This window comes from Anopheles coustani, chromosome 2 (assembly GCF_943734705.1).
Source record: "Anopheles coustani chromosome 2, idAnoCousDA_361_x.2, whole genome shotgun sequence".
Taxonomy (NCBI): Eukaryota; Metazoa; Arthropoda; class Insecta; order Diptera; family Culicidae; genus Anopheles; species Anopheles coustani.
In genome coordinates, this window is record NC_071289.1 from 27,303,562 (window position 1) to 27,447,740 (window position 144,179).

Sequence of the window (144,179 nt, forward strand, 5' to 3'; positions counted from 1 at the left end):
ATTTGTTGTCAAAAATATTTGGTTTTATTCCAATTTTTTTAATAATTTATAGCTTCGTTGGAGCTGGAACTGGATCGATCTAAATAAATGATCATCAAATCATCTGGCAGTTTTGTATACGAAAATTTTACTCATCGACGTTTTAATTATTGCTGCTAGGATAACTCAAACCAAGGATAACGTGTATTTGGTTTTGTATATAAGGAAATATTTGATCTATTATTTTTAATTATGGAGACCTGAAACAGATGAAATTATCAATCATTTATTAAGTTACATAAAACAATTTAAAGGTTTCTCCAAGCAACAGAAAGAGGAATGACTATTTTTCAAACATTTTACACGATGCAGATAAACGTGCAAATTCAAGTGCACTATGCAGTTTAGCCTTCCAACGGGTGTGACATTTTATAATTTAAACATGTTTTCCTTAACGATTAAACAAAATTCTTGCCAGAATAGTTTGTAGTAGTCTTTTTAACCGCTCTTTTATAAAATACTTAACTTCGTCATTTTGGATCAAGATGTTATTTATTCCGTAAACGGCTACTTTAGTATATTTGCTGCTTAACTTTTGCATTTGTAAGCGTTTTGATTTTTTTATGTCTATCTCTATCATTTCAAGCTAAACAGCAAAGCAAAGTAAACAATAGAATCTGTTTTTTAAAGATAAATTTGAATACAGTAAAAAAAAGAGGTTGAAAACAAATACATTATACTTTAACAATAATTTCATATGTTTACGATTACAAAAGAACGCCACAAATGGACGTTGATGTTTATATAGATAATATGTTGAACATTTAGAATAGTCTTTAATTGTTTTGAAAAAATATTTAGCCGTTTTCTAGGCAATTGCGTGACGCACAAAAAGTCTTCCAATGAATTCAAGTGTTAATGATTAGACTTGTTTTTATTTTATTTTATTTAATTAGTCATTAACTTTCTTTTTGATTTAAGAAGTAATTGATATCATAGTTTGTAAATTAACAGTATTCTGTCCTTAAACAGTAATACGATTATTACAACCGTGACATACAAAAGTGAAAATTCAATATTTTTACGCAATTGAAACGTGTATAAATCACACGCAGTTTTGTGTGCGCGATCGTATCGCATTCCCTTTGTTTTACACCTTTTTCCAACATGAGTCAATCGTGAATGCAAATGGGCACTAATTATGCAAAATCCTCCACCCACCCGCTACCCCCGTTTGGCACGTGCTCACACCCTTCTGGGTTGGTTGTTATCAGTTGGGAAGAAATCTTTGACATTATGCCAAACACTTTGGTGGCAGTTCCCTTCTTCCTCCCTCCGCGAAGGTTTTTGATCGAGAAGAAAATCAATTCCACATAACATATGCACTCCGCTAGACGCCAGCCGTGCGAGGAATATTAAACCGTTCGAAAAGTGGCAGACGGTACCTCGACACCCGAAAGGGACCCCGAAAGATCACCCAAGTGCTAGGATGAAATGTAAATGCGCCCACGAAATACCTCCCGAGTCAAACCCCGGGGACAGGTCCCCTTTTCTGCATTAAAATGTTGATATCAATCCACCCTTGCCCGTTCCACCGCTGGGATGGTTCAGCTCAGTTTATATTTTCCAACATGTGCATACAAATTCAGCAAACTTTGTAATGAGATGACCGCAACAACCTTACAACTAATCCTTTCCCGCTTGGGACGGAAAAGTTGTCGCTTGGCAGCGTTCCTCCGTTGGGAAAACTTCCTTCCCAGAAGTTAGTTTTCGGGTACCACCCAGTTGGTCAAATTTATTCACACCTTTAGTAAACCACCGACACCCGAATCCCGGCCTCCTCGGCCTCTCCGGCATCACCGACCCGTGCCAAGATGTTGGGCAGCAGACCGAGAGAGCACCTTCGCACTGTTAACATCAAACCCTCCGAAACCGAACCGGCTTAGTGGGCCGGCATCGAAGTAAAGGTCATCGTAGCGTGCGCTTCTTCCACGCTCCGATTTTACTCCATCCGGTTCCGGTTCGCTGCACATTGCATCAACCTTGCTGCGGGGAGTGAGACAACGAACTGCTGCGTAAAAGGGGACCCAAAAAACCTGTGCCCAGATGTGGTGTTCAAAAATAAAAAAAAAGGTTTAGCTTTTTACTACTCGATTCAAAAACAACGCCGGATTGAAGATCAAGGGCATACAGGGATGGCCCAGGTGTGGAACAATCACCAACCACCACATGTTGTATGTGGTTGTGTTTCGAATTTTTTCACCCGGAACGGGATTTTGCCCACAAAAGCATATCGCCCTTTCGCATGGATGCCTTGGCTGACTGCATGGGCAAGTCGAGAGTTGTCCATCGGTGGTGGATAATTTTGCGGGCGTGTGTGCTGTATACACTGGGCCTGGGGTGGTTTTGAAGAGATTTGAACACTCAAGCGGATTGATGTTATAGCCGGACGGGGTTGAAGCTGGTAAGGCTCATTCTAGCACAAAACAGCAAGCTTATAGAGAAGCTTAGAACATTTCTCGGTAGCCTCCGTGGAAGTAAATAAAAATAATAGGTAAATTGCAGCATATTTTACTATTCAAAGAAAGTAACAAGTTTATTGTATGGAAAGCCCCTGAACTGCTTGTCATTTTTGGAGACTTTTGTTTTCAATCACACATGCATTTTATTTAAGTTATTTATGACAATATTCATGATCAGAATAAACGTCAGTTACTGGAATTATATCACATTTCGTAAATATATTTCAAAGTATAGTATAACAAATGGTCAAAGTAGAACAAAAACCAAACCAACTTTTTTTTTGCATTGAACCACAAATGTTTTGGAATCAAGTAATTTGAAAAAATGATAAAAATCTATCTATCTCAATGATAATAATCTAAGAACCAATTGGATAGATATTAGCGGGGTGCACTCTGTCCACAATTTTCCAATGAGACGTAGAAAAGTGGTGCTAGATGTCTTGCTTTTGTTAATTGGCGCTGACATTTCTTGATCATAGAAAAGATGATAGACGATCGAGCAATGTAAAACATACCCTCGATTTCTAAATGGATTGTAAAAAACTATAATTTTTGCTCATTTTTTGCATTGCTTTACCTTGCCTCACAAGCCTCTGGAAAACTCTTGATTTGCAGATCATTTTAGAAATGTTTCATTTTTGATCTCATACGCAATTGTTTTCATTTATTTGAGGGTATTTTCATGTACTGAACATAAGCCAGCTCTGTACCCAAGTAAAAGAATTTTGAAAAGATATGCATTTAAATGGCTGCACTTGAGCGTCTCACGCACACACACCGTTTCGAACAAGAGCAAGCGCTTGAATGCATGTCCCTTGTTATAAACCTCAAGAAGAGTAGCTCAATATCATTGAAATGGTTGGCGAAACCCTTTCCGAACAAGCCCTTTTCCAAATTAAAACAAAACCAATTGTGAACAGTGGAAAACTCACAGGAACCGTGCATGTGATGACAAATCCAGCGCATCCCATTTCCACTCATAACACACCGGACATTTTCACATTCCCTGGGTGTACCGGTCGGGCCACTTATCCTACACTTCTCTCGCGCTTAATCCAGCACCATTGTAGTCCACACCAGACACCGTTCCGGCCGCGAAACATGCCTCTACCATGCTAATGTTTTATTGGTGCTTTTAATGGCTGCTTTCGGATTTCTAATGGTTCCATGCCTTTCTTCTGATGGCTTAAAAGGATCGTGGGGTTCTGTTGTAGAAAAAGGCCCATAAAGGCCCAATGTTAACGCTAATCGTAATGAGCAAAGTTGGTACCGTGTGTGGCCGTTGGTTTCAATGCTTTTGATTCATTTGCGACCGAAAGGATTCCACGTGAGGCAATTTTTCTCTCCCGCTCGATTTCAAGGAGGCTTATCTTAATTATTGCACACATTCGCTTTTTTGCTGGTCGTTGCCAGGTGGGGTTTGGCCTATTTTGCGCACTTACAACGCCGACGCCGTACCTCGATTCATTAGTGCACTTTGCCGCACCGAGCCCTTTAATGGTTAATGGGATAAGGAATTTATCAACGTTTTCCACAGATGTGCTACTTTGAAAGGGCTACTATTATAGTTGTATTATGTTAATCCAGGGAAGGTGTAGAGCATTTTACTTTTTAAAGAATAATGCAGTGTCATTTTTCAATCGAAATTAGAAGGTAATTAATTTACTTTTTCATAATGGCCGTGAATTTAAACCCCCACCAACTTTTCATGTACGCAAATGCAGTGAGGAATTCATTTCCTTACCTTATACGCAGCTCGTAACCAAGGCAACGCTCGTTTAAAACTCTTCTCTCATGACCTGGAGGGAAATCACCGTATTTTAATTATTTTTGCCACCACCTTCGTGCTCCGTGCATTGCATAATGCTTGTCCCTACTATCCATCGCGATCCTTTAGGACCACTTCAAGACATACTGACCGAGCCCTTCTGACGCTAACGGACTTCGGCAAACAGGGCCATTGTAAAGTGAAAATCAAACGGAAAGACGAAGATGAAAAAACGTAATTATAAACCATTCACCCACAACCGGCAACCGATGGGGGAAGCGGTAGGAAGCGATTCCTTCACGTGGCATAAAATATTAATTGTACAAAATTATAAATTTCTGACGATGTATTATTGACTGCTAAAGGGTTGGTGTGGGTGTTTTTTTTTATTCGGGTCTGCAAACCGGTAAATTCTGGTTATTTTTAATCAGCGTGAACCAACAGAACATGCAGTGTCCGAAAAAACTCTCTCATCGACTGGAAGCGATGCGTGTTTGAGACGTTTATTGGATTGAAGCCCAGAGTATATTTTATGAGTGGGCGAAAACTGAAGTATCTGCCGTGAAACTCGACCCCACACTGGACAGGGTACGGGCGATGGTACGGAGAATATTAATTTTGCATCCATATAATACTTTTTAATCAAACTTACTTCGCGAATCAACGCATAATGTATACACTCGGAAGCGGACAATTACTTGGAATCGTTCTGTGGTTTTAACCAATGTTTTCAATAAACGATAATTAAATTGCGTTTGTTTCTTTACTCACGGGTTCCGGATGATGAGTACGAGAGGTTTAACCTTCTGCGGACGCAACGAAAAAAGCCTAGGAAACCTTTCGCGCAAGCATGAACAATTCCGGAATGTACTGTTCACTTTTGTAGAGAATATTCTGTTTCGAAACGTAATAAAGAAGAGCTGTAGCTAAAGTTTTTGATAAAAATTATCGAAAAATTAAACATGATTGGTAGCAAAAGGTTTCTCATGTCAAAGCTCGTGTAAAAACTCAGGCCAACAATTTTATATACTGACATGTTGATTAAAATATAGTTTGGTATTGAAAAACATCATTTGTAAATTGTCTTATAGTGATATTACCGCCTTTTTCCTCAACCTAACTGGGAAATTTAATGTGAATGTTTGATGAGCATGATGAAAATGGGAATTTTAAACCATCGGTTGGCCAATGGCGTATGAGAAATTCAATTCTTGGTATTTAAACAACTCTTTCCTGTCAAAAATTTTCATTAAATTGACATGGTAGTTGCCTTTTTTTATACTAACAAAAAGCCTTCAATTACGCTTTAATCTCTGCGGGGTGAGTTTTATTTGTAGCAATCCTTTCCGTTCGGAAATCGGTTCAAATTACTCGGAATGCGTGGCACGTTAATGCCAATTAATGCTGTCCAATCAGCCGGAGGATAATTGGAAAAACAGAAGGATGTATGTATTCCATCTGCCCATCCGACACCCAACCGATCACCGATTATCAGCATCAACAACTGTTGCAAGCTCCTGTGTCCGTGCGATTCATCGTACGACGAATACTATGTCGTTGATGTTGGAAAAATCTCAACGCGTGTAAATATCAAATTAATTTAATTTTCAATATCTTTTTTAGATTTTCTCTCAAACAAATTTTAAAAGTTAGTGCATTGTTTAGGGTAAAATTTCAAAAGGTTCATCTGTTAATATCGTGCCTCATTCCAAGTAGTTCATGTTTCCGAGCATACATAAATGAAACGCTAACGAATTTGCTACGTAAAAGCTAACATTACCGTCGGTAAAATCAATCCAAATCAGTCTCAATTATCGCGCAGTTCGCGAGGGTAGATTATCGTGCTGAAAGCCCTGCATTCGAGGCTACCACTGTGCCACCGGACGCTTTTCATTCTACATAATACCCGCCAACAAAGTGCCACCTTGTTAATGAAGCATATGAAATTATCAAACGGAAAATGGTTCCGGCCAGCATCGGGGCCATCGTCTCCGCCCAACACTCTCTGCGTGCGTCGTCTACCGATTATCGAACGCAACACCGGATACAGACGGGGCTCTGTCTGCCTTTTCGCGTGTCCGTTTTCGTTGTGCCCGGAATTATTAATGTATTATAAATAGACTGACCTCTTGGCCGTTAGGGACGCAGCAGTACGGTGGGCTTACGGTAGGTTCGTCTGGACAATGAGGCAACGGTGTCCCCGCGGTGGAATGTTCTCGGTTTTGACGTACAGGTTGACCACCGCAAACCGCCGAGGGTGAGGTGTTAAATAAAAATTAATAACATTGTTGTTTCCCAGGAACAGCGGAACCGGAGTTAGATCGTCCGTCGCATTTGAATGCGGACTTTTCATCGGTATACCTCGATCCGGAACCGCGATACGGACGTACATCCACATCGACCGGTACTGACGATAAACTACGGTTAACGGACGGAAGGGCATAGAGCTTGTCGAAACCGTGGGTACGTTCGCGAAGATACCCGCGAACCGGAATCGATGACGATCAAATAATGACATAACGGTGTGTGAAATGCAGGTCAACGCATACACGGTCACATGGCCATTCATACGGCGGTGCTCTTTTGCAATGGCAAGGGGGATGGAGTTGAACCTCGTGTAGGTTTCTCCGGATGCAGTTGCAGTTGCTACCGTGGAACGAACTGTGGAAACTTCACTTCCGAATGGTAATCAAGCGATGAACGGTACCGGTGAGTGCCGGGGACGGAAGTGGCCGGGACAATAGGGAAGGGAATGCAAATAGATTAAAAAATTAAGTGCATTCAAGCCGGTTGAAGGACAGCAGGGAATTCTCAGGGGCAGTATTGAACTTTTTTGTGCCACAAATGGCTGGCACAGTTGTCATAGTGTGTGAATGCAATCATTCATGGGAATGCGGTTCAGCAAAATCATAGAAATGTTCGATACATGATCTTTTCCAACTATGTATTGCGTGATAGGAGTGAGAGTCCACAGTAGAATGTTTATCTGATGTATAATCGAAGGAGTCAACATTCTTTTAAAAATAGTTTTGTGAACTATTGGCATATGTCTAGAATTAGTTACTTGATAGCTGTAACCTGATGGTAGTTTTAATCTTACAAAATAAGGCGCATGCAAAATTAAATATCGGTTTTGATAAATAATAGGGAGGTATTTGCATGCAACGTTGCACTTTTCTGGTACATAGGTGAGCATCAGATAATATGGAGGCTGAAATTACCAGTGGAAAAATATCAGTTTCTAGCGTGTATATTCAACAACGAAGTATCCGCCATAAATTCTCGCTATCATAAATCCTAGCTTTTGAGTGGAAACATAGGGATAAAAACAAACGTGAGTTTATGGATACAACGTAAACTCTTAAGTATGGTTTTATAATTGTTGTTACAAACATCTCAAAATAAATTCAAATTTAAATACTCTAACGGACATTTCAAATCAAGTTTCTTGGATTTCCAGAAGAGGTTGCTTGGAACAACTGTGTTTATACCAAAGAGTTACAGTCCACTTGACATTGAAAGTGTATGCTCAATCCAAACTGGATTGAAGTAATTTTTTCAAGCCCGACACTAGTGATGGGAGGGAAACTCCAAGAATGAATCAAGACTAGGAGCTGCCAAAAGAACGGTTCTCATCATTTGCTCTGGTTTCGAAAAAAGTAATTTGTTGATTTAGCATTTAGCATTTCATTTCAATGTGCTTGCCTGAATGCTTTTGAAATAGATCAAAAGGATGTAGGGTGTGAGTTCTGTGCTTGCCAATCGAAAGAGCTACACTGTCCCGCACAGTATTTTTTAAAACTGTTATCACATGAAGTGGTTTTGCTTAAAATAACCCTTCATTCTAAGGATTTTTGTTAAACAACATAAAGGTTTTAGCAAATAAACTATTTTAACCATTATTTCAAAGTGCAGACAAGCGGCTGTGAAGCTCTGTTAAAGTAACCTCTGTCAAAAAGTAAATATAGTAACCTTGGCAATGCTAGCTGTCATGTCTCGGACTACCAGTTTCCAGAAATCTTTGCAGCAGCAACATCAATGGTGGACAAATTCACCAATTTGCACTGCATTTGTCCGAGAATGTGTGTGCTGTGAAGGGCCCGTATTCCGCTTGTGTGTTTTCTAGTGTTTCTTTGTGCATCGGAGCGTATGTGGATTTAGCCCGTTTTTCCTCGTTGTTCGTATGTTGGTTCCCCAGCTTTGCTGACCGTGAAGGAAGGGAGTTGTCAGTGGTGTGAAAAAAAGCATAATAAAATAGTTTCACGTTCACATATCATCTCGGAGGATGGAAAAGAAAATAAGTGCAATCTGATGAAGCAATAGATTCGCTTCGTGTCCGTGTATAGTGTGTGCGTGTGTGTGTGTGTGTTTGTGCCTGGTGTGTCTTGCAAAAAGAAGGCAAATCCCAAGGCAAAGTGCATCTCAAAGAATGCGTGATGCATTAGATGTGAATCGTCGTTTTGTGTGCTATCAATTCTGCTAGAAGCTGGTCTTGTTGCTGGTAAGGTGTGTCTTGTTGTGCGTGTACGTGCGTGTGTGCAGTGCACTCGAGAGTAGTACGCGCTCGTTTGCTGTGCTAGTAGGCTACGCTACTACCAAACGGTGAACGAGGCTCGTAGTAGCCAGACTACCCTTGACATCCCGCGGATCTTCGGAGTGACATGAACTCCCGAATAAAGTAAGTAGCCTCTTCCTTACGACTTGCAATTCCCACTCGAGGCAACATCTTTTTCCATCCACCAGCTCCATCTTGACGTAGTAAATCGTATGTGTGCGTACGAAATGATTTTTAAAGTTCTCCGTCCTTGCTTGTGTAAGGTCCATTCATTCATCGAAATGGTTACAAGGATGGCAGGGTGTGTAATGAGCGAGCGTATAGCGCAAAAATCTAGGACGAGCAAGGATTCTCTACTCCCCAGCATCCAGCATGGAAAAAGTATGAGAGATGGCGAGCAAAACGAGGACCATGAGAGATAAACATCGTCTCTCCTTGCTCGTGGTCAATGTTATCCTACGTCTCACATCAGCTGCTGTTGTGGTCCCCCCAAAGGACCAACCCAGGAGAAGAGAGAACCACTTTTTTGCTAGGCAATTTCTTACGAGGCTCCTCCGGAAATCATCTTGAAAAACCCCCCTGTAGACCTTTTTACTCACTAAAAGAGCTTCCCGTCTTCGCTTTCCTTGCGTTTGTGGTGGTGTTTTTCCGATCCATCTGGAAGAAGTCTGCGCCTTGGGAACCACCTGGCTTAAGGAAAAACAAGGTGTGCCCCTCTGAGAGCCTGCCTCAACAAACAATCTTATGAAGTCGTTAAAAGACGTAAAAAACAAAATCGAAGGAAAAACGAAGAGCGATCCTAGACGAACTATCTTGATTACTTCCAATCGAAACCCGCCTAATCTCAACAATCTGTCAATTTGTTTTGGGACATTGAATCGTACCTTTGTGGTTTCGGCAGTTGTGGCTCGCGTGTTGGCCACTCATTAACGCGAACGGGCCGCTTGTTCTTACACCTTCTCGTTTCTTCGCTTTCCCAGGGAGGATGTCAGCCGACTGTTTGAGTTTTGGTGCGAGATTGCTCCCGGCAAGCCAGACGACCCCGCGCCGGGCTACATCGTGGAAAGCTTCCCAGAGTCGTTCAAGGATGCGAAGGTTATAGCTGACATTCCCGCGTTTGCGTTCCCGTGCGCCTTCGAGAGGTAAGTGCCCGGGCATCTGGGAAAGTGCGTGAGTTTTCATTCACCATGGGTTTTTTCTCTGGTAGCTCGTCACGCATTCTATTTCGTTAGCTTGAATAATCCCTAAAACACTTACGCCACGGTTCCAAAAATTATTGTATGATTAACAGGGTTTGTTTGGCATATACAAAAATCCTCCGTCATCGAATGTTTCGACCTTCGACTGGAAACTAACTTATACGCCCCATGGCATGGTGGGCAAGTAGAAGTTACTTATCACGAAAGCTTCCTCCTCCGTCACCGATGTGGCGTGTTTTATCGCTTCACTCTTTCGACTACGAATTTCTACGCCTGCCAATCACAGTAACGGCGGAACCGTTCTACTGGGATTCTTGTAGAAACTACACAGAGCGAAATAAAAATAGCACAACCAAAAAACAAAACATTTTATTGTAAAAAAAAATAACATATCAAATAACATATCGATAACAAAATAATTATCGAAGCTAAATGAATGAAGCAAATGTTATCGTAAAGTTCTATCAGTTTAGTAATTAAAAAAAAGTCGGCCCTTAAGGCGGCGTTACAGTACTTGATGGAAACTTAAGCCATAGCCGACAACATTATTTATGTTGGCATGCTTTTTAGTCGTTGTGATTTTTTAATTGTTAGAATAGATCCTACCTTTAAGAGTTGCCAATGTTCATACACTTGATGTTGCTTGCAAAAGAAGGTTGCTAGAAATTTATCAATTTGTTCAATGCAAACGTTTATTTATATATTTTTATATTTTTTTAAATTTATTTATATTTTAATATATCAATTGAGAGACTCATTGTTAAATTTTTTGTTAGCTTTTATTAAATGATTTTTTCATTAATTTAGTAGCAATTCGTACAGAATTGGAGCTTCAAGCGACTGCAGCTCTTGGCACGCTCTTCCAAAATCTGATTATAAAACGAACTGTAGTTTGCTGAACACTGATGGCTTGGCGACCTTTACCATTTTGCAGAAAGCAAACATTAATGTGACTTTTAATGAATATGTAGTCGAAAACATAAAAAAATAGACTGAACTGATTACGACGAGCTCTCCCATAGGAGCTTTCTCTAGAAGACGCTTTTTCTGTTGCTGAACGTCGCATTTGTGCATTCGATGACCAAGTTAACAACAATAACATACCAAAACCTCATATTAATGAGTGTTGACAATAGATCGAGCTGAATACGCTTCAAAAATAAATTTTAACCACGTCAATCACAACATGGGAACTGAGAAAAAACATGGTGGTTCTATTCTTATTTCGCCCAGTGTATATCAGTGTGAAGTGACCACCAAAAAATCTTCAACTTCTCGTCATGGGTAAGGCGAACAAGAAACAAGCTTACTAATGAGTGAATTTCAAGTATAGTCAAGCTTGCCCAAGCAGAAACTACGACTCGTTTTTCGTTGTGAGTCAAGGTCAACGGAAACTGTTCGAGATGAGGGGGAGATGGTTTTTCATCGACTAGCAGTGTTTGACCGATGGCTGGAAAAACCATGTTCTGTTTCAACAGCAATGAATGAAATGGTATATTTTTTCAAGCAATAGAATAATGGAAGCATTGGTCCACTTATAATTCATTCATATAACATAAATAGCTCTCGCTACTTTGGGTCTTTTAGTGATAAATTTTTACCGCGTCATAATTGATATTCCCCAACAACATACGATTGTTGCTCTCTTGCTTGGTAAAATTGATAATCATACATCATCAACATTCCGTCGAAAACACCCGCATTACGCGGCATCAACCAAACAAATCAAAATAATGATACTCGAATATCAATGCCACCGGACGGACACCTGACCAAACATTTCCTCCCATGGAAAGGGAATTCCCACTCCCTCCCCCTTAGCGTTCCCCCCCATTGATCTATCCCCTGTCCCAAAAGGTGGATGAAAGAAAAAAGGGAAAAGAAAAGTCGTACAAAACTATGCGAATCACGCGAAACCGCTAGCCTTGGAACCGTCCATCCGCGATCCGACTCGTTGCGCTTGGTTTGCGTGTCCGCGGGATGGCTTCGCGCACTTGCATATATCAGTCACCAACCGTCACCACCGTCCATTACTTCGGCCCGGGGGACAAGGGTGGTGCCGTAACCCTCAATTCCCATCAAAATCCTCAAACCGCCGGCGCATACATTGCGCGGTGTATGTAACGTGTACGTGTTTGCACTATTATTATCGGGAGTGTGTGTCTCGTTCCTTCCATCACTCGAAAGTGACACGCCCCCCACCCTTCCCCCTTGGAGGGTTATCCTCTTGATTTGACACGTATTATGCAAAGCAATGGCATGACAACGCCATCCCCATCCTCTTGGGCTACCGTAATGGAATTGTCATATAACTTGGTTCGTTGTTTGGTTGGCGTAGGTCACACTCGAAAGCCTAACGAGCAAGACACTTTCATCCACTCCGGAGTCTATTTCACTTCATCCAGCGTGTGTCCAACAAGGCGCCAGAGAGAGAGTTAGATGCACACACACACGGACACACGATTACGGCCCAGTTGTTGCACGCCACGCGTCCAAACTCGCCAAATTGGAATCGGAAGGACTCGGTCCTCGCTTTTCGCGTGCAACAGTTGGCCAGCTCATGGATACACGGGTCTTCCGCATTGTCGGCCCAACTGCACACCCTTCCCCTGCATGCTAGGGCAAAACTGGGTTTGGCTATCGAATTACATCCACCACGCAAACGATACCGAATTGGTTGCAGTAACAAGATTAGGAGTTAGCCATTCATCGTTCGTTGGTGGTCGTGTTGATTACGGGAAAATTGATATGGATCGGTGCTGGCTATGATGGCCCTGTCGGAAAGCTGAAAAAGGGACCATGGAATTCCAGAGGAATGGCTCCCGGTTGGTAATTTTGTTACGACTTTTTGGGGAGGGTGTCTTTCGGGGTGTGTTCCGTCCCCGGTTGCCACTAGGAATTATCGGTTTAATAATGGTAAAGAACAAGCAGGCCGGTTCCGGTCGATCGGTGTACAAACCATGCGGGAAGTTTGTATCACAACATGATACCCTCATAATCTGTTGACCCCGAGCACACGAGCTGATCGATTCTTGCGAATGCAATACGCTCTCCGAAGTGTGACGCAATGGCTAATCTGGGTTTTTTTTTCCATTTTCCCTCGTTGGACGGGGCACGAAAAGACAGAGAATGATGTATATCAGTGAACCTTGTCATTAAAGGCTGCGGTGGTACGGTGAAGTGGAGCGCCACTTCCGGTGGTTTGTGTGCGTACTTCCCTCTGAGCGTCTGGTCATTGGTCGACGTGTCCAAACCAGCATCAATTACGGTGCACTTCCGACAGCAACCGAGAAGACGCGCGCGCTGCTGCCTGAGCGTCATCGGTGATGTCGTCTTGAGCGACTGGAATTGGCTCCTCGTTGGTTCTTCTTTTGTTAGCCGAAGCGACTGATAACCGCTGTTTAAACTTGCCTGGAATTCCCGGTGGCGGGAACGGGAAAAAGTAGCCCAGATTCGACAAAATATCCAGCGGGAACGAGCTTATTCGTCCGATCTGTCAAAGTGAAGCTTTGTTTACGTTTTAGTTTGTTTACGTGATCTAAATTGGCGGCAGGTAAAAGTGGAATTGTGAGTCATTATCAAATATAAAGTTTATGAATGGTGTTGTTGAGTTCCTCCTCCAAAATTTTGCGTCGAAGACTACTCGCATTTTGGTTTCTCTCCAACAACATCGGCCGCATCCATATACGTTGCCCATACCGACGTTGTTGTAGCAAGCGAATGAAACTTTTCATGAAACGTTTCAGTTAAGCAAATGCGTCCGTTCCCGCCGGGTCGTAGTTTCGCGTTTTTTAAACATATCGGGAACGAAATCCGTTTTTTTCATATGGAGTTTCCCGTCGTCCAGCGGGATTCCCGCTGGACGGCGGGAATATTCGTGCGAATACCGCTGTGTCTAGCCGTCGCTATAGGTGCAATTGCGCCGTCCCCCAGGAAGTGCGCCGCGTGCGTCTAGAGGAATGTGCGTTCTTCCTTTCAATCACCGGAGCGCACTTATAACGGAGGAAAGCATTTATCCACAAGGCCTTGAGTCACCTTGCACCTCGCGGCACCTCGTCAGAACGTCACCAACCCGTCGAGATCTCTCTGGTCAGCTTCCGCGCAAGACACAAAGAACTACCGGCCACCACAGGGCGGTAAACGGAAATGAGGTTCAACAGTTCTCCCGACCACCGAAGCTCTAGCTCCCCCGTTATAGCCGCTTCACACGATATCGGGGAGGATGGATTTGTGCCGTCGGCCGTTCACCTTCACCCGACCGAGGCGAAGGTATGGTATCGTGCAGCGATAGTGAGAACGCGATGTCGTAAATCTGACGTGGTCTCGATACCGGGAACCAAGCGCGCTCCGTGGGCTGCGTCGGCCACGGCATGACTCATCGCCCCGCAGAGGCGCGTGTTTGCTATTCGTGGCCGAAATCAAGCTGTTGCTTCTGTCGGTGGCGATACAGTTGTTGTTAGTGGACGGTGTTGTCCAGTTAGTCACAGTGCTGGATGTTTACATAAACTATGAACGGAACGCCAATAATGGCGATAGTTTTTATCTATTTTATCCTCTAGCACAGAGGTCGGCAAAGTATGGCCCGTAAAATCGAAAAATGTTGGTGCTTCATACAAAAATTCCATCTCATTTTTTATTAATCCCGTCAAGTTTATTTTCTTGCCAAAAATGAAGATTAAAATTGTTCCTGTCATCCTGTCAAGTTTAAAGATAAATTTCAAATATTTTATCTTTTGGCACTTTTATATTGCTTTACTATTTGGAAAGCAGATACTTCATTTAAAAGGGTACTTCTTTGAAAACATTAAATCATCGTTTGATTCGGTTTCCTTTCAACACTAGAATTACCGCGATGTTATGTTCAATTGAAAAAAAAAAATCAATCTTGAATACATAAAATAAACATTCCATTGGATATGTGAAAGTCATGCATTAATATTTCGTAGAATTGTGTTACGTTAAAAAAGAAATGTAATTGAAAAAGTTCTGGACCAGTCATTTTAACTAGTTCTAATGTTAATCATCTGGCCCTTTTTAGAAAGTGTATGCCTACCCCTGCTCTAACATGCAATGTTTTATTTTTGGTGTGAAATATTGTTTATCTTATTATATTTTTGTTTGTTTATGGAAATGTTTTAATTGATTTTTAAACTTTCCTGCCTTTCACTACGATCATTGGATGTTTTTTGCAAACTTAAGTTTTTTTTTATTTTGGTTGGCAGCAAACATTTCCGCACATCGATTCCCCTTCCTTATGGTCACTGCTCGTGGTGCTTATACTTAATCAATTAATTACTCATCAGCTTGCCAGTCAACCCCCCAAGCCCCGTTGCTTCCACCGTTTCTGGACAGAAACGACACTCCACGTCGAACCGTCGAAAGGAGGGAGCCGCAACAGGAGGGTGTAGGTTTTCAATGGCGGACGTGTGGCCACGGGTCGCCGCAACAAGTGGTTCGTACATTTTACGTAACCAACTCGAAACAGCCTACCCCCGCGATCCGCTTTATACCTGACCCTCAGCTGACCGCGGCCGCTCCATTCCGATGGTGGGACCGATGAGTTGTGAAATGTGCTCGCAGCAGGCACAACCAGTTCCTGACCGTCCCATCCCGGCTGCTGCTTGTTGGGGTAGCAAATTGAGGGTTTTCCCTCCGCCCCGAACTATCGGCGCGTATCTTACTGACCTTTCCTCGTGGAATTGGTTTCGATCTACCGGAAATGACACCGGTTTGAACGAATAACTTTGACTGTTGGGAAGAGAAATGAAAGCTTGGATATTATCTTGTCATTAGTGGTCAAAACTCTTACAAAATCAAACATCAAGACACACTTCATTTCATATAAACCGTTTTTGTTAATTGAAATCGCTGGTGTTTTATGGATCAATTCAATTTTCTAGCGCTTTTTGACAAGGGTTCATTATCGCAATCAATCTATGAGTCATCCAGCCACGGTAGTTTCTGTTCTTCTACTAACAATACGTATGCGTCCATCAAATTCAAGGGCGTTTGTAAACCTCATCAACACGCTATCGTGCATAGTATTCTCGCGGGAGACATTATGGGCTGGGCTTCTTATCAACATTAGACGACGCCATGCGATTGAACGATACGCGAGCCCAGAACTCGTTGGTTCAACCGCAACAAAAAGCATCATAACGTGGTTGCAACAAACAATTGAAAATGATAATCGGACATTTTTAGTATGTGTGGAAAAGGAAAGTGTTTAGTGACACTTTTACGCACGACTCGGGAAGAACGAATGTGGATGTTTTAAAGCTAATAAAAACCACAAAATCTATATTTTTATGTTATTATTTTACAGTGTTGGCCAGATCAACAATTAATAATTGACGCTTAAAATAGTTTAATTTTTATTACGCTAAACCCTACCAATGTAGATACAATTTTTTATAATCTAATCGAATATTTTCCACCTAAACCTTTACTACGTATTTTAATTAATTTGGTGTATATTATCGTATATTCTTGATTCTGTAAGAAGAGTTCTTGTGTTGGAACAAATGGGTTTCCTTGCATTCAAAGATGTAATTATAGAATGTTAAAAATCTTATTTATGTATACCTTTGTAATGAAATAACCATCATATCTATTCAAGTTAAATTTTTTCATATTTCATATTTCATATTTTTCATTGTTTCATAGATCCTTAGATTTTGGTTTTTCAAACGTTTGGTCAATTCTTTCACATTCACTTTTATATATTACTTCTAGTGCGCTCTAGTTTTGATATTTCACTTGATATTTTCATTTAAAAACCCACGGGAATAGATTATTCCCAACTAATGGGGCCCAAGAAATTGGCACAAAAAATCTAATTTAGGTGTATAATACCACTGCTCTTTTCTAAACAAAATATGAGGATAAAAAAGGTAGCTAGTTGATGTGGAAAACATCATCCGTTGGATTTATATAAATTCAATATTTTATTTATAATCGCTTTCTAATTAAACTGTTGTTTCCTGATTTTCTTTTCAAAGCCGAACCATTCAGGTACACTCGTTCGTCCTGACAAACATCGACTCAAAATGGCGATTCGGCTTCTGTCGGCACGACCCGAAATCACCCACAGCAATGGTGATCATCACGTACCTGCCCTGGCACGATACGTTCATGCGCTTCCTCAACGTGCTGGCCGAAATCAAGAAGAACCGCTCGAACGAGTTCCAATCGTTCCTTGCCGAGTCGTACAACAAGGGCGTACCGGAGCCGGGTGCCTGTCTGAAGCTGCACTACGATCGGGCCTCGCAAACGTTCCTGTTCCAACGGCCACAGCAGTTCCAGCTGCCCAGTATTCCGGAGAACGTAAGTGACCGCATCCAACGCCGGGAGTGAGTGGCGCCTGTAGTAATGCACTTCTTTCTGGCCTCTTTCCTTTCAGCACAATCTCAACCAGTACTACAACTTTGTGGAGCCGAAGTTCATGATAGGAATATTCGCCGCGATGCTGGCAGAGCGGCGCATCATCTTCGTGTCCCGGCGGCTAGAAATACTGTCCTCGTGCGTCCAGGCGGCCAACGCTTTCCTATACCCGATGGTCTGGCAGCACATCTTCATACCGGTGCTGCCGATGCAGATGAAGGACATCCTGGCGGCGCCGATGCCGTTCCTGATCGGCGTGCCGGAGGCGGTCTACGAGACGCTGCGCCGGGAGGAGATCGGCGAGGTCGTCATCCTGAACTGTGATAAGCGAACGCTCGAAACGCCGTTCGACGACGTGAAGAGTATGCCCCAGGAGCTGGTCGGATCGCTCAAGAAGCAGCTGTCCAACCAGGCCGACCATCGGGGCGACCGGGTTTCAAAGATATTTCTAGGTACGATCGGATCTTTTTGGTGAATCTCGTACCACAACTCATCGTTTCGCTTACTTTTAGGTATTCTAGTGCAATTAATTGGCGGTTACCGCGATGCGGTAAAGTTTAACGATAAAATAACCTTCGACCCCGAAACGTTCATCGAGTCCCGGCCGTCGCATTTGCGGCCCTTCCTGGAAAAAATACTGGACCTTCAAATCTTTCAGCAGGTCCGTAAAAATCCCCTTTCGCCGCTTCACGCCGCAATAGGTTCCTTCTCAAGTAACGCACTCCTTATTTCTTGCAGTTTATTGAAGAACGCCTGGACATGCTGAACACCGGGCAGGGCTTTTCGGACGAGTTCGAGGTGGAATACTTCCGGTACGCGGAAAAGTCGGGCCGAAAGACGAAACAGTACAAGGATCTGTTGAAGAACTTCAAGGATAAGGTAGTGTCGTTAGTAGCGTAGGGATTCATTCCAAACACTCCACTTTCCTTCCTTTCTTGAATGAGCTGTGTTCCTACCCCTATCCCTTCACCCTTGTCTTTTGAATGCACATTCCATTGCTCGGTTCTTTCACGTTTCTTTGTCATCTGTTTTGTTTTGTTTTTACCTTTCCTCACCTACAACGGGTGGTTTCTCGTTGGATGAGATTTAGAGTATTGCACACTTTTCTTGCATCACTGTAAATGCGTTCGGTTCATTAAGATTGAGTAGAATGAACAACAGAAAGGCTGACCCCGGAAACATCTAACGTTGTCGATTGTGATTTCGATTTCGTCCCCGTTCTTTCAACCCAGTGGGTTATCGCATCGCAAAGTTTATAGTAAACATTACACTTTATAATAGAATCGGACATTCCTCATTCATGGACATTGACAAGTAAATTACGATAATTTTATCAAAAAATTCTCTCAATTCCCTCCAAAGCAACTTAAACAATAACATAGGCCATTAAATTATAGGTTCTTTTGCTTATTAAGTTGACTTCGTCGTAGATGATATTTAATTTATTTTGGCTCCGAATAAAGAACACTGTGAGTTAGATTCGAAAATATGCTTGGTTTTCATTTGGTGCATTTTCTTTGGATTGGTTTTAAATATGCTATTACTAAAATGTTTTAACATAAACTTCGCGACACTTTCCACTCATCAAACGATCGTTACCTTTTCCATCCATCAATATCGTTCACTCGTACGTACCATTGTTCATTATTTCTCTATCTAAATTTCTTTTCTTCTCTTTCTCTTCATCTTCCCTTTCAAACACTTTTCGATACATACCATCATCATCGTGCTTCCGTCGTGGGTCATCTTTCAACTGCATCTCATGCATCATCATACTCCGAAACCATCCGCCCGGCCCGGGGGAACCCTCATCACGATGGCCACGACCCGTGCATGTTGCTCATTTGTTTGTCCGGCGTGCCTCCTCCTCCTGGCAAAAAATGTGATTCAATCTGGTTTCGGGTGATGTGTGAACGCCACGGAACGCGCTTCGGTGTGCCTCGTCGCGGTAATGGTTGGTGATTACGTGTGGTGTGACTGTGTGTCCCTTTCTGCTTCTTTCCGGTTTCCGGTAAAAATTCGGCGCACGTGGCGTTTCCGCTGCTGCTGTCTCCCGTTGCCTGCCCAATGCTGTGGTACTGTTGTTTGTTGCGTTTGTTCCCGTTTTATTACCCACACGCTGTTGTTGCGGATTGATTGCTGCTGCTTCATTAGACTAATCCGGCTGTTCGATCGGCGGTCAAATCGGTGAGTGGGATTTGCTAGAGAAAAGATTCAGTGATCGGTTCTAGCATGTAATTAATGCTTGTTTACCTGATTTTTAATCGTAAATAATAAGATTAACAGATTAGCGTTTACCCAACAAAGGCTTTCACACTAATATGGTTTCTTTTTTTTAAGGTGAAAGAAGGCGGCAAAGGTGTCAAGACGGCGTACAAAGGTTTACGGTCCAAGTTCCGCGAAACGACCCCACCGAAGACGAAGCTGGACAGTAGCAGTAGCTTACACCTGCACCATCAGTACGACGTTAGCGGAGGGCATCACCAGTCGGCCCCGAACTCACCGGTATTCAACAAGCGTCCACAGACGATCGCCCTCCCGGACGACGTGTACCACACACACCACCATCATCCGCATCAGATGCTAACGCCGTCGTCGACATCGCTGCACAACTCACCACATATCCTGCTGGGCGGGAGCCATCACCATCAGCATCACGCGTCCCTGCCGCAAACGAACGGCGGAGGAGGGGGCAGTGCCGGCAACAGTAGTAGTGCCGGCTATCACACTGCATCGGCCGCGATGACGCACAGTGCAAGCAGTGCTGCTGGCAGCACCAGCCACATGATGATGATGAACAATAACCTCAACTATGGCCACGGAAACGCTCACGGTGGCAGCAATAACAATAACTACAACAGTGCGGCCACGATGGCCAGCAGTAGCGCGAGCGACATCCGGAGTCCCACGCTTAGCCCGACCAGCTCGAACTCCTCGTCGGAGATGAACCTGTGGCAGGAGATGCAGCACCACCTGACGCTGTTCAAGTCACCGGCCGTGAACCGGAATGTAAGTACGATGCATGCTCCATTTCCAGTGTTATTTATTGGTTTTGCGTATCTCTGGTGCGCTGCATGACTGCGCCGTGCTTTGAATGGGCGTGCTTTTATGCCTCCCGCAAGCGAAAACGGCGGTGAAATGGTGACCTGGAAAGTCGCTTTGATGAAAGCGAGCGCACTTTCTCGTAATCTTTGCGCGCGTTTGGAAAAAAAGAATTATAAAGCACACAAGCAGCCAGTAGTTGGCCATGGTATGTTTTCCAGTTTTTGATTTAGTTAGTTTTGTGACTTGCCACCTTTTATCTGCAGTATGATTTTTTATCGGTTACATTTTGTGTTGCACATTTTGAAATGACAAGACTTGAGCCGCATCCAACAATAACCAACCAGCGAAGTGTGGAGTTTTTGCGAACGGCGAGCGTTGTGGCATGTACTGATGATTAACACAGTTATAACGCCAACGATCAGTGTGATATTGCCTTTGCCGTGTGGTAGAGTTTGGGTAGAGATTGTATTTTGGGACGGAAACTTTATTTGCGGAGGGGTCATTCAACTTTATCTTGAAAGCAGGTGGGGTGTTGTCTCTAAGTTAGGTACCGGGTTTTGAAATAGCTCATCAGTTTCTGTCTCTAAAGTATCTGGTTTTGTCTCGTAGTCATCTTCTTTTGTCTGTCGCCAAAAACGGGAAAATAAAATAACTGTGGGTTTTGTATTTAAACTAACTTGTGCCTATTATCATGAATTTTTACTGATTCAAAGAGCGGTGAATTTGGCGATATCGACGTATTTTCTATATATTTTCGTATAACTGCGAAACGTCACTTGTTTACAATCGTTACCGTATATTTTTTCAAATTTTGATCAGAGTTTTGACCAAACTTATACTGTAATTAATAATTTTGCATAATTTCCTTTTTCTCGGCAGCTCTATTGAATGGATCTTAGTACAAACAACAAGCTTGATATTTAAATTTATTCAAAAAACTTTTCCTCAAAATTCATAAATTCAAAATTGAAATCAGGAGACAAACCTAGATGAACACGGAACGAATGTTGATAAGTTAAAGACAAAGTCAGGCGCGTTAGAGACAATAGTTGATGCACTATTCCAATCATGGGTGGGTTAGAGGCAAAGACAAGTGGCAACGATTGTAAGCCTTTCCATTTGCTTATTGATGAAACAGATGCGATAAATTAGATTTTTCCTTACTGTGTATCTCAAACTGTCCTGTGCTGAGATTTTGTTCATTTGATTGATTAACGTGTGTTAAACTGACTTTCATTTGTATATTAACTCATCGACATCGTGTGGCCTGGGGACGCTCCATCATAGCTCCATCATGGTCGGGTGTACTCTAATTGGTGCTATTTAAAATTGCTCATAGTTTTACAGAACATCGTACTGTCTTTTGTTATCCTTTCTTACGGGTACTTTCTTCCCTCTCAAAACTGTGTGTTTGGCGCTACTGTTACTTTCTTTCATTTTTTCCCCCGGTTGGTTGGATCGTGTTAACAAGAATCAATTCCATCGTTCATTCCATCATACTGAAAAGTGCCTCGAACGAATCCTTGGGAGAGCCCAATGCATTACCATGTTTCTTCTCCTCTAGCCTAACTGTGCAAAATCCTGCACGTCTGTTTCATGCATTCTTTCTTTTCTCGACACATTTCTCACTCTCACCTGTGGCCGTGCGTTCCACTCCGCGTGTATGTGTATCTGTAACGTGTATGTCGCCCTGTGGTCCTGTGGTCAGCTTAAACCATCGAACAGTGTCGACGGTGGTGGCAGCAACTCGGGCGGCAGCAGACCATCGTCCCGTGCGGGAGCACCGGTCAGTCCGCCCGGCTCGAACGGTGGTACCGCGTTGCCGCGGATACAGGAATCGGTGGGCCCACCAGCGCCATCGTCTGCCTCCCATCCCCTGCTCAGCCTGGAGCTGGATCGGGGTGGTGGCAGCAGCTCGTCGTCGAGAGCTGCCACGGCCGGAGTGCGTGCGTACGGCAGTTGCAACAATAACGGAGAGCTAAACGGGCTCTCCGGCGATGGCGATCAGGCGAACTTCGATCTCTCCCCGGATGCACCCTGCCCGCCGATACCGCCACGACGCTTCCAGTCCGCGGCCGACGCACTGGCTGCGATCCAAATCTCACCACCGCCAATGTCCCCTCCATCGTCTTCCTCGTCGAGTTCGTCCCCGTATCGTACCTACAACAACTTTGTACCTCTCCAACCGAAGCCAAAGTCCGCCACCTTCGCCTCGCCCTCGAGCATAGACCAGTCTCCACCGCTTCCTTCTCCCCCGCCACCGCCTCCGCTTAAAGCTACTAGTGCGCTCGGAACGGCTGGCCGACGTAAGGAGGAGGATGTGTTGCTTCCTCTTAATGACGAGGACGACGATCAGCTGCTTACGCTCACAACGACCACGACGACGACGACGGCGCCGGCGGTGGCAGCATCGGCGGCCAAAGCATCAACGAATGGTGGTGCACACGTGGTAACCACCACCACCACCACCAGCGTGTCCATGACGTTTGATCATGGGACAAAACAAAGCAACCACCACCACCACAACCAGCAACCGCATATAATGCCTCCGTCGGTCGGGCCGGCGGCCTCCGCCGCTACCACGTCGGCACCGGCGCCGCCACAGCCACAGCATGCTTATACCTTGCCACATCCACCGAAGGCGCAAGCGCCCCAGCCACCGCAGCGGCCACCGCTTGCCCCGAAGCCCACCTTCCGCAAAGAGGTAATGAAACTTGCCCTGTACCACACGATCCACTGCTTTCTTCTACTCTATTGTGCGCTTCACCTTTTCGCGATGTCGTAAATCGTCGTTTTTTTTACACTCCTTGTGGATTGTACTGTTCCGATTTTCCAATAGTCTTTTTGCGTTTTGTTAATTTCGCCTCAAATCTGATATTGCTTCGGCCTGTGAAAATGTGCCCCCATCTGTCCTTTTAGTGGGTGGGCGCTTTTCCGCCCGCGAGTTTTGATTAATATCGAAAATATCATTTAAATCGTCACATTCGGCTGCCTTTAGTTCGGGTTTGTGTATGAAATTATTTTCAACTGTCCCATAAATACCTTCGCCTTTCCTAGTATCGGGGATAAGTTTCCTTAACGCTTATTATACCGGTGCGTCAATTTGATGGTATTTCGGTCTTTATTTTGTAATATCTCTCTAACGGTTTGATATATTAAAGAGCAGAAAAAAAGTTTTCTTAATCTTGACAATTTGTATATTATGCATATTTTAAAAACATGGTGAAATCCCTTATTTCTTAGAGCTAGGTAGGATATACCTATTAATATGCGTGTGTGTCCATTTGGCCTATTTGAATCGTTGTTATCTATTTTCAAACGGAATTTAAGAGGTGTTTGTAGTTTTTCATGTGAAGAAGTTACGACAACCGCCTTTTGATACTTGTAAAATTTCTCCATTATCCTTTCATCTCTCTGCTGAAAGTATTGTCATTAGAAAAACGTTATAAACGGTTTTAGTTCCACCACGTGCGCCAAATTGACGCACACGGTATGATTAGTGTATGCACTTTTGTCGGTACAATTAGCGTCTGTTTAAAATAGGATCAAAATAACCCACAGATATTAATACATTTAAAATTATTCTCCCCCAACCTTCCAATGCTCTTTTATTTCTATGTTACACTCCAACCTGCAACCTTTAACACTATTAACACAAACCCTCGAAAATACGCCCCGTTCGACCGGTTCTGCTCTCCCGCATTTCGTCGGCGTGCGCGCTTTGTCCTCTCGATGACGCTGCCAAAACCCGTCGTTCTTCTGTGCCTCAACTAGCCGCGGGTTGTTAAGATCGAACGTAAGCTTAGCATGCAATCGGTGTCCAATCAGGACGTATGAAAGGAGCACCGACCAGCTGCTGACCAGTCCCGGCTTTTCCGAGATTTTCGTTTCCGTGGGCTCGATTCTCTCATAGCGTTCGGCCGTTTACGCGAAAAGCTCCTTTTTTCCAAGGATGGCGAGCAAAGATGATGATCCGTTGCAAATGGTGGAATGCGAGAAAGCCGAGAAAACAGTGTACGACTGCCATGCCCTCAAACACAACAAGAAACAGACACATACACACACACACTAGTCCCCGCGATATTTCCTGTTCCTACATCCCCTCGCTACCAACCCGTTCCGGTGTTGTGAAAGGCGCAACCAACGGGCGAAACCGGCAGCTGGCAACGGGGGAGTGCCTTCAGGCCTTCGAGAATGTCGCGCAACTGCAGACGTGTTGAGTAAGAGCCAAAGTTTGCAACAATCTTCTTTTGGTGTCCGTTCATTGAGTGTTTTCTTGTTTGTTCACTCGTGGGCTTCATATACATCTATTTTGGTGCCTGTGTGTAAATGGGGGCGCACCGTTTTGTGTATAATTTTCCCATTCAAAGCTATGTGCATCACCTCATCATCACACAAGATGCTACTGCCATCCATCGATCATGTCCACCTTTTTTCATCATCATCATCATCGTTGCCATCGGTAGCAAATGAATGGCAAATGTAGTCCCGAAACTCATACGAATCGTTCATTTCTTTCGCCAAATTTAATTTGTGGCAATCTTCACTTCCATTCGCACAAACGATAAGTTTTCGCTTCTGAGTGTTCTCCGTCCGGTTGCTTGCGCTTATTTCATACAGGTCGCATCACGCATCATCAAACCCACTCTCGTGCTCGCTGTCTTCATGCCGTTGTAGCAAATATCTCGTGTAGTGTAAAATTTCGTTGCTTGAATGCCTTTTTGCTTTCGTTTAATTTTTCCTTCCTTCTGGCGTTAACGTTGTTCATTATTTAAAATATATTCTCTTAAACACTTCTGTATTTATTCCTCCCTTAATATGCTTTACTTACTTTGTTATTGTCCCTTCTTGTGGATTATGTTTTACTTTTATACAATGTACTTCTTGGGTGTTATTTTATTAATGCATAACTCACAAACAACGTTTTCTTTTTTTCGCATGCAGCTAAGTTTTTTTTATACTGGTTTCCGATTGGCACGATTTGGCTATCATATACCTTAAGCTACTAGTAATTTGGCTATTGTCCTGACGTATTTGGTCCGATGAGTGCTGAAGTTTTGACTTTCCGCTTACAAGTAATACCTATTTCAATTGTCTCTCTCTCTCTCTCGTGGGGAATGTCGCTTGCTCGTTAGGCTTCGTTGAAGTCCGTATTTATCGGGTGACAGAAGCAATTTTGGTCTCGTGTTGGAGTGATGTGTTTCGATTTAGTTTGGATCTCCCTTTTGATCGCCACCGGTTAAAATATGCTCCAATGCCACCATCTTCTCACGCCGCCTCCCCCCTCCTAACCGATGTATTCCGCAGTCCGCAAACGGTGATACACCCGACCACGGCAGCACACCACCTCCCACGGCGACCGATGATTCCCTAGACCTAATCACGCTGGACACGACCAACAACTCCAGCTTCGAGCTGGAGGACTTCGATCCGCTCAATGAACGGGCCAAACCGATCGGCGGCCCGAAAGGCGGTGGTGCCGGCGTGACAGTGCATGACACTTCCAGCTCCGCACTAACCACCTCCAGCTATTCTTCGTCTGGCTTGGCCGCCACTGCATCACGCGGGGTCACGGTACCCACCGTTTCGTTTCCCACAAACAGCCTCGGTGTTAATAATCCAGTTTATCCCTACTTCACGCCCCTTTACCAACAAAACGTCTCCCCGCACCGTCATCATTCTGCTTCGCACCAACATCACCATCCGTCGGCACGGCAAGGGACGGGAATCGGCACCGCCGCTGGTGCTGGTACTGGTGCCGGTCCGCGCGCTAGCAACACGTCGGACGACTTCGAGCTGCTGCGAAACTATGGTCTAGATAAGTTCTCCCTGTTGGACGGTGGAAGCACTGCGAGGGCGAATGCACTGCACATGAACGGTGGTAGCACGGGCAGCAAGGGCATTCAGCATCACCATACGGGATCGTTCAATCTTCCCAACCATCAACAGGGTTCCGCGGGACTCAATGGAACGGGGGGAAGCTGTAGCAGCAGCCGGCTCGCCATGTCAACAAGCGCAGTCGCCGGCAGTAGTATTGGGACGGAGCTCCTGGAAAATGCTGCCATCGGTCGGCCCTCGTCTGGGTCGAGACCGTCCTTCAGCAACTGGACCACGTTCGATTGATTAATGATTCACTTTAGGGTCACAGCAATCGTATACGGAAGAGTTGGTATCAGTCGATCGATAACGGAACATTATTAGCTGGCGTACGGAGTAGAATAGAATTAGCGAAAATACACTATGTATCGGAAAAGTCCAAATCAAATCAAACCAATCATCAGCAGTAAAGAAAATAAGAGCGATAAAGTTGAGTCAATGCTTAGGCCATATTATCTTTAGGTCGGTTATCATACAGCATAGTGGAGCCAATTTCCCCCCCTTTGTGTACTACGTAATTTAACGTTTCAGACAGTTTTCCTTGTGTGTTTTCGGTTTGCCAGTTGCTCGAGACGCTATAATTTACAGAGTTCCAATATCAGCAAAAGCGTATCTAAATTAAAAAAAAAATGTTTGGAATAAAGTAGTCTAAAGCGCGATCGTATAACGATTAGAAAAGCAGTGAACAACGTATATTAACGCAAATGCATACTCATACTTGATAGAGCGTGAAGCGAGGCAGTACAGTTATTCGGTGAAAGTAATGCATCAATGGCAATACGCGCGTTATGTGCAAGCGCCAACCAAATAAACAAATCCAATATAAACATGAGTCACAAAAAGCACAAAGAATATTACGCATAATTCGTTCTAGCTAATAACGTGCGTAGTGTGTATAAAAGAATATGTGGGAACGCCAACAAATGAACCAATAACGCTCAAGGATGTACAGTTAATCGATGGTTAAAGATGGCTAACGCATACATCGGTATGGAACCCCGAGAAAACCCCGTATGTATCGTCTTCACGTTAACAGTTAAGCATACGAGGTATTGCGATAATTTTGCTTTTAATTTATCTAAGTTTTTCCATAACAAAAAAGTGTGGAACTACAGCGTACACCAATAAAAACTAGCACAGAGAACTAGATAATCACACTGAATGGTGAAGATACCATTTTGTAGTTGCGTGCAAATCCTCCTACCGAGGATCCGACCGCATTTGCAAGCCACTTTTGTCTCCCGGACCCAACCCCCGATGGGCGTTGATGGCAAATGAACTTTCTACTTCCCCGAGCGTGTAGCGGTTTAAAACGATTATAAATAACCAATTGGAACCAGCAGACGATCAATCGTACTATGATAGATAAACCAAATATTGAACATATATCTAATGGACGGCCGGTTCGCAAACGACCAACCGTATGCCGTAATCAAATTAAGAAAACTGCGCTAAAGTGATAACACGTAAGATTAATAGTCAAAGTGTATGGAGGAAAAGTTAGTGTTTTTTTGTTTGTTTTACAAAATAATTTGCCAATCGAAAGCATGGAAATGCGGAAAACACGGTACGCTGCTCAAACTATGGTATTCTTAAGCGTATGTAATTATTTATGAACCACTGGACACACCGAGTTTGCTCTCTTGACTTTTACTCACATCACGATTCCAAGCCGATTATCGTTGGGTGGTAGATAGTCGCTTGTCGCTTTCTACGCCATATTCGGCTTCGGGATTTTACTTCTCGCGCAAACGAGGTTTTAAAGTTTTTAAATGCTGATAATATGTTACGTTTTATAATCAACTCGGCTAGAGTAAAGAATGACCAATGGGGCGAGGCGAGCAGTGCACATAATAATGGCTCGTGTTTTTTGGTATGCATCTCACTGCATGATGCTGGACGAAACGGGGAATCGGAGGAATGGATATAAATTTTAGCTAAGAAAGGAACGATTGTAATAAAAAAAATTATCAACCTTGCATAATACAACCAAAACCAATCTCGTATCAGGAATGAATGCTCTCCGATGAGAACGGAAATAATAAGCATCAGTTAAATGTGACACATGATATAATCTTGACCCGATGTAAGCCAGAACAAAGCGTAATGTTGTTTTAAGAAACGTTGATATCAATTAATTAAGCGCATAAAATTATCCAAATCAACAAACATATGGAGCAATGCAATTTGAACTCATCACATAAACAACCGGCTTACGGAAAAGGGTAAAACTTTAAAGCAAATCATAAATATCGAGTTGGAGAGTCATAAATTACACCCCGTTGTGCGAAGTTGGCAAGTAGGATGCGTTTATGGAACGGTAAAAAATTATCACTACACTATAACAGACCTTATTGATTTGCATTACCGCTATTTACCCAATTTTACCTTTACATTCTTAAAAAAACATTTGCGAAACCAACCACAACTAATTTTACAAATGGCATTTTGCTCAACACCTCCACAGTTGAGAGGGAGAGGGAGTACGAAAAAGATTATTGAAATGATAGATACGAGGATTCATTTTAAGTCACGAGGCGAGCACAACAGAAGTAACAACAAAAATACAATGTTAAAGCAGTTGGAAAATCGTTTCAGTAGATGCTGTTTCAGAAAGGGGCAGGGCAGGAATTGCATGGGAGCTCAGTGCGACAAAGGTGTTCAATACTTGTTCATGGGATGGCCTAGATGGTAGACAGATACTATATATGAAAAACCTGATGTTGAATGAAGAATAAAAAGACAAAGCATATTAGAAACCAATCATAGTGTTTGGCATCGCGTGGTGCACAATCCGATAGTAAAACTATAATTTTATTTGGAGTATCACTACTTGAAACTGTGACTATTCTAGAATAATCTTCACATGAGTGAAGGTGATTGTATATTTTAAGTACACTGAAATCATCCGTTAGGCCAGAAAATCCGTTCGTTTTCAGGTGTCTTCATTACTATTCGATCTACCGCATGTAGTGATTGATTACAATAAGGTCCTTTATATATAAATAGAACTCTTCTACAGAACAATTTGGCAATGAGGAGTTTCTTTTGGTCGTTTGGCAGATTACAGGGATTTTCAGATGATATCATAACAGCAGCAGCATTATTTCTAACTGCAGCACATGATATCCCAATTGCATTGTTGGTTTTATAACGTGATCATGTTTATTATAACTTTGTCAGTTGAAATCGGAATCGTAGCAGTTGATATTATAGCGCAGTACGCAACTAGCATAGGTTCGGTTTCAACCAGATTCAACCTGATCCGGTTGAAATCCGAGATGAACACTTTTCCGAGCAACACTGCTGAATACAGAACACGAACGATGCATCGAGCAAAGGTGGAGGACAGTGAATCAAAACGAAACTTGTCGACCTAATCGATTTTTGCCTGCGCATTCGCGGTCCGAGGGAGACCTATGCTAGTTGCGAAATACATATCCTGAAACTTCTTGTTGGCAGTCAATTTTTATAGCTTGTCAAGTTATTTCTCAAGAATCGTCTTTGCCGAGGGATACAATATCGACGGTAACTGTGAACCATTTGATCTCAGTCACCATAAACATATGACGATCGCTTCGGACAGCATCTATATCCTCGTTTAGTTCGCAAATAGATTAAATAGTAAGTTGTTATTATAATGGCGACCAGCAAACAGGTCAAAACAATTTCTTCAACGAAATGATCCTCTTCGTCCCGATCAGCGTTTACCATACCGACCACACTTATCTGGCGAGCCCTTCGACATAGTATATTGTTGTACATTGTCAGACGCACCATCTGCTGGTTCTTGTAGACGGACGGTTGGGTACAACGAAGTTCTGGAAAGAGTGTATGCAACTCTCGATGGGGTAACATTGGCCGGATCACCCCATCCAAAAACCATTGCATTGAGCAGTCACAGTTGAAGGGATTGCCTTGAAGGTTCACTCCTAGCTCGATCCTGTCCCAGTGGACCATGTTGTTGGGAACTTTCGTTAGTCCGTTGTAGCTTAAATCGAGCTGTAATATGAAGAATGAATGATTCAATAGTTGTTTTATTAGCACTCAATTGGAACGGTTTTTGTTGCAACTTACTTTATTAAGTCGCTCCAATTTTGTGAAAGACCCTCCTTCAATATGAGTCAATTTTGGACATGTGTTTATTTCTATTTCCGTTAAATTAACTGCAGAAAAACAATATGTATACAAAAACTGTTCAGTATAAACTACTTCAATGTGAGTCAATTTTGAACATGCGTTTATTTCAATTTCCGTTAAATTAATAGCAGAAAAACAATATGTATAGGGTAAGTGCACCCATAGTGGAGCTAGTACCAATAGTGGTTGTAGTGGAATAAAATCCTAGCTCTACGCCGATATATATACAATGAAGTTATTTGTTCTTCTATGAAATGTTCTTTGATCTTCTGCGGAGTGTTCAAAAGATGAACCATCCCATTCCGTAATACAGAAGCGCCAAAATTCATATTTTTTAAACAGGTTGTCACAACATGCTACATTCCTTAAGAATCTATAACGAATATCATGATTTTCTTAAGGCTATAAATCACTACAAAATCATTAAAACCATATTATTTCGCTACTTACATACTCCAATATAATTGATTTACATGAACTTAGTGCATTTTAGCATAATTTTATTATATGTTTATAGTTTTCACCATAGAGCCACTATAGGCACAAAAACCAGAGTTGTTCCTATAGTAGCCATAGATTTTTTCACAAGTAACACACAAAAGAAAGGAACGAGTATATTTTAGTTTTATTCCGTTTTTGGTCAATATAATCAGGTAAATGTAGTGATTTTATTCTGTTTCTACAAAATAAACAAAGCGGAACTGGAGGGAATCGAAAAAGCAAGACTTAGACGGCGAAAACAGGCTCAGCAGAAAGAGCAGAGGAAAGAAAAGACAAAGCAGGCGAAGGATACACTATAAAGCATATACTATGGTATTAGCTGTAATATTCAAAGCATTTTTTATGAATTAAAATTGGACATATTTCGGTAAAACAATACAGTCTTTTCAATGACAACGCATTGGTCAAGGAGTATTTTACCGTTCTGTTTGAAATATGCTTCAAAAATAAGTTATAGGCAAAATATATTCAAGTTTTTCGTACTACCACCACTATAGGAACACGATACCACAACTATAGGAACCATACCACCATAATAGGAGCAACCGACTAGGAAGAAAAATACTCTTTTTTTCGTGTATTTTGTATAGTTTACGGTGAAAATAGATGTTTTTCTGAAGAAAAGTCATGTTTCGATCATAATTGATTCAAATATGTAGAATATTGTGTTCTTAACACTCATAAATTACACCTAATTGGTATTTACAGTACTAAGTGCACCACTATTGGTACAGTTACCCTACAAAAACTGTTAAGTATATACTCTTTTCAAAAGTTCATATTTACCCATTTTATAGAAAGTGTCTTGTTTAATGACTTGCAGTAGAGGCATTTGACTGAATCTTAGCTTCTTCATAGGCAGTTCGTCCTCCAACGAGGTCCAGTCAGGCACTGTTTTAAAGTAGTTTCCTGAAAGATCCAGCTCTTCTAGAGCCGGAAAGCATCCGACACAAAAGTTCGTTAATTGGTTGTGTGATAGGTGTAATGTTCGCACTCCGATTGCCGTTTTGGTGGAGTTTAAATAATTCGATCGGATACCCAGATGCGTAAGTGTATCCGGCACTGAATCGAAAGGCCAATCGCCCAGTTGGTTGTTGTTCAGTGCGCAATATTGTAAATTTCTTGGCAAAATCAAAGGGCCACCTGTACGTTTGATTCTGTTATCTGATAACTCGACCCACTCCAATTTTTCTAGTTTAACTAGTTGGTTCGTAACGTGCTCGAGACGGTTGTAGGAAAGATTGAGGCGTTTCAAATTTCTCCACGTTAGATCCTTAAAGCCTTCGAGCGTAGAAATCAAGTTGTTCGAGAGGTCCAAGTTTTGGAGTACGTTGTCGAAGAAAAAAAATGCTGCAAGAAAGTGAAAATGTCCATTATTGCGTTTCATTTATTATAGTTTCGTATCCCTATTAGTTTCAAAAGCATTGTTTTGTAATCAGTTATGATTACTTGAATCTATCATAGGTATTATTATTTTAATTTATATTTCTTACCATGTTCTATAGATTCAATCGTATTGGCGCGTAACGAAAGACTTTCCAAGCGTCTAAAATTTCCAAACGCGTTTCGCTGAACATTTTGAATTTCATGTTCTTCTAACTTAAGACTGAAAACGGAGGGGTGGCCGCCTAGACTGTAAATACCTTAAAATTAGTCGGATTTTGGCCAGTACATGATTGAATTGACTGTTTCAAAACACTTACGAATCGATTTGCGTAATATCGAGTCCGTTGAATATCACTTCAACTAACGTGTCCCCTTCATCACTTAAATCGTTGAGCGCTGTCCAATTCCATGTACGGAAGTCAAACCCGGTCTCATATGGTGGGTTTTGTTTCCATATGGTTTCATTGTATTGGATAATTGTATACAAACGGCCGTTAACTTCGGTTAAATTTGCTACACATTGCAGATAATTACAGACGTTCGCGGATACTTGTTCACTGGGCACTAATGTTGGTAATAGACATGAAAATAATAGCACATGCCCGGGGTGTAGGATCATTATTACTTCATATATTTTTGGCAAGAAAGATGTATGGATCTTTACAGCAAACTACATCGAACCAGCACCACTATAAATCGATCGAAATGCCCGTTAGAGCTGACAGTCACGAAAGAACTGTTACGCCATTGCGAAGTCAGTCAGTCTATCTCGCTAAGCAAACATTGATAATGCGGTTTATATGAAAAAAGGCGTTCCGCGCCTTATCGAAGAGCTGTGTGAGGTCAGAGAATAACGGACGTTTTTAAAGAAAGAATAATCATAACTGAACCCTGAAGTTCAGCGGCACATACTCGTACGCAGATGATAAAGTAAGAACTCTAACAACCGATGCTCGCGATGTTGGGGCTTGTCAGAATATGGTTTTGCTTGTTATGTTTGCCATCGGATCGACGCTCAAGGGTGCTAAAATTGTACAAAATTGTGTTATCATAGTAGCGATAAAAACCAGATATGTTACTCGTTTTTTTTTTTTAATTTGTATGACATCGCTATCGATAACGCTCACAAAGTAAAGATTAAACGTTTCGTGGAAACCACCCTTTCGTGCCAACCGGAGTTTCGACATGATGTTAACTGTTCAATCAGCAGCTGACTAGTAGCGTGTCCATCAGCAGATGTCGGGATGTAACAGCCTAGATCAATAGGAGTGTCAGCTGTATGTGTTTTTAAGAATTTTATATCGGACAAAGTATTTTTTAAATTATTATACAGATGAACAACGTTGCGTCCACTGAATGCACACGCCTTGTTCGGTACTTTCTTCCAATGAACTACTGTCTTTGGATACTTTCTGAATTTTATTGTAATTCAGATAAGTTCTTTCCAGCTGGATATTGTATTTACTGTGCAACTATTTGAGATGTTTTGCTGATAAGATAATATTTTTTTCTAGTCACACTCATGCTTCTGTGGTTTTATTGGTACCTTCAGTAGTTTTTCTTTTTAATCGTGCAATCGTTGGGTGTGCAACCAACGGCTATGACTTAAATACAAAGTTACAAATAAGATCTAACAACACGATTTTTTTGGAAAGCTTATGGAAAACCAATTGCTGATCACAAGTAATTGGGCACAAGGAAATGATTTATTTTTCATTGATTGACCAAGCAAATGTTCAACTAAAGTTTGTAAGAACCTGATTATCGATAGTTCAAAGTGGGATTGAAAATCTCATAGCTAATATAATATCAAGATTTCCGTTAAGGATTGGGAATGACAGTTAAAAAAGTTTTGTTATATAGTTAAACCATTACACAAATTGTTGGAGAGAACTCAATTTAAATTTAAAACTATATGGTCATATGCAATTTGCTTTTAAATCAAATTTATTATATGCCTTTCTATCTATATTCTTGGGAAGTTGGACAATTGTATCATCATGCATATTTGAGCGCCTAAGTTCATTGATCGAAGATCAAGAAAATAGAATACGATTTAGCTATAATGATTCATTTATTATTCAAGACTCGTGGCCTATCAATTATGATTCTACTTTAATTGATCGGTTTCACCGCTTCCGCGCCTACCAAACTTTTGATTTTCGCCACCTGATTTTGATCGAGTGCAAAGGAGCTGAAAATGTGCCGCCCTAGCTCAGCACTTTCCGGGTAACCGTTCTCGCTACAGTACTGCAGGCACTGAATCGCCATCGAGGGCGTCCGGTTGCTTATGCAAAGGTTGATAAACTCTCCCAATCCATCAACACGTGCCTCGCCGATTACCGAGTTCTGGTCCTTGCTAAGCTTCGTGAAGATTCCCATCGCTTTCTCATAGTCGTTGGCACGCGCACACAGCAACAGAATATCGCCCAGCATCGGCCCGGATAGTCCGGACGAGGTGGCCCGCGGAGCGGCGGCTCGTTCTTCCATGCGCGAATAAAGATCCCAGCCAATGTTGGCGAAGCGCTGCACCAGATCGGCATGCCTGGGCTCGTCGGCCACCGGTTGGTTGGAGACCATAATGTGAAGCAGAAGGTTGACTAGATTTTCGCGTCCGGTATGATCGAACTGAACCATATGGGACCACAGCAGCGGCACGTGCTCGATGGCGGTGTTCATTTCGACCGACTTGAGAATGTCCTCCATTACCGACGGTTCCGGAATGTACACGTTTGGTACGAGTAGGTGGTATGTTTCCAGGAAGCTTTCCAACGGTTCTGTCGTGGCAAGCAGAGTGAAGTAATGTCGGTAGTAGATTGACTCCTTGTACGAGTCTCCGATTAGGTTATAGTTATCGCCATGATGAAGCAACTGGTTGACCCGCTTCGCCAACTCCTTGTCGTGCAGATGGTTCCGGCATACGTCCATGGCCGTCACAAAAAAGAAGGTATCCTTTGGGTCCTGTATGTTGAACGCTTTACCCTCAACCTCGTTCATGATGTCGTGCAGCACGTGGCTAACGGGTCCACGCTCCCGGCAAAAGATGACCAGCATGTAATACCAGCTGGCGAGTGACGGTTCGATGCCGAGTTTTTTAAACTCTGCCAGCGTCTTCAACGCGTACGTTCGCGGATGGTTGTACCCGCCGATGGTGGTGATGGTCTGCAGGATACCATTCAAAGTTCCCAGATTCGGTCGGAGGCCCTGCTGTTTCATTGCGGTCAGCACTTCGCACACGAGATCCCACCGTTTGTCGTAGCTTTCCTTCAGGAACGATGCTATGTGTAGTAAGCTATTGAACGTATTCGTATCCAGTTCGATGCCCTTTTCGACCGTTTCCTGGTACAAAGCCCACGCTTTCTCGACCTGGAAGTAACGGGCCATCCCGCGGATCATAGCACAGTAGTGTTCGGAACGTTTTTCTCCGAGACCGTGGAAAATTTCCTCCGCCAGTTCAAAGTCTTTCCACGTTTTTCTTTGCCTTTCACGTCCGACCGTGCCCTGTCGGAACCAGCGCTCTTCGATGAACTGTTCCGGGAGCGTGTCCTCGTGGTTGTAGAAGCACAGCAACTCCAGCATCTGTTGCTTCAGCTCGTCACTCACCTCTATGCCGTTCTTCTTCAGCAGATTGTACACCAGAATTGCGTCCTTCACCTCCACGCTGTCGATTAATTTCTGCAGATCGGTCGTTTCCACCTGGCTTTCCTCGGTGTACAGCATCGTGGGTACAAATGCCTGAATCGGTGGGTCGGCCTCCTGGTGCTGGAATAGTTTCGCGTTTTCCTGCCGTATCCAGTGGGCAGCCTTCCGGCCGGCCTCCTGTGCCAGCGCGAACGTTTTCTTGTTCGCATTAGACGTCGGTATTAGGTACGGATCGTCGTGGTACTTGTAGTGCGGTGCCGTTGGATCATAGCCAACGGTAGCGGAGAGGGCCATCAGGATGTCGGTTGGACTTCGTTCGATTCGGGTCGGTATGATAATCTTTTCCTTCGGAACATTGGATTCAGCTGCCGGTTGCCGTTGGGTCGTACTCGTTGTTGTGCTTTTCGATGCCGTTAAAACGCGGTTAAATGCAAGAGAACGATCGCACGTATGCAACCGTAATCGGTTTAACGTTCTGCACAAGTTATGCATGTTGTTTAAGATACTTTCAGCGATATTTTAATCAATAACTTTATTTTAGTTTCCCCGGTATTTTGGTGCTAAACAAAACAACACCATGTTATGTCATGCGATTTGACTTTTCCACGGAACTAGCGGTGGCAGCATTGGGATTCGTAAGACTCGCTCCCTTGACGGAAGCTAACGGATTGGATCCCATATGGTGGATTCAAATCTGATTTGATCCTTTTCGGGTGTGATTCGATTTGATTTAATACTGACTTGAATAGATTGAGACTTGCTTCAAATGTAAATGAACTTGATGTGGCTCGAATCAGACACGAGGTAAGTCGAATTACATCAACACGTTACGAGTTGATGATGAGATGATTTCAGTTTACTCGATTCGAACGTTGCATAGAATGGCAGCTCACAATGTAAATATATGGCAAGTTTTTTTGTGTTCAAGGAAAATGCGTGTTATTAGTTTATTGATTGGTTGCGGATTCGGATTTAGATATTCTCATCACTAGATTTAATTTGAACGAAGCTTTGTTCCAAAAGTAGCAAGCACCTTGGTCAGAATTTAAAATAATGCCCGGTTGACAGAAATTGACATTGTTGCTGGTACTATCCCACTAGTCAATTTAGCCGTTACCATACAAGTTTTCCCACCCCCGATCCCTCTTGGCCCATACTTCGGTCTTTGCACACAAGTTGTCGAGCATGCTATCTCTTTTTAGCGTGTAGCTCATCATCGTCTGTCCCGCTCATCTGTATAAATCAACGTTCTGTCGGATCCAGCCCGGGTGGTATAAACATAACTTCCCGTGTCTGGACACAACGATTCAAAAATTTGTCTGTGTTAGTGGAACCGTGTGTGGAAAGAAGGTCAGTGAAAAAATGACAAGTTCGAGAAGCCGCAGTCTCAGGTAGATTATTAAAGTTAGTGCGTCGCAGGCTCGCTGTTTCGCACTGCCTCCGCGAATATTGCGGTTCACCCATTTTTTAAAACTAATATGGACTGTTTCGTCCTCCAACCGCTCTTCCAGGCAATTCATCGCCTCGAAGCTCTCCAACGTTGAAAATGAGGTAACCACTGGCTTTGAATCACTAGCAGTAACGGATGCACTGGCGTTATGGATTGCCATGAGTTTATCCATCATTTCGGTAAGCTTATCCATTTTTTCATGTAGCTCTTCAACCTTCGTAGTAACAATGTCCCATTGTACTTTTAGCTGCGCCATGCTCCTGCGTATCGAAAGAAATTCTTTTGCAAAGTCTGGCACCGGATTATTCGGAATGATCTCTTTTTTTAGTGAAGCCATCTGAAATTTGGGTATGTATAATTGTAAACATTACATTGTATTATTTTTAATGGTCAACTTATGCAAAGTGAGGAAATCTTACCTTTCTTCAGTAGGAGCTAAAAACTGTACGTAAGCAAATTGCGATTGCGTTATAAATAAATAAAAATTCGATGGAATTTTAACTTTGACATTCGTGTTTTGTGGCGCCAACCGAAAGAAAATATCTATCACTACTACATACATAAATTCCATGGTCCTCACCAACACATGCATAGATCTGGGCTGTACGTTCTCACTAACACACGCTCATAACCCCGTGGCTCAAACTCCTCAAAACTCCTCAAAACTCCTCAATTTTGTATGGGCAAAATCGAGGTGACACAAAATTAGGAGTTAGCATGCAAGTTTTTGCCTAGTGGGATGTAGTTCCAGCAAGAGTCCCAGCAACCTGCCATGGAAAAACTTGCTGGCACTACATGACAGCTGCAAAAAATTTGAATTTTTGTCAACCGGGTGGCTAAAATAACCAATTTTAAAGATTTTTTTGTGCTGAACGGTCCCTTTGAGACAAACATTTTTGCACATAAAAGGTTTATCCGTACTACTTGGTCTTTTCTGAAAACATTAATTGTATGAGAAAACGACATATAAACCTTGGTCGCTCATGGCTCATCACTACACGACTGAGCTACTTTTCAAATTAGCAAAGAAAAACTGTTAACAAATTATTGAGTATCCGAATTAGAATTTAAATGGTATTCTGTTGGTAATTTGAACTTAATTACACTTAAAAGAATAATGAAGTAAATTGGTTTATTTTACTATCATTGGATTTTTCTATTCAATTCTTAAAACTGAAAACCTAAATTCAGAAGCCTCAATGTTCTTGTGATTCATTCATAATGCGCTACTAAAAGATACTACGCACCGAAATTTCACCGGCCGGCAACAAATACTTTGCCCCTCAAATCATGTGCTCCAATCAACGGCGTCACACGACAGCAGCCCTTAATATGGCCCATGGATTCAATTCAAAGCGCAAGGCGGGCTCGGCAATAATATTGATTCACATCAAATGCTTTTCAAGTTGCTATTGTGCATTGCACTGTTCGATGCTATAAATATATTATTTACCTCACCATTAATGTTCACCGCTTAGCGCCCCAATGTTAATTGGTCGCTGGGTGACCGGGTGAGGGTCTGCACGGTGGCTTTGAGTTTCGATAAAGCGCCCATAGATGAAGACGACCATCGGTACAACTCGTTCGGTTCAGTTGTTAATCAGCGTTGAATCTTAACAGACACTTGTCCAGTTCCAAAATCAAGCTTGTGAAATACTTAATAGTTTAGACTACTTAAAGGATTCTCTTCTTCAAAAAAGTAAAGGTTTTAGTTCACGGCAATGTCCGAAACGCAAGTAAGTCCACGCGGCTCCTCCGGTTGGTTTGAGTTAGCACAAGTATTTTGATCAGTTTTTGGTGCCCCTCCACTATCCAACAGTTCGTGTGCGAACTGTGCCAACAGCACTACTCCACCTTCGAGATCCTGATGACGCACAACCGCCTTAAGCACTACCATACCATAAAGTTCGGCTGCGGCTACTGCAACGAAACGTTCCGCAGCGAGGACGACCTATACTGCCACTTCGTCCTGACGCACCACATCGATCCGTGCGGGAATCCGACGTCGGGTGAACGGGTTCACCGCCGTTCTCACACCAACAGTGAGGCTTCGGACGAGTACGAGGATCAACCGTGTGGACAGATGCGGCTGATCAGTGAAAGTGATGATGGTTCGCTGGTCGAGAGCAGTAGTGCCGAGGGTGAGTTTGATGAGGATGAAGATTGTGCTAGCAGTGACGAGGAAAGTGACCCGGAGCTGAACTACAACGAGCTGTACATGAGACGCAAACGGAGCGCCATGACACAGGAGGAAATCTCCGAGCTAACGGACGTGTTTAAGAAGACGGTTCAGGCAACCTACACGACAAAGTTCCGGTTCTAGCGGCACAGGACCTCGTCGCATTTGAAATGTGGCGTTAAATGGTGATGGACGAACTCTGTCCACCATCTAACCACGTGTACATATGCTTACCTTCCTTAGACCACGCTGGTTTGGAGCTGGTTTCCGGCAGTTACGCCTCAAGAAACGTCACCGCGTCGAACCACGTGAAGCAATTAGCGTAGGATGTTTCGCAACCGGGTTGAACTGTTGAACTCGATTGCCGAAACCGATCCCAATTCCCTCCGGTATCTGGAGACTTCTTAGCATGTACGAACTCTTAGCGCTTAGAGTAGTGTAACCGCTCGTCACATCTCCCATCATGTCCCGGCCCGGGTCTCCGGCCTTCCGACAATTGACCGTGCAAACAGAGGACGCGAACCGCGAACGAGCTCGTTAATGGGTTTGGTGGAATCATTTTCGCAAATATTATGACTGCCATTTGCTGTTCCGTGTGTCAAGTCTTTAGCACGCGGGCCCTTCGCAAGGTGATTGGGACAGCTTCGGGGAGGGGTCAGCATTGTTCGACCGTTGCATTTATCGTCCCAGTTGCCGTGCGCCGGCTTGATTCTTCTTCGCCCGATGACAAGGGAGTGTGAAAACACACCGGCTCTCCGTCCCGAGAGGCCGCATTTTCGGTGACGATATCCTCCGCGCGGGCTCCGCGAGCTCGAGGCGGTGATAATTGTAAAGGTGACGAAATGGAATGCCTTTCGAGACGATCGAAATGGGGCGAAAGATGGTCGTGAATGGAGTGTTAATGGGTGCTGTTTTTATTTGAAACACATTGCATTGGGAAGAGGAAGAACCGGCCGGGTGGAAAAATAATCTCAGCAAATAAAGAAATGGAAAAGCAAACGAAATAAAATAGTGTTAAAGAAACTGCTGGTACTTGGGAACTTACTTGCCTTCCGAAACGATCCGAACAGCAGCAGGGAGGTGCTACCAAAGAAGTCGCCGTGGAAAACCTGTACAAATGACCTCCGGAAAGTTCGCGTTCGGGTTGCGACGTGTAATTATGGCGGCGTAATGTTAATGATAATGCATCCCAAGAAGCCCTCCACAAATGGGGGAAACGATTCGCAAAAGAGGAAGAAAAAAAAGAAGCCAAATCCTTCATCATTCCAAAGGCGGGGTGAAAATCGGTCACGAAATCAGGACCGACCGGGTGCGGTGGGGGGAGGAAGGCCAGCATCCGGTCGCGCATTGGGAAGGTTATGGGCGTCGTATGCTTTATGTGCTGCTGATAAAAGACCATTTGGAACCGGTGGTTCGTGGTTCGGGTTTCAATGATCGGCCAAGTGTAGAACGGAGAAGGAAAAAAAAAATACCATCTTAAAGGGAATAACATAAATTCCATACCGGGGCTTACATTTATTTACTTTTTTGTTGTTTCACTCACTTTCATCCACAACCGTGGCGGTGACGACCGTGAGCTTATTTTTACTTCTGGTCATTTTATTTTCCCCACCTCGGTGGAATACAGACAACGATCGTTATTAGTCGTAAACGTATACGCTGAACACCGGATGGATGGATGGATGGATGGATGCCTGGTAGTCATTAGGATGGTTTTTACTACGACCTACGCGCACGTAGGAACTGGTTTGGCAATAAAAAATACGCTCATATTTTTAACGTACGTGCAAGATGAAAGGTTGTTCAGTATTTTGAGTTATAACCGTTTGAACCGCGTGTTCAGGCTCGTCGATGCTGTCCGTTAGGAAAATGATTACTTTCTTTAAAAACATCAAACATTTAGAAGACTTTTACCTTGCACATTTCCCGCATTGCCCTTTTAAACTCAATAACTGATGGACGACCTGACCGGAGTTGATTAACATTCCTTTGCCGTACGCACTTGGCGAATCCTTTGGCTTCTTCTCCGTGAGTTTCTCGCTGTTTAAGATTTTTCTGCCGCTACAGTCGTCAACACGCAATCACGTGCCGATGGCCACCGCCGGAGCGTGTCAAACAGTCGTAAACATTACGGCCGAAATTACAGCCGTTAATATTACAGAATGTCAGCAACTGGTGGGCAATTTTCCTATTACAAGCAATTAAGATTGCACGCTCGGTGTTGGGAAAATGCTGTCGAAGGAAGCGAGTTGGTAAACGAGCTTTTATTTCGGAATTGTCATTACGACAAATGGCTATTTTGCTTGCTTCAAATAATTGCTTGAATGCATCATGTTCCTTAGGAAAAATAATTGTTGCAATAAAATCCGTTCCATTAAATTTAGAAAAGATGTGAGAATGTATAAAATTCGATTTTATCTTTCAGCCATCAGTATAGCTTCTTGTTGTTACCGTTGGTGGTACCTTCGTAAGACAACACTTTCACCCAAACATTATTTCATGGAACATTGTAGCAAATAATTCCCAAAATTCCCCTTTCCTTGGGAAAACACATTTTCGCCCGGCGAAGCGATTGATTTTCGCTCGATCACTCGATTGTTTGCCCGGAAGGCAAAATCAGCGAGGGGTGTTTGCTTTTCTTCAACCGACATAAATCAATCATTTCTCGGCGGCCCCGGGCCAAGATTATCCCTTGGTACGGGGATTAACGTTCGAGTGGCGCATTAGTGGCGCGTGAAAAAACCGCTCTTCGAAAATTCGCTGAGTGAGCAAAAAACGGTGAAAAATATTGATTTTGGTCGTTGGCCACTTTCGAAAATCGTTCGGAAATAATGCGCACCTGAAGCTCGTGCGCGGGGATGATGTGTTTTCTCCGGTAGTTTGTTGGTCGTGGAAGATGATCAGCGTGAGTAGTGCTTTCGTAAAACTGATGTCTTTTTTCAATTCCCTACGGAATAGCTTCATTTATCTCAAATGTTCTGCCGCCGCAGATGGCATTGACAAGAAATCTCTCGTTCCCAAAATCCCCTCCCGGGGGTTTGCGATAGCGGACTTCAACTCGGGTGGGATTTAAGCAATCCACTCACGAATAGACACGCGGAATCGAAGTAAAACACAACCACGCACAACAGCCATAAACACAATACAACTGGCAACCGGCGGTGAAACGCATTTTTACGGCAGTTTTCCCGTCGACCCGGTGGAGCTGACGAAATAAATCGGGTATAATCTCCACGCCGGGTGTAACAAAAAAACAAAAACAGCGACACGCCACGCACCGTTTCGATTCCGTGTGAAAATCAAATAAACCATTAAAGTTTAATTATCAAGAAATTGTTTACGATCGGCCGGCACAGTGTGCCACCATCTTGCGCTTCTTGCGCCGGTCGGAGGCTGTTATCTTTGCCTCTAGCATAAGACACACGTGCACCTTGGCCCCGGGGTTTGGTAATAAAATGTAATCGATTACATCGAAGCCGAGCGTTCGTTGCGTTTCATGACCATCCTCAACGTCGCCGAGCTTTCGGGAGGGAATAATATGGAGCGAAAGAAGGAAAGACGCAAGACGCAGCGAATCGTGGCTTGGTACAAAAAAGGAATCCCCAGGATGGTGGCCCTGAGATCGCTACAGTACAGGGCTCAATACTTTTTCGTTTGCTTTGGTTTATTTCTTCCACGCCAGTCCTTCATCACCGACCGGAGCAATTGCGTGCGATTTCTCAATCACCACCAGCGACAGTGTTGGGCGGATGAATTTGGAAGTTGTTATGGAAAATAATTACTCCCAGCGCCGGTAGTTATAAGGTTCGAAGTTCGGTTTGCCTGTTTTTTTTTCTTTTGCACTTCTCCTTTTTTGTGCGAAAAAACGAATGAGGTGGACTGGTGGAAGCGGAGTGAATAAATTATCGATCACAATTAAGACTTCTTGTTGAGTTGATTTTCGGTGCATCAGAAAGTGAACTGAACTTCAGGACTGAAGGGACAAAAAGTTGTCGTCTTTACTTTACGGCTGTCGGAATTAATTAGCTGTTTTATTACGAAATGGATGTTTGTGTTTTCGCTGTCATAAGAATTATTTTTTTATTTCCTAAACAAACAAATTATTCCTTGTAGAACTCATAAGTCTTACAGCTCCTATGTTATGACTAGATAACAAATCGTCTAGTCATTCCAATATAAACATCGTCTGTCAATAGAACAAGCGCTTTTACATAAGTTCGTTGAACAGATTAATTAAAACCTTATAATTAAAAGTAATTTTGTGCAGCTTCGCTTGTACTCCTCTAAGGATGGATATCATTTCCCGGCCGTTGAATGTACACACCAAACTCGCACATGATGTTTCAATCAGGCCTGAATTATGCACTAATTACTGTGCTTATGATGCTATGCAATGATGGCGATTGAATAGGAAATTGTCACGCACGGGAAGTCAACCACGTCGGGTGAACCAGAGACGCTGCTAAACTCCCATCGGAAGCACTGCGTGGCATGGGGGAATGGACGAGCAGACACGCCGGATCCTCACGGATTGTTTCGCTAATTATCAATCCAGTCAAGTGGTATGCAAACGCCCGACGGGAAGTCCTCGGGTTTGCCATCTGGCTCGCGATTTATCCAGCGTTTAATACGGATGGTAATCAACAGAATCGTGGCATGATTTGAATCGTGCTCCTCTTTGCCTGTCAAGGACACGGAGTTTTTGCAAGAATCATCATCCAGCAAGATGACAGGATGACTTTTAAAGGACATTTGTGTCACTTCTCTTTAAATGTCTTCAGAAAGAAAGTCGGTTTGTATTTAATGTATTCCATCGAAATTGTTTCATTGAATGTCCAATAACTTGCTTGAAAGTCGCTTGGTCAAAGATGTTTCTTCACGCTAATCTTTGCTCGGTTTCTTCGAGAAAGCAGACGCTCAAAATTATAATTCCCAACGCACGCTCCTGCCATCAAGCTGTCAAACTTATTTGTTATTCATTGATTCCCGGAGAGACCCAACCGTTGGGGATCCCGCGGTGGAAACATTTGGGCACCGGAACAAGCGTGAACAATCTGCCATAAGAAGTTCATTCTTTCGGACAGAAATTAATGGCCACCAGTCCCTGACCCCGAACCACCGACAGCGACACTTCCGAGTCCGCCAATCAATTCCCACCAAATACGGTACACAACTAACGCTTTAACTTTATCGTCCCCGTTCGTGGGGAAGGTTTTTTTTCCCGAACCGTCTCGTTAAATGTCAACCGAACCGTGGCCGTGAAAGGCACGGAAAGTTAACCAGTTCTCCCACCACCCAGTGTATGTGTGTGTGCGTGAATTTAAGTCGTTTGACGCTCGTTCAATTCCGTACTCCGTTCACGTTTCGATGGAGACGCACAGTACTTTGATGTTTTTGTTTGGAAGTTTATTTGATCGCTGGCGGGCGGTTTTCTTTGCCGGGAAAACCTCCATCGGCCGGCGATGGCTTCGAGATGGACAAAAGATCCTGCGAGATAAGAAGATTTGAGTAGTCTTTCCTTGTTTTTTTGTTATCTTCTTTGGCGAAAATCATTCCCCGAACGGCAGATGTTTAGGTTTTACCGAATTTTGACTTTCTGATGTATTACGCGATCGGAAACGATTCTTCCACAAACTTTGGTTTTCTCTGTTAAAATCGTGTATGGGGATTTAAACGATTTCACAAGATGATATCCACTCTTGTCTTGCCACTTCAAACGATTTAAGAACATTATTCAATATTTATACTTTTGGAACAATTCTCACTTTCCTTCAAAATCTATGATTTAAAAGACCAAATTGACTTCCGATGTAAAACAAGACTTAAGCCTCCCTGGAATCGCTTTCACCGTATTCTTCAAACATCGTTCAGCAAAAGATCGGTTCTTCACCGGTAGCCACAGGACATAAGCAGCCACATGCGGCGCGCACGGATCGCTTATCGTTCTTCACGTTCAGGCGGCACCTCAACTGAAGTTACCTTTATTGTGGCTTTTGCAAAAGAAAAATGAGAAATAAAAAGTAACAAAAAATGGCAGCCACGGTTTCTTTGAACCGCGTACGGGTTTCTTTTATCAACCCCCCCACTCTCATCCCCCTCTTACGCTGCCAACCGGTGGAGAGTCCACCGAGAGTGCGCCACTATAAATCTTGTCCACATTATCCGCCCTAACCTTCGTTCATATTTTTTGTCCCGATTTTTTTATTTTATTTTCTGCGTGACACGCCTGATGGAACACCTTAACCGCCATGTCCTGGGGGTTACTTTGCTTTCCCGGGGCATCGGGCAGTGCTTCATGCGTTTGCCTTCTCACTCACACTCGCACCCTGCTCTGCCTTTAATGTCGACTTTTTAAAGAATAAAAATCTCCCGGTACGGGAAAGTAAAGGTGAAAAAAGCATTGTCGTAAGGTGACATCCGGACGGCAGAACAGAGTGTACAAGAAGTGGCAGCATGGTCGTCACAGAGTGAGACACACACACACACCCATTCGGCTAAACGGCCTGCCGCTGCCATTATCGTAAATAAATTAAAAAACATAAATGAATATTAATCGACGATTATTATTATGTTTCACTACGTAAATTTATCATCCACCGCGGGAGGAAGGCAAATAAATATCCGCGCCGGGCCGTGACATCGGCCGGCGAACCGCAAGTGAAATGATAATGGAGCAATAAGAGCAAAAGAAAATAAAGAAAAACACACACACACACCCGCGCGCGTACGCGGGGACACAATCGGGGACGGACAAAAATGAAGTCTTTTAAAAGACCATAAAAGTCCTGTCGGTTTGGTGGGAGAAGGAGGGTGTCGTCGAAGCGGGGGGTAGTGTCCACAAGTGGCCTATTTGTTACCGCTCGCTTTACAAACGTGTGAATTTATGCATGCTCCTGGTGTTGTTATTTTTCTCCACCCCGCGATCCTTGTTCACCTGTCGGTCGAAACGAAAAAAAAAAGATGGCCAGTCGGGAGATTTCTTTCGGGAGTTTTCAATACACCGATAAAAAGGTTGATCGCATTATGATGCGATCCCTGGCGCGAATGTGGAGGACATGAGACACCGTGCTTGAACTTCTTCGATGTTTTCTTTTCCGCGGCCGAGCTACCCCTGGAACGCTGATAATGGAAGATAAATCGACGAAGCGTGCTTTCGGACCTCGTAGCACCGTTTTGGGGTGTGATTTATTCGACCATTAAGTGGCCACCGTGTACGTGGTGCCGGGGTGTGTGTTTGTCCGGTTGTCCCTGCTCGGAGCTGTGGACGAGCCACCCCGGGGTGGACACCGACGTCCTTATAAGGGGAAATAATTACTCCACCCAGTATTGCACCGGAGGACGACTTTTTGGACTCCGGTTCGAAGGCGGTTCCAGAGGCGGCGTGCCGAAGCAGCAGCTCGGGAACCGGATTGGCTTTATCTCGTTGACCGCATCGCCGTTTGCCCCGCAGGGTCGCATTCGGATTGCGCCATTGTTTGCTGCACTTTCGTGCCAGGGCCACCCAAGACGAAGCCCGTGGAAGGCCTGACGAGGAGTTCAGGAAGCTCGTTAAGCGAGCCTTTCTCGATCAGGTGAACGATGTGCTCCGTTACCTTAGCTCGAGCTTAGAACCGAACGTCGTGGTTCGAACACGCGGGGAGGGAGTTTTTCCCGGCAAATACAACCGGCATCCAATGTAGCCACTCGTAGCTCGGACGTCGGACGTTGTAAATTGTCCTTTCCAACTGAAGGCGGGCAAGATGTGTCGAAGATACAAACCTGAACCGCCGGAACGGGTGCCGTGGCACCGAACTCTGCCCTGAAAGGTGGCAATAAAATGGCGCCAGCGCGGGCTCGGCTCGATGCTTAACGACACCCTTAACGATTCTCGCCACCAGTCCGCATAGCATGGGAAGCATAAGGGAAGCATAAAAATAAACACAACAAACCAGCGGCGGAATCACTTCTTGTGCCGCGCTTGTGCAAATATGATTATTTTCAATCGAACGCTCTTTTTCCTTTTCTCCTCCTCCAAAGGGCACGCGGCACGCGGCCCGAGGAGGTGGTTCTTCTAGTCTAATTATCAACCATCGATGATCGGGTCTCCGGAATGGTTCTCCCGTCCTGGGGATTTGGTTCGCAAAAGGGAAATGCACAAATGGAGGAGCTTTTTTTCTCCTCGAGGGGCGTTCGAGAGGGAGGTTTCTTGTAATCGACATTCGACGATGGAACGAATTGGCCATCGAATGGGTGTGTGTGTGTGTGTGTGTCTGTGCTCGAGCAGGCTAATGGTCGCAAATTGTGGACCGGTGCAGCCTGGATGCCGGTCATTAGGGCTCGGATGGTAATTTTCGTGTTGTTTCGCGCCGGGAATGGGAGTCTGTGCAGTTGCAGGAGCTGCAGGTGATTTCGGTTTCTGCTCGCAAATGAGCCGCAGATCTGAGTTAATTAATCAACTGCGGATTGAATGATAACGGGTTGTTTTGGCATCGATTGTAAAGTGTATGCTATTTAGCATCAATTAGGTTCGTTCGGTATTATTATGGTTCTTAGAGCTGATGGCTTTGGGTGTGAGTTGAGTTTATTTGACATAAACTTACAAATTGCATCTTAACTTTCCATTTGTTTTGCTACCGATGTGTCACAAGTCCCATTTCCTAACATCTGTTGACACATTTTCGTCATGTTCCTTCCATTTAGAGGAAAAATAAAACACCAGGATTCCCCATCAGGAAGAACCTCTTTTTATCAGTTCTCTAGGTCATCGATGGTTGCGAAACGATAGGGCTGCTCAGCTGACACCATTTATTTTCTGCCTTTCGAACCCCCTTTCTAAGGTGCGCGAAGGTTCCTCAGTTTCCGCTGGATTCTTTATCTTCTGGGCTACGCCACTGCGCTCACATGTGTAGGGCCACTTGTTGCGCCAGCCATCGAAGTGGCTCGCGGTTGAGGGAAAAATTTAATTAGCAAACATCACCGTCTACGGATCTTATCAGACGCGCGATGACTTCGATTTTGCTAGCGAAGAATCCTCCCTTCGGTGTGGTGTTTGACAAAACAAATGAATATTTTTCCTTGCAAGATTTTCTTCTAGTACCGTGTAGAGTATGACGAGGTAAAGACTAGCTAGCTTGAACTGAACAGGCAAACGATTATATGCAGCAGTTTGTAGTCACGTCAATACAAAATTTGGAGTATTTGCAATGACTCAATTTGTGAAAGTCTGGTGTACTCAAGTTTTTAAATGCTAGATTTATTATGCTACTTTATGTTAGATTGTGATATGTTATTAATGACTGTATTTTTTGCAATGTTATAGCAAAGTTTAGATCACATATTTTAATGTATTTCAATCTTCCCATTAAATATAAAGCATTTGTTTGATGTGAACAAGATGAATATTACCATTGGTTGGATATAGTTTTATTTGCTTTATATTTGTTATATATTGTGATTTGATTGAATAGAACAGGTTAAGTGCGAACCAAATGTAAGTTTTTAGTATGTTATGTGTGATGCAGTAGGATACAATACTTTTTCTAATAAAATGTATTATGTTATGCATTTAAAATTTTTTTTCCTTATCTTATTTGCTGAATGTTTTACAATCAAAGCAGCTCACCTTAAACGGACCAGTCAACACAGAAAATGAAAATGTTATAGCAAAATGTAAATACATTTTTTGACTCGTGTTGAGGGACGAGGCAAAACCGGATCAATATTAGGTTTAGTTTGAACGGCCAGGCCGTATTAATAACCGGATCATCTCTAAAGAAAAATTACTCAAAGATTTTGAACAAAGTTTGTTATGTATAATGTTTATGTTGTGTTGTTTGTTATTTATTTATTTATCAATTTTGAAGTAGTACATATTGTACTGGTTATACAAAGATTACGTTGCTAGGCAATATGTTGTACTGTTATAAAGTACCACAAGGTCAATTCTAGAAATTTCACTACAGATTTTAAGTGTTCTTGCATAGGTTAAGTTATTCAATTGTCCTAATCATTGGCAGCAAAATTAAGCTAAACAACGAAAACAAACAAAATTGTCAAGTATTCGAAAGATCCGATTTGTACAGAACATTTTAAATACTTTATGAACACATGAATGTCACAAGCACAAGATAAAAAGCTTTTGGTTGAAAGTGGTGTTGTTAAAAAAATTGATTGTTATTTGTTCTCTCTTAAAAAGTACTTTAACTGAGCAACCTGATTAAATCAGAATTATCTTAAATAATTTTGCCTGTTTAATGAAACCGAAGTGCTCAAGTTTACCCCAGCTTACACTAGCACTTGCGCGTTCCTTGCGTTCCGTCGGCGCGTCGAAGCCTCAGCACAAGGGGAAGACGAAGGGGTGGCGGCTGGGACGCACGCGGCTGGACGGATTCGCTGACGCTGGAAAAGCATGGGCCGAGCTCGCGTTCAGTTTTTCCCCGTCAGCCGGTGGGTACGCATCGCTCGCTGAACCGACTCTCGGCGTTTCGTCGGCGTCTCCACAACGTGGCGCACAGCGGGAATGTGTCCGTTGGCGCAATAATTGCACGCGCTCGCCCGTCGTCGCCGGAATTCGTCCAGCGTTTTGGCGACAAGTGGAAACGGCAGGGGAGCAGTGGCTAGTTGGTGCAAGATTAAACTACAAATAAATGAATTAAAATTGTTCTCCCCTATCATCTGGTCGGAGTTGTGGTAGTTTTGTTTTTTTTTTGGTGTGCGTCATGTAAGCAAATGACCGTTTCTAATCGCGTTGTGGATCGTGTGTGCGTGTGTCTGCTTTTCTAGTCGGGGGCGGTTTAGTTCTATTTTATCAGTCAACCGTGTGCCGCGAAGGGCAGTTGTGTCCGTTCGCAGTGAAGAAAGCGTCTTTCTTTGCCCTGTTTCCGTTCGAAGGCATTCCTCTTCCAAGGAGGGAACTGCTTTAAATTGAATTAACACCAAACCGTTTCCCGTCCACATTCCGTCAATTTCTTGTGCGTTGACACTGAACTCTTTCCCGTCGATTTTCCTTCGACCTTTCGACCCTTCCTTCTTGTCCTCGCTCGCCGAAAGGTTAGCCCAAAGAAACAGTGGCCACCTTTACGAAACATTTCACTATCAGCACTCTCAATGTAAGCGTGATTTTTTAAAGTTTCTGTGTTAAAAAAGGTACCAAACTATGCTCCACCTAAAGTGTTACACACTGACACTAAAAATCATGCAACCGAAAGGAAAAGAGGGAGAAACACCAACGGCCTAGCACGGGCAATTTTTTCGTCTTCGCGTCTCGTTTCGCTTTCTTATGCTGTGCAGAAACAAAAGCGCACCACGAACCGATATATGCAACGGACGCATATGCCCGCCCGTCGCCGCCGCCGCCGCCGCCGCCGCCGCCGCCAGTGACGTGATAATGAAGTGCATTTGAATGCAAATTGATCGAAAGTGTAATTGTCACCCAGATTCCAGCGCTGGCTGTGGAAGTGAGTGAGTGGAATACCAAAGTGTGTGAGTGCACCGTGCAGAGGGTGTGTTTCCGAATGCAACTGCATTTCGGTGACGTTCGCAAGCGTCTCAAGGAGCGCAGCATGGATTTGATTTGATCGATGCTCGTTATCCGAGCGCGAGTGGGGGAAATAGAAGTAGGAAAGCGAACGACGACGTGTTTTCAATGACGACGACGACGACGACGACGACGCTCCCTTGTAAAGTGCAATTTGATGAGACAAATTTATGGCCCAGTGATCATTCGAGATAAAATCAAAGCTCTTCATATTCTCTCCTCCCCCTTTTGAAGTGTCTTCTTCTTTGGCTAACATTTTTATAAAAATACATAAAACAAAAAGCTAAACGACTCCATGCCGGGATGGAGAGTGGGTGGGGGGTGTCCATTACCACATAGTTGAGTTGTGTAAAATTAATCCTCATTCATGCTAAAGCCCGCCGCGCGTGTTTGACTCGTGTCTCGGCTCGCCCCGTCGTCATCATTAAGCATGCAGATTTGATGCAAGTTGACATGAAGCGCTGGCAAGGGAAGGAGAAAAGTCCCCGAGGCGGACGAGTGTCGCGGTGTACGGGTCAGTGTGTGCCGTAAGGTTTATCGAAAGCGTGTACGCGCGTCCACAAGTGACTTCCCTCGCCGTTTTCTTGGTAACTTTTTCCATAAACTTTATCCGCCGGCTGGTTTCTTTTTTTGCAACATTAATAATTTTCCAACGCGTACCCGGGAAAGTGGGTGACCACCTGTGGGAGTTCCTCCACTTTTCCCAGTGTCTCTATAAATAGTGTTCGATGAAAGGGCAAGAAAAAACAAATTAAACTGCACAGTTACCTTTTTCCCGGAGGGCAAATAAAAGAAGGTGGAAAATGTTTAATGGTGGACGAAAAAAAAATCTACATCTCTTTAAAACTAACGCAAGTGTACGTTGTCCGGGGGCCGATGCTTGGCAATGTAATTAATGGCCTACGAACGCGCTCTTTTCTGATACTCAACCCTCCCCCTTTATACCGTCGGAAAAGTCGCCCGACGTCTTTACGATTGATGTCGCAGTGCCCACGACGACGGTAAACATGGGTTCCGCCCTTGTTGCCGGAAGGGAAAGGAAACAGAAGCTAAAGATCAACCCTCCGAAAGGGGGGGTGTGTGCCGTCGCCATCGGAGGCGTCGATGTGATTTCATTCGAAAGCCCATAAAATTACTCACCTGTTGAATCACGCTGCTCCTGGTGATAATTCTCTTGGAGGACCAAACTAGTTGGGGCTGGCGCCGGCGATAACGAAGGCATAGGGAAGGGTGATCAAGTGCTCCCGGAGATCGTGGGATGCATCCAAGTGGGGTCTGGGGTGAAGCAAAAAAGCAAACAAAACAGAACGGCACGTTCGCAGTTACCTTCTGGCAATTTTTAGGGCGTTCCGTTGAGAAAAGCAATAAAAAGATAACCAAACAAACAAACTAAACCAACGCAAGATGTTTCTAATGCTAGTTCGGTTTCAGTTCTGTGGCATTGAAGATCTACCCGGGCGGGAGGGGAAGCATCTACGCATCCAGTATCATCCCTCCCAAGTGAATCCGTGACGAGGTTAAAAGTGGTGGAAAGTGAAGCAAACAACATACAAAAAAAGGGTGAAAAGGCTTCCACAAACCCTTCAATTAGCACCTTCAGGGAGAAAAGGGGTTGAAGTTTTGTGTTTTGTGTTTTTTTTTTGGTTTGGACCTCCAAATAACAACAAACACAAAAGCAAAAAAGAAATCAACAGTGAGAGAAGAAAAAACAACGAACCAGTCGTCGAACTCAAGGTAAGCTTTGATTGGAGCGCCCCCCGAGAGGGTGTAATATGGTGAAAATTAGATGTTAATTAAATAACGCTCATTTGAATGCGCGAGATAAGCGTAAGCCGGTGCAAGTGCAGCTGTTTGTCCAAGGGGTGGGAACCGTAATTTAACCCGCTGCTTGTCGATGTCGAATGTGCATTGAAGTTGTACCTTGCCCTTTCGAAGTTGGCATTCGGTATGACCGGGAATGGTGGAAATGTACCTGCTTTCCCGATGAATTCTTGCTAATGGATCGCATTGAGGGTACTTCAACATTGCTCGGATCGTAATGCTGCTCGAATGAATCTACATCTTCGTCTCGCATTGCAATGGCAAGCCGGTTCGATAGGACGCGGAGGTAAACGAAAACGAAAGCAATTAAATCCCGAACCGTTCTTCCGGGATCAGGACCAAGGGGAAGCAAATATTGTTTCAATCCTTCCCGTGCTTGATGGATGAAAAGCGGCACGTGCTTCAGCTTCCATTCCACCGGTGGATCGTGATTTCAATCGCTAACGATTTGTGCATTGAGGAGCGCGCAATTGAGTGCACGCGAAACAGACACTACGGTAATGAGTATTCATCCTTTTATGGAAGCGTGTGAAGCAGATTAGTGTAATTTATTTACCACGGGCACGAAGTTTATGCTTACGTTCGCTTTGAGGAGCTTTTATGCGAAAACCTGTTGCACGAGGAGAGTGGTGCATGTTGAAGTGTAATTGAAATTAAGATGAAGATTTACTAATCGTACACTCGATATTGCTTGATCTTGTGAGTACCGATGGGGTTAAATAAACCATCCACTCGCTCAACTACCATCCCACGGAAACATAAAAAGTAATGTTGATTGAATTCGGAAAATGATGGACATAAAGAAATATTTTTTTAAATCCACCGTCCATATGCTTCCATTTCCCAGCCAATGGGACAAGATATTTCAATTTATGCAATCAATTACTCCGCTTCTGGTAATTGAACGGCACTCGAACCAATATATCACCCCCAGCGGTAACCGAATGTTTGTTTTAATCTCTATTATTTTATCTGCTCGTAAAAGAAAAACTGTGGTGATCTCACATGTAATTTATTCCATATCCATGTAAATAACGCACCTCGCAAAATGGTGGAAGTAGCATAGTATGCCATCCGTAACCAGTCATATTCGTGTCCGACGGTATCATTCATCGGTATTGTTTTTTTTTGTTTTTTTTCTCATTTTGATTTTGCAAGTGATATTCCGATGTAAAACATTATTTACGATAGGCGCCACACTTACCCGATAACAGTTTGCCCAGCGCCCCGGGGGATACCACGAGTAAATGTTTGCCTTTTGTTGTTCAAGTGTTTTCATTCGATTGACTCTTCAGGTGTGTGTTGATTGGCTTTTGAAACATCGCAGCGTGCTCACTTATGATTCACTTTACCTTGCCTTTATCTGGTTGGCGTTAGCACGCGGAAACATAATTTACCACCCTTTGATCGAAGTTACATACCAGCTTCTTGTTGTTTGGTCGAGACGGTTCCGAACGCCCAGCCGTACGTCACAATCGCATCACGTGAATTTCGTCGATCTTTACCGTCGTCGTCGTCGTCGTTGTCGTCGGTTGAGCGAAGGCTTGGTTCGAAGTTAATTTCGTCCACGGTCAAACGAGACACGGGACCAAACCAATGAGACGAGAATGATGAAGCAGATCGTCCCCGGGGAACGGATGTTGCGTGGATGTTTCCCATCTATTTATCTCAATATCTCCAACAGGAATGGGAGTGACATGGTGCATGGGACGCTACACAAGTGCTTTCCTGGCTTATCAGCTCGCCCGAATGCTGTGCGGTGCTGACAAACACCATGTCTATGATGATGACGATGAGCAATTTCCGGCATTTTGCTACGGCTCGGTTATACTTTCCGCAGTCATAATTGTTTCACTATCATCGAGCCCTTCGAGTTGGAGCTGGATCGTCTCGAGGCGTCAGGCGCAAAGTGGTTTCCGAATAGTAATTTATATGAACCACGCGATCATGGGACCAGATGTTTTGAAGCAAGTAATGGTATCCATTTCGAATAAACACCAAAGAACAGCATTTATTTTCTTCTGCATAACATCTTTCCCTTTTCCAAAGTACAAACATCTAATCTAATCACACTCCAAGCTGGCACAAATTGCCCGACCATCGCGAGCAAATTACATTCCATCATTCGCAAAGTTGCGTAAGAAAACCGGAGTGAGGAAAAATCGAATTTATTAGTTTTCTCGTACCTTCAACCCGAAAGGGCATCCAACTTGAAGGTTGACCGGGCGCCAAAAGGGATTCATTTGCAACGCCCGGCCGGGACGCTCTAGCCAAACTTTTCGATAGCACCAGGAGAATGACACAATCGAAGGAAATCAATCAAAATGTGCCTTGTGTGACGAAATTTGTTTATTGGTTTCCCGTACTTTGTTTAGGAAGCATGGTTATAGGTTGGATGCTGGAAGTTTCTTATCAAGATAGGAGCAATTTTATTACGCCATGTCGGGCCGTTTCTTTGCTGGTTTTCTGCGGCCAAAGCCCTGCGTGCCGTGAATATCTAATTCATGGCGAGAATGAAAAACTCGAACGAAAATGAAACTCAATAGAATTAATCAGGAATAAAAATTGCCTCCGTAAAAGGAATGCATCTGGGAAGATAAAAAAGCACTTCAACCGAAACCATTTTCAGTGTTCAGCTCTTTCAGCTCCATTAATTTCTAATTTTATCCATTTAAGCAATTTCTGTGAGATTCCAAGTAATGCCATTCAAGTATGAATAATGGACGGAAAGTAGGTGTATAACGACAAACACCGGAACAAACCACGGTTAAAATCACTTAATGTCCCCCCGAAACGCTGTAACGACGCAATCGATTGGTTTCCTTCCGGAATAAAAAACTTCCGCTTACAACGGAGTGGTTGAAAAATGCTTCTCAGTCCTTTCTCAATGAACATTTCCCCCTCACATTCCGTTACTTCCGTGTTGTTTGCGTTTGGAAAACTGGTGTGTGAGGGCGATGAAACGTGGGCTTCGGTCTTGAGTTTTCCCGAGGGAAATGAACCAACGAAGTCCCGAGTCATTTCAACCACACAAAAACACTCCAAACTCTGCTTGCCTCGACGTTGCTCCTCGACTCGAAGACAGCTAAAGGATCCAAGCCACATGGCGTTGTGTTGTGTGCTGTCGAGGACTTTTCCCACCCGGGACCCCTTCGATCCGGGCGCCAACCGGGGTATTCGCCGGCAATCTTCCCGTTCGGTTCCCGCGTTCGGTGGCGCATGTTGTTGCCGCTAAGTTCGTTAATCCATCACCATTTTGAGGGTGTTTCGGTACGCCGTTTGCCGAGTAATCGGATCTTACCGTAATCTTGTAATCTAAATTTCATCAAGCGGCCCGGGGTTCGGAAAACAAGGTAGCTACGGGTTTGCTCTCGTTCGTCCGTTCATTTTGTCGGGTTGGATTCTCGTGCTGTCGATCTTCGAACGATCCATTGGCAAACTGCGAACGTCCTCCCCATCCCCGCTGGGGTGCCCAATTTGTTCTTTTCGGGCGGGAAAATTGGTTGAGGTTGTTTTCCTTTTATCCGGTCGTTTTCCGGCCCGTGGTAGTTGCTGGCCGGCCATTCATGCCATCCGTGCCGACAGGGTTAGCCTTGGGGAGGTAGTTTTCCCAGCTGCGGTGTTAAGTATATTTGGCCACTTGCGCCGCTTTCGCCCGGAATGATTTTGCCGATCGAAACCGGCTGGGGGTGAAAGAATGTTGCATAATTCATGCTGGACTACCAACTTTCGCTGTAGAACCTCAGCTGCTGTGGACAATATTGAAGCAAACCCGGTTGTTCCTCAGGTGGTCGCAAAGAAGCATTAGCTTTCGAAGTACTTGTTGTTTTGAGTTAAGCCGTTTTTGTCATGGAAGTAACTGATTTCCTATCGATGAATTTGTTAAAAATTGGAATAAGTATTTGACAACACTGGGTCTAATATAAAAATGGAATAGAACCGTTCAAATTATTTTATTTCCTCGAGTCGCCCAAAAACATATCAGAAATAGCTTTGAAAAATAACTGATAAATTATTATATTTTGAAATAATATTCCCTTCATTTTGTGCTGCCGAAAAGATATTTAGCCGATTTGGGAAAAAATATAAAATCTTTTCTTAAAATAAATCAAAAGTCAATAGAATGTGCCCAATTGGCTTTTCCCTGTTTTCTGTACATTTGTACATTGGCCAGTTTATTCGATCATCATAATCAAAATCAATTTAACTAAATGGCGGCTGTCGATAACCTGCTCCGGAGGCGATGTCCATATTCACTTTGGCAGGCAGCCGACCACCTGAAACGCATCGTCCACAAATTCCGACACAGCGCGTGCCGTTGCTGCAGGTCCCCGGGAAAATGCCGCCAGAGGACAGGGGAAAACTTTATTCCAACCATCGCACGCGCCAAAGTCTCCCGGCGTCCGCAAAACCATTTGCTATTTGCTAACATGACAGCAAATTGACGTTTCGTGCCGCGAAGAAACGCACCGACCGGGAAAACCGACTGACGAACGAACGAACATTACAAAAAACAGAAGTAAAACTGCGTTGTTCATTTTCTTACTCACACAAAAGTGTGAATTTTCTCACCGAAAATCCCGAATGCTACTGCTGCCGAAACGGGGAAAATCCTGACAGGTAGGTTTCAGCGCACCTGTAGGGGGTGTGGGGGGTTTCGAGCGGGTTTATGACCGTTAGACGCCAACGAGCACAATAATGTCCGACATGACAACTTTCACGCAACGGCTCCGGAGATCATCTTTTCCCGAATTGTGTCACCCGAGCTGTTGGGCGAAAAGTGAAAGGCATTCCATGTACGACGCCATCCACTTAGAGGATCAACGAGAAATCCTAAAGAATGAACTCGTAAGGTCGTAAAAATTAATACAACGAAAACCTTTTTTCCAAATGCCTTTAAGGGTGTGCTTTAATTTGGGAAAAAGAATTTGCTTAGAGATAATTTTGGGTGAAATATGAATTAAACCGGACTTCTTGTTAGGCGCTTTTATCGGAAATTGATTTTTGAATGAGAAAGAAAAGGAAGCGGAAATGATGATTACACATTTTACGGTGATTACCGTTTGATTATCCGCACGGAATCATGTTGACAATTTCAACGATGCATAACATTTGCATAATTTTACATCACCTTACGGAGATAATCAAAACAGATTTTCCAACCGTGCACCTTTACTCCAAGGCGTCGGACGGCGCAGAACGAGGCGTTTAGAAAATAACCGTTTCCAAATTGTTGGGTCATGAATAATTCAATCGCGTGAAATGTCGCTTTGTGCCGATCCTTTAAGCCGCTTCCAGGTCCATTAACTGATCGAGCAGATATCGACAAACTGTGTGTGTGTTTGTGGGTGTACTATTGTGACATCCTTTTTTTCCTTCCAACACACTACAAAAGCACATTTTACTTGCCCACACCGGTCATTGAACCGAATTGAACCGTAAGCACTTAGCAGGTATTTCCACCATTTGCATCTTTTCCCTTCCATTTTGTGGTTTTTCTTTCGGTTAGACTTCGTTCTCTTTTCTTTGCAAAAGGAAAGTCAGAGGAAAAAAATGCCGCACTTTCCATGGGATAGCATAAGAGTGTCGCCGGATTCTGCTGGAGGCTCGCCCGACGGAAAATATGCCAACAATGGCAGGCTGGCTGGCTAAAAGGCTATTCACAGATAATAAAGTTTTTCTTTCGATCCTTCGACTGGGCTCGGCAAGAGCGCGGCCCATTTTTCCCCGGAAAAAGGTGGAGCATATTTTGAGCCGGAAGTGTCGTCCCCGTGGGGAAAACGAAAAAAAGCTGATCCCCGTCAGATTGTCGCTGCAGCCGAGAGTGTCAACGGGAACGGAAGTGGTGTTTTCTTGACAATTCTCGTCGTTTTTCTATTCATGTTGAGGAAAATGTGTGGTGGTTGTGATATTTTCTCCTATCGAGCTTTCCTTTGGTGTTTCGTGAAGTGGTTTTTCATTTACCCAATCGTGTCTCCAATTGAAAGGTCGGTGCCGTAGTCATTTCCTTCGGAGGGAAAATGGAAAAAAACCCTTCTATGCCTTTCCCAATACACAAAAAACAAGGGCAGACTGCAACCGTTTTCCCGAACCAAATGCTTGCCACACGCCGGATACCGCCATTGTCGCCGGTGAGTTCTGGAAATTAAAATTATTCGCTTCACTGCCATCCGCTGTGTGGTTGTGCGTCCTGCAGAAGGAAAGTCAATTTGCAGACGACTCCGCGTGTTCCGGACGTTATTTCCCTTTTTTTTCTGCACCTACCAACCGTTTGTTGCGGCTTTGATGGCGCGAATTCCGCCAAGAAAACGGCATGCCGGCGAAATTTATTTTTGTTTGCCTGGTTGTGCCCTACCCGGTGGGCGCCATTTTCTCGAAAAAGAATTGCCTCAGACGCATGCCGTGCCGTCGAATGAAGATCTAGGCTGCGGTCGGAATGTCGTGTCAGGACTTCATTCCATGGTTTTGGCTTGGGCTCGTGAGCGGCGAGACTTTGGTTCGGTGGAGCTTCCGCTCCGATGCGTATCCACACAATCACATCGCAAACATTCACGTGAGCCTTGAAGAGCAAAACGGCGACCTTCGCAAGAACAGCACCAAAGGAGTCGAGGATGGAAAAAAGGGGCCAACACCGATGGCATTCGGGCATTCGCTGCGGGGAATATAAATACCATCGCGTCTGGGACAGCCTTTTTTCTAAACATTTAATCCCCGGCCGGATGTGGGCCGGAGGCGAGGCGGAGAAAGAAAGAAACTCAACAGGCTGCCATCGTTTGTTGTATCCGATGCATGCCCCGGGAATCCTTTATCGTGTGCTATTTTTCCTACAACCCACTCACCCCCACTGGCCGGCGTCCCACATACACATCGGGCGTCACACATTTCCATTTCCTCGACTCGAGACGACGAAGTGCGTGCGAGGCACACGTTAAGCATCGCTTCCATCGGAGTTGACTTTTATCTGCTCGCTTGTCAGGGCGCTCTGTTGGTGGACGGATTTTTGACTTCACTTCTCCATTTTCCACCGCCAGCAGTGGCGAGCGCTTTTCTTTTATACCACCACGCAAATCTAGACCCACTGCGCGCCGGTGTGGCGTGTCAGCTTCCATTTTCCGCCGTACATCATTCACTTTTCTCATTTCCATTTTATATTCTTCTACCTCACGAAGGAAAATGATTTTGCAGGAACAAAAAAGTTCAACCTACCAGTGTTGTTACGAGGCGGGCGAAAACAGAGATTCCACGCGCTGATACCCAAGTAGGAGTGATACATTTCCATGCGCCTTCCAAACGGGCGGTGATTTCAAAAGCTCACTAAAATCACGATGAACAACCCAACGCGACCTGGTTCGTTTTTTCCACTCCCTTTTGCAAAGGAGTGACAACAGGTGGTTGCGAAGTTGGCCATGTAGCACCGATTGTTGATCAGGGTGTTGTCCTTTTCCCGGGGTTGGATATAATCCTCTTCAACTTCGGTCAGATTTCCTTTAGCTTTAAAGTGAGGATTTAAAATGGGACAGTGGAAAGCGTTTCTTTATTTACGTTTTCCGCTGAAATATACACACATGTAACAGAAGGTTGGTTTAAGCCGTACTGTGGCGTACCGGTTAGAAATACCGGCGAGTTATTGTTAAGAGCATATTTTTAGCTTTCCCGAGCGGGATTTTTCCGGTGACACCGGATTTGTGGTGAACCCCAGCCGTGTACTATTCAAATCCACTGCCCATTCAAGCCAACGGACGGAAACGACTTTTAGCTTGTTTGTGAGGCACAGTCCGATCTTAATCACCAAATCCGGTCCCATCCCTTTTTTTCCCCCCCGCGCCGGGGATGAATAACACGAAAAAAGGAGTCTCCTTAACAGGATAATCTGGGCTTTTCTGTAGTCACCAGTTGTTTCGTTCACCCCCCGGTTGACACACGGTCACAAGCATTTCTGCTACGATCTGTGAAATTGCTTCCTTCCGATGAATGTGTTGACAGTTTGGTGGTCTGTTTTCTGTTTTATTGTATCACACTCCCCGCCCACCCACCGTCCAGTGGGAATATTTTTGGCCCTAACGGTGGACCTTTCCATCCTTTACGGAACGAGTCGGCGGTCCTTGAATGATGTTATTATCGTCCCCACCGATGAGCGATGGTTGACGGATTGGCGAATGAATGGGTCGTTTCTGTTGATTTTGGTGTCGCCCGTTTTCTTGGCCCCGCTCCGCCCGCCTCTGTTTCGAACGCAAAACACAAAATAACGTCGTAGAAACGGCACGGCAAAACCAACCAACGGTGTTTACTGTTGTTATTTTTCTTCTCCCCATGCGAAGATCGGTGGGCGCAAATTGGTGGATCTTGATTAAGTGCCTTGTGAATGCTGGCAGCTGCTGCTCGAAGGAGTTGGCGTTCGGTTGTCTTGTGTTTGGTGAAGCTAAAAAGTCATCGGCGCACGTCCTCGGCTTCGGTTGGTTGTTGTTTGCGGCGTTGTGGCAGTCGAACGGATAAACACTGGATCAAACTGGTGCTCGATGACGAATGGTGTTTTTTCTGAGCTGGTTTGATTATTTCGGCGACCTTCTCAGTTGTGTGGCAGTAAGATTTAGCGCTAAAACATCCGCTTGGAAAATATATTTTTACGAGCCTGTGGTTGGCACAATGTTCGTATCATAAATCACCCTAGCGTACATAACGTGATAATTGAAAATTATATCTATCATCTTCTCTTTTCATTATCCGACGCTCCCAAGTACGGCTAATAATCGTAATAAAATTAACCTGTTTGAGTTCCTCCTCCAAGCGCCTCCTTCAATGCCCTCCTATGTTAGGGTCTTTTGATCAGCGTAATGACAGGTTGGCTGCCGGAAATGTTAACATTATACCTCATAAACGCCCTTATAATGAGGTCACTTCAACATTAGCAGATTATGGTTCGTTGGTTCTTTTGAGGTAACATTTTTTTGGAAACAAAATTGTGCTTTTTCAATGAACCTTTGATATTTTATGAACAGTTTTTATGATTTTCAAATTTGAATTGGGTAAATTCTATTACTTTTCTACACATTTTAACGCAATACGGTTTACTTTGCCGTATACAGTTGCTTTCTGTGCACGATATCACCTGAAACTGTGTACACGTCGAACTTGCGTTCGCGCTGTTGCCATCGTTTCGGGAAATTATAGCGCCGTGACCCGTGGAAAAATGAAAAATAAACACACAAAAACACGAGCAACTCCCTCTCGCACGGCGAAGAGCAACTTCTGCCAGAGTCTATAATTGAAAACATATTTCAAAGCATGTCATGGATGGAAAAATTGCTGCCCGTAGAAAGTGTGAACGCGAAACTTTTCCGGGGCTGTAAACATAGATAAGGTACGTGTAAAAAATAAGATGGAACTCCGCGAATAAAAAAAAAGAACTTGTTTGGGAGCGCGCGTTCGGATGAAAGTAATGCTCCAGTGGGACGTTTGCATACATCACCGAAGTTTACTTGATTCTCGTATCCATTACACGATACGTGAGTAAACACACACTCGCACATACACTTGCATGTCACGGGGGAACGAAAGTGTCGGCGAGATGTCCTCCGTGCTTCGGGGCGGCACGGATGGTGTAACTTTCTAAACTCAATCTATTCCAATGTCATCCTTTCGGCGACAGGGAAGATGATACACACATACACCAACGGGGAGAGGGAAAAGCTCAAAGTTTTCCGAAAAAGGTTACTTTGCCCCGCAAACAACAACTGGCCGGTTCAATCAGGTCTCGTCTGCTCGGGTTCGTAGGTCAAGTTTATCGAATGGTTTTGATTGGTCCCATGTCGAAGAGGGTAAGATTTGTGGTTTGGGGCGGGGGATGGAACATTTGCTACCGGATCTAGGAAATAGTTTAACTTGGAAGTTATGAGGTGTAACTGCCATAAACCTAACTAAAAGTTAGGTTCATTCTGTCCACTACATTGAGGTTTCGGAGTAATCCGTAGCAAATTAACTTTGTGACATGCAAATTACTGGCGAGGGAAGTAGAAACAATAAACAAGATGATTCATGTGTGTTGTTGCTTCATTGTAATTGTAAATTTATTCGGTTCGAAGGACGTGTTTTCAAGTGCATTTAAAAGCAGCAACCCGTCAAGAACATGATTTAATACGAGACCAAATAAGGAATCGCTTTAGGGCTCGAAACTTTCACATTGATTGCTCATCACTGCGGCAACATGGTCGCGCTAACCCAATTTCACACTTCAACTAATTTAGAACCTCCCCTCCCGAGCCCTCGGTGTGATGGGCCTACGGTTCCGAAAGATATCGTTCACCTTTCCTTCGCGGAAAAAGGATGTAATCAGGAGAGCAAACAAAACACAGCCCGAGAGGTTTTCCTTTCGCATTAGCACCTGGTCCTGATTTCCTCCCCCCATTTGGGTAGAAGTGGGTGAATCGGAAGGAACCAGATTTCCGGCGACCCAATCAATGCTCCGAGCGCGTGCCACGTGTGTTACCGGTTTTGGGGTTCGAACCGTAACCTGGCGGGATGGGGTGTGTTGAAAAATAAAACAAATCCGATCCTTCGACAAACCCTGCCGCCCGAGCAAACATTGTTGGCAAGCTGGTGGATGTTGGGAGCTGGTAAAGCTGTTGACCCAACATTTTCGGGGTGATTTTCTGTTTCGTATGCCTCCATGAAAGTAGATACTCCTCAGCCTCAGAGGAGACAGGTTTACATGGCATGGCGTCACATGCGAATTTCTTGGAAAATTACAACTTCTCAATGATCTCGTGGAGAACTCACTTTTGTCGTGTTTTATTCAAGACAAATAATGTGAATATCTACTCTCACCGCAAAAAGGAAATTCCTCTGGTTTAATATGCCTCAAGAAATGCGTTAAAAATGTTGTTTTCCTCGCAAGCAAAAGGAGTAAAATGAAAGTAAGAAAAGAAATTACCATAGCACTAGACATTGAATCCGCAACAATGTTTTTCAATCGTTGTAGGAAGGTTGAAAAAGTGTGTCTTTTCCGCGGAATTTGTCTTCCATCTCCGTCAACGCGAGACGGCAACGCGGCGTGGGGAAACATTTGTTTCGACTCCAGCGAGAAGGATACCGAAACGAGGTTATGAGCGACCTTCTGGGTATTTTCTTTCCCTCCGAACAACAGATCACAGCCGTTCACAGTTGAACGATGCTGTCGGATGAGATTTACAATTCGTTTTGCGGCGCATTGTACCGGTTCGGTGCACCGGAATGGAGGTTTGAGGGATTCACTGTGTGTGTGTGTGTAAGAGGATGTTTTCTCGACGCCAAGAAACGGTGTGTTCGGATTTGGCTCAATTGTTTCCCGGAACCTTCGTGTATCCTTTTTGGAGCTGGCCAGCCCTTGTTCGCGTTATCCTTCTTCTAAGACTCAACCCGAGCTTACACTCGCTCCATCGATGCAGCGGATGGGGATCATGATCGTAATGTTACTCACGGTTTCACGGCATCATTCGACGCGGATCCGAGCGCATTTCTTTTCCGAGGGAATGTTTTACGCTCCAATAAATTACGATTGATTCAGATCAAATGCACCGTTCGTTTGTTGGAAGGAACTGTGGGTGAACGTAAACGATATTTTTATCCACGCTGGCCAATGTCCTCGCGCGCGTTGTTCGGTTCGGCTGGCAGCTGAAGCGAATCGTGATACGCACGATTGAAACATTGTTATCGTCCTCACTCAAGGGACGAATTGGGGGATACAAGATTGAAGGACGTGTGTGGTGCATGGTTCTGCATTCGCAATTTGTTGATTCGTGCTTGGGATGATGTTTTGGGTCAGTCGTCCCGTGGAAACAAAGATAGATTAATGTCTATTTTCCAAGGTGATGGAACCAAAGACGATATTACTCACGCTCAAGCTGAACAAAAATTTAAAGTTTGTTGAAAAAATGTTTGTCATTCGAAGATCACCATTCTGAACACAACCATTTTGTTTGTTGGTAAAAGATGACCTGTTCGTTGGCTCTTAACTTTTGATTTTTTGTATGAATTCTATATCCCACTCCAAATCATCCTAATTCCTAATGCTCAAGTTCAAAGTGTAATGCACGAAGCAAATCGACGCTTATCCTTACCGACACCATATGTTCAAATCACACTCACCATCACGATGGTAAGGCGGCCAACACTCCACGTGCCACGTGAACAAAATCCAAATCGCTTCCACGGTTATCCGACGCACCTGATCTAATCACGCTCCACCATCGGATTTCTGGGGTGAGTTTTCCATTTCCCCCCCATCCAGGCGACCATTAGCCACGTACTCGACCACATGCGAATGGCGTTCGATGGAGTGGTGCCGATGGTGCCGAAGGACCCAAAGTGACCATACAATGGGAACGAGCTCGATTGGACCGTTCCGTTTACAGATCGAAAAAACAAACCGGCGACTCCGTGCGTCATATTTACCATTAAGGGTAACGATGTTTAGGATTTGCTTCCATTGCCTTGTAAAAGCGTGTGGGTGACAACCCATGAAGGGACATTCGGAGTGCTGCTATCCCATCACGTAGCATGAAATTTTCCAAACGGATATCGACGAACGACGAGGGGAAAACGTGTTCCAAATGACTCTTGGAAAATCATAATGCTTTCATCCCCCCCATAGCGCGATCACATACGCACGCGTGTTTATAAGTAGTTCCCGTGCTCGTTCTCAACCCTACTCCACCCGGGGTCGTAAAACTTCGCCTCACAAAAGCATGTTTTCCCGTGCATCGGCCCCCAGAGGGCAGAGGATTTATGTAATTTGCGTGCAGTGATAATTCGCCCGGAAACACTGTTCTCCAGGAGCACCGTTTTGGGAGAAGGAATTTGGCCGCCATTTACCTGTCCCTGGCTGCCGAACACCGTTCGAAGCGGAAAAAGGACCCAATGAATCTCGCAGCCGGATGCCGGGAATCGATAAATTTGTTTACTTGACCATTTCCAAAGGGGAAGTCGAGCGTTGAGACTCGTTCGATGTAATTGCGTTCGGGGTTCTCTCGAGGGAAGTGTGGGGACGGAAACCCATGGGTTGTAAATTTGACCGTTCGACACGGGTCATCGGTTGTCGTGGGTTCGCTAGTCCCAGGGCTCAAATTTATTTACAGCAAAAGGTGACTCTCGCACAAGTACGCGCTGAAGCTTATCTTTGTTCAGGGTAAGGCCTTATGGGGAAAATTATTAGTAGTCACCCTAAGTTCGAAATTATTCGCCTCGTTGGCTAACTCTAGCCCCGACCTCTAGAACCGATCAATAGAATCTTGGCATGAAAAGCCCTCGGACAAAATCGAACAAATCTTCAGCTTTACTTTTCGCATTTTTATCGGCTTTAAATATTCCATTACTTCTGCTGACCTGTGGGGAGGGAATATACCACGAGGATGTCGCCCGGCACCTCGCTGTGATGTTTGTTTTATGAGTTCTGTAACCGACCACCCACCCTCTAACAGTGATCCCCATAACCCAAAATCAATGCTGGTTCCTTGTCCTCTGCGGCGGTTATATTTCCCAGCGCTCCCAGAATCCCAAGCTGATGGTTACAAGTTACTAAGCCGTCTATGGGAAACGGCAACGTACGAACGCGAACCGGTATACGAAAGCTTTCACCCTGGTCGTGCCACGTGGCACGTCCGATTAGTTTATGTTGGTGTGGCGAACATTTCATCGCGAAAAGCTGTTCCCAAGATTTCTGCGATGGAGGGGGATTGGTTGGAATCAAAAATTCGCCACATTGACGATGCATGTTGCGCACGTTAGGGTGACTGACTGACGATGGTTGGCTCGCTGGCAACAGATGGTACCGGGGGATCAGTTTAGAATTTCTAAACACCGCGTGTATGGGGTTAATAAATTCCGATTTATTCCAATGTTGAACGATGATAGTGTTCAGACCAGATGTCAGAGTTCGAATGGTTGGGAACTTGAATCGTTACTCAGTTTTAATGGGATCTTGTAGAAATTCGATACTTTTAATCCCTCTCCGTACTATTCGCAATGTTGATAGATACGATCCAGTGCGTAACGCTTCCCTGTTGAGCACGTGCGTTGGATTACTTCCAGCATCTCTCGTGCTCCCCGAGCTCTTCTCAAGATCATCCACGAAGGACTTCAAATCCGGATACCTTGCTTTAAATGTAGTAGAAATTGTTTGTTTCACTGAAGCTACACTGTATTTGCGTACTCAAGGATGTTGCTTAGCCTCGACGCACGACCTTTGCAGGCGGCGAACCGTTTAGTAAAAGGGCCACGTACCACTCTCGGTTCTATTTGCCTCTGTTGCTTTCCGTGCCGGACACCATGTTTTGGCCCCGGGTTTCCTCTTTGCTTTTCCCTTAGCTACCCTATGTACGATGGTTTTTTTTTATTTTCTCCTCTGTTTGAAGAGCACTACAGTTGAAGCGGCTCCAAGAATTTACTTCTCAGTAATGGCAGGAGCCCTCTCTTGTTTTAACATTGTAGCTGTCCTCGTGAAGCGTTCTTGCTTGGCTTGGAATGCCAAACCGTTGCCAACCGGTCGTCCAGTGTGATAAGAATGCTCCACACCATGTCCTGAAAGGTTGGAGGTCGTCAAATTGTTTTCCCGCCAGCTCAATGTCTGCACTTTTGTTTTTTGCGCGTACCAACCTCCACGCAACCTTCAGCTTACAATCCGTCGGTTTAATCGGTCTTCGTGTCAGTATTGATGTTTAAATCGAAATTACTCTTCGTCCTTTCGTGCCGTAAGACCTTGCGTTGGCGAACGTGAAAACCTTCACACGGCAACGCCATCCGAACCCGGGCACGACACCTCCGAGCAGGCGTATGAGTATCAACCGACACGTCTAAATGTGGCCTCCATGAGGGGGGCGGGATAAGACAAAAGTGGGAAGGCGAAAAGAAGGCAATAGGATTAAATTGAGCATTTACCCAGACCAAGCCCGGGACGACCCGAAGGACGACGGAATCATTCAGGCTGGATTTTCAACTTTCCTTTAATTTTCCCTTACCCTACTCGAGATGGATCTAAAACCTTCGGTGTTTGTCGGCTGCGCGGCGTTAAAGGGACCGTAAGCTCCCCCATAAGCTGGGAAGCCTCGGTAAAAGGGCACTCCGGAATCAAATGAAGAGGTCTCGACTGGAGTGAAACGACTCCACGGGTAAGACTAGCGGGTGATCATTTTCAGTCCCGGTCGCAAAAGGGTTTAGTAGCCTTTCGAACGTGCGAAGAAAAAGTGGCCAACATTAAATGATGGTGGGGTTTTAGGCAGTCGGGAACTTTTTATTCTCCTCCTGCAAAAACCCGAGGCCTTGAGTTTGTTTGTTATTATTATTATTGCTGAACAATGTGTTTGTTATGGGCAAATAATGATGGTAGTATTTTGAGGCTTTACTTCTGCCGGCAAGCTTTTGCTACTTCCGTGGCATTTGAATTGCTTAATAGAAGTGTTTTTATTCAACTTTCTCCCCCATAAATCTGTTGAAGGAGCGGTTGATATTTAACATAACATAACAGAAGGGTTGTAGATACTGTTCTCCGAAGTGTTCAAATGTGGCTCTTGTATATGAATAGCTTCTGAAACTCCAACATTTGCTTATTGAAATGAAAAGTTTCAATGAATGATATTCAACTGATGTGTGTTAGAAACATAGAAGCCTTTTATGAGTTTCATTTCAACACCTCCGTTTGTTCAAATAAGTGGATCCCTGGAAAACGCAAAGCCCATCCATTAAGGCTAAATGAAATGGCTTGTTTGAGGTTGCCCTCCGAAAAGCTCACCCCTCCTACGCGAGCTAATTAATCCAAAAACTTTGTGACAAGCTCATTATTAGCTTCTTTTACTTTGTGGTTTCTGAGCAGATGAAACATCGATCTAATAGCAACCTTCGGATGGATTGAACAAAAAAACCGAGTCTCCGAATTCAAGAACCTTTTACTCGTGAAAAAAAAAATCACACGAAGGCAACTTCATTGGTAAGATAGCCTGGGTGTAGATCAATACTTTGTAAGTTTCTATCCACTGTCTGTTCATGAGGTACTTTTGAGTAGCACTTTTTCCCCACTCGAACATGAAACAAATTATTTTTACCGCAGCCTTCGTTTTCACACAAAGTAAAGTGTGAAAAAGTCGAACTACAGCAAGCGTACCAGAGACGAAGTTTCGTATTTGGAATTATTGCTTCATAATTTATCAATGTCCGCAACGTGTGAAAAGTTGAACGGAATTTAATTATGTTTGCTTCCCGATAGCTTTTGCTTATCTCCCGGCAACTCGTCCCTGGTGGCGAGGAAAATGAAAAAAGAAAATTGTAAAAAAATGAAAAACAATGAGAAAACACGAGAATGATTTATTAACACTCGCCACTCGCTGTTCGGAACAACATGTTACATAAAGTAACTGTCGAAAATGGAAAGTGCACGTAAAAGGTGCTGCTACGTGCCACGTTTGATTTGAAGTAAAAAAGAAACACTAAAACACCATTCTGTATGGTAGATAGCTTTCGAACAAATGCTTTCCTAAAGATCAAGGTCAACGAGCAATGTTAGAAAAGCTCGCAGAAGAAGGGAAAACATCTGAAGAAGTTGTAAAGTTTATTTATCCTTTTTCATACACACTGCCTTCGTTGTCCTCACAAGAAACGAGCAAGGGCGAGGCAAAGTGCATCCATCTTTTCAACAATTTTTCATAACATGAAAATAAAACTCACCATCCATTTGGAGCGTAGAAACATAAATAAAGCTTCCAGCAAACTGCTTTGCAAAGTGACGGTTGTACGTACACACACCGAAAGAGGCGAGAAGAAATTATGAGGCAAATAAAAGTGAATCATTGATGATGCTTCTTATGCTGCTCGAGAAAAGATGTTCCGTTCAAGAACGCTAGAACGGATGGCAATGGTGGAAAAGCTTCCGAGTGGAAAAAAGTTCGGCGAAAGGATAAACATGTTGGTGTGCTAAGCTATCGTGCAACATCGTCAAGCTGCGCCGTAAATATGTTCATCCGCCACCGAGAGTGATCGATCTCTTTGTCCCGTCGGTCCCGTGTCCCGTCTCATGCACGTAACCTTCGTTATCATCTATTTATGAGGACTTGATGTTCTTGTTGACCAACGAAGAAGGATATGTTCCCTTTATATTTATGGCTACATCATACAGCGAGACAGCGCACTGCGAGCGAACGAGTGAATGATCATTTGTGGAGGGCTTATGAAGCTGATTGTAATGATCTCGTCGTTCTGCCCGGTTTCACTGTTGCTTCCGTTTGCGTACAAACAGCGGGCGCGCGACGATTTTCCAATGGAAAGGAAAAGCAAACATTTATTTTACGACGCACACCGTATGGTGCCTCCGTGTTGAATCATGCCCGGTTCGGGGACGATGCGCCGTTGATGTGAACACTCCTGCCGAGCAGATGCGTCGTCACATATGTGGCACAAGTGGTGGAAAACAATCAGTTGGAAAACACAACGCCAAGCGGAAAATAAAGCTTACATTTTTTATTTCCGCTCTCTCCATCCTACCGCCGTTGTCGTTGGGTTCTGTATTCCATACCAACTGCCAGCTTAGCTGCAAATATCCGTCGTTTGATGGTGTTTGTTTTGAAAAAAAAAATACACCTCGAGTGGTGGAAAAACTCTCGGTTGCTAGGGAACGTCGAACGGAACAATTGTCCCCCATCAAAGCACTGCCTGATGATCCTCATTTTCACTGCATTTTCAACAGCTGCATCCTAGTCTTTGTGGCCTTCCTGTGTAAATGTGTCAACGTTCCGCTTGTTGCTTTGCGTCCTCGATATCCTCGATATCTGATATTGTAGTGAAACTGGTACGTAACGCCCGCCCGTTCCGCATTGCATAGTGTTTGGTTGTTTGTTATTCCCTTAAGGCATGCAACATTAAATGCTGTGCCTCTACGATCCTTTTGCCATGTTTGCTGTTTCTCTTACTTGACCTACTCAGGGTTGCATGTGCCGTTGATTGCATTGGTTCGTCGAGAAACCTGCTACTGAGACTACGAGAGTGATGGAAAAAGCAGTAAATGGATTGCATTCGAAAGCTTCAGTCAGGATAATGGGATTGAGTTGTTTCTAATGGCTCAAGGGATCCATGGCATGGAAAAGCGGTTAAGGTTGTTACTTTTTGATATGCATCTGTCCAAAATGGTTGTTCTTTCCATGTGTTCAACACTTTTATATTTTAGCAAGACTATTGTATCGTTTTGGACACTAATCGAATTGTTTTAGCACCGAGTGCAATAAAAGATCTCTATCTAGTTTTTGGTCGAAACATTTAAAATCCAGTATCATAACTTCCGGCACCGTCAAACAAGTGGTTTCCGTTAAAACGCTTTCTCCCTCCACATCAAATGCCAATCGAAAAGCGATCGTATCAGGCTCCCTTCAAGTACCACTTTTTCACCGACAGTTTCCCATCCCAATGTGCGCTATTGATCGCCGGAGGCAATAATGTCGTGGAAAATATGTTCCATTGAATATAACCGGGCGCTCATAAAAAAGGGTGTGAAGTGGCTGGAAGCGAGAAATGAAAGCGATTGCGATCGGCACGGGACTGGATGGGTATTGAAAAACAAAAAGAAATGACAAACATACCAGAAAAGGGAACTACCCCAGCGCCACCGATGGCGAGGACGATTTCCCAACAGTTTCGCTTCGTAAACGCCAATGTCTAGACGCAGTCGTTCGCTTGTTTTTCGCGCCGGTTTTATTTGCGCTATTTGGCGAAAATTATCTTCCGCTTTCGATTAGTGTCGCAGCAGGCGTTAATAAAGTTGCCGACTGTTATCAAAACGAAGGACTCGATTCGCACTGCGCCCGGAGGGGGCTGTGAGTTCACCATAGTTTTCCGAGCACATTGGCCAACAAATGACAAAGGGATATTGTACTTTTTTATCTGCTTTCGAGGAAGAGCGACAAATAAACTACAACACTATCAGTTTTGTTGAATGTTCTTCGGTGGCAAGCATTCGGAACCTTGCTCACGGCTCCAGCACAAATACTCAATCACGGATGCGAAACCATGTCCCGGAGTAAAAACGAACAGCACACACAATACGATGTCACAGAAAGGCACACTTGGAACGGGTGTTAATTAGATTTCTCCCAGTAGCATATGGTTTGCTTGGTTTTTCCAATAAAACTATCGAATCGAACCTAGATACCACAATGAACATCACCAGAACCGGGAGTTTGGGTTTCACTGGATTGGTCCATGTAAAACGTAGTAATGAACGGAAGAACCTTTTCCGCTTCAGGAAAAGCGTACGATTTATCCAACGCTTCGCCCCTCCCAGGTGGAAACCATTTCCCATTATCCCTCTTACAACGGTAGGGCTTTAGGGCGGACAAGATCCAGTTCGATGCGCACACCACTACCGGAGGCATGGGATCGGGAAATTGGCTCTGCTTCAGCTCCGCACAAAAGGGCAACGGAAAGAACTGTCTTCACGTAGCACCACGAACGTTTGCGTCCGACAAAAAGGGCAAAGAATGAACTCCAAATAGCGATGCATAAGCTTAGATTCCCCGGAAGTACCAGTTCGACGGTCGTGGGTGGTTGTAGAGTTGATAATGAAAAAGAAAAGCAGGTGAGAATAGAGAAAACCCAGCAATTTAAATGAATTTCTTTTGCACGTCCCACTCTAATGCATCTTTGTTGCAATGGAAGTACGCTGGAATGCAACATTTTACTCCATAAATTGTTGCAATTTGCCAGCGTTTCGATCGCCTCGTTTCACGTTTATTTTATATTTTCCTAGTATTTTAACCTAAATGAGCGGAGACTGTGAGTTACAGCCGGAAGTAGATATTTCCATTCTCGTAGTTCCTGATATTATTATTGAGTACACAGAGTGAAGTTGAGTCCTTTCGAAAGCGATAAATCAAGTTGAGGCAACGTGGCGAAAAGGAACTATTTCATTACAAATAAATATGCTCGGTTTTGTTTTATTGCTGGAGAAAAATATCGAATTTGTTTTTTATTTAAATACCTTTTCATATTTGTCATTTAAATACCTTTTCATATTAGAAATCACTCAGCCATAAGAATTAATAATAATTTAGTTAAAGAAAATGAATATTTTAAATAGCTCAGTTCCTATTATAGCTCAAGAAAATAAACGATGTATTTTTTTCAATCTAAATATTATTGCTCAACGATTTGAAGGAGAAATATTTTGAACTTTAAATAAATTCTTGAGTGTTTTATTGCCGTATGTCGTGGGATGCTTTTTTTGGCAAGTATTTAAATAGTACCCTCATTCGAGGTATTCGTAAGTCGCCCTTTGCTGGAGCTTCTATTAAGGATATTGTTACGCCCGGATTGCAACAACTGTGGCTTAGAGAGACCTTTAGGAAAAAATCATGCAAATAAGATAGGAGACCCTTTTTAATTATAACGTACCAAGGGGACGCTGCCATCCTAATCGCAACCATCCGGCCGAGTACTTTGCTGACGGGCAGCTTCCGGCCACGACAACCGCGTTAAGCAGACCTTAGAGCCCCGAAGCACGCAGAACAGCGCAGATCGTACAGCTTAGTATGGGTGGAAAAAATAAATAGAAAGCTTATCATCGCTAAACCTCTGCTGGGTGTGTGGAAAAAAATGAGGGAAAGGAACACAACAAAACGTCCCGACCAGGTGAGTCGAGGCCGACCAGCAGCTCCGGTTGAAGTGAGCAGATTTTCCCGAAATGGAGCAGCCTGGTGGTTCACGTGGACGTGGCCTAAATTGTTCCGCCCCGTACCAACCGAGCTGGGTAATCGGGACGGCGAGGGGTTTTTATTTTTTCGAGTGTCTGCGTCTCGACCCGGGCTGGCTGAACTTCCCAAACGCAACTCGACCGTGTTGAGTTTCTGTTTGTTTTCACGGCTTTTCGGAAGATTGCTCCCACACACACTACTCTCCGGAGGCCCGGTCGGTTCTGGTCGACGGAAATTCAAGTGCGTCCGTCCGACAAAAAAAAAAGACCTAAAACCCAAATGGATGTTGGTGGCACGATACATCACCAGTTAACCGGGACGCTCCGGAAAAATGAGAGCACACAAACACACAAAAAAAACATAATTTAGTACATGCCACCCGGTGGAACCGGCTTTAAATTATGCAGCCCAGATTACGTTTCCCTCGTTTGCGATTCCGTGTAATTTCAGTCCAATTAGTTTTTATACCGGGTTTCACTAGAGTAGCCACCGTTTGGGGGAGCAAAAAATCACAAACGGCTGCTTATGCCACCATCCGAAGACTCTAAAGTGCCGGGCGAAGAAAGGCAATGAAATAATTGAGCTGTAAATGATACAACCTATCTCCTACCTCCGATTCCTTCCGAGATTCCCTCGTCAAATGCATCGGACGTGCCCAGAATCGAATGGAATGGAATGATAAATGAAACCATAATTATAAGCTACACTTGGTACACTTTTGTGAAAAACCTTATTAGAGCTGATGAAACCCTGCCCAGAAACGATCCGTTTTTGTCTACTCCAAAATTCCGCATGATGGAGCAAACGCTTCTAAAGGAAGACAAATTATGTGATTGTGGTGGACCTGAACAAAAACGGGGTTTCAAAGCATCCAAGAAAAGGGTAGTTGCCCGCATTTTTGAAAGGGTTTTCAAAGATGCAAATAATGATAAATAAGTGACGTGGAAAGGAAAATGAGCTTCTCCGCGAAAGTAGCAAATTGTTGAGCACTCGTGTTGTACCGCTTTGTTCTTCTGTAGCTCTGCCAACTGCTAAATGATTCATGTGCACTATTTCGCCACGCAACAAATGGGCAAAACAAGAGGCCAGTGGTTTGAAAGCGGACGCAATCAGACATGCATTAGCTGGGAAAATTGTGCAGCACCGCGGTGGCGACCGTTGGACCACAAATTCCCTTGAAATCAAACCATCATGATAACCGTTCTTTATTGAACGTTTTGGGATCCACTTTGCGGTATCGTTGAGTGCGGCTTATGAGTTCTCCGACCGGGAAAAGACGATGCTGTCTCGAAGTGTTGTTCTATCGGTGTACACATTTTTCATTCCCTAATGCATTTCAGGGGGTTTTTTGTATGTGATGCGCTCACGTACCTTTTTACGTTTTGTTATTCTATTCGAAACGGACAGCTTTTGTTCGATGAGGTTGTTTCAATCAATGTTCTCTCGATGATGCACTTTCGGGCCGGCGAAATGCGATGCTGTGAAGGAAAAAATGGACTCTCATCGAGCACGTCGAATGCCGCTCGGAAGCGGTATGATGATACAGCATGTCGGAAAACGGGTGGCCAAAATTGATTACACATTTTTTAAGAGATATGCTTGAATCTTCTGAATACTTTCCATTACTTTCTGAGTGGTTTTGTGAAGAAAGAATCGACCCATTGTTTTCAGGGTAAATATATCACAATTTTGTTTCCGCTTACTTCAATTACTATGTCAATAAATGGATACAAAAAACGGTGACCCGAAATTTCGCGAAAAATAGACATCCATTTCAAGATGTACAGTTTATTTTGTCCCGTGATGTCGTCACACTGGCATCGTCAAGGGCCTTACATTGTAATCAATTGTCGAAGTTGATCTCAGAATTTATCATACAAGGTTGGTTCGTGCCGTAAACTGTACGATCGATTGCCGGACGTGTTTAATTTATGCCCCATAGACATATTACCGCAACACACGACTCGATGATACAAGTTGTGCCAAAAGCGTGCGTCCGATCCGTGGTTAGATATCGAAATTATTCTCTACGCCATGACGACCTCACAAACAACGCAGAACGATACGGCGTGTTTATTTTGATGGGCACTGACACTGGCGTCTGCTAATGTGTGCCATCGGTCGACGAAATGCATTAAACGGAGAAAGTCCGCCGCGAATTAATGTGTTTACTTCACCCGACGGTCGTGGATTTGTCTCCGGCCCATGTGGGTCGTAATTCGGACCGTTTCCTCCGCGAATGGATGGTTTGACAGTTATTTTCCCACCATGCGATGCGCGTGAACTTTGAGTCTCTTAGGCTGGATTTATGGTTCGCATGATATCATGTCATTTCATCTTTGTGCTGTGCGGTGACAGGTTCACAATTCGGATCTATTTTCATTCACACTAGGCATTCATTGCGGATGGTAGCCATCGACATCGAAAGTCAATTTCCGGTTGGTTTCGGGAGGTATAAAGCAACGTAAAGGCATCCGTTAGGATGAAATGGAATTGGTATCATCATTTTGTTGTGGTCTATATAGACAAAAACCGATCGGTGCAGTTTTCTATATTTCTCTGTTGTTTGTCGATCTTTCCTCGCACAGCTTTTTCCATACAATACGAATTTTCGTGTTCCGGTCGTCCAGTTTTCGAATGGACTTTAAACAGTATTTTTTACCCTCGACACAAACCGGTAATTGAGACAGTAGAAGTGGATTCGTCTGGCACTGACGACTGACAGCGGTGGCCAGGTGTGAATCACAGTTTTGTTCGAGAGTGTCCAGTTGTCGTTTTGCAATTAGTGGCTAACGACCCACGGCGATTCGTTTACAACGAACAGTGGATCGGCACGATCGGCCAAGTAATACCCATAATTGGAACGTTTTTATTGACACGCTTTCGCTAGTTCTCGTTTCGTTGGTTCCGTCAAAAAGCGAAGCATAATTAATTTTCAAACCAGCCAGCTTTTTGTCCTGCCGAGGAAACGCGATGCTGTGGGCCTGCGAAATCTAATTAAAAATTCATCCTTTCTTTTTTTCCTCTCGCTTGGTTGTCAAATTCAGAGGGTATCGATATTTTTTTTAGCCGATGCGAAGGGCTTATGGTGTGTGTAAAACAATTAAAACAATTTAGAGATGAAGCTCAAAAATAAAAAAGTCAGTTTACAGTCCACAAAAGCGGCACAAAACTTTGTACAAAGATACTTTATTGGATGTTCGTACCGAGAAAAATGTAGTTTTGAAAATGTGTGTTAGTATTATTTACAACCATAATTTGATATTTTTTTTAGCTTGCTTTACTCTTTACCTTATTTTACTAAAATATATCAAACCTATTATGAGAGTCGTTTGAAAACTGTCTCGAACGCGAGCGTTCGTCTCGAATCGAGATTGGAGTCGACAAGGTCAAAGCTGTTCGGCAGCTGACAAAATAAAATGGTCATTACAGATTGGGACGTTAATTGTGAAAAAATAGCTTGTTATTACTAGAGTTTCGTGATAAAATGTATGTAAAATGATACTACCCCCCTTGTAATGTGCGTAGATGGCACGCACGTACTTACCATCGCTCTAAAAGTAATAATAACAATCAAATCAAACTGTCGAAATGGTTTACTAAGAACATTAAGGTGAACACCTTAATATACTTTACACCTTAATAAAATTCGAGTTCGAATTTGGTAATACCAAATATCCCATGACGAACGTAAATCACGAACGTTCGGATCTCGGAATAGGTCAGTATATATAAAATTGGAACAATTTGCTGATGCTGATGCTTCGTTAATGTTTGTTCGCTGAAAATTTGGAATTGAGTGTCAAATGGAAAGTGAGCATCTGTGTAGCTAAGAAAATTAATTTCATCCAACCGCATTCATTCGGCTGAGTGAGCCATTACCATTACAAATCTGCCCGGATGCGGATTCATCAACAGCGAACGTATGGGAAAACATCACTTAATTCAACACGGAAACAAGCACCTGCGATATTCCGCAAAACAGCTCCGGTTTTGGTTTTTGACAGGTGATGGGTACGGAGCAACATGTTTAACATTAATAACAAACTTCCCCCCGAAGAGAGGCCATAAATATTTTCTCGAGTTCCTCCACGGCCCGAGCAGTGCTCCATCAGCATCGTCGCGCTCGAAATTCACAAGTGGATAATGAAAATGGAAACCACCCACCGAGAGTTGCCCACATCCCGCACCTGGTGGAGGTTTGTTCTCCTTGCCCGGAGCTCACCCTATATTCCGGAGCCGCTTGCAACTCCCGTGATTCCGGCTGTGTAAAGTTTAAGAACCGGTACAGCGCAAGTTAACATTGTTATCATATCGGTGCATATTAGTATGGTCTGGTGGATCACAAAAACTAAACAGATAAATTTCTGGCACGTACACATAAACACGTCGTTGCACGCGGGTCAAATATTAAAACTCCCACACGGGCGCTTTGAAGCAGTTCATCCTCCTCCCCCCTGGTGCGGTCTTAAATCATGTACCCCGGTGTAAGTCCGGGGACCCTAAAAATAACTGCTTCGTGCATCGTACTCCGACCGTGCCATAAAACTGTTTGCTTTTCCGCTCCTGTAACTCGGGATCTCTCCACTTCCAAAGCAGTTGTAGCTAGCTCTTCCGGCCCAGCTTGTGGCGCACACTCCGGCTAGTATTTGCGCACCCCCTTTTGCAGGGACGGGTTTCTTAGATGGCGGCAGCATTAGCACCCCCACCCGGTAAGAGCAAACAGTAAGTTCTGAAAGCGATAGTTTCCGGTTACCCGGGAGATGCTGCCCCGGCGTAAAGACTCACGGTATTGCGTATGCAAATTGTAGGTTAGGCGTTAACGCGCCACTACGAGACCCGAGAAAGTGGGAAAACGATGATTTCGCTCCCCATAAACGCGACCATTTCTGGTGGGGGGCTGTGTGTTCTGGCGTGTGTGTGTGTGTATCGATGAGAATGGTAAACAAAGGCGGAAGATAAGACACTCGGCGGTAAAAAAGGTTTCGCAAGGGTTAAAAGGTGAAGCTGTGGGCAAACAACATCCCTGGTGGTTGAGGGTGCGCAGCTAGAATTTTCACCCTTCCCATGGCGTATAATGAAGGGCTAATGTGGGAGCGTCCGGGACCAGGAAGGTCAGCTCTAATGATACACTTTTTTTGAACTCCTTCCACCATTTTGCGCGTGTTCGTACCATATGGCTCATTTGCAATCACCGACAACGGTGAGATGAGCTCGGTTTCTTTTCCGATCGATACCGAGACATGATTTCCGAACGTTGTGGTTTAATGACGGCATCGTAAAACCGACCAATATCGACACCATCGACAATGACGTGAGACCTTTGCCGCCCGTCGAGGCGATCGATCGTAAACGCCGTCGTCATCCGGGCGTCGAGCTGGTACTTGTTGCCGATCGTTTGCGGATTAATAACGGATAATTGGTAGACAAAGCGGACGGCTCGCGGTATCACGTTGCAATGCATTTGCATCAATTGCTTCCCGGTGGGTCGTCATCGAACGCCCGGAAACCCCCACTCCGCTGGTCAATTTAATTCCCGTTGATCAGAACTCACTTCGGTTATGAAATATCCATTATCCGGCGAGGAAAGGGTGCCTTTAGGATATTTTTATCTGAATTCGTTTTATCGCGCTTTTATGCAGCTTTATGCGTTTTGCTTGTGCGCTGGTCCTGGTCGCTCACCAGTATTAATCATCAATTTCCAGACGGCCCCAAGCTGGATCCAGTCAACCACCGAACCGGGCTTGCCGGTCGATTATGTCCACTTTCGGCGTGCTGGGATTATCTCGCTTCGTCGCGTAGCCTCCATCCACCTTCCCCTACGCCACCGGGAAAGCGGGCTTCATGTCGCAAATTAACTAATTGGCTGAGGACCTCTCGCGAGCCCGGTGGAGATAAAAAGCGACTGAAAGTGACACCGCTTGATGATGGAGTGCGAGTGGGGTCCTTCGATGAGTGAATGAAGTGAACGAAGCGGTACATAAAAAAAAGGCTCGTTCCCAAGTGCCAGACACTCGACCTCCCCCGGTGCACCGACGGGATCCCACGAAAGCCGCAAAAGCCTCCACCGAAATGGACCGAACGAGTAATCCCGTCCCTCCCGCCGGGGACGATTGGACTAAGATTAATGATCCGATAGAGTTTTTCGTCCTTCGTTTTCGGGCTCGGCTCCGTCCAGCGTTCATCCAGTCCGGAAGCTGATGAGCTGCAATGTGTCACAAATTATCTCACTCTCACCGCGAGTGGCTCACCAAGGGGCAAGTAATTCCAGTGCCAACCTTCGGGAATAGAGTTCGAGGCCAGCAACAACAACAACAGTGGCAGCGGATGACAGTGGCGTTAAATGTGTGTCATCTGTCCATTGCTTGCCCGTGTCCCGGACCCACACTAAACCCCTCCCCCTTGCACGATGGTCATTTCGAACGTAATCCCTAATTTAATGGGAAGCTCATCCATCTTCGCCCGATTCTTGTCGGCGCCTTTCGTCGTCACCAGCTGATGTTCTCTCGATGTCCTTTCCGGTGCGGTCGTTGCGTTTCGCTCGAGCGTGAAGTAAGTGTCACACGGCATGCTGCTAAGTGCTGCGGCCAAGAAAAGCACACCGTTTCCCGCTTGTCCCTGTGCCGCCCTAAGTGGATTTCATGTTCGTTCGACACGATACGTTCTATCAGTTCGTTTGCACTGTTGGTTCTTTCGCAAGGAATAGGTCGGTTGGCAAGGTTGTTATGTAAAATTGGGTTCTTTGTGGCGTTGTGTTTTATATTACCCTAAGGTCGCCTTTTTTTTCTGCGTAAACGCTCGAGAATGCGCAATTAGGAAAGATTGTTAGCAGGGAAAAAATGGGGAACAAGTTGGGAGAGAACATAGAACCAACCGTACCCTGTAATGGTAGAGAAAAAGTTGAATCTCTCGGGGACAATCTGGCAGGATAAACCTTTTATCCTACTACTTTGTTGCAATTCATGTGTGGCAAGGCGTTTTCTCTTGATCTTGGAAGGCTTTTAAGGACCAACAAAAGAGCCAACACATGAAGTAACGAAACCTTTTTCCGGCAATGTTTCCCTTCGTTCACCACATTGCACCAATTAAATGGATAAGAGTTTACTTCGGAGTATATGTAGATTTAATTATAAAATAATACAGTTTAGTAAGTGGTTCGAAGTTTCGTGCTTAGAGTCCATATGGTTGAGAAGAAACTTATTTCCTGCACCATCCGCACAACTTGATATATTGGCCAAACATTGCACGACGCTTCCTTCCATCGTGGTGCAAAGTACAGTCATCTCGAAGCGAAAGAGGTCCTCAAATATCAAAGGCGTAAAGACGGCACCAATTTGTTTTCTGGAAGCTAAAAGACCGATGCTGCACCACGAAGGAAAACCCTTCGTGAGCCCTCCGGGAAGACTTTTGGTCTAAGTCCTCTTCAATGGAAACTTTCTGCTTGCACCTTCGGCAAAGCACGGGCTTGAATATGAACCAAATTTCCGCATCTTCATCACCTCGGTGGGTGATGCCATCCCCTCATCAGCCGAAGGCTGTGGCCGCCGGTTCCGGTAACAACTATCGTAACAAGTTTTCGTACCATTAAACTTCAACCTGCCAGTTTGGTAGCGGCGGCCCTTTTTTGCGGTATTTCCCAGTGTTTTGTACGGATGTGTTGCTCCGGAAATTGTGTCGCAAATGAACTGCATCGTTCAACGTGCCAAAGCATGGCCGAACAAGTTACGAACTGGGGAACAAAGGTGAAGCGATCCTTTGCACCGAATCGAGCTGTCAAAGGTGAAAGCCAAATGATGCATTCATTTACTGGAAAGTGGAAAACTTTGACCACCCTCTTGGAAATGAATTTGTTTTTGAGTTCAATTAATGCATTTTCCAAAACTTTGTAACAGTTCAATGTGCCACTCTTTGCAATTTTCTGGGTTTTATTCCATTTTCTAATTTGAACAATAAATTCATTAGAATAAAAGCTTCGGTTTAAAAGTGCGACGCATCGATTGCTTGAGAAAATTTTAATGAATATCAACACTCCTTTTTTGAGTTTGTGTAAACATGAGTATGTCTACGGAAAGCTTGGAAAACACATTGCATCAGTTAATCGTCTATGTAAATTGGATGCACCGTTCTTTTCCCAATTCGAACCAAACACATCTTCGCTCACCGAAAGCGCAAACATTGTGGACAAGAATAAAATGCAAATTGGGTCCGCAATCTGTTCGCATTTCACAAAAGCAATTTATCAAGTTTACACTGTCGATATTGGCCCGAACGGGAGGGGGGCAATAAAATCGAAGGCGAGCGCAACTTTCCACCAGTTCGATCATGACCGGAAAGTTTCATCATCCTTCGCCTTCCGACTGGGGATGAGCCACGGCCAGGGTGGGTTCGTTCCTCCTAACCCACCCCCCAAACAAATTCAATCTCAATCGATGCAAAGTTATGCGGCGGATCGTGCAAATGAACAATCTAAACATTGGCCGAACGTGGCGACGAGGGCACGCCCTCGGTGCTCTTGGACGGGGTTTCCTCCTCAAAGGAAAACTCAATCAATTAGCCAGGGAAAACTTTCTCAATCAACCCTTTCCGATCGCGCATCGAACGATAAGTACGACCATCCGTTCCCTGTCGATAAATGGGCAGCGTGTTTGCTTGCTGTGAATCGAAACGTGGAATCTGATTAATGGAGCAAGATTAAAGGAAAATCGTCTTTCGGAAACCGTCGTCGATTAAATGTTGTTCACCCTTGCGGAGCGGGTGGGTTGGGCCCTGCGGTCAAGTGGTGGTTTGAACTTGATTTCAAACATTTAGCTTTTGTTGTTCTCCAACCCGTTCATATCTTGCGAAATGTGATTTTACGTCATAACGCAGAGGAGAAGAGGGAAAAATTTGATCAAATATTTACCTCAAATCAAGTGCTTCAATTTGTTTAAAAACGTTATGCATGGCAACGGAGGAAGCGAAATGTGGCGAGCTAATGCCCAATTAACACCCACACTTTTGCGATCGGTTTGGTAGTATAAACGGTTTGTTTGGACTGTTTGTTTATGCTGCATCGCGGGAAAACAGCTTCCCGAGTCATCGATCGGGAGAATGGTCAAACTGGTCGAAGCAGAAATTGGGTTCAGTGTTAGATTATTTTCTATACTTTGTTTTCAATTCAGTTGGTCGAGTAATTCTCGTGTCTCCATGTACTGTATTACTTACAATTGCACAACGGTACATATCTTTTCCAATTGGCCGTTGCAAAATCATCTGCCTCCCTCTCACATTTTCATTAGATGCGCATCTGGTATTCAGCCGATGTGGAAATTACATCAAATGAACTTTGGCTTTTTTGTAGAGAATGAGATCGAAAAAGGAAAAATATTTACTCCCTGCCTCACGATTTGCGATGGGCTGTCTAACTGCACTCTATTTAAATAAAGCCAAAAATAGAAGCAGCTCTGAATTCGTCCCATTCCAGCCGGGACAGAGACATTCTGTACTTGTGGAGTGGTCAAATCCAGAGCGGCAATCCTGAACGTAGTCCAACCACCGCCAGTGGAATATGAATTCCGGCGAAAGGCAAAAGATGTCAACAGATTTATTGAGTTTGCTTCCTTTTCGGACTTTTTGGGGCAGTTTGCATCGTCCCGTCTGCTCCTTGCTTCGCAGCTATGACAGATGAATTATTAATGATTTTCCGGGCCGGCACAGTTTCCTTGGTTCGTCGTAGTCAAAAGCCCATCGAGCCCATAAAAGATGAGCAGTCAAATTATGCCCGAATGCCCATGGAATGCTGGAGGCATGACGTGTCCTACGTCCGGCTGAACTGTGTCCCGTTTCTTAATTTATGGAAAAACCGGGCCCCGAGGTTGTTTTCCAATACTTTATTACCGATTTCAGGCCATAGACCCCCCCGGTGGCATCAACAGAAGTTTATTTCGTTTTCGAAATGAAACTGCCACTCGCACTTGTTGGCTCGTAGTTGGAGATTTACAAAGTTTCTTATCGTATGTTTTCTTCTAAATTCCGCCTTCCGTTTCTTGCGTCGTCTGGCCGATGGCAACAAATCTCAATTGCGCGAGCACAGTTTCCCGACCGTCCGGTCGATTGAACCGCGTGTTAAAGCAACTCACTCTACTCAGCCACTCGTGCGCCGCTCGAGTGGTAAATTTAATAGAACTCTGGACACACACCCAAGACGGCGGGCACTTGTTAGCAGGCTAGGAGGCCGACCCTCCGCCCGGACAACTTGCGTTGATGATCTGAATTGATTGCAGCGAACCGACCGACTGGCATGCCAATGATGCCACCCAAGCGAACGTTTTCGTGCCATAAAGCTAAACGAATCATAACGTGATGCAATTGGATGTGGGATTGCTTTTGGACATCATTTGAGACACTTTCCTCAAGGGGAAAAGGAAGGAATTGTTCTTTAGCTCATGTTTGAAAAAAATACTGAAAGATGGTAAACTGTCATATGAGTTTTCTAATTTTTAATTCAACATGAAGGTTTACCGAATAAAACAAATATTTACTCTCAATTTTATTTGTGATCCAATGTGTCCCGGTAATTTGCAAAAATTAAGCACGATATGTTACGCCTAATAATGGAGATAATAAATGCGCTACCGTCAACAACGGAATCGGCAACCAAAAACGAAACCCGTGCCCTTCACCAGTTTTCTTGAGATTGTTCCCGAGACGCTGCGGCATCGTCTTGGCATGTGCATGTTACGCCGGCGAACACCCGGTGGCTTTTCCAGCCCAGCAGGTGCACTTATAACTGCAGGCTTCCGTTGTACCGGGCCATAAATCAGATTATCTCCCACCGGACACCGGCTCGAATGCCAGGCCCCCGGACACACGACACGACACGCCAAACGGCACCGGCCCGAGTGGAGGGAATGCAACTGCAACTGCACACCGCAAAACCGACGTGTGTAGATGATGAATGGAACCGCACACGAACCGAGATCGTAGGACAAGTTTTAATTAACTTGTTGATGTGATCCCTTCCACCCCGTCGGGTTCCATTCTCGCCTACCCGACTGCTACTCTTAAGGGAGAGCTTTGGCCAGTGCTGAGCGGATATTACAAATTGATCCAATCATACGCTGCTTTGCGCCAATTAATAAATTATTGGTCGATTGATAGCGCACGATCGGTGAAACGCCCAAAAGGGGTAACTCGCGAGCCACTTCTGCACGCAATACGCGAACGAACACGAGCTTTATGACCCTGCTCGAATGCTCGAACATGTTGCATGTTTTATGCTCGCGTGCTTTCCAGCACCGAGCATCCCACACTCGGTCGAACCGGCATGCTTCCGGGAGTTTCGGACGGCAGAGAACTTATGCGCTGTGACACAAAGTGTGTTGTGCGCCACCCGACACTCGAGAGCTCGTGACTTGCGGGGTCCAATTCGATCGGCAACTAAGTAATACGCAGCCACTACACTGAACCACAAAGAGCTCCACTTTAGGGGGGGAAGGTAAATTGATGGAAGATTTATGTGATACGCGTTTTCGGTCGAAGGACGGGTGAAGGTGCCAGTAACGAGGGGAGGGACGCTAAACTGGCCGAAATGTGTTCATATGCGGACAGGACGTTGCAGCTGTCGGGGAGATAGAATCGTTGCTTGCGATTTTGAGCGCTGCACGTGGTTGAACCATTTGAACCATTTCCGATTTCAAATTTGTTTTACATGTACCTTTTCCCAATCAAACTATTTTAACGCATATTATAACATTATTTCATTAACACCAACTAGAAATTCAAGAGCGCGAAAACTAAAATTGAAAGTTAGTTCTAACATTTTCATTACAAAAATTGGCAAATTTCAACGACTTCTCATGCATAAACGGAAAACTCTAGCAACTTTCTGTTAAAAGCAGTATAAAGAATAGCATCTCTTTTAAATTTAAAACAACTGTATCTTTTAAATTGAATCCACCGTGGCTAAAACATTAAACCATCTACGCTTGATTGTGTGTTTGAAATCTAACTTTACCTCGGACCGTGAGACCAAAGATTATTTTGAGCCAGACGGTGACAAGTGGTAAAAATCCCTGGTACCTTATATTGATTTTGAAGCTTGTTACAATATATTTCACATATTTTGAGGTCCCTTAACTCCTATAGCAGGCCATTTCGTGCCTGATAATCAGCGCAGAGGCTATGCATAAAGTCGCTGTGCTTTTTGTCAAGACAGACAGAGAGAATGGGAGCAGTTGAACGGGTCAAATATAATTGAAATACCCCACACTGCTAACCGTTCTGATGCCTCTCAACTACAACCAATCAAACAAAAATTTACTACTCCTAAAGGTAGGACCTATTCTAACATTTTAGAAGTCCAAACGGAGTAGCATTTGGTCATGAATGCCTCACAACAACTGAAAAACATCGTTACACGATTTGTTTTGTGGGCTATGGCTAAAGTTTATTCAAAGGACCGTAAGGCCACTTTACTGGCAGTCGAAATATTTTTTGAAAGTACTTAAAAGATCTAACTTTATAGTAAAATTTACTTCATTCAATTCGCTTGGTTAACTTTTTTCATATCACCGATGAAAATTTGTCTATTTTTTTAAAGCAAACGTGAACAGTTTGAAGATGCAACATCTTGATTGTCATTTATGTCCGGGTCATTATGTCAAACAAAGCTAATTCATTACGAAAAACAATCTTCCTTTTATGATAAATATGTTGAACTGCACAACCGACGGGAGCTTGGAGAATTGCATCATTCCTTCACCCGTCGGCTCGGCACTTCGAATACGCCAGATCATCTTCCTCGACCCTCTTTTGCTTCCCCCAAACGGAAGGCAAGCTAAACACATCACATTTGGATAACGCTAAATTGAATCAAAATGATATAAACAAGCTCGCCAAGACCGGGACGTCGGACGTTATTTATCAAGCGCGCTTTCTTGTGCGCCCCATTCCGTTCGTGAACCGCGTGATAGATCGTCGCAGCGTGGCAAGTTGGTTTGCTTGATAGAGAAATGAGAAGCAGACAAATGCCACCGCGGTCTGGCGCGAGACCTTGACCGTTATCAGGGGGTGCTTCCGTGGACATGTACAATCTATTCATGCCGTATTCATCTGATTTATACCATTAGCTCTTCTGAGGTTTGTTTTACGGGTTTGAAATGTATACCTTTCACTTTTCCCGCCACGTTCCAGCGTGATTATAATGAGTTGAAGTTTGATTAAAACGTGCGTCTCATCGGGACACTTTCCAACAATAAATGTTTGCTTGAGTTGTTCATTTAATTAAACATATTTGCGGTCATGCTGGGATATTTCCGGAAGGAAATCAAAGCACCAAGGATAAAGCCCGCTCGTGTTGGATCTTTCTAATTGAGAAGAGATTGTGAAGAGTTTCCGAACAGATTTTGGGCGGTTCAAAGGAGGGTGGTTCAAAAAGCTGAACATCAAACAAACGACGGCGAGGTTAACCGAGATACCCACAAAAACCACATTCGGCAGTAGGATTAGCACAAAAACTATCGCACGCAGGGGGTGCTGCTGGGAAAGCACCTCAACATTCTTCGTGCTCGAAAAGTTCCAGTGGAACACACATTTTCGAGACCACAAAATCCCACAGCCACGACACGACGACAATCACAGCCGAAGGAACGCCTACGACACGACACGTGTCGTAAGAATGCGAGCTGTTTACCTGCGAAGGCACATGGCCATGGAGGTTGTTGCAACCTCAAACAAATGCCATCGTGTGCAGGGCGAATCAACTTAACGATTACAAGCGGCTTAGGAAACACACACCGGGGGCATGTTGGGGGAGCTGCACAGGAGCCCCGCCTTGGGGCCGGGAGAGCGATGATGTGTTGGCTGGCCGCAAGTGCAACCCCGTGCCGAAGGATTTGCGGGCAGTTGGCCAACGTCAGGCCGGACCTACGATCGTCAGGCTGCATCGGGAAAGCCTTCTAGCACGAGTGTTTCCCTTCGCTTTTTGCCAGTCTACTTTACTTTCGCCCCGCTCCGGAAGCGGAAGCATTCCGGTGAATTTCAAACTGGTCGTTTGCACCGGTGCCCTTCCCCCCTCTCACGAGTGGGCCGGGGAAAAATAGCTTCCAGCTCTTATGCGGGCGGTATTCCGCCCTCTGAAGTTGACTTGGCAAATATCCGAGAGCCATAAGCATTGCGACGGAGTCAACCTTATGCGTGTTCATTCTTTTGAGGCGCTTTTGCCAAAGACTCCTGTCCCATAACGCTGCGGGTGGTCAGCGTTGGAAGAAGGTGGACTTAACTTCCCTCCTTCTTACCACGTCTCAACCCTCCCGACCGTTGTCCGCGGGCAACAAAAGGAAGAATTCGCTCTTCTGCTTGAGCATCGCTCTTGCAGATAAAAGCATCGCCACTCGTCCACTTGGGGCTTGAAAGTTGTCGTTCTCAAAGTTTCCTCCGACGGGGGGAAAGCCTGCCGGGCTGTGGACAGAAAAGAAGGTTTTGAGTAAATCATTGTTTACCTTCGACTTAGGGCCATCTTCTTACTTCCGCGGTGACGAATTCGTCCGGTGATGAGCCAGCTCCAATGCGCAAAAGTAAGGTTAAAGTGGTATGACGGGTGGTTTGCTTTTAATTACAACTATTTAATTTCCCAAAGGATGGGGTTCACTTCTCGTTCCGTCTGATATGTGTTGTATAAAAGAGTGAAGGGTGGAAAAAATATTTTTCTACTCGACGCAATCGCGTGTTAGGAGTGGCTTTGTTCATTCGACCTTCCGGACTGTTGAAACAGCTCGAATCGTTTTCCACCTACAATAATATCAGATAATATTGTATACAGCAGGAAGAAAAAAACATTCATCGAATTACTTTAATCATACGTACATTGCGTTACATTTCTTACACGAACTCGAACAACGCAGGCCACAAGGCCCCATCAAGCACGTTCGATGCCGAACAGATAAGACGGAAGTAAATTGAAAATCAAATTGGGAGCAGCACGTCGTCACCTTGCGCCAGATTCCTCCCTGATTGTTATGACTCCTTTTTCTTCACTCTTTTGTTTACCTCAATCACTTACCCAGTTCGTCTGGACGGAGGTAATCGGAGCACCCGTCTGTACCTTGACGGCTTCAAGAACTCCATCGCGATTCCGTCACGTGCTTTGGCACATGCGTGAACCACGTTCTTTGTCCGTTCTCTACCGCGGACGATACATAAACACAGGTGTACAGTTCCTGTTCCGTTCGTTCGTTCGGGGTTGGTAAAAATGAGCCATTTGCATTCCGTCTTCCGTTTCGGTACTTCGTTATTCAGCGATGGAGCACCGTCACATGGCACACGAACATGGCGTTTGCCCGAAGACGTGTGTGAAATGTCCGGAGTAGTTTCGCATGTTCGTCTTCGATTTTTCGCACCGGAGCGGCGTCGTTGCATAACGGAAGATTAGTTGCAGATGGATGGTGGGTTGGTCCTCACGTGAAGTACATGCAAATGGATGTGGGACGATACGCGCTAAACGAGGTGCCGGTTGAAGCAATCGATTTTCTTCGACCGACAACAAGAAACACCGTTCAAGAATAACTTCTTTGCGTTCGCTTTACATCACTCGCTGCAAAAGTATGATGCGACTACTATTACCTCCGTGACGTGATTAGAATGCGATCGAGGCACGCGTGGTTGGTATCGGATTCTATTTCCTGGTACTTCGTTGACGGCTGACAGATGGTTCTGCATAGAAAGTGCTGATTTGTGAAAGGGATAGAAATGTTGATAAACTCTTTGCAGATTACAGAACGGAAAGGATCTAAAATTGAATAGGGAAGATAATGTTCACTCTAGCAGCACTCTCGGGTACTCACATTTTCTCCCGATTTTTCTTGTGTTCCCATAGTTTCCACCAAACCGATCCGCTTTGTGTGCCCGTGGTATTATGAAAATGCGACATTATTATTTTCAATTAAAATTAGAAATCAGTCCACCAAAGAGGGTTGCCTATTCTGCAGTTTAGCACACTCGAGCACATCGCTTAATTACGCGTTCTATGCGATCGGCAAAAAAGTGCGACCGACCTCCATCGAACCACCGGATGCTAATGCTGTGGCTGCTGCTGGCGACAATTACAACGCTGCTGCATAAATTACGTGTAAATGAGCAGTGCCAGCTTTTAATCCAGATCAACACTGGATACCGGCCGCCTTGCGGGATGCAGCGACCGATGCTGCAACATTAGTCCATACGAGCTACTTTTATGACCGGCCCTAAAATGAACCAAACACACACACACACACGCACGGGCCGGTTGGTAGAACAGAACGACCCGCGTTCGTTGGTTGGTAAATAATTTAATTATTGCGTTCCCGGCTGTGCACACAAATGTGCCGGCCTCCCAAGCCCCAGATGGTGTTCCCCGGCGGAAAAGGCCGCATAAAAACCACCAACCGAATGGCACCGAGCTAAAGGATTGGAATTTTGTATGTGACACATTCGGTGCGCATCGCTGTAATGGTATTATCACCAATATTGCTTTATAATGAGCATCTGTGAGGGAAAAGTGTTTACCACTGACTATGCGGCGGAACGCCACAGCGACCAAAGAAAGAAAGCCGGTTCAATCCCGAGTGTTTCCATTTAATGCTACGTACGTTGGGGGATTTATATGACTAACGAAATTTGATGGTCCGGAAAGGATTTGCAATTGTTTAATCTACTTTAGAACTCACTTAGATTATGTTCTCACTGCCTTTTGCTAGTGAATCGTTCCGACAGTTTTACATGTGCTGATCGTTTTTCTCTGTTGGATGCGATTTTTCATTTCATTTTAAGCGAATTAAGTCGAAAGATAAATCTACCCCCAGGCACATTTTTTTCTGATGAAACGATTGTATATATGAAGAGAACTGATACGAGCTCCGATTATTTTGGCTGATGATAATAGTAACCGAAAGAAACGATAACTGAACGTACATGTTTTCAACGATCTAACTATTCACGACTATGAAATAATGAATAATAATCAGCTTAATACCTGGCAATCAACATGTATCAGAACAAGTACAACTAAGTTGAAAGATTTAAACAAATCTGTACCGTGTGCTGTTCAGCATAATGTAATTTAAAATCAATTTAAAAACAGACAAATCGGCGTCGCGCTATTGACAAGATTGCATTTGTTCACTCTGCATGGATTTTCTGCGAAGTAACAATGTGATAAACTGGTTGGGGAGAAAAAACCTTAAACTGTAAATATAATCCTGCAAACACAATGTGCCCAAAAATCTCATTGATGAACATTTACTTGCTACCATAAAATGTATAATGCTTTTATGTTGTTCACAATCAGCACTGCGCGGATACAAAAATATAAAGGTATTATTGTTTTCCCGTAGCATCAATCCTTTTTCTGATAATGGTCGACAAAACAAAAATTGTGCTTGTTTCGATTGAAATACTAGGATTCCCTAGCATATCGAATATTAATAAACATTTTTTTTATTTTCACTTTTCTCTTTATGAAATTACTCACAATGGAAAAGTTTTGATTCATACGTATAAAATAGAGAAACATGATATGATTACGGCTGAAAATAGCTTCCTTTTTAATGAGGGAACATTTTTACTAAGAGAAAAATGAATGCACATTTTTTCCGCCCAAAATAGGTTCGCAGCCTGGTGATAAATAATTTACATGTGGCTTCATGCCGAAACAAAATTCCGTACAGCGAGGCTGAGGTTTGATGTCACTTGCAAACGTTAATTACCAAACATTGACGCTGTGCATATTCTCGAGCATCACTGCAGGGTGGGGGGGTTGAGGTTCATAAATTATCAATACACCCATCACCGGTCGCCATCAATGGCCATCAAACCCCGACGGCAATAAAATATCCACAAAGAACGGCACCACGCCAGAAGCGCTCGGCGGCGCCCTTTTATCGGGTCGTTCAATAAAAGTCTCGTTTGTTTAATTCCACACGTTTAATTCAGTGCCGGTGGATAATTTATTTATTTGCATTCGGCACAACGCCATTTGGCAAACTATGTGTGTGTGTGAAACATATGGCCACGCGCCCCAAAATCCATCACGTCGGTCCGATTTGTCCGCGAACGCCAACTATTGGATCGTGATTTATGCCCGATCGATGCCTGATGGGATGGGACCAGTGATCCTCCCTGTCTCACACTCTCCGAACCTCAGTCGAATCGATTATTGGCGCCATGAGCTCGTACGCCATTATTGGCCACTTTGGTCGCCGAAGATAATTCGCATAATCTGCCCATTTGATCCGCCCGCTTCACCGTTTCCCAAATGGCTTTAACGGCAGTTCGGACCAAGTAACTCTCGATTGTATCAAATATGGCACCACAAAGCGAGGCACCGAAGCGTGGCGCAAAAATGTCATTGCCGTAACATGGGAGGGCACGTTTTAATGCATTGCTAATGGAAATTGAATTTTCGTGCCTGTCGTAGGTTTTTTTTTTTTTGTAAAAAATTTCCCTAAATGAATGCGCCAATGAGAACACGATCGATAAGTAACGAAGAATTGATGCCCGAACCGGAAGGAAATGTGTAGACAGGAAATCAATCCAATCGATTGTCGATAATTGATGAGCGGAATTGTGGAACAGGACATGGTTTCCTGCAAAAGTTTGTACATTTCGCTTTGCGTACAAAGAAAGCAGAAAACGGAGACCGACAATAGCCGATTTTTCCACTTGGTATTTTTTTTCCACTTCCGTTTCCCTTCGCAATCGATTTGAATGATTCAAGATGATGGAAGTCAGATAGGTTGCTCGTTAGATGGGAACTCATCTTTCTTTGAAAACAAATAACTAATAACAAATCGTGTACCATCGGTTCACATTTTTTCCACAATCGTTTTTACCGCTTTCCTGTTGCTTCTCGCCGGTTCGAGCTGTTTGCTGGGCGCTAAGCATTTCCCCTCAAATTCTTCAGATTTCTTTCCATTTCTCGAAGGAAACGTACATAACGCTACCGGTATTGCACGTTTCCCTTTTTCCTAAAGCATTCGCGATGCGCTTTTTCCTTCCCTGAAAGTCGGGCGTTTGAAGTGGAATTGGGCGGCTACTCAACCCGACGCTTACCTTTTCCCGTGAACATTCCACATACCTTCATGCGTTTTCCGCGAGAAAAGAAAAAAATGGTGGGCGAAAGATTAAAATTATTTGCCCACGCTGGCACGCAGTATTTTCCAACCCACTCCTCCTGTGTTTGTATCCTGTGATTGCCAAAAAAGGGCACCTTGTTTCATCATGTTTTCTTCTGTATCCTTCCGTACAAGGTAAGAGAAGAATGTACCTTTCGTTGATTGTTTTTATCTCGCGTCTTTCGTGTTGGATGATTAGAGGAAAACGAGAAAATGAAAAATACCTCACTCGGGGTATGGGGCTGAAAAATTTCACCATCCAGCATACCAAGGAAATGTTTGGCAAAAAGCTTCTCAAACGTTAAATTGCACTGAAATACGTAACTATAAAAATGCTGCCGTAGAGTGGCTTTAGTTTCTATTTTAAATCAACGCCAAAAAAGACGATTGCAAGAATTCAATATTTTCTTATCTCTTCGTACGAAGGTCATTTGAATATTTCTAGAAAAGAAAGCTATGATAATTGCTAATACTAAGAAATATCGTAGCTTTGTAGTGAGTCATTGAGAAAGAATCGTTTCAAAGGTCAACGATAAAATGGACATTCCACAGCACGTGTCAAGAGCTCGATTGGAATGAAAGAAACCGGACGATAATGCACACCATTAGAGCTATTCAACCTAACTGATTACCGGGTCTGTTCAGAATATCATCAGCGGAGCGTGCTTTTTATGGTTCGTTAAATTTAATGGTTTTAGATTACATTTAAAAAAATATAAATTGGTTTCGAAGTGTCTTAAATCTGATAATTAAAGAATAGTTTAACTTCGATGCATTGTGTTTAGCACTTCATGCGTGGACGTTTAATTTGATTACTATTTAACACTAGAACTACCGGACCTGTCATTTTGACTGGTCAGGTACTTTTTCAATCACATTTATTTTTAAAAGGTTGAACAATTCTACCAAATGTTAAAGCATGACATTCACACATCCAATGGAATCTTTATTTTGGTAAAAGAGTAAATGAGGCCCCGGGCTAGATTATCCTCTTCCTACTGGTTCACATTAAGCGCCTGAAGCTATGCAAAGCGCGACGCATGCATACTTTTCAAATATTTGATCGCTAACGGTTCGCTGAAAAGAACATAACGGTTTAAACTAATCACGCAGTGGAGGTTGAATGCGGGTTAATATACTTTTACATGTTAAGTTACTGTAAGTTACTAGTAATTAAACTATACCACACATGATGGACAGCATGAAACAATGAGTTTAGCCGAAGAAATGATTTGGAAACGGCGGCGCGCCCGCAGCGAGCGCAGCGAGCGGACTGCGCTAGGTCTACTGAAAAAGAGAGTTTGTTATAGTTTTGAGAAATAAGGGGGGCCCGTGGGCCCCCCTCATACCGCACCCCTAGGTTGATTGCGTAGCCGAAATTAACGGTACACACTACGATTCAAATACTCGTAGGTTGAATTTAACGAATTAATGTATCACCAATTGCATACATTCAGTTTAAACGTCCACAAGAGGTGTAGCCACGATCGAAAACATGGCGGCCGGGGCCTCATTTACTCTTTTACCTTTATTTTTATGTGTTGAAAAATAAAATTTTCTTTTTAATATTGAACATAAATCGCGGTAAAGTTTCAAGCGTCAAAATCGCGGTAGTTCTAGTGTTAAATTACCCTCTCCAAGAGGTTAAAGGTATAAAATCGTGTTGATGTGATGATCATGATTCCATGAATGCGGTTTTACCCAGACCGCAACATCCACAAAACCTTATCCAGAAATGATGGCCATTTTGATGTTAAAATACAAACATATACGAACATTTTCAATATATTTACCCCTCATCATTGAAAGCAATGATCAATCAAACTCGTTGTTCTTTTCAATCAATTCATACAACATTATATTTGCTTTTGCATATGCGGAGACTAAGTTCGTACGTCAATGTTGACGTCTTTATCCTTGTTTGACAAAGCGTTCACGGTTGCCAAGCCCACCAAATCAACCCGGAAAAGGCTCTCGCTTAAAGCGCTTTTGTGTTGAAATAATCAATCTTTCATCGTGAGGCGCAATCACGCGGCGAAGCTCCGCGGGGGAAAACCACAAACTGCTTTCACGCCACCGTCACCGATTGTCACAACACTTTCACCGCCAAAACCACCACGTCAGATTCCGCCCGAAGGCATGCCGGCTGGAGTGCTTCATACATTATCGCTTCCTTTCCATAAATCCTTCACACCCGAACGCGGCGCTGTCCTTTGCGACATCGATGCGTGAAACGAGCATCGTCAGCGTGGAACGGGAGGCTGACTTTTCGAGCACTGCGACATCGGTTCTATCGCATTCCACCAACGTGGAGCGTTGGAAGTATCTTCCGATACTTTGGGGGGCTTTCGAGATTTGGGAGGCTCAGAGATTGCGAGAGTGAATTATTGATGTTAATCATGGGAAAGATATGGGATACGGCAACCGTAACCGTTGGTAGATTTATGAAGTTTCAATTGCTTTCCTACATCCCTGGGTGTCAACGGTGGTACTCTTGGGACGTAAACTTGAATATGGTACGTATGGAGTTGCTGACGAATGGAACCAAAGAAGTTGTGCTTAGCATTCGCCAAGGACCAAAAGGCCAAAGCAGGGAAAAAATATGAAGATTGCTTCTGATCGGCATCGTATCGTATTTGTGCTTCCATTAGCGTAATTGAGTTACTATTGACCTTCTAAATTGTCCGCACTCTAGAGATCCATTGGGTGGGTAAGGCAGAAAAAATTGTCTGGTGGTTCATCATCATCATCCACTCCATCATTGAAAGATGGCGCTTGGAGTGTTATTTTATTTCCCGCAGTTCAATTTCGATTGGATGAATGATATAGCTTCCTTCCGGCTACCGGTTCCGGTCAGCTGGAACCATATTTTTGCACCGATGACATCAACAACCCCACGGTTTTGCTATTTAATAAATCATAGATCAGTTTATGCTACCATACTTTAAAGTCAAGCGTAGAAAGAGGAAACTTTCAACTCTCGTTTTATTTTTTTTTTATGAAACTTTTACGTAAAGTACCTCGCAACTCCACCGGTTCTTACCATTTTGTTTCCCCGTAATGATGGATCACTGTGCAGCAAACACCAACCAGAAGAAAGCCAAAGTTTCGACAAACTTTTTAATTACAGTTTATGATCTTTAGCTCTCGGGTAAACGCCATGGCCAAGCTTTTCACACGGTCTTTTCATCCGGGTAAACGGCCGAGAAATTGACATTGGACAGTTTTCTCATTACATGTATCCTGTTTCTTTTCGGTATGATTTTTAGTGCCTAATGGTTAGTTGTTGAACTCTCAAGTGATTGACACGGTGAAAGGGAAACCCGCGAGTCACTCTGAACGGGAGCAAAGTTCATCTTTCCACCCTAAAAGCTCCAGCTGCATGGCGGAATGGGTTATGCAAATTGTAACCAAGTTGACGTAACTAGCGTATTTCCGTGCGATTTCCTTCGGGCTGCGGGAAATGGCTTCCTTTACTATCGGAGAGTACAAGAAATACAATAAGATTCACACCTCGGCGAGCATTGCGTTGAAGGGAACCACGTCAAAGACGTCGAATCGAATGGCGAATCGAGTGTCACCATTCTTCCGGCATCGGGACGGTGGGAAATTCCATATCCGTTCCCATTTCCTCACCGTGCAAACGCGGAAAGGAAACGTATAAAATCAATTGCAGAGAAAGCGCGTCAACGATTCGTGTTGGTTTTAGGATCCGTGAACGATGAAGTATAATGATGATGTAACCTGCCTGCTGGATGTCGGTACGATCGCAATCGATATCGTTTCCGCTGGGCGTTGGATGTAATAATAGACGAGACGGTGTTGTTTCATGCTATTCTAGACGTGTGGGCTGCTTAGGGACATTTGCTTCCATTTCCTTCACCGCTGCTCACTTTCGCTTCAAGAGGACGATTTGAATTTGAACACCAGACCGGAAAGATACAGCTGCAGCTCCTTACCGGAGCCGGGCACTTAGACAAGCTGCTCATGTGCTCCGATAGCCTCTCCAGGGACACTCGGATGTGGTTGCTACTCGTTATTGGTTTCCGGTGGCATTCTTGCCACAAGGAACCCCGTTGACGCCATTCTTAGCCGGAATCAAACGCAATGGAAAACACAAGGGTTGTATTAGCACCGCAGGCAATTTCAGGAGACAATGTTTGTTTGGAACCGCACTAGTCGCACCCTACAGACTTATCGACGGCCCCGACGGTTCCCAAGCGAATCATCAGACACGAATCAGCTTGGAATCACCAATCCGGGGAGGGGGAAGTTGCCGACCAAGTCAGCGAGAATGTCCTCAGTCGATTGTGCAAATTTGTAATAGAACGATCGTTTATCTCGAGGCAGTCGGCTTTCTTGGAAACGATAGCTGTTATCACACGACCACGAGCTGTATTCAAATGGGAAGCTTTTTCATTTCAGTTTCTTTCTTCGAATGACAAAACAGGATGTCTGTTTCTTTGAGAGATTAGTTTTTAAATTCAGCCGAAGTGATTTTTAATCTTTAACTTACGTCAATAAATTCTTTGTTTTCCTCAAGACACTTTTCTCCGTCTCAGTGCGTTTTACGACATTCGTTTCGGAACACGATCCAGTCGCAAGGATTGGACTGTCGCGAATACACGGAGAGCTGCAGCGAGCGCTATATTCAGATTGTTAGTGTTTGAAATTACCAATAAGAGACTAGAACTTCGAGAGTTTTGTTAACAAAACATTTCGAAACGTCTTTGAAGCTTTCGATCACGTTCGTTAAATGTTCCTGAAACCACATTCTGCTTTCAACATATTAATCATTTCACACCATCTGTTGCCTTTGCAGGTTACCGGAGGCGGTAGCTATCATGCACCGTAAACACATCCTGTGTAAAACACTCCGTCGATAGACAGCCACATTTTCGCAGCCTGGCAGAAGCGAATTTCTTTGCAAATTAAAGCTCACTCGACTCGCCGCCATCCACCAAAAGCCGCAGACCAAAACGAACCAGCCCGTGACACAAAATTTCCCACCCATCAAAATGGCGCTCAGCACGACGACGGATGCATCGGTGGATGTCATCGCACAAAAGCAGCTCGAGTGTCTGGAGACGCTGAACCAAACCGTCGACACGACGATAGCCGGTGAGTATGGGGGGGAAGGAAAAGGCGAATCCCGAGGCCCCGTTTTCCCGGGAGAAAGCTTACGCGGCGAGTGATAGGTTCGCACTCGGAGGGGGAAAAGTGTGGTGAAACGGAACTGTGGCAAAAATCCAATTAAAAGTTTATCAGATTAATGATGGAGCAGTTGCGTCGGGGCGGAAACCCGTGTCCGTCGACAGATAAAAGCCATCCGTGTTCGTCCACCACCACGGTCACGGTGGATGCGCTTGGACTGTGTGTGATCATTGAATTTATAGTTAATTAGAAGGTTGAATAATTATTCTGTTACGATCCATTGCGCGCGTGAGAGGGGGTGGTATTTTTGTTTTTCCTCCCGCGCGAGTTTGAAGCGAACGATCCCGGAAGGATTTGCGCTCAGCTCTGAACGAGGTCAACACTTCGATTATAACTCACTCACCCGGGCTGCCCGGGTTTTCTTCGTCCCGTTAAAGGAATTTTCTGCCCCGGTACGTGGGACGGATGGCTCTGCTGGCCGGATACCGCAGCCGGCACCGTCGCGTACGCCCTCTGCCCCGCATTTATCAACGCTTTCGATACGACGCGTAAGTAATTTGAGCCCTCGGAACAAATTCGAACGTTCTTTCCCAAGGATGGATCGCGTTTATTCCGCGATCCTTTCTGCTCGCGTGGTGCCTGTATCCCGTCCGTTTTTTCTCCGCTCCCTTTTCACTTCAATCTCCAGGACTTGCCCACAAGGTGTGCGAAGAGAATGGCGACTGGTTCCGGCATCCGCACACCAACAAGACCTGGTCCAACTACACGACCTGCATCAACATTGACGACTTCGAGGTAAGACGGGTGCGCGGGGGTTACGGGGCAGAACGTTGCCGTGCAGATCGGTTTCCGAACTAAACTTTCTTTTCTCTCCATCACCCCCTTCCTTCTCGCTGCAGTATCGGAGGCAGATGAACCTAATATACGAAACCGGATACGCCATCTCGCTGATAGCCATCCTGCTGTCGCTCGCTATTTTAAGCTACTTTAGGTAAACTCACAACGCGGGTCGGGGAGAAGGGGGGCAAACCGCCCACCGACGTCCGGTTAATGAATTTCGCTTATGCTCATTAGGGTGACCGTTTACCGGTGCTGCAAGAGTTAGGTTTCGTTTGCGGCACGGTGGCAAGGGCAGGGGTTGGGAAAGAGTTTGCCCTCAATTTATTTAGCCTAACGAGATTAAGTGGACTAGAAGCCAGCCGATTAAGCGCGTACCCTTGTGGTAGCGTGTGAGACTATGTTGGTGCGTAATGGGGGAGTATGTTGACCGAATGGTTCGAAAGGCAAGAGAAAAAAGGGAGTGCTGATGGTTAATGAGGTGACGGTATAGCGGAAGTACGACATTTACGTTATCTATTTCAGTGCCAAGGTCAAGAATAATTATCATTATTTTTCTTTCCTTTGTATTCATAAACTATGTCGTTCGATGGCTCGATTTAATTTTCTTCCACGAGCATTTGCATTTTCGATGCTCCGCCAACATGTAGGAACATCTCGTTTCTAATAATATCTTATTAATTTGGGTTTTCAGAGAGTATCTAACTATATTTGATTTCATAGCAAAAAGATTTCAAAAGCATAGTATGTTAGGCAGAGTTTTATTTCGACCCAACGCGTCATAGTTCGATAAGTGTTTCGATAACTGATGAGTATCACGTTCATCGAATGAAGTATAATCGATTTTTTTAATTTTGATTTTTTAAGACATAAAAATTTACAGTTGTATAAATATTAGCTTACTTATAAACTTTCAAATTATCAGAACATATTTTTAATTCCGTTTGCAAAGATAATCATATTTTACTTTAGTGTTTTTGCAAGTAGCGGTTTTGCTATATTTCAGATAACGTTAAAATTTCTAAATAGGTTAAAGAGTAGTAGTAGTAGTAGTAGAGGATATTTATTATTCTTAAATTCACATGCTTACTTACAATTACTAAAATTACATTGATACTGGTTGCCTCTTTGTTGGAACCTTAACACAATATTGCAGGAGTTTCTTTGTACTAAGACATTAAGGATATTCATTGTTGAAATTGTGGAAATATAACCTTTGGGAAAAAGTTTTAAAAACCCTGGTAATAGGTTAAAGAGTTAGTTTTTAAAGTTCTATCGAAACTTGACTTGCCTGAGAATGCTTTATGCTTAGGGGGGAAATAGGTTCAAAACGTGAAATTATTGTTTTAATATTGAGAATGCCTAGCTTACAGATCTGTAAAACAGTAGCAGATTAGTATGAAAAGTTCGGATAACCTATTAATTGACAAGACCATTAGTGCATTGAAAATACAGCAGTTCATCTAATTATATCCTCATTGCACTGAACTATATTAAATGTTTCAAGGAATTTCTTCGCAAACAGTAATCCGATGAGGGCTTTGTGCGATAATCCTTAACGAGAATTAATGTACGTCCCATCATTCAGCGTTGGTCGCAAATGCAATTTCTTTCTTTCTTAGCTCATAAACCGTCTAAAGAAACGGAAAGAATGGTTGGTGGCCGTAAAAGAAATATGCTCTCTTATGAAGTTCAATCTACTGGCCACCTGCTGCTCGATAATCCTCAATTCATATGATGTTTCACATATCGACCCTCATGGACCTCGGAGTACATTTTAACGGTTTCGGAACATTCTTGCAGGTCACTCAAGTGCGCACGAATAACGCTACACATGAACCTGTTTGCATCCTTCGCCTGCAACAACTGCCTCTGGCTGATGTGGTACCGGCTTATCCTGACCGACCTCGACATCCTACAGCAGAGCGGGGTAGGAATGCTTCACTCCCGAAGAATCCTACATGTGTAAGCTACACTGCCCATAAACTAACCGCTTCTTTTTTGCTCGCATGGAATTACAACAGGCCGGCTGCATAACGCTGCACCTCGTGCTGCACTACTTCCTGCTGACCAACTACTCGTGGATGCTGTGCGAGGGCTTCTACCTGCACACGGTGCTGGTGTCGGCGTTCGTCTCCGAGAAGAAGCTGCTCAAATGGCTGCTGGCGCTCGGTTGGGGCTCGCCGACCATCTTCATCGTGCTGTACGGGTTCCTGCGGGCCTACGCCGGTCAACAGGAAGATACGATAGAGTAAGTTTTCCACGATGAAACGACCGTTAGTAAAAGCCACCTTGTTGATTGCTTACTTTTTGTCGACGCCCTATCCTGTCGTTGAAATGCACCGACGCGTTGACGATTTATGATCCAATTAAAATCAAACTTGGAGAAGTTTTTTTTGCATCTGTTCCTTCGCCAAATTGTTAGATCTTTTTCATTACATTGAAGCATAGTAATATGGTTTACATTATTCCTTTAGAACGTTTTTAGAAATTCATGCATTTGATTGGAGGAATACTAGGCAATTTAACGAAGTTAATTTGTTCGTGTCCCTTCTAATGCATAACCCTTATTCACATGCGAAAAATCACTCGCCATCCTCGTTTTTATCCACATTGATTTCCCTCTTCCGGTGCAGGTGCTGGATGAACGATAGTTTCTACAACAAACTGTTCATCGGACCGGTCGTCTTGTCGATGCTGCTGAATCTCGTGTTCCTGTTCAACATTATGCGCGTGTTGCTGCTGAAGCTGAAGGCACCGGCTGGCCCACAGGGTACCGCTCCGTCCAGGACGATACTGCAAGCATTCCGGTAGGTTCCCGTATTTTTTTTTTCATTCCATTTTCCATCTGCTTCTCGATGCCGATGTCCGTGTGATGTAAATGTAAATGTTTATCCATCAACTACATAGAAATAGCAGCGTAGCTAATGGATTAACCCATGCTTTTAATAGAATTTTCCTCTTGTTGAAAATATGGCCCATAGTAAATTATACTGACTTTTATTGATTATCAATTTTCAATCATCTTGATTGCTAAACACTGATCCTTCATACACGGCATGTACCCTTTTTAAGCAAATCAATAACATTAACTCAAATAATTTGCTTGTATTTAAATTCCAATACACTAGAATATAATCATGTTTAATCATATACTTTAGGAAACAAGTAGCAGCATACAACAGAATATCAAATCAATTTATGCCTAAGAAATTGACAAATTAACGCAATCGCATGGATTGCTATGTGGAGTTAAGCCCAAAAAAATGCACGCTCCACGTTGCTATGATAATTTGAATATAAGAAGCGATTTTAATTTTTTTGTTCAGGCAGCGATTGACAGAACGTTAAAATTGCAATTATTTAATTGGGAACAAACTATATTTTTATATTATAACGATTGTTAAGTTAAAGTTGCAATCATTTGATAGGGAGCTAACGATATGTTTTCTTCACTTTAACCTTCTTTTCAATTAAAGATGTTGTTCTTCTGTTGCAGTTTTAAAGCATTCTATGGCTGTTCTTATTTTAATGTTTAAAGTTCATCATTTTTTTTCCTTCGTTTAAAAGTTTTTGACCTATAGAAAAAAGTGGATCACTATTACACTTTCACCGCCCACACGCGCTCTCCATGGGAATATGTAATAAAGCGTAAAATTCATTTCCTATCTACTCCCGCAGGGCCACGTTGCTGCTGGTGCCCCTGCTGGGACTTCAGTACATCGTGACGCCGTTCCGACCGCGCCACGGACATCCTTACGAGCGGATGTACGAAACGGTACTTGCCTGCACGTCCTCCTTTCAGGTACGTACCGCTGCAGCCCCACCTTTGAAACTGAACCGACTAAATCCAGCAAAAAGTGTACGTCTTCCGGTCGAGTTTAACTAACTTCCCACTTCCACCGACCCATCCTTGTGTGTGTGTGTTTAAACTCCACCGGGAACGTGTTGAATCTACGTACGAAAATGCACGCTCGTGTGCGATACGCGAGATGTGTAATTTTTGAATATTTCATAAAGCCGATTTCGTTACTGTTCTTATGCATTTTTTTTTGTTCTTCCCCCCATCGTGCAGGGCCTGTTTGTGGCGTTCCTGTTCTGCTTCCTCAACGGCGAGGTGATCGCGCAGGTGAAGCGCAAATGGAGAACCGTGTTCCTGCGTACCCGCGCCAACTCGTACACCGCCACGCAAGTGTCTGTAAGTAAAGTGGTTCGGTTTCCTATCTATGCTCGGTTAGCACACAGCCACACCATCTGCACCAGGCATGTTTCGAGCGATGCTGTAGCTGCTCGCTGAACTAAACTAGCAGTAGGGTGAATTTTGCCGGAATTGGTGCTACGAATTTAATGGCACGGATTTCGAGATTGAATTTCCCTTCCGGAGGTTCGAATCGATTAATTTAACTTAATAAACATATGTGTACACGATATACAGGCATTATTTTCGTGCGCAAATCTGGCAAAATTCTGTAGTAGAAAATCACATTATTGTTACCTTTCAGGTATCTTCTATCAGCACGACCATCCTTATCCTGCAGTGATGCACTTTGGTAGCTCCTTTCAAGTGATTCCCATCCAAACCTCTAAACCGCACGTACACGTACATGTCAGGTGCAGTACAGACTGTTAATTTTCCAGCCAACACCAACAACCTCCTACGTTTTTCGTCTCTTTGTGAAAAGTAATTCCCTACTTTTAACGGTTGTTTAAATCCAATCTTTACGTTGCATCCGTTAACGATCGGTCTTGACGTGGCGGAGGAAGCGTAATCTGGCGCCGGCTAGGTTAATTCCTCTGCCCGGCCACTGGCACGACCTTCGGACGGTGTTCGTTCTCCATCACGTTGTTGTGCCAAGTATACGCTACTTTCACCTTGCACTACTGAGATTTCTAAAGCCTCTCCGCTCCAAACGACACACCGGGGAGTGATAATGGCCCGTGCCTCGAGATGATAAATAAAATGTACCAGTTCTGTTTACCCCCCTCGTTATCTTCTAATGCCCCATCTCTTCTCCACCTAAGCCTTCCGTCCGGACCTACCTGGGTGGCATTGGACGATGTTGGTAGTGTTCGTCCCGTTAATCATCTTCTTTACGCCAGTAACATGTTTTCCAGTGCGTACTCAAGAACGGGTGGCTGCGAAAATAGTTTATTTTCGAGGAAGATTCTGCGATAAAATACGATTATTCTTGTCAGAATCATCGAAGACGAAAAAAAGCAAAATTTTGAAATTTTCTCAATTTCCTTTTAACAAATACTGAAACCATTGAATTGAATATTAGACAATTTGCAATGCAGAAAACAAAATGCAATGAAAAAAACGAAACAAATCCCCAAAAACTATCCTATTTCCTTTCCCAATCTACTACCCACTCTTCCTTCTAGACAGTCTTCCTACTTCCTTATAGTTTGTTCTCCAATTTTCGACATTGCTCTATCTTTCTCTCTCTCTCTTTCTCTTTCTTCTGCTTTTCTTCTCTTTTTCTTCTTTCGCACTATACTTTCAGTATGCTATATCTGAGACGAGCTTTTAAAAAATTATAAGCAAGTACTTGTAACTATGAAAAGCAAAATCAAAACCAAGCAAAACTCCCTATCCCTCTCATTGGGAGAACAATACGACATTGCAATCATTTGTAGTCTCATGAAATAGCTGATAGGAAAATGTTTTTTCGTTTTAGTGGTTTGCAAACATAAAATTTTAGTTGTTCGTACCAGGGTCGAATGGTAAATTTGATCCTTTTGCTTGATTTTACCATGTTTCAATTTAATCATATCAACACTCGTCAATGCCATACGTTCATGTTTTGTTGTTACTTGTTTAACATCTTCGATTCAAGTTTTACTTTTTTTTTTAATTTCTTGTTTTCGCAACTTTTGTGTTTTTGTTTGAACCCTTGGTCCACAAAGTTTCCACCATTCATTGTAGAACTTCCAATGCATTTCCTGTTCCCAGCCCCGTTACCTTTGCAGTTCTTTTGTTTCTCCGGACTCTTCCTTCACCGTTTTCACCTTCCCACGAAACCCTCCTGCCCTGTCCCTCCCCTGCCTGTCGATACCTTCACTCACCGGTTTCTTCTCTGTCTCGGTGTCGGAACTGTCGAACTGTGTAAAATAAATCCCCAATTCTAATCACAGCCGGTCAACTTGCAGTTCGTCCGCTGCGGTCCGCCGGTGCCGGGTGAGGAGAAGGTTTGACTAAAGGAGTACGCAGACCGCGGACCAGCCAAGTCCGGCCGGAAGTCGAGCAGCAACGGCAGTAGCGGCCACCAAAGCGCCGGCGCCGGCAAACGGAAGCGCTCGCTGCTGTTGCTTCCGGCGTCGGAATCGGTGACGCATGCCAGCACAAACCTCCACCCGTCCGAGAACCTCCACAGCCCCGTACGCTCCTGCCAACCGGCCACCGATGCAACCATCCTCACAACGACCACCAACCCGACAGCCGACAGCTCCGTTGCGACAGCGACAGCGACAATCGGTTCTACCGCACCGGTTCAGCGGGTACACTTCCGGCCGGAACCGCTCGCCGATCTGCACCCACTTCCGGAGGCAAAGGCCGTCACCTTTCGGCCAGCGGCCGCTAACGGGTTCCATGCGGTGGAAAACGATTTCCCCGACGATGAGGCTCCCGCGGATGAAATTCTCTAAGCGGTCGCTATCTTGGGCTCGAGCGGGTGTCGAGTAGCTTTAAATGGGATCTTGTGTGTCTGTCCTCTAGGATTAAGCGTTGGTTAAGTCCCGCACCGAAACAGGACTACCGTCGGCCAAAAACTATACTAATCCGAATGTACGTAACGTGTAAAGTGATAGGTTAATATTGACGTAACAAAAAAGCAGGCCAACACACAAACAAATCCACTCCTATCTTCGGTGCTAAAACTGTGGATGCGTTTTTGGTAGTGCTTAAAGGTTTTATTTTTCCCCACCCGAACACAAAAACCAACTTGCACTAGTTGAATAACGTCCGCCAACGAGCGACGTTCAGATCAACGACCACTTGGTGGTGGAAACACGCCGATGTACTTCTACCAGATGAATGTTTGTAATAAAAATGACAGTAGAAAAGAAAACAACAAACTATTACATTTTAATAAACAGAAACATGCGGCTAGATTTTAAGGGTAGAATTGAGAGCCACAACAGAGCGCTCACCAAACTAGGAATGACTGTGTCATCGTGAATGTGAAGCTCACCGTAAAGTTAGGGCCAATGGGAGCCAAAACCAAGCACACACTTAATGGATATACGATAGGGCGAGTAATGTTAAGATGCCGGTCCAGTTCCGGCAAACGGAGGGTCCCGGCACACCGGGAAACGTGAGACGTATTTTAAAGTAAGTAAAAAAATAAAGAACGGAAGTAAAATACACACACCCGCATAGCATAATCGATGGAATTAGATGAATCAGTGTACAATGGGAGGTAGGAAAACCAACCAACCACCCTACTTAGCGTTTAAAAAATACCTACAACACAAACAGTTCCATAGTTTAACTTATGTAGAAGGATTTAAAACAAAAAGTCCCAATGTGCAACTGAGTGCGGATGGTCTTGGATACAATTTATAAGCAGACATACTGTTATCGATGTGTTTTCGACCCAGTCACATCACAAAAGAAACGAACCAGATGATAAATAAAAACACTTGTGGTTGATGATACCTGAACCGGAATCAAACAGAGTTTTTTAATATTCACCATGGATTGAAAAGGAAGGTAGGTCTTTTTTATAATTTTCTGAAAATTAAAACATGTGTGTGCGTGTGTGTTTGTGTTTGTCGGATGCAGTTTTTGCTACCGTCAATCATAACGATTAAGTTCCCTTTTAAAAGCTTTAAAATAATTTTCCATTGAAGAATTAAATTGTTCAATTTACAAACTGATTGATAATGAACATAATGGAGGCGCATGGTTGTTGAAGGAGGCGCCCGGTGGATCATCAAAACAGATTAAATATGTAAAAAAAGCTTTTGATAGTAGTATTGACCATGAAAATGCTTAAATTTTGCACATTAATTAAATTTGAATTTAATGGGGGGAAAGAGTATTGACCGACTCGCAACAGAATCGCGTTTAGAATTGCATTCTAACGAATTTCGAATCATAATTCGTTTAGAATTGCATTCTAACGAATAACTTTCGATATGTTCATCAAACGTATGCTTTTGATGAGATGATGTTCAAACAAGACATAACCAGCATTCCACTAGATCACAAGTTTTCCATCTGCTCGGTGATATTTATGAGTTGGGCTTTACAATTCAAAGCGTATAGACAAAGGAGCAAATCAATTCAAAGAATTTCAAGCATAATGATACACATTCAAAATTGCTACAATATGTCAAAGGCTTACAATTTTGACGAGGATGCATGTGTCGCTCAATGCGATTTGAAGTCAATGGCACCGTTCATGCTGGGAATGTCTCTCCCCGTGTCTCACATCGACCGTTGTCCCATTCGTCCTCGTTTAAACAACTGTTTCATTCCATCACACATTAACGGAGGCGCGGCTGGAAAGTGCAGCATTGGGCTGCACGGGGACAAAATATCGGAATCCATAAAGACATATTTGTATTCCATTGTGTCGCCATTGGTAGCGGTGGAAAACCCCGGTACGAAAACGAAACAGGGCACGGTTGGTAGGTTTGTGTTTGTGTTCCATTTCGGTAGAAACAACATTGCTCGCCCATTCCGTCAGCGCGACATAGTGCTAGTTTGTTTAGAGCAACCCAGCCCGAATTACATAAATCGTACGCACACGAATGTCGTTTCTTTGTTGAACTTCGGAAGAGCGCGATTTATTTTAAGAAGCTTTGCACAAGCGCCACATAACGCATTAACGATCGCTACGGATTGTGAGCGCTTGTCTTTGTTAATCGTTTGGGTAGCCCGAAACTTTAGGACTATTAGCTCAATAAACAACACACACATCGGCTCAACAAACGAAACCACAAGATTTGCTTTGTGTTGCAAAAGAGCTTTTTGTTACTGCTATAATGTTTCTTTTGAAATGGCCTTCTTTTAAGTCCTTTTATAATTACACGGGAATTGAAAATTCCTTTTATTACTTTCCCCGATAAAATTCAGTTTATTTAACGGATCAAAAGCATTTGAAATTCAATAACACAATCAAAATAACGGAAGTACCATGAACCACTTTTGGTCGTTCATGCAACCAACTTGGGTTACGCTTGACGAACATGGATAAAATGGATGGCGCATGTAGAGAAAATAAACCGCGTATCCTGGCCAGTTTTTCCCCTATTACACACCCCACCACCACCATCATATTGTGTTTATACTTCGTTAAAATCCACCCTCCGCCATCATCAATCACCACGCAGCTCGACGCACGCTGCACTGACAATATCGCGTGCCGCCGAATTGAATTATATCTGGGCAAATATTATTTTGTTTGAAATTGATTTCCTGCATTTTCTCACGGGGGTGGGAAAGCTGGTTTCTTGGAGTAGGTATTTTCCCGTGTCCTCCCGCGCTGATTGATGTGGCGTTTCAACCTCAAAAGTGAAGGAATATAAGAGAAACGTTACCAGAGGTAAGTTTGATTTCACCGGTGGTTACTCGTAATTGAATGAATTGTAGATATCATAAATTGAAATGGAAAGGTGTATTTCAATCATCATGTAATCATTTATGTAGCACTACAAAACTATTAAATGATGAAAAATGCAATCACGCTGACAAAAATTGAAATGATGGTTCTTCAAACAATATAATAATTCAATACAGTGGTTTCGAGGCTGAAGATTTGTCAGAAAAAAAGATGTCCGCTTGGGAATAAAAGATTTTTATCTTTGATTGATTAATCGGTTCAGATAAAATATTGCTCTTCTTATTCGAAAACTAGTAAATTAAGTACATATGTCTGTGTTAACGAATAAAGGCTCGTTTTTGCTTAGATGCCGGAATCAATGGAAAGACTAGCTTTTTATCGTTTTGCGGATAATGATTTTAAAAATTTGAATCCTTTTGAGATCGTTAGAAAGCTTAAGCCCTTGAAAGCTATGAAATAGTTTGCAACATTTCCAAACCCGTTTCGACGACCTATGCTCGAACAAAGCGCAATCGGTTCAATGTCAAACTACCGGTTTGAATACCGATTCGTGACCGGTTCGCTTGAAAACAGGGTAACTAGAACAAAGTGTCTTGTGAGGAAGGTGTTTATGATCAAGATGTTTATCTTCACAGTTATTCCGAAAATTTTGAAAGTGCTGTTCGAAACTTAAAATAATATTAGAGATTTTAGGAAGGTATTCATTAAGTCTTGTAGACTTTGACGCAACGACCATTTTCGGTCATGCCTTTCAAGTCATTTTTTTTTTTTTTTTTTTTTTTTATGTGGCACGACATCCCCTAATGGGACAAGGCCTCTCTCCGAAGAGAGTTTGTGTGACCGAAAGACGGTATATTATAGATCGGTGGTCAGCCGTTCGTAATACCGGAGGGTGCCAGACTCGAGATTCGATCCCACACCTGTGGTGTGGTGTTTCCTCGCGCTACCGCTGCGCCATGGGCACCCCCCCTTTCAAGTCATGGCTTACTATAATTGTGGCTGGTCAATCCTCTCGTGAGATTCGGATACACGTCGTCGATTTTCACATCAATTTCCCGCTTGACTAGTAGACATAATTCATTTCATACGTCCCGTACGGCCTGCTACAACGGTCCTATGTTATTTGTATTGCCTAGCATTCCCTACCTTCGGCCCAATCCTGTATAGAATCCGTGTTGGTTTTTAAAGCCTAGTATATCCTTCAAGCAAAGTAAGATACATGTGATTGCGAAATTGTGGATTATACTCATACTCACGTGAAATAAATCGTTCTTACATGTTTTTCAACTTTAATTGATATATTTGACACTAATCAAATCAATTGTACCAAATGTTTGTTCATTATCGTCAAATTATTGCTGATCACAGTTACAAATAACACAAAAGCAAAATGACCATCATTAAATCAATAAAATCCAAATTTTTTTACAAAAATATAATTTTTTCTTAGAATCTAGACCAAAACCTACACAAAAATGTAAATATAACAGTGTGACAATTTGTTAAGCCATTTTCTCAAGTTGGGGTTCATACACTGTTCATTTAAAACTTTTTCCTTGAACAACAGTATAGAAAAATATATTTATAATATAATTTTATAATAATATATAATTTTAACTAGTCAGTTGTAATTATTGTAAGGCAATGAACATTTTGTGAAATAAAGAAAAAATTCAAACGTCTCCCTACTATGAGCCATAACCTAGTTCTAATTTTGTGACAGTTGTTAGTCACGTGTTTTATCTTTGCGCTCAAAAACGGGGCATGTTAAACTATGATCGATCGCAGTTGCACTTAGATAATACATTACAATAATGTTACCTAACCGATCATTGTAAAACCGAATGACGAGCCCAAAAAAAAACTCCCCTAACAAGGGTCACAGTGAAAGCAATCAACCAACCCTGAGTAAAACGATTCTGCTTCGATACAGCGGAGTTTATGTCGTCACACTGACCGGAAGCCATGCGTCTGGACACGGTGGTTTGTTATTGTTCGTCAAGACTTCGTTTTTCTTTTTTATGTTCAATTGGCCAAGTACGTCATACTTTAATTTATGAATGATTTCCTCGGTGGCCCCTTTGGAGGTCTCCAGTACGCGCTGAGATGCATCTCGATCGTGCTCGCGACGGGTCGTCACCGTTTGCTTTCTTATCGCACTGGAACGGAATGGCGATATCGATCATGTCAGCCTCTGTATGCAATGGTCAAATTTACAGATACAGTAAAAAAGACAAATGAATTGGAATTCCTGAATGGGTGAAGAAGTTTTGGGATTTCCCAGCAAGGCCCGGGAAGCGGAAAGGACACTAAATTTATCGACCTGACCTACTCAAAAAAACGTGCTAATTTTTGGGAGAAAGCGTCCTCCGAGGAGAAACGATGGGGATAGTTTCAACATCAAGATGGAAAAATCATGTCTTCTTGCCGTAGGCTGATAACGCACGGGCCTTCGCGTATCATTTCCACGGGTTTCTTCACGCTTTTTGTTCTTGAGCTTTTGGTCGTATCGTAGCCGCGGTTTTCCTTATCACTCGATGATAACGAAACCTAGCAACCGAATTGGTGAATTCGACTGATATATAAAAGGATTCTCCAGCGGGCCAACCGACATCAGTTGAGTTTTCGTCGGGCATTCGTTCGGATTGTACGTCTGAGTCTGTGTGTGTGTGTGTGTTGCTTCCTTCAATTGACGTCCCAGTTTTTCGGTATCGATAAACCAGTGCGTTTGCGTACCGTTGGTTCGATGCACGTGTGTACGATGAACTTCTCGGGGTGCTTCACCCTGCTCGTCCTTGTTCTCTCAGTCGGGCTCCAGCAGACACCTACGATGGCTCAATATACAGGTAAAAGAGCCGTTAAGTGTTACAAAATGCATGTGCCAAGAAGCAGTGGAGTAGTAGTTGCAATTTGTTGCGTCTAACAACGGTGCACATGGTGACTATCTTGCCTAACCTCAACTCAACTCAACTCCCGAGGATCGTTTCACCAATCGGGGGAAGGTTGAAATTTCAAGGTGCCGCGTCGCTGGCGCTGTCTCCGGCCAGACCAGATACGCATCGTCTCGAGTGGCACCGATGCAAGGTGTAGATATGATCCTCGGGATCGATAAACGCGTCGTGTTGAAGCACGGAAAAGGCTACCGCCAGCTGCCCAACCTAAGGGGGGCTGGTCAGTGGCCTACGCTATCGTGTATCATTTTGTGGTGGACATTTCGATGCAGCGTTTTTTGGTGGAAAATTGTTCACAGGTGCCGTGCGAGTATAGTATTGGTCTAAAAATAAACACATTAAACTGGGGTTTTCCGGTTTTGTGTATCAAATAAGGCATGCCGATGGCCGCGGCAAAGATGTGAGGCATGTGATAATTAACATCTTTACATACAAGAGCAATGATGTTGAATTATCTAGGAATGTCGAACGGGTGGAGCACTAAAAATAAACTGTTGGTCCGTCTGTGGAAATGCGGACATGTCTTGGATCTGACACTTTAAGTGCGTTGAAGAGAAAGCTGAGAAAAAGAAACAATTCGTATACTGAAAGGATTTAGGTTAGCCGTTTTAAGAACCGTTTAAAAATTGCAAATACTTCACCAGGAAAAATAAGTAAAAGTTAATAAGTAAATCCATATGAGGGTGACGAGGTCGAAATTTGATAAGAATTGAATATTTGCTTGAGAAAAAGTACATCCCGTTTTTGGAAACATGGTTACTACACGTTTGAAACTGGTCTGGCCACGCACCCCCCGAGGGGCTTTTGGGGAAAGAGAATTAAAACGTAGTTACTTAACTTCCGAGAAAGCTAGACCATCGGCGTGCCTTAGGCAGCGGGCGAGATTACAGTGATAGTGATTGAAAATGCACCTGTTGAAACTGTGGTCATGTAATGTACCACCTTCCCTCGACTGAATTGCTCGAGTCGGTAATCCCCAAAACGGAAATTAACACATCGGTTGGGACGGGGCGGGACATTCTCAACCCTGTCCGAAGGGAATCTAACCACGTCCGACGTACGATCGACGAGAAATTGTACATCATCGAAACATGACGGCAGGATTACTTTCGTCCCAAAACAGAGGCGTTCATCGGAAACGATGAAAGAAGTGCTGGCACAATTTCACTGACTAACTCCACAACGACGGCTTGTTTTTTTCCCCACACAGGACCAACGTTGGCTTGCGGTGGGACATCGCTGGTGAAGTCAACCAACCTGGTCGCCCCACAGAACGTGGCGGCGAACGGCATCAACTGCGTCTACACTATTCGCGCGCTCAACCTACGCATCTGCCAGGTAAATGGGAACTAGTGTGTGTATGTGTGCAAGTTTGGGCACCGTCTAACTATCTCCTCTCCCCAACCCCTCCCGCCTGTTTCCAGCTACGACTGGACTTCAACTCGTTCAGCCTTGCCCAGCCGACGCTCGACCCGTACCCGAGATGCATCAACGATGTCCTGTCGATCGAGAACCTGGATTTCGATTTATGCGGCGAAAACACCAACCAGCACGGTAAGCACCCGTCCCTCCCTTCCCTGTTCCCGGGAAGCGATAGGTAGATTGATGTTTGAAAATTGATTTTCACACCCCGCGGCATGCGTTCGGCCATCTTGGGACCGATGCTCACCGAACAGGTGACCGGATTTTTCTTGTCTACGGTGGAACTGTTGAATCAGTAACCACTTATGTAATCGAATTGTTTGAGAACTCTGAGGTTTGCTTACTAAAAATGAGTTTGAATACGGTAATGTAGATATCAGACGAAACAAAAAACTGATTTTCGGTTTTGGTTAAACTTGTTCAAAAGCAAACCATGCATTGGAAAGATCTGTTTAAAACAGTTCCATAATCAATATTTAATCGATCCATACTTGTTCTTGCTGGTTTGAATATTGGTATTATGAAAGATCAGAAAATACAACCACAACAAAGAAATGAACATTTGCTAGAGTCTCAAACTCGCAAAGATTGACTTGTTTACTAACCTTTATACCACGCAAACACACCATAACGATATTGAGTGTGCCAGCTTATACAAAACAAACATTTCCAAGAACAGTTGTTTGTACATGTATCGGAAGATAGTGGAGAAAAACAGATCGAAATACCACCAAGCGTTATCAATTTTTGAAGTTCTGTGATTCTAGATTAGAAGTGAACTAAAAATTTGTTTTAGTAGGTGCCACATAATTTCTACTCAAATATCTCATTAAAATACGTGTGAGGACTTGAAGGACGGCTTTCATCTTTCAATTTGGATAACATTTTATGATTCCAAACATATTATTATTAAACAACACTTTTAATTTCTAATCTTCAAGAATTTTTGACACGATTGAAAACAGTCGTACTAGTAAACTATTTATAGCTTGTCTTTGATATTCATGTTTTTTTCTCGTTTGTTTTCCCTCCCCCAGTGTATGTACCGTTCAATCCTACCACCGCCGATCGCACCCTATCGATCACGTTCCGCATCGCAAGCCGCAACCAAATCCCAACTCTGAGCAATCCGCACTGGAGCGTCCGTGTGCAGCAGCTCGAATGTCCGAACGGCATGGCCCCAGCTTCTGGAGCTTCGCTACGGAACGCCGCGCCCGAATTGGCACCGTTACCCGTGGCCCGTACCCTTCATGACGTTGGGCTTCTCGCCCCGACTGGCTGCCTGCAGTACCACACCGAGTCGAGCGGGACGATCGAGTCGTTCAATTTCGGCACCGGAACTGGTCCTTACCTGGGAGGCCTCAGCTACGCCATCTGCTTCCAGCGCAAGAACAACCCATTGCGGCTGCAGGCGACCCAGTTCGAGATGGCAGCCAGTGCCGATCCGACCGTCGGGAATCCGGGCTTCGACGAGCTGTGCTACTCCAGTGTCCAAGTGGCGGCTCGGTCCGAGGACCATCTGCACATCCCGAACGCGGTCGTGCAGCGCCCGGGAGCTCCGACAATGCGCGCCAGTCGTTTCTGCCATCACAGTTTAGCGGACGGCAGTGTCGAAGGTAGGTCATTCCATGCAGAACTCGTTACCAAGGAACCACCCAGTTACTTAACACCCGAACATTGGTATCATTTGCAGTTTCCTTTCCGGGGCCCTTCATGCTGTTCTTCAACAGTGACCGGCTGTACGATCCTTACCGGCGGGAGCTGGGCTTCCGGATGACCTACCAGCTCTAAGTATCCTGGCGCGATCGAGCTACTATTTTCTACTGACCGTTATTGACCTGACTACTTCCAATAATAACTTAACATGATGAGCAAACAAATGGTTTACTAGACGAATAAATGAAATTGCTCCAACTCTTGCCATGACAACAATCGGTTTTCGCCTGTAAGTGTGGTTACTGTGTGATCTTCTTTTAGGTAATGGTTGGCTTTAGTGGGGTAACTCTTGCTTCTACAACCCCAACATTTTACATAGACAAAAAACTCGGGAATTGCATACATTTTGTTGAGATATACTTTTATGTTCAACATTCTGTAAGAATAGATTTGTTAGCCCTTATAGAGTGCTTGAAGCTGAAAATAGGATACATTATCATATTTAACACAAACACTTTAAAGCAAATATAATTTTTAAAAATGAATATGTTAATAGCAACCTGCAATCATAGGGAAGTTTATTGATTTTTATATTATAATTTTACACTCTTATCTTTTGTCATGGAATTTAAAAAATTGAAGCTTAATGAAATATAGCAGTATTTAAAATAGAAGTAAAAACAGTTTTAAACAGAAGAAGTTTATTTTCGATAAAACGTAAGACAATTAGAATTTTTTCATTCAATATATGAAGTAAGGAGTGGGTTTTGTAGGTTTTTCTTCTCCGAATGTTATTTTAACTGCTCTGGAAAAACATACTAGGAATTGTTTCATAAGTTTTTTTCTTAACTTTAAAATACAAGGTCAATATAATTCCACGCGATTTGTCCCGGAGTGGAAACGAAACACTGGGCGAAAGAAGAAATTTGAAATAAAAATCAAAATTAAATCACTCCAAGCTTTTACGAATGAATTTCCAATCCCATTAAAAATGGAAACAATAAGTAATCAGTATCATTCAAATATTTGTGTGCTAGTACGAATCGTTAACGTTGCTATAGATCATTTCAACATTCTTCAGCGTTCGCCGTTTATTTTTTGTAACTTCTTCCTCAACTCCACATTTTTCATTGACGTTACATTGCTGCGTTGAAACTTTTGGATGCCTCAACGCTATTGCACGTCATTCCGCCAACGTCTGTTAAACAACAGAATCTTGTGGCTTGTGTGTACATATGAGGCTTGAACGTGAGAAAAACGGCCTGTCCTTCATCGTGACGCGAAGTGTACCCATGTTTTCTACCTTCTCGCAAGAAATTTCAGCAAAAGAAGCCAATGTTTTTGCTCTTTTCACATCCACTCCCACCCCCTCGTTGGAAGCTGCGGCAAAGGGCAGAAATCTTTGAAGTGAAGAACTAGAGTCTTACCCAGGCTTAGAGGCGTGAGCTGCTTTGCCAAGGACATCCTTTCGCAAGCAAGCTTTACGAACCCCAAATTTGCACCCAGATTAACTCCCCCAGAAAAAGGCCTTTCGTTGGGCCACGGTGCAGCATTTTCTCAACTCACTCCTTCTCGGTACATTTATTCTCTCCTCGTCAGGGGGGACGTCAATGACCTCAAAACATTAGCATTCCGAACCGGTAAGTCCTGCTGTTTGTGTGTGGGTGTGTGTGTTTTTGGTTTTTTTTTCAGCAGCTAGTCCCGGTTAGTTCAAGTGTGCTCCTCGAGACCACTGTGGCACGTTTCATGGTCGTAACGGAGCACTCAAGTGTTCGACACGTTAAAGTGAAGCCGTTTGCTTGCCAAAAAACCAACTCGGTCGTACTCGGTTTCTTGAAGTCAAAAGCTCTTTGCTGGTACGGACGTTAAAGCAAACTGTAACCGTGCGAAAACGAGTCCTTCCCTCGAGGAGCGACAGGTGAGCGGGCAGGGTGGAAGGACACCGGAGCGAAGCAGCCATGTTACGAGGAGAGGGAACCTTTGAAGGGAAGAAAATTCACCGGAAATCAACCACCTAGAAGCGGTGGGGCCGAACCGAAAGTGGGATCGTTCCGAGCCGGATGAAGCGCAATGGGCCAGCAATTTCCATTGATATTAATAATTAAATTCAATAAAACTCCATAATAATAAAATAATCTATACCCGGGAAGCGCTCGGGAACCCTCGGGGACGGAACGGTTGGCCAAGGGTGGCCGGTGCTCGGAAGTGTTGTAATAAACTTGGGGCCGGCCGTGCCCGGGACAGGGCAACCCTCTCCGTGTGGACATGTGGGCGTAATGGCCGGTGTTGCTGTGTGGGTGAAAGGGTTCTGCGGCAGCAAAGCAGCAGATGGATCATGATGTTTCGTGCGATGATTTTGAGTCTTTTTCCGCCCCGTTGGTGCTCGGGTTCGGGGTTTCCACCGCGCTCGGGCTGACGTTTGGCCGAGCGGCCTTTTCTGGGTGGGGTGGTTCGTTGACAAGAGTTATGATTATGGAGCACGAGCCAATGTGCACGAGATGAGCCGCTTTTAGTGTCTTATCTTGTAATCTTTGTTCGCCTTAAGACCAAACGCGTCATGTCATTGAAATCAGGTTGCTAAGGCAAATTGTATATTTTGGTAGGAATTAAAGCGATAGGAACTGACTAATGATAAATTAGAAGATGTCAAATACCGATAGGTAAATATTTTATAGGAATGCAATTCTAAAAACATCTTGGTTAAAATATCGATTTCTACAACTCATTCGCAAAGTAAAACATACATCCTAAATTTCTTACAATTTTCCTTCTGTTACTGTACTGTAAAACGGTTCTTACAATTTTCCTTAAAAACCAGCACATCAGAAAACATAAGGTAAGAAAACATTTTTCGAATTAGTTAGACAACCAGTTCCAGAAACACCGCGGTCCCTTTGATGGCCCTTTATCTGCTGTTCCGCATCATTTCTAGCTACACGTGTGGTTTTTCCGCTTTTCCTCCAGGGAATGGATCCTCGTTGCTTCCGTCCCATTCACATTCGTTCCGTTGGCCTATCATCACAACCCTAGCCCTGTGTCAATAGTGTCAAAATCAACATCCTGATGCTCCCGTATGATCTTCCGCTTTCGTCCGGAAGTGGGATTTTGGTTTGTTCCGATACGTGTGTGTGTGTGTGTTTTCTCCGGCGTGAAACATATCAAAGTAAAATATGTACGGAAAAGGGTTGTGGGGAAATGGGATTTTGATAAGCGGTTTTCCCGGAACACATTACGCATTGAAACAACGGCTTGTATTATTTTGTTTTTCTGTTGAATAGAGAGGATGGTTTGCGTTTGGGGAAAAGCATTTTATTTTCCCAGTTTTTCTTGTAAAACAGATTTACTTCATGGACCTAAAGCTGGAGATGGTTGATTTCACAGTAATAATTTCATTGTGCGTACCGTGAAGTCCTCTAGATCGTGTTAATCGTGCTGGAAAAACTTTCCTTCCTCTTAAAGTATGAGGCTTTGGAATGATTGGGAGAGGTAAAAACTAGCCCATGGGGAGTGGAAAGGAAGCGAAAACATCTCTCCAAACAAACAAACCCACAAAAAGTGAACCCTGTTGTTTTGAAGTGCTCTAGTGTTGGGTAATCTGTGGAAACAAAGAAGTTGTATGTCGCCTTAAAAGAGTAAACAAAATAGGGGTCATAAGCTACAATGAGAAAATTTTGTGTGAGAAGGAACTACGAGATTGAATTAAACCTTAAATGTACGACGGTGTAACACAGCATTTTCGCAGCATTTTCGAGGAAGTCCGTTTGCAAATAAAATGTCATACTTAGGAATAAAAAACCACCCCGGTTTTCCTTCGCCAATTTTATTTATTATGAAACAGAAAGGCCACACTATTTTCGAATAATAAAAATGACGAAGTCCTTAAGAAGAAAGTTCAGTTTAATTCTTCTTTTTATCCAATTAACAATGAAGGAACAGAAAGTAGAATTTCAATAATGGAATTTGCCACCTTTTCCAAAATGTGATCAACCGTCGATTTTGGTACAACAAAATCACAATACGGAGGTCCATGATTTTAAATCTACCGTATCCATCAGTTTGTTTTGTTCTGAAGAAGTCATGTTTTAAGTTTAAGTTAATTTAGTTCAAGACATAGAAACTTTCTTTTGATAAGGATATCTAAAAGTTTTTTTATTAAATTATGTTATTGATATTAAACACTGATTCCTTTTGTTAACCATCCTTAAATCATTTAAGCAACGATAAGTTCATTCTCCGAGGTAACAATACACCTGTAATCCGAATCAATAAACCAGTCCGTCGTCAGTAACCCGCCCCGACCATGCACTCCAGCAGCCGTCCGTTGTCCTCCCTTTCGGTGGAATTTGATGCTTCGATTTTAGCTCCATCAAATTCCCATCGATTCGGAACCACCACGCACAATCGAGTACTGCCTTGTGGCAAAAAGGACCATCCTGGGTTCCTAACGAGGTTTTAAGGGCAGCCAAACCGATTCGTACACATCGATCGTGCGAAGCGCAAGTGGTTACAACGAACGAACCGTTGCCATCCCCAACGGAAAACACGATAGATACAATGTTTGGTACTTGGAAGAAAGGAAGAGAGAGAGAGAGAGAGAGAGAGAGCGAGAGAGAGAGAGAGAGAGAGAGAGAGAGAGAGAAAATTGGGAGAAGAAAATTCGCCCCCAAAAAAGGTGTAAAACTCGTTGAAGGTGTGTCGGGCCTTATCATCTGGCGGATGCTGTACAACTTTAGCCGATCCGAAACATTTTCCTTCCTCTTCATGCTCAAGTTTTTCTTTTTACCGTCTTCCACGCAACCCCCCCGCTGTTTCGTGGAAATTGATTGATGATGTAAAAGCCTCCCCAGTCTTCGCGGGAGTATCGTTCAATGGTGGTTTTTTTTTTATTTTTTGAGTTGGCCATTGTCGCGAACTGTGAGCGCGGATTGGGGATGATGATAAACATCCCATTTTCCGATTGAGTCCCTCCAACCCCAATGGTTTCTCCCCCCCCTTTACACTGGTCTGCTCTATCCATCATGGGGTTTCTACGCGAAAGGAGCACCACTTTGTCGGATGACCAAGCAAACCTCCCAGTCCCGGTTTTCGGGGGTTTCCTTCGGGCGCCCAAATACCCACGAGTGGTCGTTTAAGCGGGGAAAAATGGATGCGTTTTCGATGGGCTTAAACTGCCCACGAAAAGAGCGATCGATGTCAATTGTTCTTCCGTGTTGTTTTCCCAACTTTTTTTTATCACTTCACCCGGTGGAAAAACTCCTGAAAGGAACATGATTGACTTGTTTTGGGGGACAAAAATGGATGGGTGGTAAAGTTCGGCGTGAGTTTATTCGACGTTTTGGTGGTGAGACAACGGTGGAAAGCATTTAAAGCGTCAACCATTTATTTAAAACTCGCCCCCCCTACCCCGTCAGCTTTCCCTCCCGTCACATGTTTTGGCCACGAAATTGAATGTAGCTCCGGCCGTCAATGTTTCGTGTCATTCATAACAAATCATTTCCGCCCAGAAAAACCGACCGACCGACAAAATGCAATTACCAAAAATTAGTTTCGCTCGTTACCGGGTGGAAAAACCTCTCCCTCTCTCCCGGAAACGGAGTTAAATCGGAACGGCTAGGCTCGGTTGCGTTACGGCCAGTGGTACCACGCCCGGTGGCATGGAATGGAATGCAAAGGAGAGCAGCGCGCGTGAGGTGAGGCAAAATATTATTAACATTCCAGACTGTTGGAGAGCAAAATTGTTTCCGAAGGCCCACATTCCGGTCGGGTGTATCGATTTTCGTACGCCCGCGTACGGCGTTTAAAATTATTTGCGCGAAGATCTCTTGCTTCGCGCTCCGGTTTACAATTTACCCCCATCAACCCCACCGAGTGGCCCTCGGTGCGTCCTCGGTGCGTCGCTTCATCGATGGGAAGTTATTTTGCGCTCGAATTTCAAAAGCAAATGGGCACGCGTTTGAAGTAACCAAACTTTGAACGACGAGGTGAGGAAAACAAATGTCAAGCCGGGTTTTAAAGACAAGTCTTTTATTTCAAAATTTCTTTGTAACGCCAAAAGAAAAACCATGCAACGAACAAGATACTTCTTTCATTCTTTTCCAACCATCGACTTACTCCTGATCCAGCTTTGGTACAATGAAGTCGATTTAAAATCGAGCTTCAGTTTGAGACGCACCCTCAAATCCGGAGTAATCATGATTTATGAGGGTATTTCCCCACACGCCTTCAAATTCCACACGCCACGCAGCCGGTGAAAGTCAAACTTTCGTGGCTTGAGTAAGTCAAACGAAAAGAAAAGGTGTTCGTAAAGGAGCATCCTACTAAGAGGAGCTGGGGAAATCCCGGAAAGACCGTGTGGAAAATAGGAAGATCTTTAATTTCACGACATTTTCCCCGAGTGCTCCATTTGTGTTTTTTAGAAATAAAGAAAGAAAACCAGGAGCCACATGCCATCGACAGCGGGGATAAATTTTAATAAAACCGAACTGTAGCTTCTTCGGCAAAAAAAAAGTGTACACGGTGAACTGAAAAAGGTGATCCTGATGCCGTGGAGCCTTTTCTTTCACCTACAAGGCGTGACACTTGATCCACCCTTTTTTCCCTCAATTCGCCTCTTTTCCGATGAAAGTTTTTTCTCGTTCTACTCATTTTTACTTTTCCGTGCGTTTTTTTGTGACTTTTTCTCAGCTTCTGTTTTTTTTTTCTTTTTTCGCCAGGGACTACCGAGAAAATCGCGCTCTGTGACAAAAGGCTAACATTGCTTCGATTGTGAGTCGAGAAAGTGGAAACCCCGAAAGAGGTCGGAAAAGATTCTTCTCTCCCACCGGGAGACTCCCGCTGGGGTCCTGTTTTCCTTCCTCCGTGCAGCAACATACACGGCTAACCACACCACGCTTCTTCCGGTTCGCTTAAAATGACGTTTCTTCGGTGTGAGTGGAGACGAGCATTTCCGGTGCTCGAAATCGGAAAGAAAAACGAAGAGTGAAATTAAGATTTGTCAAGAAAAAGCGAAACTGGAATTTTGCTGAACTGTGCAATCGTTTGCAAAGCGCAACTTAAAGCTCCGGTAAAAAACGGAGCACGAGCAGTTTCCACGTGAAGGGATTAGCAAGCGTGTGTGTTAACATAACCCCAATTATTGTCTCTCTGTGGTGGAAAGGGGAAAAGAAGTGTTTGAGCGAGCCAGCGCCAAGCGACGAGCTGGTGCTGAGCCTTTTTTGATATCCACATTACCACATTAATACCCGCATCATCATGTTACGATTTTCCACCAACTCTTCTTTCGTTCAGTTATCAATTAAAAAAATGCCCCAACGCCGTACGACGAACTGAGAGGCGGCATGAAAGTGGTAGGGAAGTCATGAAACTGAAACAAACATTAAAACAAGTCCACAGAGAGTGGCAAAAACAGCAAACCATCGTTGCGTGTTCGAGTTCGAACTCGATCCGATGTCCTGACCAGCCTTAACCACGGCGGCACAGCTATCCGTGTTCCGGAAGATTAGTCTCGAAAGGATTGCAAGCAAAAGAACTGCTCGCAAGCTGCAGCTCGAGAGAGATCGTAGATAAGAAAGGGAAGTTCTTTTTTGACCCTCCATGATGGAAAATATATATGTTTGTATTCCTTTGGCTAGACAACGCCGGAGGATATGTCCCCGGGAGGCAAACTCCACCAGTTCAAACGGAAGGAAGTTCAATGCAAACATTCACGTTTCAGCAAAGTCAGGGTTGGGGAAACAACTAGACTTGAGCGAGTGCACAAAAAGAAAAAAAAACCCGGAAAGGCAACAAGACGAGACACGTACTTGAAAACTTAAATACGATGACTCTCTTTTGCTTAAAATTTCGACTTGTCGAAAGCTTTCGATGTTCCGAATCATATTAGCATACTTTAGAACTATTTTTCAGCGGCACATACGTCCGCTCGGCACTCGATGTCTCCGATGTATGGCGGGCTTTAATTCGAGTGAGGAAAAAGTTCGGGCAAAAAATATGTTCAAGTGAAGCGACCATAAATTGAACCGAGACGAGATGTAGAAGCGATGTTTTTCTGTCGAGAAAGACATAAATTTTGGCAATGTGCTATTCTGATTGAAATTCCTCCGTACATTGATAAATAATGTTTTCAATTAGAGAGTGTGCACTTTTTTCGTAAATTTCATTTTAAAGCTTTTTTAAAGTCCCATGAAAAACAATGAAAATTATCATTTTGTATTATTCAACAAACAACTTTTGAAATAAATGAAACAGTTAAGGATAAAATGTGGAAGCTTGGACGATAAATTATTCATCGAAAGTAGCCACGATCTAGCCTCCGGGTTGCTTCCGTTGATTCGGTACCAACACCATTTCCGTTGCGGTGACGTGGAACCGGGTTTAAATCCGTCGGCATGTCCTTCATACCCGGGACTCAAATCAAAATTCAATCACCGCTCGATGGTATCTCAATTTAGTTTTGGGCTTATTGTTTCCAAACATGGCATCCCCCGGTATAGACGACGTAGAGCTACCTGACGTTGCACTGTACAGTCGTCCTGCACCGTACTTCTAACTCGCGTGGAAAATGCATCCCGGATCGAGTTCGTCCACACCGTTTTGGAGGCTATTCCTCGCCGCGAATTGGAGCATAGCTTCCGCTCCAATAGTTCACGTGAGTATTTGACGGTACAACGAGCACCACAAGGACACACTCACACACACACACAGATACAGATGGCTGAAGTGGTCTTCGATCGACGTCCTCGGGCGAGTCAATATCGGTGAGGTATTTAAACTTTTATTCCGAACCATTTCAGCGGTTGATAAATATCCTTACAGCGATATGGATTTCGAGTTAGGGGAAAAACGGTGAATCTCGGCACACGGCAGGGCTAATAAACAGTTTCGCCGTTGCCGGGGGTGCATGTTTTCCGGCGTGGAAAAAGCGGACACATATGGGTTTGACGAATTTCAAGCCGCACACTTTTTCGGACCGTTCCGCTGCGTAGGCCTGCTGTTTCTGTACACATAGCTCGAGGTTTTTGGGAGGTGGACCGATCGATTCGCAAAATTGTGGCGAGGGCTGACGCTGGCGGGGGCTTCAGCGAATGCTCTGATGGATGGGGCGCCATTCTCCGAAGGTTTTCCCTTGGCTGGCTGGCTGGCTGGATGGATGGATGGGTAGATGGATGGATGAATCGATGGATGGATGGATGGATGGTTTGTGATTTGATGCCTTCACGTCTAGACTTAATTGCGGATTGATTGAAATTGAATGGTTTCAAATGATGCTGAACGATCACCGACACCGACGCACCGACGGGCCAGGATGGTTGTGGTTTGCTCCAAGCCCGGCTAGCTTTAGTTTTATGGTTTTCGCTTCAATCTGATTTTTTGTTTACCGAATCGAAAGGTGTTTCGGGGGCGGGTTGTTTTTTTCTTTATCTCACTCCCTCCTGAAGTGATCTAAAGGCGATCAGTTGCAAGCCAGCAACCGTCGGAGCTGGGCACGATTTATTGAAAGTGGCCGGAAGTTAACTGGTAGCGGCCCATTTTTGGCACCTTTCCATTTGGAAAGACTTTTTTGTTGTTGTTTGTAAAAGACCACACCGGCCAGTGCGAATAAATTCACACTTTGAAAATGGCGACGATTGGGATGAAATGAAGGACTTCTTTTTTTATTGAAAGTTGTTGCTCGTGGGATGAAAAATCATCCTGCTTTTGATGAGGCGTAGATAATTATTTTGCGAAAATAGAACATCAAATAATGAAAATATTACAACTTGTTTCCTTAGAATAGACGCGGAATTCACTTTTGTGGTTCATTCAAATTTGGTTTTAGTTTAGCACTCTAGTAGATTGATTTTGATTCTTAGGATTCCTTTCATTAGGATTAATATAATCGAATGTAATTACACCAATGCAATGGTGCTAGGCTTCTCTTGATTTTTATTAAGCCTGTTTAAATTAAACACTCCTAATGACCGCGTAAACTACCAAACGACCTAAACGCTTGCTAATCGTCGCTTTTTGGCACCGGTTCTGCTCCATTGGCCTCAATCGGCGAGAAAACCACCACCGAAGGGCTAACCACCACTCGACGGGGCTCGTGCTTATGTGCTAGTTACACGATCCAAAATGTCCTTCCTCATGAATCGCCGCAGCCGCCGCTATCGCTTTCACTACATTGGTGTCACTATCAGATAGCTTTCACGCCGGAGCTGTTTTTGGGGTTTTGTACCGGCGCCCACTAAACTTTCACAAGTGCAGCTACGGAAAAGGAAAACATCGACCACTGGAAATTTGGAGCACCCGCCCCGAACCATGTGCTCGGAGTCGGGGGTAGGTGTATGTGTGTTGGTTTTTGTGTGCATCCGACTTTGGTAACCATATTTGGTCGTTTATCAAAAGCGTATAGTTTTATGTTCGAGCAGGAAAAATAAATGGAAATTTATGACGTTTGCTAACCGACTCAACAACAGCTAACGGTGTCCTCCGGACCAATACACAGATGACACACACGTCGGCACACACAGTTGCAGCGCGGGAGCTCAGATGCAATCGATGCAGTAATGGTGACCTACAGAAGCGTCCGGGATGAAACGATTTTCCGTCCGCTGCAGGGAACGCATTTTCTGTGTCCTCGAATCGATGAGTGGTTTTTATAGTCGCGGTGGGAAATAATTGTCGTTTTTTCTTGTTGTGTAATTCTTCTCCCTTCCCTCCCACAAAATTCCTTTAAAACTATCTCCCGTTGATGTATTTTGCAGTAAATTTTTTTTTTTAGAACGCGATCCAACCGCCCCTCACCGATCTCTAGTTTGGAACGGTTTTCAGTTTACATAATGTTCCCCTTTTTCTTTATTGCTCTACGACCTCGGCGGAAAAACAGTCACACTCCATCCATAATCCTCCTCTTTTTGCTCGGCCAAACACTCGTATGCAAAACGGTTGCACTTGGGTTTCTCTGCGAGCGCGTAGAAGTTTATGAATTTCAATTTTACCAACCCCGAAGCCAGTGGCGTGTGAATTTATTTCGTAAATGAATATATGTTTGCGTTTCAATTACACTTAGGTGCTTCGCAACACGGAGATTGTTTGTGGGTTGAAAAAAATTGTTTCGTTTTAAATTAAGCGACTCTTAACACTCTTTACAAACAGTACAATATGCGAGTTGATTCGCAAATATTCATTATACATCTCCTGGTATTCATACCCGATCAATTTTTAAATTTAATTTTATTTATTTGAAACATCAGTGCTGTTTTTATTTCCATTCAGTCATCTCACAGAAAACTTCCGCAATCCTATAATCACTTCAACCGTTTTACTGGATATGTCTCCATTAGTTTACAGCTAACATCCAAAGCAATTACTTTCGCACTAGCACCATTTTGTTAGTGCATTGCCGGAGCTTTCCACTTGCCGTAGCCGGAATATGTCACGATAGTTTCCACTACCTGCTCTTGCAAATTTGAGTAGTAGAGAGAGAAAAAAGAAACACATTATCATAAATTACCTACATTAATTTGATTATGGTGCATTAAATTTATTTCACACCTCGTTCCGGTCCAGCACCGCCGGTCCGAAGTGTTTAGGAATTTCACGGGATTGCAAATCCCAACGGCGAAAGAGCGCTATTGTCTACGCGGGTCAATTCTGGAAGAGTGAGTTTCATATGGCTACAATGGAAAAAAAAAACGCGAGAAGAAATCTGTAGTGACAAACCCTTTTAAGCAAACTCTTAAAAACTCGGGTGGATGGGATGGAATAAACGTCCGCAGTAGGCGTTACCATTTCCACCAATAGAGATGCGCCTGATGGATGGAACATATCAAGACGGTCTTTGCCATGCCACAGCACGTCCCCAAGCAAACGCTTTTCGCGTCACATTAGTTTTGCAACACCCAGAAAGTGGACCATTACTGACGCGAGCGAAAAAGCGCGGGGCGAGATGAAAGGACAGGCAAGAAAGTTGCTTCATTCGCCAGTACTCGAGAGCCGCCACCGGACTGAGTGTCGCATCAACACGGAAGAACGGTTTTAGGACATTCCCATGGCGGTAGTACGGTCCTACGCCTCGGCTTTCTCGGTCGTTAGTTTAATCGCCACAAGACGCTGGAGAGGAGACTTGTAACATGCGAGGTAATGGAATGAAAAAAAGGAACCAAATGCCTAGTTCCTGCTCCAATGTAACCTCTTTCTGAGTGGAAAATCACAAGACGAAGGCCATTCCGACACCTGCATCGAGACACTCTTTACCCGCAGAACTTATCGCTTCTCGTTAGTGGAAATGGAATGAAAAATTTAATTAGTGAAGCCACATATCTTTCCCACCGATTCACCTTTTGCCAAGGGGCCTAGTAGTGTCGCAGGCCAGGTCGAACGGTTAAACGGTCGGCTGGTGGAACTGCGAGCCATCGAAGGGCTGGCGACGACCATTGAACAACGTGTGATAAGACGAAAGGAACCATTCTTCACCGTTCTACCGGGCGACTTGCGTGGTCCACCGGGACCATAACTTTACCCACTTTATGATGCAATCGGTTCCAGGCGGGAGGACTTCGCCAGCGATTCACCTTTTAAGCTGGGCTCTGAACTAAAGTAATGCACTTTCCATTCGCCAAGATTGTCGTAAATAGAAACTATAGAAGAAAAGTAGTTAGTCTTTACTTAGATTACTACAAAGGCGTTTTTATTTTTAGCTTTCGTTGTATGTTTTAAAGCCACTAACATTCACTTTGTTGCAAGAAATTAAAGTAAAGGATATCATATCAGGATATTAGTTGGATTGAATAATCATTTTGTCTTCACATTTCTTTCAAACAGAGGTGGAATTCAAATGTAAGAAGGGGTTTTTTACAGAAAACCTTAATAAAAATATTACGGTCTTTATGAACTACGGATAAAGATTATCATAGATGGAAGTGTGCCGAAATTCATAATAAAGACGATTGAGAAGCTTGCTTTCACAACTATTCTCTTTCTTGCTTATTTGTTCCACATAATAATTTTATTATTGTATTTCTACCTTTTCAAGTAGTTTTTATTAAACATACAGACAAGTCCTCTTGTACCAATGACGTGAATTACTTGGCATGATTTTCATAAGCAAAACCACAAAACATAACGTCCTGCCGTGCTGCATTCAGGAGATGCTTGTGACAAACCTTCGACCGGAGACATTCCGTTTCTGGGTCCATCTTGCCGGAAGCTGTGAGAGTGGACCTTGAAGATGATGATGATGCCGCCCAGCTTGACTTGACGTATTACGTTCGCCTCATTACATACCATCAACTACCGCAAACCGATCGACAGGCTCGGAGTCGCATAAATCCTTCCCAATCGGAGGAGGCTCGTTTGCCTTTCAACGCTAATGTTTACCATCGGTACGGTATTATCAGTCCCGTTCCCTCCAATCGAAATGTCTTCCTCCGCTTTCGAAGCTCCACGGGGTTAGGTCCGGTCGGTGGCAACGACCAATACAAAATTCCATCGTTCGTTGCTCCAGTCTTCGGGAGCTCTGTGGTGGTGATGTCGTCGTGGTGTAGTTATGTTGTCCTGACCACCCGAAGCGGGCCGGTATGTGGTGGTGGAATGAATTTTAATTGAAATTTACGATTAACCCTATTGAAACCGATTGTTGGTCATTTACGTAACGGTAGTGTTTGCGGTGTGGTTTCCCCTCGCCCCTCCCAGTGAGGCTCCCTTCCGCACGATGATTAGCTTCGTGTTTGCGTCATTCGAGTGTTTTCACTCGTCCTTGCCTCGTTTTCTTCACTTGCGCATGTGGGTGTGGTGCATGCTCGAGAGCAAGAATGTAAATGACTTCGACGCTGGCAACTCCTCCAAGTAGAATAAGGCTTGGCACACATCCACATACACACACCTTATGCTTCCTATCGCGTCCATCTTGTATCAGTTCTGGGCTCACCACAAACTGGACGAAGCGCACACAACATTCGGAGATGATGATGATGATGATGATGATAACTCCAACGCTCGGTAAGGAACTCGCTCGCAACCGGGCCCTAAGACCGCACACAACGTCGTGGTCGTGTATCATGCATCCTTCGTCGATGGCTTCCATAAGACGTCGTCCGCCATCCCTCTGTTACACTTGCTACCATTCGGTCACGCGTCCGATCGATGCTTTTTTCCCTCCACCCTTCCACACGGGAACAAACCAATCGGCCAAGGAAAGCAAATCATCGTAAAGTAAACGCCACCGGAGCCATCCAAACATCCTTGCGATGCCGGTGCTTTACGACCGTGTCCTTGCCATTGCCTTGGCGCCTTACCGTAGGCGAGATAGGTCCGGAATGCATAAGCAGGCGTGTGAACCCGCACGGAACAATGTTTCACCCCGAACAAGAAGGAACTGGACGGACGGTTCGTCCGACTATCCGTCCAAACGAATGACCGCTTCCTAGCTGCCTGGTGGTGGACGATGATGGGGGAAGGGTGAGTTTATGCAAATACGCATACGCAACACTTGACAGCTAATAAGACAAATCGATAAGCTAGGAAGCTCAAATGGAAAATGGACTCGAAAGGGGAGCTGCGAGAGGATGGGTAACACCATCGACAGATGCATCGTCATTATTTTTCCACCCGACCATATTTTCCTTCCTTGCTCGGCCGGCGGGAAGTGTGTGGAAAATGTGAGTTTATTTATGGCCATTTACGGCATTCCGTCCGGGTCGACTTTTGCGTCTTGACTTGCTTTACGTGGTCAGTTACTATTTATTTTATTTAACCGACCTCTAACGGATCAGAAAGAAAAGGAGAAAAGCCTCTGTGAAATTAACACAAAAGGCCACCTCTTCGGTGGAAAGTAAAAGCTTATTTCTCCTTCTAAGCTTGGAGATCTATAACTAGTACAAGGGTCGGCAATATCCAGCCCGCCAGTATTCTAAACATCCCGAACACCTGGCTCTAGTAAAATAACCTGAGTAGATGATTAGCTTCAGGGATATGAAAAGAAATTAAATAAAAAACTAACAAGATAATGAAAACGTACACAAAATCAACACAAATAGGTAACAAAATCAATGATTAAATGTTAAACATTAATATATTTTATAACAAGTTTATGTTACTTTCCCGATTAGAAACTTGATAATTCATTTAAAAGACGTTTAATGTCACAATCGAACCGATCGTAGTACATCGTGTTAGGCATCTGGCCATATTTCAGGAAGTCGGTGTCCCGACCCCTGCACTAGCAGTACTCTCCTTTACCAACAATTTCCGAGAGAACGATGGTGCTCTCACGTACGCATATGCAAGGAAATTATGTCGATCCGTTTTCCCCCGTCGAAACGCTGCCTCTCCCCGATTTGCCAACGAACTGCATCAACACGTCACGTTCTACCAACCCATCTTAATGTGGTCGTATGATCGATGGCTTGGGAAACACCACCACGTAGCGTTCGTTCAGTGGCGAAGCACATTCTGCTGCGGGATGATAAACGTCGAAACAATGGCCCCGCCGATTCGTTTGAAGCGTTCCAATCGACCCGAGACGATGCAGCGCACACATTGCCACACATCGTAAAATGAGATTACCGAGCTCAACAACGTGCGCCCCGCCCAAAAGCATCCGAGGGAACGACCGGACACCGAGATCTGGTTGATGAAACGATGAGCCACAAAACAGAAGAACAACCGGGTGAGGCATCATTCCTTTACATGCGAAAAGGGACACTTGCAATGGAGCCATTGAGATGCAGATGCGCACTTGCATCAGTATGAAATTCGTTCAAAGTGGAAAATGCAAGCCACACGAGAAACTGCTTCTTTACCGAAGGACCATTACGAAACGAGGGCTTTGATGTGTGCTGGACTGAAGGAAATCAACCGGGCTAGTGTCGGAATCGTGCCACGACCTCAAAAGATTTCGGATACCGTGTCCACCATGAGAAAGGCAGCGGGATGTAAAATCGTTATAAAGAGGTTGTTTATTCGAGTACATTAAGTACAAATTCTCATAATACTGGCGTTGGTTCTATTGCCAGCCAGCACATGTTGCGTCGCTAGCCCGTCCTTTGTACGCTACCAGTTAAGGCCATCGGTTCATTGAGCGGGTCAGGAAATCATCATCTTTGTTGCTTCTTCATGGTTGCAGGCTGACCTAAAATAGACCCTTCAAAGCATGCTTCCCCTTTTCCCGCATATAATGCAAATGTACCTCTCCTTTCCGTCGATTCAGCCAACGTGCCTTTATTCCTGAAAACTCGCTCACTCAAAGTCCCATTCACGCGTCACCACGTATCTTAAGCTAGTTGATAGCGTTTGCAGCGCGGGTTACCTGTACCAGCGACCGATACTTACGACACAGATGGCAGGAGTGGTGATGACCCAGCAGAACTTCCACCAGGCGAGCGGGTAGTAGCCGATCATGTCCTTGATGCCGTCGTAGAAACGGTCCACACCGTACGCCCACGAGATCGACACGCACTCGAAGAACATCAGGAACAGCAGACAGAAACCGCTGACCGCGTACGAGTCGAGTATCTGGAACACGTACATACCACCCTGGGAACGTAGCACGGCAAGAAGGAACGGGATGTTAGTTCATCGATTCGCTCGGCAAGATGCTTCTCCCATACGAACCTCCGTGATGCAGGTCAACCCGACGAGATAGCTAATCATGCAGACGACGGCGATGAAGATTTCCTTGCGCTTGCGCAGCAGATGTGGCCACTCGTCGATGACGGCCGTGATGAAGCCCTCCATCGTGCAGAACTGCGAGTCGAGACCGATAAGTAGCAGCATGAAGAAGAACAGACACGACCAGAGCGGAGCGCCCGGGAGCTGCAGGACGGCCGATGGGTACGCGAGGAAGGCGAGACCGGGCCCGGAGGCGGCCACCTCGGCCACGGGCCGTTGCTGCTCGTGCGCCATAAAGCCGACGACGGAGAAGATCACAAACCCGGCGAACATACTGGTACTCGAGTTGACGGTACACACAATCAGGGCATCTCTGAGGAGGAAATGTACGTGAGTTATGGATGGAACGGACCATGCGGGATGTGCGGGACGTACTTGTAGACGTTATTGTTGAACTTGTTGTAGCTTCCGAGGGCAACCAGCGTTCCCAGACCGAGACCGTACGAGAAGAAGATCTGCGTCACTGCATCTATCCATACCTAGATAAGATCGTTAAAAGTGGGATTCACATTGAGGTGAAATGATTTTTTCCCAGACGATTAACGCCACTCACTTCCGATTCCGCCAGCTTGGACAGGTTTGGACTAACGTAGAACTTGATGCCCTCGAAGGCACCGGGCAGCGTGATGCCACGGATCAGCAGGATCGTCAGCAGGAAGTACGGGAACAGGGCGGTGAAGTACACGACCTTGCCGGTCCATTTGACGCCCTTCCAGATGCAGAAGTAGCACAGGATCCACACCAGCAGCAACGTTCCGGCCAGCTCCCAGCGGATCGATCCCACCTGATCGATACCGCTCGAGATCATCAGCGTGCGGCGCCTGTTGGAGAAGCAGAACCGGAAGAGTTAGAACTAACCCGCCCGCGGGCCGTACACCGCACGAATAACCTTACTCCCAGAACTCCTTCACCGGATCGGCCAGATCGTTGATGGACACGTTGTTCGAGTTGAGCGAGCAGATCTTCGTGACGGTACCGTTCAGGCCGAGCGACTCCCAGCACAGCAGATCCTTGCGGTCGTACGGGTTGACGCAGTTGATCGAGTTCCACGCGTTGTCGCACGTACGCCAGGGTACATCTGTGGCGGGGGGGAAATAGGATGTAAGATGGCTGTCTTTTCTTTATGGGATTCGCAGTTATCCATTACCTGCTCGTAACGACATGAAGAAGTAAAATATGGCCCACGCTAGGATGACGATGTAGTACACGTTCATCCAGCACGACATCACTGCGGCGGCATAACCGATACCTGAACAGAACAGAGGCATGAGAACAAGAAGACGGTGTTTAGGGGAATCGGTTTCACTCTCGCAACACCCTTCATTACCTTTAAAGATCGGTGCAATCTTAAACACACCCAGCCCACCGATGGTCAACATCTGCCCGAGGGCCAGCTCCATGAAGAACATCGGTATGCCGGCGAGGAAGAGTGTGACAAAGTACGGAATAAGGAAGGCGCCGCCGCCATTCTTGTAGCACAGGTACGGGAAACGCCACACGTTGCCCAACCCGATCGCCAGCCCCACGACCGAGAGGATAAAGTCGAGCTTCGATCCCCACGAGCCGCGCTCCGGGAGGGGCTTTTCCGCTTTCGTGACCTGTTTGCTGCTGCTCTGTGACATGGTGGCCGCTACCGTCCGTTGTGGCGTCGTCCGCTGTTCCTCCTCCTGACCGATGGCGACTAGTAGTTGCTCGGCGGAACCCTCCGGCACTCCCTGCTGTTCTTCCGCTGGTGCTGCACTCGATACCTCTAGGCGGACCCCGACCGTGCCCTGCTCCTGCTCCTGCTCGTTCTGACCACCGACAACGTCCAGCGTATTATCCAAACATCCAACCGTCACCGCGGTGCCCTCTGTCATAATATTTATTCGCTCCGCGCTCGCTCCAACGGCGACGAGTTGCTCCGCTTCGGGTCGGCCTGGGCGGAAAGGGTGGGGTTTGGTGTACCACTTCCGGCGTCGATGGTGCGGACCTAGCGTAGGCGAAAACAGAAACGCGCAAAGTCAGAAGAAAGTGTCACGATGAGTCATTGGCAATGATAATCGTTGCAAGTGCAAATACAGTTAATTGAAAAGGGAAAAAGGTTTTGAAAGTAGCGCAACTGCTCCGGATCCGATGTTGGTCGTGATTTTTGGAAGGGTTTTTGGGTTGGTTCTAGGAGGCGTTGGAAGCTGTTGAATTGTTAGCCTGTCAGGAAGCGTGGTAAAATAAAGGGAAAGAAATAAACATGTGTTATTAAACAAGCATTATTTGATGTTAAACTTATACTAACTTTGAACCTTTGAGCTGATTGGCTCGATTGTTAGGAAAATATGTTATTTGAAGCATGAACGATATTAGAATCTTAAAATGACATATATCAAAATTATACATAAAGCATTATTTTTTTAAACACAGTTAATCAAAGATGCTACTTATTCAAGTTTATTTTAATAGAAGATTTCAAAAAATGTTGGAGCGATAATATGTGTAGCTTTAGCAATAAGAATTGAACTTAAAAAAATAAATACAACAAACAACCAAGGATATTAATTACGAAGTTATTAGTCAATAAAGTCAGCTTTAAGTTTAAATTCTACAATTAATTGTATTTCACACAATGACAGGCAATCAAATTCTTCGGTTTTAGATTGGATTAAACCTTCTCCATTAAAGTTCATCACTAATTACTGTGAATGGTAAATCTTCGAGCGAACTCGTCCATTTATCAACCATCCATGGGTCTTTTGCAGCCCCTGAAACGTTCAACGTTGGCCATTACCCGTTGCTCGCAATCGGTTCGTTCGTTCACGTTCAGTTGACATGCATTCCGTCAGTTGCCAGCAGTCCAAGAAGACGCCAGCAAACTCGATCCTTCTGTCTGACGGGCGGATGTGTCGCACATGTCCTGCTGGCGGGCGGTAAGGCTCCTTCCAGAGAATGGGGTGACACACGACGCTTCGATTGATGAAATCGTTTGCCACCAGCTGCCGATGACAGTCAGTGTTGCACATAAATCATACTCCACACGCCGGCGGTCTCGGGCAGCTCTAGAACGTCATGCCTGCTCTCCGTCCGGAACGAAAGGACCGGGCTTCGCCTACGAGAAGTGAAAAAGAGAGAAATGCCTTTGAACAACAGCCAGACTGGCGCTAGGCCGTCGAACATGTGACCGGTTGGGTGCAAAAAGGATGCAGCACAACCTAACGACGAGCCTCGTCCTTAATCATTTGCCGAAAGGATTCCAAAGGATGCAGCTGATGGAATGCATAGCACACACCGTTCTATGGTAATCGTCTTCCTTTCCATTCTATCTGGTTCAGTTAAAAGACCTGTTTGCCACTCTCTGTCTCGCTCCGCCCAACCATCAAACGACAACGAGGTAAACAACCTTGCGCACCGAGAGTCCGTACAATCCGGACTGTCTGCGAACCGAACGCACCTCGGAAAAACGGAGATAGGGAAAAACAATCAGCGTAGATTTTCCCTTTAATTTCCTCGGGGAAATTTGCACTCTCTGCCCACGTTTGCCTTCCAGCAAGTCGATTCAGATTTGCACGAATGCTGTAACCTATCGCCTGTGTTGAGGATTCATTCCATCAATGATCGAGTATCACCATCCTTGCATCCGTTTTTCTTCTTACGGTGATTCCGCTTCCCGTGCCAAACGAACAAAATTTATCATCATCACAAAACAAGAAAAACGATGGGATCATAATAATCTACGACTTGCATACCTCTTGGTTTGCGAAACACAATATGAGAATTTACGAAACCAGGTGAAGTTATGTCTTCTCTTGTACACGATTTTTTGGGTTTTTCTTCGCTTTGTATTGATTGTCAAAGTAATTTATGCAAACTTTTGTTCAAATAAAAGTTCAAAAATACTAGAAAACAATTTTTATAAATATCCGAGCTGATTTAAAAATCAAAGGTACGAGCTTTGAATCATTACAGAAATTAAGCTTAGGAAACAATATCATTCGTGTTAAAAACAGGTGCCATTTTTTGCAGCATCCTTCCTCCCCGGCAAACATATGCACGAATAGAACGGGGTGGAAAAATAATCGGAAAATCATTCTCATAACTCTTACACCCTCCCAACGTACCGATGAGCTAGAAAATGAAGATTTATATGTGTACGACCCGCTTCCGTTCCCGCAAATCGCGCTGCCATCACCACCCACCGCTGATCATTATGTGCTGCTTGGCGAAACGTGCCCGGGATGAAATTGATTGCGTTCCAACGAGCATATCGAAAAAAGGAAAGAAAAAGCAAGACAAAAAACAAAGGAGGAAAAGCAAAAAAAACCGAACAGAAGGACGGTGGCTGCCAAAGCTTCACACCGGCAAAACGGACTAAAAACGAACATTGAATAATAGAGCAGGGATAAGTGGTGTGCAAGAGCGGATCAACGAGACCGGCACACACAAAAAAAAAAACAAAATGAGAAAAGGGCAAAATCATGAAAACGAAAAACAATACAATATAAAACCACAATCAGAGCAACAAACAGACGAATATAAATAAATTGGACGGCAGCAGTTGGGGAACGGTTGGGAAAATGCAACTCTTCCACAATCCACAGGACACCCGACCCGACGGAGTGAGCTCTACCCGATGGTCGTTTCTACTTTGTAGCAAAATCGGGGGGAAAAAGGAAAAACGAAACGTCCGGAAACTGAAACTCCATCAAGCGAAGCATGCCGCCAGCCAACCGGGAGTGACTGAAATGCGAATAATCATGATAATAATCAGAAAATTCACAACACTCACCAGACTTACTCACGAAGGGGTGGGAATGAAGCCGGTGGCAAGGTAGGTGGTGAAGTCCACTCCGGAACGCGGTGGCGTTAGCCTTTTCTACCTTTCTATGGATACGAAGGGATTGAAAAACGAACAAAACACAAAACGGTGCGAGATAAAAATGTGGAAAGCTGTTGAAAGGATTGAATGGGAAAACCGTGGAAAACACATTGGAACAACCAAGAACCAACTGCCAGTGAATGTGAACTTTGCTACGAAGAGTGCAACATGCGTTGCATTTGCTACATCCCAACGGTTGCGTTTTGCATGTTGAGGAATGTCGAGTTTTAAACGAAATGCACATCAACTGCAAAACACACAAATGCAGAAACGCATATTTTGTAACATGTTTTGTTCAGTGAGTGAAAAATCGCTTTTGCGAAAGCTACCTAAAATAGCCGATGCGTATGATTATTTTTTTATTTGGTAGTGCATACTATTAAAATTACAAATAAAGCAAAGTTTCAGTGACAAAATGCAGCAGCACAAAAAAGGAAAGGGAAAATCGGTTAATTTGGCGGTTCCTTCCAAAGCAATGGTTGCTTGGATCAATATCAATGTGAATGTCATGCGTCTATTAATATTCGCAAATTTGTTGCTCAACTATACTTTTTTTAGGAGTGATTACTGTAAAGAGGACATTCAATTCCAAGAAAGGAAATAAACCCGGTGACGGAACATTTAATGCGCAGCCTTAAAAAGTAATGTGTTTCCCTGATGGACATGAATAAAAAGACACCGTATTCGCAATGCAATTTTCTTCCTTTCGTCCACAGTAGTCAACCCCTCGCAACTCGCAAAACAAAAGGGTGAATGCAGGAAATACATATATCAGAAATTAAAACCAGATCCTCTGAGGGCCCTTTTCAACGGTTTGCTTGCAATTGCAATGTTCCCACAGGAAAATTCCTTTTCCATTTTTCGCTCTCTTTTCCCACACTCCCTCTTCAGCAGCTTCGTTGGTCTTGAAGCTACCAGATCGGGCGGCCAGAAGGCGAAAAGAAAACGGTGGATAGAAAACGGATCCCCTACGCGGGGACCCACACCAACCCTTTTGGAGAAAGCAAAAGCGAACCACGATGAGCCGTGATGATGAGCATAAGCCGAAACGTGAAAAACGGTTTTTCATGGCTGGGCAGGTGATGTTTTACTTCCATTTGTTTTTTTTTGCAACATGAGAGGGGACTGGGTTTACACGGAACTCAGATGATGATGATGCGCGGGAAAACCCCTGAGGAGCAATATCAGTATCATAGCGCAGCTCGCTTTCCCACCGACTCCACGGCCGATCAGCCGATTTTCGCATCACCGCGGGAAGGGGTCCATTCTATTTTTTCCGCAACGAACACGGCCCACACGCCAACAAAACGTGGCTCTTTCGTGTGCGCACACACACACACACATCCAGCCAGCAACAACCGGAGATGAATCCTCGCCCGGAAGGCCGAAAAAAAGGAAATCGTTCTCGCGACCACCAGCAGCGGACAGTTCTGACGTATTACTGGTTTAATTCCCACCGATGGGCATGAGATTTTACCGAGATTTGTTTCACCGTCTCCAACCGTCACCCTCACTCCTCGCAACGTATTTTTTGTGTCCGTAGCTGTTTTATGTGTCCCTTCCCTGGGAAGATGTCTCCGGGAACGGAGACCAATCCCGACCGATGGCACCAGGAGCCCATTGCTTTTCTCCCCCTCTATCTTTACATTTACATTCCCATGAAAAGCCTGTTGAATGCCGCACAAAAAGCGGATATAAATTAACGGCAGAACAACGACGACAACTTAACGGACACAAAACATGACGATGTCCTTCTCGCTTCGGCGAAGACATGCGGGACAAATTAGTGGCAAGTAGGCGGCCAGGTCGATATGCTAACCGAATGGACGAAGGGAGGGGCGAACACGGCGAACGGGCGACGACGACGACGACGACGAGCTCAATATCTCTCGTGGGGGAAAAGCGCGACCGTGATTGCTGCGATTAATTAGCGACGAGGAAGGAAAGCGCCGGTCGATGCGGCCAGAATAATCGCTCGCACATCGCTGTGGGTTTTTCGCGGAAAGGAAAACCACCCAGGAGTTCGTCATGGTGGAGTGAAATGAGAAAAGTTTTGCCTTAGCTCTTCGGCTTTTTTTTTGTCTCGTTTCCTATGGGATATTCCGCTATTTGGGAAATTGAAATACCTAATATACAATCGTGTCGCGAAACATGTACGAAACTCATAGTTCTTTTCAACGTTAGGCACACTTTTAAGAAATTTTTCCTTGAAAAACCAATAATTTTCGACAGTAACATTTGGTAAAGCGTTAGCTGATTGCTCTATCTCTTCTTTCTATTAAGAATTGGTTATACCAATGCATCATGGTGTACCTGGAGGTAAGAATTACATTGTTTTGGCCATTCCAATCAGCTAATTTTGAGATTTTGTATTTCTTATGCACATACAAATGTTGAATTTAATTTAATATAAAAGTATAATCTTATTTACTAGGGAATATAACAAAAATATAAAAATGGTTCATCATGTTTCAAATATTTGAAAATACATTCTTGATTCAAATAATGATCTCTAACGATCCTTTTGGTAAACGAACTCAACTAATTTCAATCGTTGGAAGGTGTTCAGTTTAGTGTCTAGTCTTTTGGAGAGATTCAATCAAATGAATCTTTCACCTAAGATTCATTCCGATGGATTGATGAATCTCTTGGGATTCGAATCTTCAGACGTTTATGAATCGTTCGAAACCTTAATTAATCTTTCAAAGATCTTTCATGATTCTTTCATTGACATGCAATTTGTGGCTCATCACTTCTTTTCATCAGTTGATGAATGTTTGGGATTCATGAATCTCTCATTTAAAGATTCATGAATCTCTAAAACGCAAAGAATAATTCAGATTCACGAATCTGAATCTAAATTACACAACTCTAGTTCAGTGTCATCAGAAGAGGATCGTTGGTGGCAAAATCAACAGAACTTAATAATCCGCTCATCGAAAAAGAAGCTCTGATCTTCGTACCTCACGACTGTCGTCTATAAATCATAAGGCAATAGCAAAATCGATCGTTACGCTCCAACACTTCCACGGACCACCGAAGTTCTGCTTTCCATCCCACCAGAACGTACCCGTTGTCGTCCCGGAGATGATGAACACCAAGAGCGGCGTCGCCGTCCAAGGTTATTTTAAAGAAAAATCGATAAACCCAAACTGTCATCCGTCCATTGTACCGACATGGCATGGATACCGGATACTCCACGCCCCCTCCCCCTCGCTGCCATCTTGCCAAATACCCGTTCCTTTCTGCCAGGGTTTTCCCACCGACAGGGCGGAAAGTTTACTCAAATAAACTTCAAAAACCGCCCGAAGGGTTAACCACGACGACGACGACGACGACGACGACGGATTTGGCCACGAGACTCCGGCTGGGATCAGGTCGTTGGTGTGCGGACCGAAAATTGAAGGCACATTTCCGCTAGTTTTCCCTTACCATACCTGCACCCTTGGTGCAGGGACCGTTCTTTCGCTAGCGGTAGTTTTGGTCGGGAAACGCCGTCTTTCCAGCAGCTCTTCAGCAGTGTGCAGTTGCATCCGGCGCATTCCTTGCGCCTGCCGGAGAAGAAGTAATAAGTTGCGAATGCTGCATATTTCGTTGATGATAAATTTCATAACACCACCACTGGCCTCCTTCCTGCCAACGCTTCCATCGCCGTAATCCGCTTCCGACACTCGACGCAAGGGCTCGGAATCGAAGCCGTTGGCACTGTTGGCTGATAGTGTGCCGGAGTATCGTGACCGTGCCGCCTTGGCCGTTGTTATACGGCGGTAACCACCATCATCAACTGCCCGGATATACATTTGGTGCTCGTGACGGATGTTCACTCCGGCCTGACCTGCAGGAGAATCGAAAGGGATACTTAACTGAAACCATAAACTAAAGAGATTTTAGAAGCAACACAGCAACAGCAACAAACATTGTATTACATATAATGTTTGCGAAAGAGTGAAATGAGGAATATAAATAAAACTGTTATTTTTTATTAGTTTCGTATTAAAACACTCTTCCAACTAGAATAACTTTTTGCTTCTCTCACGGACAAAGCGACGGAACATTGCTAACGCTCTACGACGGTGCGATGGGATGCCGTTTATCTTTTAGGGCACAAGCTACCAACACCAGCACAAGCGACAGCAGCTCCCCCCAAGGGTTCCACCCTGGCAAAGAATGCACTTTCGAAGGGCATAACGTTTCACTGCAATTCGCGCTGGATTGTGCTTCATCTTGCCACTTCAACGAAGAAGAAGAGATAGACAAAGTGGGAGAGAGAGGCCAACAAACAAACAGTAACAACGACGAGACCGGGTGACGTGGGAGGGAGGGCCCGGTCGGATTTCACCTCGATTTTTCGCCGCAAAGGAAATACATCAAAATCAGCCACCAAAGAAAGTCTGAGTGAATCCAGGAAAGGATTTACCGCAACCAAAGAATGGGGCCGCAAATTGGGGGAGAGGATGGTCCCGTTACGTTGCTTCCTTCATGTATTTTTTTTTTTTACTCTCGGGATAGAAGAAGAAGATCCGTTTCGGATGCTTTGCGGGTTGAGCTGGCGAAAAGTATGTGGAAAATATCATCCTTCCTATCTCGCGTGTGTGTGCAGCAGCATCAACGCATATATGATGCTTCGTTGGGAAGGGGTTCATTTTACAAGGATATTCTAGTTTTTTTTATATCTTTCCCACCGCCTACAACACCTCACCTCAAGGAGTTGGAGCTTCTCGTGTGGCAAAAGTTGAATTTTGTTTGAACGCACCACAGAAAAAGTGAGCGGCATCGCGAAATAACGAAAAATACCGTTGGCGAGTCGGAAAAAAGAAGAATGGGAGAGGGAGGGGACGGAAGCGGGGCATGTATTTGAGTGAAATAAATGTCTTTCTCCTTCACGTTAGCTTTCTGCCCGCTTGGCTTTCCGCCGAACGCGCCGAAGATGGCGGCGCTGGAACGGGGATCGTTAGCTTAGTAAACGATTTTGCCTTCCTCTCTCCTGATGTACGGCTCGTTGGGGGGGGGGAAGTGAAAAGTGCATCCAGAGGGCTCCTCCTACGAGCAACCGCGGTGTTAAGAAATCTTGAACCGTCCGAGAGCCACCACAACAACCATCTACCGGGCTCCGCTCCCGTGCGTGACCATAAATCATAAATTCTCGAAAATGGAGAAAGACATTGATAAAACGCTATAGCTTTCACTCACGAACGGGCAGCCGCTAACCGGCAACCGACACGCCACAGGCACGTGGGTATTTGGCCATTCCTGTTTTTTTCTCTCCAGAACCCCAAAACGAAGCCCCCGTGCTGTGGTGTAAAAGTATTTATTTCCAGCTTGCCCTGCGTGGTCGGCGGGCGAGATGAATCTTTGCTGAATTCGAGTGGAAAATTGCCCACATCTGCTTGCTCTGCGTTTCTTGGGCGACGGCTAGACAGGTTAGTGCAACGACCTCGTGGGCGATTTTCCCGGGCTTTGGTTGTTTATGTTTCGCTTCGAACGTCCCGGGATGAAGGAACTTTTACTAAAGTGGATTACAAAAATAGACACGCGACTGCGTTGGAGCCTCATTGCAGCAGATATGCTTCTAAGTAGGGAATACGGCTCTACGGCTCAACGAACTTTATCTTCGAAACGGTAGAACAAACCGGACACCGATATAGTCACCACATTACATGGGTTTTTTCGCCACTCGCGTTGAAACAGATGTCCTTCGATTGAGTTCTTAAATCACAGCCCGTAGCAGATGTCGATTCCGGAAAGGTGTGCGTCACACCACGATTCCTTATCCATTTTACCTTCCTCTATTGGGCAGCTGCCTTTCGGTTTCCTTCGCTTCTCGTCCGGATCAATGCCGGGTCGGTGTACAGAATACATCTCATATTGGCGCATTTCAGCTGTCAATCGAATTTTAACGTAACATTATTGCAACGCCGACTGCGACCCGCAGTTTGCAGTTGGTCTTGTAATTGACCGCTCTTTGTTCAGATTGGATTTTCGAGCGGGGCGGGCAAAACGAAAATCCATTACCGGCCATTGTCAAGCTCGTTCTGGGGTAGGTTGCACCTTTTTCGGTCTCTTTCAAACGAACCTTTTCATCGCCCAGGTAGAAGACTTGAGGTGGAATCTATTAACACATCTCTTATGCATACAATTTGAGCTTAACGGGAGTGGATCCGGGAACAGTTTCGTTGCGATTAAATTAAGACCTCTATACGCTTTCATTTTTCATTTTCAATAAAAAAAAATAGTTTCGCTATCAAATCAATAATATTTGGTACAAAAAGATGGTAATATAAACGCAAAGCCCAAAAATCTTATTTAAGGAGGAACGAAAAAGGAATCTTCCCAAAAAATTTACCTCCACAAAATGCATTAACCTATGGTTCTTGTAGAGAAATTATACTCTCGTCTCGTTCGAAAATCAATTAAAGCCTAAACATTTGGTTTGTGATCATTAAACTGTTACATTTACAAGAATGAAATGAAATGACTTCCCAAAAATTTACCTCCACAAAATGCATGTTGTTATGTTTTTGTAGTGAAAAATTACTCTCGTCTGGTTGAAAGAGCAATTAAAGACCTCTACAGATAATCCATGTCGATTTTTGATATGTCCAACATTGCACGAATTTTTAAACCCTTATGTTGGCTGAACTGCTTTAATAATGGTTTAAATCGAGTGATTTTAAATTGACTTCTACTTAGCAAACAAGTGGTTTTATTTGTCCCGTTTTTCGTGTTTCTCAATGTCCCAAGCAAATTGATAAATTAGCTCCCACTTTGCATTGGAGCTAATTTATCCAAATAGCGATAATTCATCATCGGAGAAAATGAAAGGGAGGGAGGGTGGGGGGGCATAAACCAGGGCACAAAGGTATGAAATGTTCTGCCTGTTTTACCTAATTAACTGCCACTCAAGCGTGCTACGTGGAATTTGTCAAATTAAACGAACCGAACCGAACCGAAAAACGTACAACACATTGATTCGCGAAGGTATGTTAAACAATTTGCTCGTGACAGTTAAAAATAATGTACTCTCCTTGCACGCACCTTTGCAGCTCACTGTTTCCATCGTTTTCCTCATGCGTAGTAAAGGTATGGCGTTTCCCACCGCAAAAAGCCCCCGGAACTGTGGAAGCGCCAAGCGGGAAGGTTGTGCGCGGGGGTACCGCAAAAATTATGATCAATTTCAATCAACAATCCGACACATCGGAACCGGAGGTGCACGGATCGAATATATATACATCCATCCCCTTTCGCCCCAGCAGCTCAAACACGAGCCCTCCCCCCCGGCCTGGTGAGCATAAAAATGCGAAATGATAATCTGCAGATAAAATCAATTACGTGCAATGCGGAGAAGTGCTTGGGGTTTTGGTTGCTTTTTTTCTCTCCATATTTCAGCATATTCCAGCGCCCGCACTGCTGCGTTATCGTGCATAATTGTGTAGTGCATTCCGAGCACAGTACATTAACATTTTGTATCATAATAATTCGCTCAATCGCGAATACATTCCCGGTCAATCGAAATAGTCAAGTGTACACGCGGTCCTCACCCCGTTCTCAACTCGTCCACCCCTCGGACAACCGACAACACATTAGCCGATTGGTTTGGGAATCTCGTTAAAATGACATTCCCTCTGGATCATCCACGTGGAAGCGTGATACAAACAACGATTTGTTCTATGCACACAAATGCACACTCACTCGATTTGAAGGGTTTTTCTCCGTGGTTGTAAGAAAGAGCCAATCAAGAATAGGAGACATTTACGGTTCAAACAAAGCACAAATCTCAGCCACAACATGTGGACAAGCACATGCGTATGGGTAACAGCATAAGTGGGATCTGAAGAAGCCATTGTGAAGGAGGAAAAGGTTGACACCAAAAATGTGGCAAGCCACTTAGAAAGCGGTCTTATCTGCCTTTTGAGAGCATAACCAGATGTCTGTAAGGTTTTTTTTTAGCGAAAAGATCGTGGGAATGTAAACGTATAAAAGCGAAATATTTAAAAATTTGAAGTATTCGGAGATATATATTTTTGTCAGAAAACACTTCCCAAAATATGTTTGAAACACGTGATGAATAGGTTTTCGTTAGTAAAATTTCAACATTAACCCAATTCTTTGATTTAATGGAGCAACTTTCAAATGTTTCGTTTTGTTTTAAAACTGTCGCATTGCAAATATTCTAATACACTAAAATTACATACATTGTTTTGGAACACTTAGAGATATTATTTTTTCATATCGTTGAGTTATGCTTTTGAAATCCGACTAATTATTTGAGAGACGACTTTTCTATCTAAAATTTCAACTAAAAC

At 44.1% G+C, this 144,179-nt stretch overlaps 6 protein-coding genes across 10 annotated transcripts; 4 read left to right on the forward strand and 2 right to left on the reverse strand.

The window, feature by feature from the left end:
• Nucleotides 1-8,286: 8,286 nt before the first annotated feature.
• Nucleotides 8,287-97,666, forward strand: LOC131267522 (DENN domain-containing protein 1A). 4 transcript variants are annotated; one of them, XM_058270422.1, is made up of 11 exons: nt 8,287-8,385; nt 8,471-8,950; nt 9,808-9,969; nt 17,028-17,352; nt 17,429-17,861; nt 17,922-18,070; nt 18,148-18,288; nt 19,564-19,596; nt 19,750-20,418; nt 22,163-23,158; nt 25,762-28,797. In XM_058270422.1, exons 2-11 carry the CDS (start codon nt 8,934-8,936, stop codon nt 26,575-26,577), a joined length of 3,741 nt encoding a protein of 1,246 aa, XP_058126405.1. In that variant the 5' UTR covers nt 8,287-8,385; nt 8,471-8,933; the 3' UTR covers nt 26,578-28,797. The 4 variants fall into 4 exon arrangements, with proteins under 4 accessions (XP_058126405.1, XP_058126404.1, XP_058126407.1 ...); XM_058270421.1 differs by having other exon boundaries at nt 8,293-8,950; XM_058270424.1 differs by lacking the exons at nt 22,163-23,158; nt 25,762-28,797 and adding an exon at nt 97,611-97,666 and having other exon boundaries at nt 8,293-8,950.
• On the reverse strand, nt 34,420-36,550 carry LOC131267526 (small ribosomal subunit protein mS39). The gene has a single exon (XM_058270429.1). It carries the CDS (start codon nt 36,490-36,492, stop codon nt 34,474-34,476), a length of 2,019 nt encoding a protein of 672 aa, XP_058126412.1. The 5' UTR covers nt 36,493-36,550; the 3' UTR covers nt 34,420-34,473.
• Nucleotides 39,172-39,773, forward strand: LOC131267217 (uncharacterized). The gene is made up of 2 exons (XM_058270026.1): nt 39,172-39,186; nt 39,270-39,773. Exons 1-2 carry the CDS (start codon nt 39,172-39,174, stop codon nt 39,771-39,773), a joined length of 519 nt encoding a protein of 172 aa, XP_058126009.1.
• A 140-nt stretch (nt 97,667-97,806) lies between the features above and the next one.
• On the forward strand, nt 97,807-106,432 carry LOC131262372 (calcitonin gene-related peptide type 1 receptor). 2 transcript variants are annotated; one of them, XM_058264365.1, is made up of 10 exons: nt 97,807-97,909; nt 98,380-98,490; nt 98,631-98,737; nt 98,842-98,933; nt 100,583-100,709; nt 100,804-101,030; nt 101,416-101,589; nt 102,461-102,584; nt 102,855-102,977; nt 104,918-106,432. In XM_058264365.1, the coding sequence occupies exons 1-10, from the start codon at nt 97,807-97,809 to the stop codon at nt 104,975-104,977; spliced, it is 1,248 nt and encodes a 415-aa protein (XP_058120348.1). In that variant the 3' UTR covers nt 104,978-106,432. The 2 variants fall into 2 exon arrangements, with proteins under 2 accessions (XP_058120348.1, XP_058120347.1); XM_058264364.1 differs by having other exon boundaries at nt 104,933-106,432.
• A 4,680-nt stretch (nt 106,433-111,112) lies between these two features.
• On the forward strand, nt 111,113-114,515 carry LOC131265775 (uncharacterized). Its single transcript, XM_058268087.1, has 5 exons — nt 111,113-111,197; nt 112,513-112,640; nt 112,727-112,856; nt 113,762-114,340; nt 114,418-114,515. The coding sequence occupies exons 1-5, from the start codon at nt 111,113-111,115 to the stop codon at nt 114,513-114,515; spliced, it is 1,020 nt and encodes a 339-aa protein (XP_058124070.1).
• Nucleotides 114,516-130,312: 15,797 nt separating this feature from the next.
• Nucleotides 130,313-133,895, reverse strand: LOC131261876 (sodium- and chloride-dependent GABA transporter 1-like). Its single transcript, XM_058263725.1, has 8 exons — nt 133,792-133,895; nt 132,358-133,217; nt 132,178-132,279; nt 131,925-132,108; nt 131,584-131,851; nt 131,406-131,509; nt 130,974-131,343; nt 130,313-130,895 (listed from the first exon to the last, which is right to left on the reverse strand). The coding sequence occupies exons 2-8, from the start codon at nt 132,887-132,889 to the stop codon at nt 130,665-130,667; spliced, it is 1,791 nt and encodes a 596-aa protein (XP_058119708.1). The 5' UTR covers nt 132,890-133,217; nt 133,792-133,895; the 3' UTR covers nt 130,313-130,664.
• Nucleotides 133,896-144,179: the final 10,284 nt, after the last annotated feature.

What these genes read in the sequence shown, in the direction of transcription:
- LOC131265775 (XM_058268087.1), top strand. Translation starts at nt 111,113, where the DNA reads ATGAACTTCTCGGGGTGCTTCACCCTGCTCGTCCTTGTTCTCTCAGTC. An exon ending in TACGATGGCTCAATATACAG is followed by an intron (nt 111,198 to 112,512) that starts GTAAAAGAGCCG and finishes TTCCCCACACAG; the next exon opens with GACCAACGTTGGCTTGCGGT. An exon ending in AGCGGACGGCAGTGTCGAAG is followed by an intron (nt 114,341 to 114,417) that starts GTAGGTCATTCC and finishes TATCATTTGCAG; the next exon opens with TTTCCTTTCCGGGGCCCTTC.
- LOC131267522 (XM_058270422.1), top strand. An exon ending in GGTTTCAAAGATATTTCTAG is followed by an intron (nt 17,862 to 17,921) that starts GTACGATCGGAT and finishes GCTTACTTTTAG; the next exon opens with GTATTCTAGTGCAATTAATT. An exon ending in ACCTTCAAATCTTTCAGCAG is followed by an intron (nt 18,071 to 18,147) that starts GTCCGTAAAAAT and finishes TATTTCTTGCAG; the next exon opens with TTTATTGAAGAACGCCTGGA.
- LOC131267526 (XM_058270429.1), bottom strand. Translation starts at nt 36,492, where the DNA reads ATGCATAACTTGTGCAGAACGTTAAACCGATTACGGTTGCATACGTGC.
- LOC131261876 (XM_058263725.1), bottom strand. Translation starts at nt 132,889, where the DNA reads ATGACAGAGGGCACCGCGGTGACGGTTGGATGTTTGGATAATACGCTG. An exon ending in GATTGCACCGATCTTTAAAG is followed by an intron (nt 132,280 to 132,357) that starts GTAATGAAGGGT and finishes TGTTCTGTTCAG; the next exon opens with GTATCGGTTATGCCGCCGCA. An exon ending in TTCAACAATAACGTCTACAA is followed by an intron (nt 131,344 to 131,405) that starts GTACGTCCCGCA and finishes TTTCCTCCTCAG; the next exon opens with AGATGCCCTGATTGTGTGTA.
- LOC131262372 (XM_058264365.1), top strand. Translation starts at nt 97,807, where the DNA reads ATGGCGCTCAGCACGACGACGGATGCATCGGTGGATGTCATCGCACAA. An exon ending in CAACAGGAAGATACGATAGA is followed by an intron (nt 101,031 to 101,415) that starts GTAAGTTTTCCA and finishes CTTCCGGTGCAG; the next exon opens with GTGCTGGATGAACGATAGTT. An exon ending in CCTGCACGTCCTCCTTTCAG is followed by an intron (nt 102,585 to 102,854) that starts GTACGTACCGCT and finishes CCCATCGTGCAG; the next exon opens with GGCCTGTTTGTGGCGTTCCT.